The sequence below is a fragment of the Neoarius graeffei genome, chromosome 22 (assembly GCF_027579695.1).
Source record: "Neoarius graeffei isolate fNeoGra1 chromosome 22, fNeoGra1.pri, whole genome shotgun sequence".
NCBI lineage: Eukaryota > Metazoa > Chordata > Actinopteri > Siluriformes > Ariidae > Neoarius > Neoarius graeffei.
Genome location: NC_083590.1, coordinates 17,256,659 through 17,370,499, shown reverse-complemented (window position 1 = coordinate 17,370,499; position 113,841 = coordinate 17,256,659). Strand labels below are relative to the sequence as shown.

Genomic DNA, 113,841 nt, shown 5'->3' with positions numbered 1-113,841 from the left:
TAAGTTGTGGTCGATGGTCTTCAAAGGCTTAATGTGACATGGTCATTGTCACTGAAACCAAAGAAGGCTGGCAACAAAGTTCCGGTAATGTGCTATGATGCTCGTCTAAAAGCCACCACTAGGAGGATGGCTCCGAACTAACAGGATAGCTAGACATAGCTAGTGGCAATGTTAAAACATAAACAAAACATACGATAGGACAGAAAATATCCTTATTACCTCAATCTTGCTCTGAAGAATGGAGCGCAGGTGGCCAAGTGGTTAGAGCGCTCGACCGCTAAGCGAACGATCCCCGGGTCGAGCCTCGGCTCGACGGGGATCTGGGGCTCGCTCCCTGTCCACCCAGCAGTGAATGGGGACCTGGTGGAAACACTGGGGAAGCTAAGGGCGGCGAGGAAAGGAACTGGCCACCCTACCTCACTATGCCGATGGCCCAGGACGAGTGTGCTCTCTAACAGGCACTCCCCCAATGTACGAAAACGTATATGGGACTCTCTTTGCTTTTTTGCTCTGAAGAATGTTGGTGGGTTTTTTTTTATGTTTATGTCCGCTTGTTTATGTTTAAATCACTCTGGAGAAGGGAAAATGCCATAAATGTAAATGTAAATTGTCTGTTTACTGAACAGATCTGGATCACATTGATCAATGCCACAGGAATGTAGTCATGTTCTTTAATCACATCTTGAACATTACAGGATCCAATCATATAATCTTACATGGTGAACAGTTCCTGTTATAGAATTCAGCAAAGATTTTATTCAGAGCATCTCGTACAGTTTTAGGCCCTGGTCCCACAACACCGATAACTCCAACTCTGACTATCCCCCTGCCTGAATTTAGTTCTAGTCTGGAGCAGAAACACCACAACTATAATCCCCACTATAATATCGCTTGGTCCTGACACTCAGGGAAATAAATGCATGCCACTTAGTCATGGAAGTTTTTTCCAAGTAGTAGCACATTATTCCGGGTCGTACTGTACAGCTTGGACTCCAAAACAACCCATGTACACACTCCGGTGGTTGATAAAATACGGATAGGTCACGAATTACAGAAATATAATTAAAAAGGATACAAAATATGGAGTGGTTACGGATTTTAACACATACATCAAGGATGCTAATAATTTACAGATTGGTCACGGACGTTTCAGTACATTACAGATTGGTTACTGATTTCTTACGGATGATGCATCATGGCTATAAAATTAAGAAGTCTAAAACAATTAAATGTTTGGACTGCTGAAGTTCATAATTAAAATACCTTACCTGCATTTATATGTTTACTTTATTAATTTACTATTGATATTTCATGGAAAATCACATGTCCGTGAATAAAAGATCCGTGCTTTGTATTATATTTTTTGTTTTCCGTGAATCCCTATTCTGTGACTTGATGATCCAACAAGGATGTACAAAGATTCCCGGGGAAAAATAGCATGTGCTCAGACAACGTCACATGTAAACAATTACCTGATTGGTCAGATGTTTTATCAGATCAGGTCCAGGCCTGGAAAAATGGCTCGAGAAGCAAGCTCACTGATACGGATAAACCCAGGCCTGGGCTATAGGGATCGTTATCGGTCTGGTGTGAGCACCGACCACATAAACTGCAGCGGACCCATTTATTTATAGTTATAGTTATCGGTGTTGTGGGACCAGGCCTTAACAAGTAATCATGTTAAAAGAAGGCTGATTATGTACAGTGTAAAACCGGCTTTATATAGATTTAAGATAAAATGTCATAAACAGTCATTTTGTTTGACAATAGCACAAAGCTCACAGCAAGGCTACTTATTTAGCCTGTTTGGGAATTTTACAAAAAAAAAGCAGAAAATTAAGCATTAAGGATGTTTTTTGCAACAAATAATGTCACATACTTATAAACATTCAATAGATTCTAGTTTGTCTTTGATGTTTTTTACAATTATTTATACTTCAGTATGTTCATTTTCTTTGGATTATGTTTCACTCATGCAGAAAAGAAAAGTACTTGTACGTGTTTGCTCTCTTTTTCTTTCTTTGTTCTCTCTTTCTGAAACTTGGATCCTAATGCAATACTTTTTAGAAAATGGATCATTAGCAGTATTATAAATCAAGGACCTTTTTGTTTTGTTTTGTTTCTCCGACCGCAGGAATTGTCTGTTGAAATGTTGTTGTTTTTTATTTTGATGAAAATGATGGAAAGAGGATTTACACTTGAAATATTGGACTGAATTTCATCATTTCATCTTGACAGTAGGAAAATAATGTTTAAAAAAGTGTTACTATGCATGTACCTGTAACGGAATGAAATTCCAGATGTTTGATCTGATTTTATGTGGCATCTCGATTAAATTTCTAATCTCAGGACTGAGCATATGCATAAAGGTTTTTTTTTTTTTAATCTTTGTATGTGGGCGGCATGGTGGTGTAGTGGTTAGCACTGTCGCCTCACAGCAAGAAGGTCCGGGTTCGAGCCCCGTGGCCGGCAAGGGCCTTTCTGTGCGGAGTTTGCATGTTCTCCCCGTGTCCGCGTGGGTTTCCTCCGGGTGCTCCGGTTTCCCCCACAGTCCAAAGACATGCAGGTTAGGTTAACTGGTGACTCTAAATTGAGCGTAGGTGTGAATGTGAGTGTGAATGGTTGTCTGTATGTCAGCCCTGTGATGACCTGGCGACTTGTCCAGGCTGTACCCCGCCTTTCGCCCGTAGTCAGCTGGGATAGGCTCCAGCTTGCCTGCGACCCTGTAGAACAGGATAAAGCGGCTACAGATAATGAGATGAGATGAGACCTTTGTATGTTAAGTTGTGTTTTTACAGAAGCTGTGTCACGATCACTTACCCGTAGCCACACTGGCTCCCCCTGGTGGTTCTCTTTAAATACACACACGTTTGACCTTTTTCATACTGTGGAGATTAAAATTTCTTTTCATGTAATTCATAGTATTAAGATTTAGAATAATGGTATAATACTAACGTATCCATGATCTACCATATAGTCTGTAAAAATGTCCAAAAGAGATTTAACCCTCAAAATATCATTTTATCTTTGGGTTGTTGGGTTTTGGACATGGCAACAGTGGTGGAATACAGTGGTGCAGTGGTTCGCACTGTCACCTCACAGCAAGTAGATTCTGGGTTTTAAACTCACGACTGATTGGGGCCTTTCTATGTTGAGTTCGCTTGTCGTCCCTGTGCTAAACAAAGGGGGGAAAATCATGGGCAAAAATCTAAACTTAGTATTGCACCACAGTAGGATAAAATGTATAACCCAAATCAGAAAAGGTTGGGATGGCATTGAAAATGGAAATTAAAAAAAGAAGCAGTGATTTCTAAATTTACATTGACTTTTATTTCATGTTTTGTTGGCCAACTTCATTTCATTTGTTTATATACATCCATTCTTGTGTTTCAGACCTGTAACACATTCCAAAAAAAGTTGTGACAGGGAAATTTAGGGCTACTGACGAGGTAAAACAATTAAAATAATGATGTGATTTGAAATAGGTGATGTCAAGAGGTGATTGTAATCATGATTTGGGACAAAATCCGTATTCAGGAAAGTCTTTGAGGAGCAAAGATGGGCCGAGGAGCTCTAGTTTGTCAACAAATGCAGGAGGAAATTATTGAACTGTTTAAAAACAATGTTCCTCAAAGAAAAATAGGAAGGGATTTGGATATTTGACCCTCTATGGTGCATCATATTGATGATTCAATAAGTGATTATTTTATAAGTGAAAATAAACAATTCAAGAAATCTGGAGGAATTACCATGCATAAAGGGCAAGGGCTAAAACCTAATCTGAACACCTGTGATTTCCAATCCCTTAGCTGGCACTGCATCAAGAACCATCATTCATCTATAGCTGATAGAACCACATGGGCTCAAGATTATTTTGGCAAACCTTTGTCAAGCTACAATACAGAGTTACATCCACAAACACCAGTTAAAACTTTACTGTGCAAAAAGGAAGCCTTATGTTAACTGTGTGCAGAAGTGTTGTTGACTTCTCTGGGCTCAGAGGCATCTGGGATGGACCATCACACAGTGGAAATGTGTATTGTGGTCAGATGAATGGACACTGTGTGGTCCAGACCAAAGACATAAAGAACCATCCAGACTGTTACCAGGAACAAGTCCAAAAGCCAGGGTGTGTCATGGTATGGGGTTGTGTCAGTGCCCTTGGCAAAGGTAACTTACACTTCTGTGATGGAGCATTAATGCAGAAAAGTACACTGAGGTTTTGGAGCAACACATGCTGCCTTCAAGACGACATCTTTTCCATGGAAATTTCACCAAGACAATGCAAACCCACATTCTGTACACATTACAAAAGTGTGGATATGGAAGAAGAGGGTCTGTCCCCAATAGAGAATGTATAGAGAATATTGAAACAAAAAATATGACAATGATGACCCCGTGCTGTTACACACCTTATAACCTGTTTGCAGGAAGAATGGGACAAAATAATAGCTGAAACACTTCATCACTTGGTGTCTTCAGTCCCTAAACATCTTGTAAATATTGTGAGAAGGAATGGAAAAATTATAAAGTGGTAAATACCATCCCAAATTTTTTTGAAATGTGTTTATTTTGGAAAATAAAATAAAATTCATGAGGTAAAGCATCAAATAATGTGCTGGTGTATTGTTTTGAGTGCAATACAGGTCAAAGATTATTTACAAATAATAAATAATCTCTGGGCTGAGGGATCAGAGATCATAGGTGTTAAGCTTAGGCTTGTGCCCTAGGCCCTTTTCAGTTTTCGTTTCAATTTCAACATATCATCTCAACTTTTCCTGATTTGGGGTTGGATTTAATCCATCCATTATCTGTAGCCGCTGATCCTGTGTAAGCTGGAGCCTATCCCAGCTGACTATGGACGAGAGGCGGGGTACACCCTGGACAAGTCGCCAGATCATCGCAAGCCTGACACATAGAGACAAACAACCATTCACACTCACATTCACACCTACAGTCAATTTAGAGCCACCAATTAGCCTAACCTGCATGCCTTTGGACTGTGGGGGAAACCGGAGCACCTGGAGGAACCCCAAGCAGACATGGGAAGAACATGCAAACTCCACACAGAAAGGCCCCCATCAGTCACTGGGCTCGAACCCAGAACCTTCTTGCTGTGAGGCGACAGTGCTAACCACTACACCGCCAGTTGGATTTAATGTAGCATATAATTGTGATATACAATTCAGATTGATGAAATTCATGTTCAAATACATTTGTCATCTTTCAAGCTGCCCATATAGGATTGGATCCAAATCCACCGCAAACCTGACCAGGAGAAAGTGCTTCCTGAAGATGTTTGAATGATGAATTTTATAGACTGTGTCACATCTATTCTAGCTTTACACATACAGGAAGTTTTTGCAAGATCACTTGCATGTCTGCTGAAGAATTTATGGCCAAAGTTGCACTTCCTCCATCCTGTATGTAAAAATATCATTGGCATGCAGACGCACAAACACACATGACGCCAACAATTTGAGAGCCGGAAACACTTTAGATACCATTGGAATCTAATCCTATTCGAGAGAATATACACACAGCACTGCAACTCAGGTATACTGTAGAGAGAAGAATGGACAGGAATTTTGATTTATATGAGAATACAGGAGATAAGGTTTCAATAGAAGGTGAATACGCAAATTGGGAGAAACCGAGGAATCTCAGGAACATAAACGATCAGGAATATCAATGCTCAGGTGCAGTATACACACTCAAACACTCTAACCCTAACCCTAGCTTACAAGCGCATTGATATGAAGACACGTTTTATTCCACATGACTGCAGTTTTTATTTATGTCAATAACCAACCATGTAGAAACAGGAGAATTATATCACAGCACCACTGAATTCTTGATCCCAATTGGTCAGAAGGTGTGGATTTAATTTTCTATAGAAAAAAAAACATTGATAATCATCGTTGATGTGGTGAATTTGTTTGTAAGGAGATGTTTATTTATCATTTATTATAAGAGTCTCAAGTGCCAGTGCTTTGTAACCATCAGCTTTCCAGCACAGGAAAAAATTTCAATGGCAGAATGGCTGTTTATAGATACTATAAAGTAGGCGAGAACAGGAAATAATGTGTCATTATTTAAAGCTGCAGTAGGTAACCTTTATAAAATAGCTTTTTTTTTCATCATTGCTGAAACTGTCACTATGCCCTGACAGTAATCTCATCAAAAATCAGGCTCCTCTAGCTTCATCTAGTACTCCTAATGCCAGTTGCAAGAATCCACCATGCACTGTAAAAAAAAAAAGTGACCATCTCAACTTAAATTTTCTAGGCAACATGATGCAAGAGAATTTTGAGTTGAGATTGTCAACAACAAATAGTACCTTGGTTGAACTCAAATTTCAACTCAGAAATCCTTGTTGACTTAAGAAGAATTTTCGTGTTTAAATTTGAGTTCAACCAACTTACCTTTTGTTGTTGACCATCTCAACACAAAATTCTCTTGCATCATGTTGCCTAGAAAATTTAAGTTGAGATGGTCACTTTTTTTTTACAGTGATACAGCACGTGTATATATGCGTCATTGGTTCTACCAACAAGGATACCAACATGCAGTGTTGCAACAGGTTGCAGCTAGTTCTATCAACAAGGATATCTTTGATATTTGGATGTTAAAATTCTTGATAGCTCAACATGATATCACAATGAGAGAAAGTGTATTAGGCCGACCTGGTTTAGTTGGTTGTAAGTGAAAATGACATTTCTGAGTCAAATGATATGTAAAATCTATGTTCAATCAACACCCGCCCGTAAAATTTTTTACAGTGTGCCCAAATCAAAACAACCAATTAGAGTGTGGGGGTGTGCCTGACGAAGTGTCATGTCAATCACTGCTTGGCTCGTGCACATGCTGTGGACAGGACCCAACATCACCACCACATGCTTTCACTTTTGAACACCTGAAAGGGTTCAAAAAGATGACTAGGTAGCAATGTTTCTTCTTGACAGGTAATTACCCCTGCTTGATGTATGCTTGATTTGATTGTTGAAAAAAAATTAACCACAAAGCTAAAATGGTAACAGTTACAGAAACACTCTGTAGCACAGATCTCATGTTACTGTGATGTTACAATCAAGCTAACGTTAGCTTGTTGGTATTGTTTGTCAGGCTACTGGTTGGTGTTGTTTATTTGAAACAGTACTGGTTCACCCAATACGCACACTACACACGTTGCGTAGGGCCCCGCAAACTCATAGAGGCCCAGTGGGAAAAAAAACAAAACGTGACGATGTGACCATCCGTCGCGCTGCTCGCGCACATCAGATTCCCAGTGTATGTGCATCAACTTAGCAAGATGAAGCGGAGTTATCCCTCAGGGAGTGAAAAAAGGAAAAAGAAACTGTATGAAAATGAACAGCGGGAACAGCAGTCAGGTAACTCTCCTCTCCAGGTGGGAGAGTGGGAGGGACGGGGCTAGTCAGTGTTTGACCTACAGAAGTTGCTGAAAATATCTTTGTGAAGTGCCCAGGCAGTTGTATCGGTTTGGTGTTTGTCCTGAAATGTGTGTGCCTGTGCTTTCACAGATCAATGTTCTCATAAGGGCTTTACTGCTTATATAACACTGTTCACAACAGTTTCTGTTATCAAACAACTTCAGTTGCCATGGTTGCCATCCTGCACGTGCACGGTAGCCTCCTCTGCAGGGAGGGGCTTTGGAGGCGGGGCTGGAGTACAGCAGAGAGGGAGAGGGAGGGACCTGGAAGTTGCACTCGTTCAAATTTTCAACCTATTCTCATTCCTACTGACTGCAGCTTTAAAGGGGCTGGCTCACTCTTCCCAGAATCCAGTTCATTGATTTTGTTTTGAAAGCACGTGACCTCTACTCTGCTAGCTTTCTGTGCAGTAAAACCTCCGCAAACTCACTGTTAGTCATCCCTTCAAAATCCATCTCAAACTTTGTCTTCATCTACATATGTGGATGTTTTGAATAGAATATGCCTGATATTATCTTTCTTTTGCCGACACCGGTTCTGGTCCATTACAATGGAATAATCATACAAAAATGAAATGGATCAGTTGAAATAATTTAAAATATAACTCCGCTGACGAAATTCAATTTCACATTATAATGTATGATCTATAGCTTTGGATGTTGCCGGATTGTTGCAGATTGTTTCTCAGAGTCGTCGCCATCATCGTTGGCTGTCCATCACTAGCGATGATGACTGCTTCATTAGGATGCACAGAAATGCAGATGGGCAGCAAGGCCCGCACCAGAGTCGCCCACAGCAGCAGCACGAACAGCCCAGCTGAGCCGCCATGGAATGTCTAGCCTCACAAGCTCTCACGTACTATTCTCCTCTCCTTACAAAGTGCCTTACACAGTAAGGTGCCTTACACAAAGCCATTGTGCCCCCATTGTGTTGTCTCTCTGGACCTCCAGACCTGATGCCAAGTGGTGCACAAAAGTGCCACAGACCTGACAGGTATAGAAGTTGCCCTGCAGTGACAACTGACTTGCCGAGTGATGCCATCCATTAGCCATTTGAGTGGCTCTTCTGCATGCCATCTGGTGGTGTGCCACTGACCCTGTTGGGTTCATCTGCCACACTGCACCGAAAAGCGCCCTGCTGCCAGCACCTTATTGGTGATGGACTATTGAACCCATCGCTGGAACCCAGGCAGGTGCTACCACTCCGGGTCAGAGCAGACCTGGGAGCAATGGTGAGTAAGGGGTAACTCCACTTTCCCCAGTACTCAAGTCCTCCCAGACCTGAGACTCATCACCGGTTGCAGTTTAAAGTCTTACCCAGGACTAAAGTTTGCAGAAAAAAATTACAGAAGAGTGGAATATTCATGGATGTGAAAATGGCAACTCGAGATTTGGTGATGAGCCTTCCGGGAAGTCTCAGAGAGTTAGCAGAGTCACGTTTGAAAGCACCTGCTTTCAAAACCAAAACAACTAACTGGATTCTGTGATGGGTGAATTGGAGCCTTTAATATAAACCTCGTTCTTGCTAAATGTGTAATGTAATGTGTTCCACTGTAACGATGACAAACCGAGATAACATGCTGATGTTTGAATGAAGAAATTTTATGGATGATGTCTGTTTTCTGATGATAGTGCTGTTTTAGCTGTTCAAATACTGGAAGTCATTTCTTCTGTAATTTTTTTCTACAAACTTGGCAGATTTCTAAGTTCTGGATGCAATTATAAAAGGAAATTAATAAAAATTAATTAATAAAAATGCAAGCATTGCCAAATTGCTGTGGTATAAGAGCAATAAAACACTTCAGGACATACTGTTACTGGGAAAATAATCAGCTTTAGGATTGGAAGAGTAAGCTTGCTTCACATTAGGTCATATGACACCACCCCATCATTGATCATTTTCTATAAACATATGCCCCAGAGTGTTTTATTCCTCACACATGCAGTGTAGTCAGTGATAGTGTAATCTGATATCGAGATGCGGTAAACTGCTGAAAGTGGACTCACATGCACTTTGGTGTATAAAGGAACAGAGAGCAGTGAGTGAAGAAAATGTGACAAATTTTACTTACAAATTCATAAGAGCAGTTGACTTTTAATAGCCTTGTGTTCTAGTACTTCCAATTTGAAACACCTGTATTGTTCAGTGACCTGTCAAAGGTGAACCTCACCTCTGCTTCTCCTGATTGATAAGCAGTATAGATAATGGATGGCTCTGTCTGTTTGTCACCGTCCTCATAGTTGAGGGTTGGTGATCCAGGAAGCTATTAACTAGGTTCCCTGAATTCTCTCAGGTGATTCTAGCACACCAGAGGGACCCAAACCCTCATCTGGTGGCAGGTACACATATGGGCAATTTAGAGTGGCCAATCAACCTAATCCACATGTCTTTAGACTGTGGGAGGAAACCCACGCAGACACAGGGAGAACATGCAAACTCCACACAGAAAAGCTCCCGTTGCCCACTGGGCTCAAACCCAGAACCTTTTTGCTGTGAGGCAACAGTGCTAACCACTACATGACCATGTTGCCCAGATGGATGGATGGATGGATGGATGGATGGATGGATGGATGGATATTGCTCAGATATGGCAGTATGGTGGTGAAGAGGGTAGCATTGCCCCCTAACAGTTCCAGGTCCCTTGGTGTGATTGTTTGGTGCCCTGTGGTGGGCTGGAATACAGAGTGTATTCTGGCTTCTTACCCATTATTCCAACTGGATCCACTACAATCATGACCAGGATAAAGTGCTTACTGAAGATAAATGAATGAAAGATGACATGGTTCAGGGAACTGTGATTACAAGTACTGTACAGAAGTCTCAGGCACATGTAAAGAAATGCTGTAGAGCAAAAATGGTTTAAAAATAATTAAATTAAATTAAATATTTTGACATTAAAAAATACTATAAACAGTAATCAGTAAGCCATAATAAAGGAAACAAAGTCAATATTTGGTGTGAGACCAATTATTGACTTTACTTTAAAAAAAATAGTAGTCTCAGGTCCAATGAGTGCAGTTTTATAAGGAAATAAGCTGTAGGTTTTACTGAGCATCTTCCAGAACTAGCCACAGTTCTTCTGGACACTTTGACTGTCACACTTCGTTCTTCATTTTGCACCAAAACCCAGTAGCCTTCATTATGTTTTCTTCTTTTATCTGAAATGTGCTCTCTTAACATTTAATTTTATGCTGGAAAATGAACATTTGGAACTCTAAAATGTTTTTGTAATGTTTTGACTTGATAATGTAGAAGTCATAAAAGAGAAATCCATAACAAAATTTGTATGGAGAAAAAAGGGTGCCAAGACTTTTGCACAGTATTGTATCTATTTAAAAAAAGAAGTAAGAAGCTACAAACTTCTCTTGTCACACTCAAAAGAGAGACATTTTGAGGAAGCATAATGTAAAAGCTTGTGTGCTAATGTGGTGAATAACTTGGTAACATGTCTGTGCCCAATCCTACTATAGGAGATAAGACTACAGGAAGCAGATGTTCCAGATTGTCCACAGTGTGTGTAGCGCTGCTGTGTGTTCTCCTGCTGATCGTCGTTATAGTGCTGTTGGTGAAACTCAACAACATGACAAGAGAAAGAGACCAGTTGCAGATCAGTTATGGTAACATGACTTCAGAGAGAGATGAGCTACACACTGAGAGAGATGGACTCCAGAGGATGTTGAGTAAGTAATTTATAGTTCCCAACTGTCACGTCATCATCACCATTAACATTACCAATTACCCAGTAATCTCAAATCTGTGGAAATCTTATTGCTTTTCATTTTCTTCCTTCATAAATGTTCTCCACAGCCTGAGTGAGCTATGAGAGCTCTCAGTAACATACATTATCTGGTTCACTATCTCATTCTAATTTGTTGTCACAGTCAATGACAAGTGCCATGTGCTCATGTTTTTGTTTAGGTGTCTGTTTTTGGTGTCTCCACCTCCATGTGATTGGTTTGTTTCCCTGATTAGTTTCATCTGTTCCTCTTGATTAGTTTGTGTATTTATTGCCCTTTGGGTTGTCTTTGTGGAATCTTACTGAGCTTTGTGCTCATGTGTTTGTTCATAGTTTTGTCGTTGCATTTCCTGGTTTAGACCCTTACCCAGGTAGCACACATTGGCTGGATGTTTATGTTGGACCTCTGTATACAAGGTTGATCTTTTGTTCATAACCCTGCAAATGCTGACCCCAACACCAGATGGTGTCCAACACCAGCCCAGAATTGACAAAGGAACCTCTTTCATAACAAGCCTACCAATGTTGGACAAACACCTGTCAAATTTGGCCCACACTTAGTAGGGTTGATCTTTCTTTCATAACCTTACAAATGATCAACACTAATTGAAGGAGCCCTTTTCATTCCACCCATGCTAATTCTGTTAATGAAATATGTATAGTGCTGTTGTAATTGGTTTAGTATCCTCCTTGTTTGCCACTGCGACACTGTTGGCCAATGTTTGTCCATTGTTGGTAGGCTTGTTCTAAAAGGGGTTCCTTTGTCAATGCTGGGCTGGTGTTGGGGTCAGCATTTTCAAGGTTATGAACAAAAGATCAACCTTGTATACAAAGGTTCAACATAAACATTCAGCCAGTGTGTGCTATCTGTCCAACACCAGCCCAGCATTAACAAAGGAACCACTTTCATAACAAGCTTACCAATTTTGGACCAAACCTGCCAAGGTTAAAAATTACCCTTGCTGAAATTTGGCGTATTGTACTGTATTACTGGCTATTGTAGACTCTCTGTATACAACCACAATGGCCTGTCAAATTTGACCCACACTTGATAGGGTTGATATTTCTTTCATAACTTTGCAAATGTTGATTCAGTGCTAGTCAAAGGAGCCCTTTTCGTTACACCCATATTTTTTGTTAAAGAAATGTGTTTAGTGCTGTTGGAATTGGTTTAGTATCCTCCTTGTATGTCACTGCGACACTGTTGGCCCAACTTAGTTGAGGTCAATATTTTATTCATAAGCTTCTCAAGGCTTGCAAATGTTGACCCGTCACTGATTTAATAGATGCCAAATGTACAAAATTGTATTGGTCCAATATCAGTTTGCTACCCCAGTCACCTCAGTGTCTTATGGTTTAGACTTTCTGCTGTTTAACCCCCTTTGTATGTATTTTGGCCCTCACTATGGACTAATATATGTTACACTTACTGGATTGCCCAAAATAAACTATGCACTGAGAACACACACTTGTATTTTATTTTATGTTATTGTACAGTATGTTACATTTGTTGTATAGAAATGAACAGCAAGAAAGTATTTCCTACAAACAGGGAAATTTACTGAACTCCAAAAGGAGCGATGGAATATTTGATCAGCATTCTGTTTGAGGATCAACAGAAACATGTCGTTGTAATGCCAGGGACCACACAAACACCTGCTCTTGGCCACATGGACACTTGCGTGTAAATGTTGCTTTGTTATGATAATGCAACAATTGGGTGAACTAAAGTAGTCTGTCAAATGTAGAAGTGAATCTGTGGAAAGCAGAGATTCATTTCTCATTTCTAAGACTGAACAAGAACTTAATCAGAAACTAAGCATTAAGCCATGGACAAAATACTGAGAAATGATACTGTATGTAAATGTATTAATAGCATGTCAAAATCTTACTCAATTAAAAGTGGAACTACTCAAGTAAAAGTCACTTAAAAATACTATTTTAAAACATGTTCAAATATTTAAAAATAAAAAGTAAATGTTTTAACTGATGAAATTAAATTAATGTTGTGTTATTATGTGAAAAGTAACTTTGATTACTTGTCCAAAACTGTTAGAACAATTATTCCCTTTTGCCTGAAAACATGAATAATGCTATATAGTTTGCTAATGAATTAATCAGAAGTAAAGCATCCTGTAAATACCCAATATTTACTATTAGATAGAATTTGACTGCTGCCTAGCCAGTTATGCTAGTAAGTACTGGAATTGATGCTAGTATAAAAGATAACATTAGAAAAGGAAACAAGCTAAGTTAGCTAATTATAGCCAGTTAATGGTAGCAAATTAGTGAAACTTATGTCAATATGATTTTAAAAATTAGATTGAGTTCATGCCTTCTACAGATGCAAAGAAAATACTTTTATTGAGGTACAGCAAGGAACATTCATCCTCAAGTTTTAGTCTGCTGTGAAGTCCAGAGTGTACTGGAGTAGAGACTCAGTTGATTTCACTGGTTCATGAGAGGTCAAATGTACTTAATGAGCGTGGTCAAGCTGACATGGTCTTTTTAGACTCTGCTAAGGCATTTGATTCTGTCTCACACCAGTGATTGCTTGGCAAAGCTGATTATTATGGAATTTGTAGTAGTTTACAGCTTTGGCTCAAAGATTTCCTGACTGAAGCATGTAGTAGTCAACAGTACTTACTCCAGCTGGTCTCTGGTTAAGTCTAGCATTCCCCAAGGTACTGTATTGGGCCTGATCTTATTTCTTATCTACATAAATGACCTATGAGGGAACACCCCCCCTACAGGTGGTGACCTAGTCACTGACCCCACTGAACCACTGCCCAGTTTCAACCATCTTACCAGAAAGCAGTGGACACAAGCCAACAGGCTGCGGTCAGGGCATGGCAGAACAGCAGCCACCCTGCATTGTTGGGGCTACTGTGATTCCCCCACATGCCCAGCATGCGGTATTTCCCCACAAGACATAGACCATCTGGTGTTGCACTGCCCAGTCATGGCAGTACCTGGGAGGTACAGGACGATCCACCAAGGTGGCCAAACTTTCATTGATTAGATTGCAAATGTAAATTTGGAGGTGTGAGAAAAAAACCATACGCAACTACTATTATGACCTACCAGAAGTTATACCATCATGGATTAAACTGTTTGCTGATGACACAGTTATCTATAAGAAAATCAAAACTCCTGACAATCATCTTATCCTCCAGAAAGACCTTCAACTCCTGGAGGCTTGGGCTTCTCATTGGCAGATGACATTTGCGCTAAAAAAGTGTCACACTTTATATATAACATTGAAAAAGAATCCATCTGAGTTTCTCTACAACCTATGTAACACCAATATAGAAGGAGTTAGATTTCATAAGCGCCCTGGGGTATACATATCATGTACACTGAACTGGACTAAAGAATGTGAGGAAGTATAAAAGAAGGCAAATCATGTGTTTGCTGTCTTACAACATAATATCCACTCTGCTCTGCATAAAGTTAAAGAGCATGCATATCAAGCCCTTGTACAACCCATTACCAAGGATGCTTGTACAGCTTGAAGCCCTTATTCCACAAAGGGAATTACAACCATAGGATCAGTTCAAAGGCATGAGGCCAGATTCGTGTTCAACAACTATCAGAGATCTACAAGTGTGTCTTCTTTACTTAACGAGCTTCAGGAGTGAAGGACACTGATAGACTTTTCTCTCTTTTACAAGATCTAATATAACTTAGTCGATTTACCTTTTCCTAGTTACGTCTATTAATACCTCCTGTACCAGAAAGACACATTGCAAGACATACAAGCTTCTACTGTCTCCCACCTGACATTGTCAATGCTAGAACACTAACTTTGTTTAAGGGCCTAGGAAAGAATGCCAGCATACTTGCTGCCAAAGTTTAACTCAACCACCCATTGCCATGATTAGCATCAAAGTCAAAGTCCCAGATCTGGTCTTCCCAGGCAGTCTCATGTCCCAGTACTACCCAACTCCTTGAGGTGCATGGGTGCAGCGCCAATCTCTGTTTCGATAGCCCTCGGCCTCTAGCCTATTATATAGCTAGGGTTACAGTAAGGGGCGAGTCCTCTGGTAACCGTGGGGGTTTGACTTCCCCACTTGCATCAGTATTGCAGCGTGCCTTGCCAGATGGCAGTAGGTATGTTAGGACTTGGACTGTTTTGGCCTCTAGAGGCCGCTGTTATTTCCTTTTCGTGTCTTGTTTATTTTGGCCTCTAGAGGCCGCCACTGTTCCTGTGTTTTGTGTTTTTGTTAATTGCCTGTTAGTCCTAATTATCTTCACCTGTGTCCTTAATTAGTTTGTGTATTTATACCCCTGAGTTCAGTCCTCTTGTCACGGAGTCTTTGTGCTGTTATGTTTATCTTCAGTTTCCTTTGTACTGTGTTTTGTGGATCTTCTGAGCTTTTGCATTTTTGCCTTTTTCTTTTTGAATTATACTCTTTGTTTTTGTTTTTTTTTGTTTTGCCCTGGATTGTATATAGTGTACATAGTATAAATAAACCTTTTGTTACTTTTTCTACTTCCGCCTCACGCCTCTGCATTTGAGTCATTCCCCTGGTGGCCTAGTGGGGGTTTGCTGGATCATCACACCAACGAACCAGGTTCGAATCCCAGCAAAACCCTAACAGAAAGACTCCGTCATGACCGACTCAGCAGAGGCTGCTTCAACTGTCTACCCGGCCAACCTTCAGGGAATTATGGCAGCTTTGACACGCTTCGGAGCGACCATGGACGCTCATGGATGTACGCTCACCAGCCAACATGAGGCCCTTGCTCGCCACGAGGAACTGCTTCAGCAAATTGGGAAAACCCTGGCACAGCTGACATCTCTGCCTGCTGCTCCTGATCCAGTTCCTGCTCCTGATCCCACTCCTGCTCCAGTGCCTCCTGCCATGCTGCCTTCTTCACCTCGCGAACCCAGCCTTCCTGCACCACAGAGGTATGACGGCAAGCACAGTGAGTGCCGAGAGTTCCTTACCCAGTGTCAACTCACCTTTGAGCTTCAGCCTACCACCTACACTACGGATCGCCGCAAGATTGCCTTTGTGATCACCTTATTAGCTGGTAAGGCGCGAGCCTGGGCTACTGCTATCTGGCAAAGACAGGGACCTGAGTGCTTTGATTTCCAGCTGTTTTCTGAAGAGATGCTTCGGGTCTTCGATCAGGCAGACATCAGTACCGACGCAGCCCGAAAGCTCATGTCCATCCGGCAAGGAGGAAGCGTCGCAGATTACGCCATCTCGTTCCGAACACTCGCAGCAGTAAGTGGATGGAACGAGACTGCCCTGGTGTCAGCCTTCCACCATGGTCTGTCTGACCCCATCAAGGACGGTCTGGCCTCTATTGGATGCCCAAGTGACCTCGAAACCCTCATCTCACATGCTATTCGTCTGGACAACAGGATGAGAGAACGCCACCAAGCCTTGAGCCCCCCCAGCCTCCCTACCTCTACCTGGAGACCATCTACCTCCTTCAGTGACTGTCCAGAACCCATGCAAGTGGGTCGTACTCGCCTCTCCGCATCTGAGAGGGAGCGCAGAAGGAGGGACAAGTGCTGCATCTACTGTGGCAAGCCTGGTCACTTCCGAGCATCATGTCCCGAACTCTTGGGAAAAGGACCGCCCCGTCCAGCCGAGGGAGGGTTGTGACGGGGCCTACCCTCTCTCCCGGACTCCCTGGTCAAGGAATCTACATCCCGGTCTCCATCTCCTGGGGTGAGTCTGTCCACTCTTGTCAAGCTTTGATAGACTCAGGGGCGGCTGGGAACTTTATGGATATTCACTTCGCCCAAAGCATCAATATACCTACTGCACCTCTTGAAGTCCCTCTGTCTGTGTCTGCCCTCGATGGCCAAGCGTTAGGTGATGGAAGAGTCACCCAAGTTACTTCTCCAGTCTTCCTCCAGTCTCAAGGTCACAAGGAAGAAATATCCCTGCACCTGATTCCTTCACCTGAGTTCCCAGTTATTCTAGGCCTTCCTTGACTTATTCGCCACAACCCTCGCATAGACTGGGTAACAAGCCAGGTTGTGGAATGGGGCCCTGCATGCCATGCCTCTTGTCTGCTCTCTAGCTCTCCTGTGTCTCCTGCCGAGCCCCCTGATCTCACCGAGTTATCTCAAGTTCCCACAGAGTACTGGGATCTCAAGGAAGTATTCAGCAAGAGCAGGGCCGCTGTTCTTCCTCCGCACCGGGCCTACGACTGTGCCATCGACTTGCTCCCTGGGACTACCCCTCCTCGTGGCAGACTGTTTTCCCTCTCTCAGCCAGAACGCAAGGCTATGGAGGAATACCTCAAAGACGCCCTGGTCTCTGGGTCCATTCGACCCTCCACCTCCCCTGCTGGTGCCGGCTTCTTCTTTGTCGGCAAGAAGGATGGGGGGCTTCGACCATGTATTGACTACAGGGGCCTGAACAAGATCACTGTGCGCAACCGATATCCCCTTCCGCTGATGTCCACTGCTTTCGACCTGCTCCAAGGCGCCACCGTCTTCACCAAGTTGGACCTACGGAACGCATACCACCTCATCCGTATCCGACAGGGAGACGAGTGGAAGACTGCCTTTAACACCCCGTCTGGGCACTACGAATACCAGGTGATGCCCTTCGGACTCACCAACGCACCAGCTGTTTTTCAGGCCCTAATCAACGACGTCTTAAGGGACATGATTAACCTGTACGTCTTTGTCTACCTCGATGACATCCTTATCTTTTCCAAGACCATGCAGGAGCACCACCACCATGTCCGCCAGGTTCTCCAGAGGCTGCTACAGAACAATCTGTTCGCCAAGGCCCAGAAATGCGAATTTCATGTTCCCGAGGTCTCCTTTCTGGGATTTATTGTACGGACAGGCCAACTCCAAATGGACCCTGCCAAGACCCTGGCCGTCCGGGACTGGCCTACTCCCAAGTCCGTTAAGGAGGTTCAGCGGTTCTTAGGATTCGCTAACTTCTACCGCAAGTTCATCAGGAACTTCAGTTCTGTGGCAGCACCCATGTCAGACCTCACCAAAGGGACAGGTGGATCTTATGGCTGGTCTCCTCAGGCAGAAAAGGCGTTCAAAGACCTCAAGGCCCGCTTCTGCACGGCACCCATTCTGGTCCTCCCGGACACCTCCCAACCATTCATCGTGGAGGTGGACGCCTCGGACAGTGGTGTCGGCGCGGTACTCTCTCAACGTTCGGAAGGAAAGCTGCACCCCTGCGCTTACTTCTCCCACCGCCTGAGTCCTGCGGAGTCCCGGTACGATGTGGGGGATCGAGAACTGTTAGCGGTCAAACTGGCCCTTGAGGAGTGGAGGCACTGGCTGGAGGGAGCGCAACATCCATTCCTGGTTTGGACTGACCACAAGAACCTGGAGTACCTCCAGCAAGCCAAGAGACTGAACCCTCGACAGGCTAGGTGGGCCCTGTTTTTCAGTCGGTTTGACTTCACTCTCTCGTACCGTCCCGGCTCCAAGAACACCAAACCTGACGCACTGTCCAGGCTGTTCTCTGCCACTAACAGGGAGAATGAAGTCGGGCCTATTATCCCGGTGTCCCGGATTGTGGCCCCTGTCCGCTGGGGTATTGAGAAGGCTGTTCGACGAGCCCAACGCCAGGACCCCGGTCCTGGGACGGGGCCACCGGGCCTCTTGTACGTCCCACATCAAGCCCGGGCCAAGGTTCTCCAGTGGGGTCACTCTTCCCCTCTCACCGCCCACCCGGGAGCTCGGAGGACCCTGGACTTCCTGAAAAGACGCTTCTGGTGGCCTAACATGGAGCAGGAAGTAAGGTCATTTGTCCTGTCCTGTGAGGTTTGCACCAGAACCAAGAACCCACGACAGCGTCCCCAGGGTCTCCTGCATCCTCTGACCATTCCCCGGCGTCCCTGGTCCCACGTGGCAGTCGACTTCATCACGGGTCTCCCTGAGTCACAAGGTAACATGGTCATTTTGGTCATTGTTGACAGATTCTCCAAGGCCTGCCGCTTCATACCTCTGTGCAAACTCCCCTCTGCTCTTGAAACAGCGAAACTTATATTTAATCATGTCTTCCGAGTCTTTGGTCTTCCACAGGACATCGTCTCAGACCGAGGGCCCCAGTTCTCCTCCCGAGTGTGGCACGGGTTCTGCAAGGTCATCGGAGCCACTGCCAGCCTCTCCTCTGGGTTTCACCCACAGTCCAATGGTCAGACGGAGAGGCTCAACCAGGACCTGGAAACCACCCTGCGAGGCCTGGCTATGGATAACCCGACATCGTGGAGCACCTGGCTGCCATGGGCAGAGTACGCCCACAACACCCTGCAGTCATCGGCCACCAAGCTGTCGCCATTCCAGTGCCAATTCGGGTTCCAGCCACCTCTGTTCCCGGACCAGGAGGAGGACGCGGGGGTGCCCTCGGTCAACCAATATGTGAGACGGTGTCGCAAGACCTGGAGCAAGGTCAGGAAGACCCTCATACAGACCTCCAGAACCAACCAGACTCAGGCCAACCGCCACAGAAGACCTGCACACACTTTCCGCCCTGGGCAGCGGGTTTGGCTGTCCACTAAGGACCTTCCGCTGCGGGTGGAGAACCGCAAGCTTGCTCCTCGCTACATTGGCCCCTTCAAGGTGGTGCGCAGGGTGAACCCTGTCTCCTACCGGCTCCAGTTGCCCCGGACTCTGAGGATCAACCCCACTTTCCATGTTTCCCTGTTGCGGCCTGTACTGACGTCTATGTATGCCCCTGCCCCTAGGAACCCCCCACCCCCCCGCATCTTCCAGGGGCAGACTGTGTTCACTGTGCATCGCCTGCTTGACTCCCACCGGGTCCGCGGCGGGTTGCAATATCTGGTGGACTGGGAGGGCTATGGTCCTGAGGAGCGCTGCTGGGTTCCTGCTCAGGATGTCCTAGATAAAGAACTGTGTCGGGACTTCCATTCGGCCCATCCGGATCGCCCTGGGAACGTCAGGAGACGCTCCTAGAGGGGGGGGGTCCTGTTAGGACTTGGACTGTTTTGGCCTCTAGAGGCCGCTGTTATTTCCTTTTCGTGTCTTGTTTATTTTGGCCTCTAGAGGCCGCCACTGTTCCTGTGTTTTGTGTTTTTGTTAATTGCCTGTTAGTCCTAATTATCTTCACCTGTGTCCTTAATTAGTTTGTGTATTTATACCCCTGAGTTCAGTCCTCTTGTCACGGAGTCTTTGTGCTGTTATGTTTATCTCCAGTTTCCTTTGTACTGTGTTTTGTGGATCTTCTGAGCTTTTGCATTTTTGCCTTTTTCTTTTTGAATTATACTCTTTGTTTTTGTTTTTTTTTGTTTTGCCCTGGATTGTATATAGTGTACATAGTATAAATAAACCTTTTGTTACTTTTTCTACTTCCGCCTCACGCCTCTGCATTTGAGTCATTCCCCTGGTGGCCTAGTGGGGGTTTGCTGGATCATCACACCAACGAACCAGGTTCGAATCCCAGCAAAACCCTAACAAGGTACCATTTTTATGATTGTCTTTGGTATGACCAAAGCATTGGTAGCCCTCGGCGAGAGGCCAAGGGCTACCGAAACGGAGATTGGCGCTGCACCCATGTGCCTCAAGGAGTTGGGTAGTACTGGGACACGAGACTGCCTGGGAAGACCAGATCCAGGACTTTGACTTTAATCATGGCAGTGGGTGGTTGAGTTAAACTTTGGCAAGTATGTTGGCATTCTTTACTAAGCCCTTAAACAAAGTTAGTGTTCTAGCATTGACATGCCACGCCTACTTAGATCAAAAGGTGCAGGCTATCTGCTGGTACCTCGTATAGTGAAGGCTGCATCAGGGGGCAGAGCCTTTTCTTACAAAGCCCCACAGTTATGGAACAGCCTTCCAAGTAGTGTTCGGGAATCAGACACAGTCTCAGCGTTTAAGTCTAGGCTGAAAACATATCTGTTTAGTCAAGCCTTTTGTTAATGGTGTTTATGAGGTAAAGGTGTTGACCTGAAGGATTCTCAGACATAGTGTTTTGGTAAACTGGGATGTATGGATGCTGTCAGTCCCCCACTTGCTTGCTCTCTCAAGTTTGTTGACGGTGTAGTGGCTGCTGCTTTATGTCCCGGGGTGCCCTCATGCCTGTGTTACCTTCTGGCTCTCTCCTTTTAGTTATGTTGTCAGAGTTAGTTTTGCCAGAGTCCCTGCTTGCACTCAGTGCAAAATGTATACTGTTCCTACTTATCAGGTAACACTGGGCATACCTAAAAACTTGTGTCCCCCCATCTGTCCCTCTGAGTTACATGTCAATCCTGAGATCGAGATGCTGACCTCTTCTGCTCCTCGGACCTGCTTGATCCATCCTGATGCCCTACGTTTGGTTGCAGTCTCATCACATCGCTCCTGTGGAGGATGACCCCATATGGACAGTTGAAAGTCACAGTTGGAAGATACTCTGGACACTTACAGTAATGCTTTTATGGCTGAGGACAACAGTTGACTTGCTAACTTTAGGACTGCAGGTGTTATGAACAGTTTTGCACTCAAGTTTCCATCAATGAAGCGTTATAACATCAACGAAACTGATTTCATGTTAAAACTGTTAAAAATGTTATAATCACATTGTCTATTATCACCCAAATGAGGATGGGTTCCCTTTTGAGTCTGGTTCCTCTCAAGGTTTCTTCCTCATGTCATCCAAGGGAGTTTTTCCTTGCCACCATCACCACAGGCTTGCTCACTGGGGATAGATCTCATCTCATCTCATTATCTCTAGCTGCTTTATCCTGTTCTACAGGGTCGCAGACAAGCTGGAGCCTATCCCAGCTGACTATGGGTGAAAGGCAGGGTACACCCTGAACAAGTCGCCAGGTCATCACAGGGCTGACACATAGACACAGACAACCATTCATGCTCACACCTACGGTCAATTTAGAGTCACCAGTTAACCTAACCTGCATGTCTTTGGACTGTGGGGGAAACCGGAGCACCCAGAGGAAACCCATGCAGACACGGGGAGAACATGCAAACTCCACACAGAAAGGCCCTCGCCGGCTGTGGGGCTCAAACCCAGACTTTCTTGCTGTGAGGCGACAGTGCTAACCACTACACCACCGTGCCAGCTGGGGATAGATTAGGGATAAAATTAGCGCATGTTTAAAGTCATTCAAATTCTGTAAAGCTGCTTTGTGACAATATCTATTGTTAAAAGTGCTATAAAATAAACTTGACAGCAAGTAGAACTCGCCATCTCCCAGTTGAGAGGCGGACACACTAACCATAGGCCAGCTCACAGTCCATGATTAGCATGACTAAAGGCAATTAATGGGATTAAAGAATTAAAGTGTATCCATCTTCAGACACACACAGATAGCTATAGTGTTAACAGTGATCACTACAGATGACACATTGGCACGATTCTTGATGGTTTAGACTAAAAAATTAGACAAAAAGTTAATCTTATGTACAGTATATAGCACCAAGAGGAGCATCTTATTGTGCTGTGTCAATAGTTTGTACAACTGGATGAATCTAATTTAGCATAAAGGTTAGAAATCAGCTGTTTAGATGCTGAGATTTATAACACTGACACTCCTAAGTTCCAGAATAAGGATGGTAGAGCATAGAGCCAAATTTGTACATGACTTGTAATACAAGTCTGATGAAACACTGGAGCACTGTGAGTAGCCTGTGAAAACAGTGGACTTCAATCTGGTCAACAAGTAAACCACCAAATAGAAAAAAATATATTTGGATTGAATCCATTCAGTGGAAGCCTGATATTATCTGGTATTATCTGGTATTATCTGGCATCCTCTGTTTTGCCTGACATCTTTGAGAAGTCTTATTGTGAAATTGTACTGTTAAGTACGAGATTTTGTTTTCTTGTGTTTGTTTGTGGTTTTATGGTTCTGTTTCCTGGTCAATTTAAGGTAAAGGACCATTATAGCATAGACAACACAAAGCTAAACAACAAAATGCAGGAAGAAAAAATAGCCTCAATGCTGTAGCTCATACCAGCCACTGTTGTTGTGTGTGAGTTTGAACTCTGATCAGTCCTGTGGGAGGAGTAGTGAGTTTTGTGTAATTGCATATGACCCCTCTGTAGCCTCATCTGTGGCAAATGACGCCACCTGGTGAACAATTCTTGTTGGATTATGTCTTTAGAGTCTTCTGGGTGAGTTTCAGTGAAAATGTCCTAGTGGTTTATGAACAGTAGTGTTTGGTGTGATGAGTCACCCAAAATTTTGAAACACCCATAAAATCGTAAATATGACAGGTGGCACCACTGTCTTGACAACTTTTATGCATACTGACCTGGGGAATATTCCATATGAGTTTGATCAAAATCTGATCACTCCTGTAGGAGGAGTAGCGATTTTTGTGAAATTGCACATGACTCCTCTGTAGCCTTATCTATGGTAGGTGGCGCCACCTGGTGAACAACTCTTGTTGGATTATGTCTTTCGAGTTTTCTGAGCAAGTTTCAGTGAAAACATCCTAGCAGTTTACGAAGAGTAGGGTTTAATGTGACAAGTCATCCAAAAATTTCAGATGCCCATAAAATTGTAAATATGACAGGTGGCGCCACCATCTTGACAACTTTTATGTACACCTACCTGGGGAACATTGTTTGTGAGTTTGATCAAAATCTGATCACTCCTGTAGGAGGAGGAGCGATTTTTGTAAACTGTGGATGGAGGACAATGGGCGGATGACACATGATCACATAAGCTAATCTGGCCTGGCCTACAGCCAGATAAGCTAAAAACCGCAACTCAAAGAAATACCTAATTTTAAGTCAACAGCTGAAATACAAATTAACAAACAAAGTGAGAATGGAAATAAATGTCACATGCAACTTAGTTTTGTCTGGTGCTTTTTTCAGCCATAAATGCACTAACTCTGCAAATATGACGTTCTGCAGATTTTTCCCTTCAGCTGTGTCACAGCCTTTTCATCACAACAGAGCAGAAGAGCTGGCATAGCGCTAGACAGGACTGCAAGTCGAGAGGAGCCGACCTTGTGATCATCAACAGCCGAGAAGAACAGGTCATTGTTTGTTCATTTAAAGCTGAGATGCTCTTTTTTACATCTCAGCTTTATCAATAGACCAACATTTCTCATTCCTTACATATCGTGCTGTCGCAATTACAGGAGTTCATCAGTAAAAAGTTCAAGGGTATTGAGGCTTGGATTGGTCTGACTGACTCTGTTGAAGAGGGGACGTGGAAGTGGGTGGATGATACAGTATTGACCACTGGGTAAATGCTCACTGTGCAGTTCTTATTCTCAATCGGCAGCTCTATGTCTATGTGACATAAAGAGGACATTCTGATTCTGTATGTTTTCAGGTACTGGTGGGACAACGAACCAAATGACTACGATGGTATTGAGGACTGTGCAGTGACTGGCAGCAAATTTGCTAAAGCTGAAGTGACAACGTGGGCTGATTATCCTTGTCATAATCCTGTACTTGCGATTTGCAAGTTGAACACAAATAAGTAGAGCAGAAATCATTTTAAATAACTCAATAGATCTGTATTTTGTTAAGCTGTTTCTTAACCAGGGATACTCATGTCATGGTTTTTACGCCAGATTTTCTAGTTTTGGAAAACTGTTGCATGGTGTTTTGGGACTAGTATAAAGATAGTCTATTTGTTTTGTAGCAAATAATCTGAAATAAAGCTAATCAGTTTCTGCAAACACAAAGCTAGAAGTCCTTTTGATTTCATAAAATCGGTGAAATTTAGTTCCGTCTGAAATTTGGTCATTGTGATGTATGTTTATTTCTGTAATATCTCACAAAATATCAGGCCATTCTGTGGCTGGGAAGTTATTTAATTTGAGGGGATTCCCAAGCAAATAATGTGCATAAAATCGCTTGCTTCACACAGTCAGGCAGAAAGAGGAAGCCCCTGTGCGCATGCACAGGTTTACCTTCTTCTTCTTTTGGGTTTTACAGCAGCTGGCATCAACAGTGTTGCATTACTGCCATCTGCAGGTTTACCTTTGACTGTGCGCTGACAGTTGCATCATCTCATCTCATCATCTCTAGCCGCTTTATCCTTCTACAGGGTCGCAGGCAAGCTGGAGCCTATCCCAGCTGACTATGGGCGAAAGGCGGGGTACACCCTGGACAAGTCGCCAGGTCATCACAGGGCTGACACATAGACACAGACAACCATTCACACTCACATTCACACCTACGGTCAATTTAGAGTCACCAGTTAACCTAACCTGCATGTCTTTGGACTGTGGGGGAAACCGGAGCACCCGGAGGAAACCCACGCGGACACGGGGAGAACATGCAAACTCCGCACAGAAAGCCCCTCGCCGGCCCCGGGGCTCGAACCCAGGACCTTCTTGCTGTGAGGCGACAGCGCTAACCACTACACCACCGTGCCACCGTGCCGCCCCCAGTTGCATCATTCTGTTGCTAAACAAACAGCTGATCACACCGAGGTGCTCGCTAACCGCCGATATTTATTAGTTTGGTCCTGTGTTTCCTTTCCTTCATAACATAACATCTTTTCTTCTCACTTCTGTTACTGTAGTCGGTCTTTCACGTTTCTTTCGCACACTCATGTCCTCTGGTTTTCTCTCCGGTTTCAAATTTGTATCCCACAATGCCTTGTGTGAACGGGGAAAGCCCACCACGTGATGCATGACGTAGTATCTTGAATACTTGAATACTTCATGGTGAAGAAGGAAAAAATAGCAGAGAATTTAGGGACACGTGGAGATAAATTCATTAATTGTTCTATTTAAAAAAAAACTAATAAAATTGGAAGTCTCTGATTTGAATTCAGTAGCTTTTGGTCCACTAAACAAAATAATTGAGTGTCGGGGAAAATTCTTTTTATGACCTACACTTGAGAAATCTGAAAGGCATTCTACCCTTAAATAAATATATTGCAAAGATCAGGAAAGGAGGCGGCACGGTGGTGTAGTGGTTAGCGCTGTCGCCTCACAGCAAGAAGGTCCTGGGTTCGAGCCCCGGGGCCGGCGAGGGCCTTTCTGTGTGGAGTTTGCATGTTCTCCCCGTGTCCGCGTGGGTTTCCTCCGGGTGCTCCGGTTTCCCCCACAGTCCAAAGACATGCAGGTTAGGTTAACTGGTGACTCTAAATTGACCGTAGGTGTGAATGTGAGTGTGAATGGTTGTCTGTGTCTATGTGTCAGCCCTGTGATGACCTGGCGACTTGTCCAGGGTGTACCCCGCCTTTCGCCCGTAGTCAGCTGGGACAGGCTCCAGCTTGCCTGCGACCCTGTAGAAGGATAAAGCGGCTTGAGATAATGAGATGAGATCAGGAAAGGGAAAAGAGGGTTACGAAGTGAATAAAAGCCATAGCAGGTGATAAGAAAATAGCAAACTGCATTCTACTTCAACTTAGAAATGCGTGTGCACCACAGTGAACCACAGTGCAAAGAAGAAAAATCCAGTCTCTCTTTTCCAATGTCTGTTTTTTGGGCTAGTTTCAGGTCTATTTGTGCAAGATGTAGTGAAATTTCGCTGAGAACTGGCAACGCTGTGTTTTACTACACACTGCAACTTCATCACCACATTCGATGACTATGTAAAAAGAAGACAAATTATTCCAGTGTTATTCTGGCCAGTCAGATTTCCTATGAACCAATCAAGTACACATCCTGTACTGATCTTTCTATCATTGTGCTTTTTCCTTGGGTTTCTACCAAAATGATAATTGATATTACTGAGTTCAGAGCTTGGCTCAGCTTGGATCATCTGCTTTTAAATCTTTGGACACACTTCAGTATCCTCATCATAGACTGCTTATATAAATAGTCATTGCTGTTAATGTTCTGGTGAAAATCATACTGTAGAGCTTTAAAGGTTTATAGATGGTGAAAAAGTAAAGGATGCACCAATATATGGTGTGGTAGTAAAGTGTTTGGCCACCATGAACTGCCAGATCAGCATCAATGCTGGCACCTTGGTATCAGATCTACAAATCATTGGAATTGTACTGGAGCAATAAACATCATTCTTCTAAAAGATATTCCCTCATTTGGTGTTTTGAAGATGGTAGAAGAGAACATTTTTATCGTTCAGATTGGAGAGAAGTTTCAGATGGAGACTCAGATAATGATGCCAAGTGGTTTGGTCTTAAATATTGATGAAAGCAGATACAATCATTTTTTTAAAGTAGTATTGATTTTAAATTCAAATGCTTCCCCAAGCAAATACTTTTCAGGTGTTTTTCTAATAATCCAAGCTCCTGGGCAGTCTAACTCAAAAGTCAGTCAGTGAGAAAACAGGAATGTTCTACCATGTTTAAACCTTTCAGCCACATGATGGCACCAAGTGACCGTTACTGATCTGTTCGTTCTGCTTCTTGAAACCAAGGCTTCAAGTACAAGTTCAAGTGAAGCAGCCACACTTCTCCTCAGATGGATATTTATACTACTTTCAAATGAACTTTTGATCATGATTGAACATCCAATTGTTCTCTAGTTGGGGTCTCTGAAGCATAACCAGGGGGTCTGTAATTATTTTTACAGTGTTACAGTGGTAGAAATCACAATCCACCATTATCCAAGTTATTCTTGAGCTTTTACAGTTATTATTCTGTTTGTCTGTATATGTTGCTTGAATTTAATGAGTTTCATCCAAACCTCAGTGACTAAAAACTCAAAAACGTGGACTTTGTGAGTGAAGGAATTTAAAAAAAAACTCAAATAAATAGACAAAATATTGAAATAAATCTGTACTCAGAGTCCGTGAAATTTAGCAAAAGTTAACAGTTTCAGAACACCTGTCCTGTACTGACAGTCAAAAGTTTGTACACTCCTGCTTTGAGAGAGCCTTGATTTTCACTATTTCCTTTTATTTTACAATAATAATGCATACACCAATGAGCCATAACATTAAACCCACTGACAGATAAAGTGAATTACATTAATTATGTTGGTACATTGGCATCTGGCAAGGGGTGGGATATATCAGGCAGCAAGAAAACAGTCAGTTCTCAAAGTTGATGTGTTGGAAGCAGAAAAAATGGGCAAGCATAAGGATCTGAGTGACTTTGACAAGGGCCAAATTATGAGGGCTGGATGACTGGGTCTGAGCATCTCCAAAAAGGCACCTATTGTGGGGTGTTCCTGGTATGCAGTGGTTAGTACCTACCAAAAGTGGTCCAAGGATCCAAACGGCAACCAGTGAACCGGCAACAGGGTCATGGGTGTTGAAGACTTATTGATTCACATGGGACACGAAGGCTAGCCCATATAGTCCAATCCCACAGAAGAGCTACTGTAGTACAAACTGCTGAAAAAGTTTTCGCTGTTTTAGCCAGCATGAACTTTTTCAGTAGTTTGTCCTACAGTAGCTCTTCATACCGGGAACACTCCACAAGATATCCCATTTTGGAGATGCTCAGAGCCAGTCATCTAGCCATCACAATCTGGCCCTTGTCAAAGTCGCTCAGATCCTTACACTTGCCCATTTTTCCTGCTTCCAACACATCAACTTCAAGAACTGACTGTTCTCTTGCTGCCTAATACAGTATATCCCACCCCTTGACAGGTGCCACTGTAATGAAATAATCAATGTTATTCACTTCACCTCTTAGTGGTCATAATGTCATGGCTGATCAGTGTACAGTGGTGCTTGAAAATTTGTGAACCCTTTCCCATCTCATCTCATTATCTCTAGCCACTTTATCCTTCTACAGGGTCGCAGGCAAGCTGGAGCCTATCCCAGCTGACTATGGGCGAAAGGCGGGGTACACCCTGGACAAGTCACCAGGTCATCACAGGGCTGACACATAGACACAGACAACCATTCACACTCACATTCACACCTACGGTCAATTTAGAGTGTGAACCCTTTGAATTTTCTATATTTCTGCATAAATATGACCTAAAACATCATCAGATTTTCACACAGTTCCTAAAAGTAAATAAAGAGAACCCAGTTAAACAAATGAGACAAAAATATTATACTTGGTCATTTATTTATTGAGGAAAATGATCCAATATTACATATCTATGAGTGGCAAAAGTATGTGAACCTCTCAGATTAGCAGTTAATTTGAAGGTGAACTTAGAGTCAGGTGTTTTCAATCAATGGGATGACAACCAGGTGCGAGTGGGCACCCTGTTTTATTTAAAGAACAGGGATCTATCAAAGTCTGATCTTCACAACACGTTTGTGGAAGTGTATCATGGCACGAACAAAGGAGATTTCTGAGGACCTCAGAAAAAGCGTTGTTGATGCTCATCGGGCTGGAAAAGGTTACAAAACCATCTCTAAAGCATTTGAACTCCACCAATCCACAGTCAGATTCATACCCAAGGTCAATTTAGTTAAGCAAATCCACATGTTTTTGGGTGATGGGAGGAAACTGAAGAACCTGAAAGGAACGCATAGGGGGAAAACATGCACAGAATCTCCACACAGATACTAACACAAATTAGTGTCAGGATTGAACCAGGGTCTCTGGCACTGTTAATCATTGTGGTATTGATTAAACAAAAACACTACATTTCATGTACTTTTTTTGCACAGCTCTTTTTGCCCTCTAAGCAAGATCTTTATCCAGTTTGTGCTGAGGTTTGGATCACTGAAAAAGTTCAGTGATGTGAATCCAGGAATTATTGCACTATAAGGATGTAGATAAGGCTAGGAATTGCCAAACACTTCCTAGAGATTAAAAATTATTTCCTAAAGCATTATGTTGCAGTGTCCATGTTGCTTTTCTGATCTTCACGGAAGTGTCTGTTAATCTGTCTGCCGTGGCTCATGACTCATCAGATAAACACCAACAGGCATTTATTCTCGTTTCCTGGTGGGAATAGGAGGGTAAGCATGCCGGTGTAATATTACTCATACTTGCCAACCAGCTTCCTCTGCTACACGTCACCACAACATCATTTTCCTCATTCATTCTTCCTCTCTACCTGTTATAACAGGCCACCTGTTCCTACTTTTCTCCTTTTTTCTCAATTAGTCTCTTTACCATCTTTCTTTCTCTGCTTTAGAGTCTGTCAGGCTTGCTCACTGGATTCACCTGTGGATTTTCAGATCTGTATAGAGGAATAAAGCAAGCTATAAGTGTCTATTTTAACATCTTAAAAGCTGATTATCTCCCCAGCACTGTGTATATACTATATGTACCCATCGAAAGTGCTGTATGTGTGCACACATTATGGTGAATATTGCATGCATGAGTGGTATGCAGGGCATGTCTTGAGGAAGACAGATTGTCTGCGACATTTGCTGGCTTCTGTTCGTTCCTTCAAACCCTGCTGGGGAAGTGATACCCTTGATGTAAGACAGGAAGAAGACTGAATCCATAGCTTAATTTGGAGGAAAATAATGAGCAGAACTCCTGCCATGCCGTAGTCCTGTTGGTATTTCACAAGTAATACTTAAGAGAACAGAGCAAAGATGCAATAGCCTGGAAGAAATAAAGATTTAAAGCAAGGAAAGTAGGTATAAAGAAAGATGCCCTGATATATCCCAGTTTTTTTTTTCTTTTTACAGTTTGTATGGTACCCTGCTTGGATGAGGCCTCCACAGCTATTTTAAAGTGCTATCATGTAACTCTGCATTTAACAGCCCCATCCGTTACTTCCGCTGGTGCTTAGGCCCCCCAAAATAGCTAAAACCTTTCATGTTGGTGCCAAGATATAGATGGAGTAGACTCTCTAAAGGCTGGATGTTAGGATTAATTGCTTAGTTTATTCAAAGTAATCTAAGACTGCAAAACACTAATAGCACAAAATGTCAGGGTTTTTATCTGAGCTGCATTTAAATGAACTGTCTTCATATATTTATACTACAACATTGTTGATTAATTTTCTAAAACAGCAGCTCTGCTCTGACAATACTAGACAAATTACAGGTTTATGTTAATGCACTCATTCGAATACACTATCCTTTCTATAGTAACAGCTCATTCACAGGGACTTGGTGTATTCACAGGGAGTACGACGGACATGCTACATACAGTAATTTATCATTTACTTAATGTTGAATGCTCACTGTCTCCAGTTTCAGGTTTCTCAGTAGCATGACAAGCAGTGTTTTATTAACCTCAGGACAGAGAAAAGAGTGACTGATGTGAGTAAACAGCCATTTATAGCTGCTATAATGTAATATATAACATTATAAGAAGTACAGTGGTGCTTGAAAGTTTGTGAACCCTTTAGAATTTTCTATATTTCTGCATAAATATGATGTAAAACATCATCAGATTTTCACACAAGTCCTAAAAGTAGATAAAGAGAACCCAGTTAAACAAATGAGACAAAAATATTATACTTGGCCATTTATTTATTGAGGAAAATGATCCAATATTACATATCTGTGAGTGGCAAAAGTATGTGGATCTCTAGAATTAACAGTTAATTTGAAGGTGAAATTAGAGTCAGGTGTTTTCAATCAATGGGATGACAATCAGGTGTGAGTGGGCACCCTGTTTTATTTAAAGAACAAGGATCTATCAAAGTCTGATCTTCACAACACGTTTGTGGAAGTGTATCATGGCACGAACAAAGGAGATTTCTGAGGACCTCAGACAAAGTGTTGTTGATGCTCATCAGGCTGGAAAAGGTTACAAAACCATCTCTAAAGAGTTTGGATTCCACCAATCCACAGTCAGACAGATTGTGTACAAATGGAGGAAATTCAAGACCATTGTTACCCTCCCCAGGAGTGGCCGACCAACAAAGATCAAGCCAAGACCAAGGCGTGTAATAGTTGGCGAGGTCACAAAGGACCCCAGGGTAACTTCTAAGCAACTGAAGGCTTCTTTCACATTGGCTAATGTTAATGTTCATGAGTCCACCATCAGGAGAACACTGAGCAACAATGGTGTGCATGGCAGGGTTGCAAGGAGAAAGCCACTGCTCTCCAAAAAGAACATTGCTGCTCATCTGCAGTTTGCTAAAGATCATGTGGACAAGCCAGAAGGCTATTGGAAAAATGTTTTGTGGACGGATGAGACCAAAATAGAACTTTTGGTTTAAATGAGAAGTGTTATGTTTGGAGAAAAGAAAACGCTGCATTCCAGCATAAGAACCTTATCCCATCTGTGAAACATGGTGGTAGTAGTATCATGTTTTGGGCCTGTTTTGCTGCATCTGGGTCAGGACGGCTTGCCAGCATTGATGGAACAATGAATTTTGAATTATACCAGCGAATTCTAAAGGAAAATGTCAGGACATCTGTCCATGAACTGAATATCCAAGAGAAGGTGGGTCATGCAGCAAGACAATGACCGTAAGCACACAAGTCATTCTACCTAAGAATGGTTAAAGAAGAATAAAGTTAATGTTTTGGAATGGCCAAGTCAAAGTCCTGACCTTAATCCAATCGAAATGTTGTGGAAGGACCTGAAACGAGCAGTTCATGTGAGGAAACCCACCAACATCCCAGAGTTGAAGCTGTTCTGTATGGAGGAATGGGCTAAAATTCCTCCAAGCTGGTGTACAGGACTGATCAATAGTTACCGGAAACGTTATTGCTGCACAAAAGGGTCACACCAGATACTGAAAGCAAAGGTTCACATAATTTTGCCACTCACAGATATGTAATATTGGATCATTTTCCTCAATAAATAAATGACCAAGTATAATATTTTTGTCTCATTTGTTTAACTGGGTTCTCTTTGTCTACTTTTAGGATTTGTGTGAAAATCTGATGATGCTTTAGGTCATATTTATGCAGAAATATAGAAAATTCTAAAGGGTTCACAAACCTTCAAGCACCACTGTATGTATATAAAATTTCATGAAGATATCTTCAGTAGTTTTAAAGATATGGCCCGGAAACGAAAACGTGACCGGACGGATGGACAGATGGACGGAACCCATTTCTATATCCCGTTTATAGCATAATAAAGTAGAAAGGTCCTGAATGTGAGTAACAATTTGCACTACTGCTGCTAGCACAAATTAATAAAACACTTTGCGATGTGCTGTTTTAGAAGAATAATCAACACACAAGCTGGAATAGTACCTCCCCTCATTACAGCACCCTGTCATTGATTATTTTCTTATAACAATGCCATTTTCCTCACATAAATGCCACCACCATATTTGTTTTTTTTATTTGATGTCCATCCATTTCTTATATCTTGATTCATAAGCTTCAGGAGGTCCAGCATTATTTCCATTCAGATAAGATGGGACAACCTGCATCCTTGGGATGTTTAGAAGCTCAGTTGAGCTTTAACATCAAGGAACTACACCACCCCTCTCTGACCCAGTATAAAGGAAGTCAGTGGTTCTACATTCTGATCTGAGATCAGTTTTTGCATGACACTGCTGAGGTAATGTCTTTTGCTGAGGTGAAGTAGGTCTTAGAGCAGGCCTCAATGGTATTTTAGAGCAAGCTTCTCTTTCTCCCTTCACTAAAACTCCACTGGGTTCCTCATGCCTTCCTCACAACTCCAATTTCACAGTGAGCCATTATGACATCAAATTCTGAAATGCAATGTCCTTTCACGCCAACAGCCGTCATGTCCATCGCAACACTTGTGTCCTCTCATGTTGCATCTTCTAGGCAACTGTGAACTTCTTTGGAGGCTCCAAGAAGACGCAACATGATCAGGTTCCGTTAAGACCCTGAGACATCACTATGCAACCTGTTCTCCGTGTGGTCGTTCGCGTCATTGTTCATTCACAAATTTGCAGAACAAGACTTTATGTCTTCTGACCTTTTGCAGTTCCTCAACCCCCAACAAATGGCCTAATGGTTAGAGATGTAGTTTTGGGACCAAAAGGTTGCTGGTTCAATTCCCTAGACCAGTAAGAATGACTGAAGTGCCCTTGAGCAAAGCACCTAACCCCCAACTGTTCCCCAGGCTGCTCTGGATATGTTGTACATCACTCTGGATAGGAGTACCTGCTAAATGCCTGTAAGGTAATGTAATACTACTTGAGTTCATAATCAGTCTCAATCAGATGCACATTAGGACTTTCTGGAAAGATTTCTATTGTTCTGTTACTATGTAAGCTAGGGAAAGAGGTTTTGGAATGTCTTTTACAAAACAGTAAGCTGTTGTTTATAGTTGGCAACAATGGAAGCCTTTATTTGTCACTAATACATTATAGGGAAATTCTTTTCTTCACATATACTAGGTTGTTAAGAAGTTGGGGTCAGAGTGCAGGGTCAGTGCCCCTGGAGCAGAGAGGATCAAGGCTTTGCTCAAGAGCCCAACAGTGTTAACTTGAAGGTACCAAAACCCTGACTTTCTGATCAGTAACCTGGAGCCTTTAACCACTGACCCACCACTTCCTGGAGAGCATGAATGCAGTCCCCTATTATCTGAATATACGCAGTCAAACGTCCCACATTTGGGTTTCAACCACTGCACAGTTGGAGAGCACTGGTTGAGCCTCACCTTGGGTGAAACACCTTCTTGATCATGGTATCACCCCTGCCAGGTACAAAGTAACCACCTAATAATGTTACCATATTTTCTTTAGTGTTTGGGTATACTACATTCCAGAAAGATCAGAAAAAAAGATTGTTGGTCATGCTATTAGAATCTACTATGAAGCTGAAGATGTCACAGTCACCTTTGGCTGCAAACTCCATTTCTCAGAAGTCACTGCTGCATCCCCAGACCTTTAATTGCACTCCCCTCTTTCCAATCCCACTCACACTAAAACTAACCTGGGCCCTGTACTACGAACGGAGGTTAACCTACCCAGAAGTAACCCAGAGTTCCCCCGCTAAACCGGGGTTGACAAAAACTGGTTATCTTGTTTGGGGTTAAACAGTACTACGATGCCAGTTATGAAGTTGATTTGTTGAACCTGTGTTAACCTAATCAGGGTTAATGCGCGTTCACGTTAAAGGGGAGGTTATCAGCGCAAATCACCACTGTTCACAATGGCACGGTCACCATGCTTCACGGAGGAAGAATGCGCTGTCATAAGGCAAAGCTACGAGGAGTTCAAAACAACATTAAGAGCAAAATCTAACACAGCGGCTGCCAATAAGGAGTGGCAAGCATGTTGGCAACGAATTGCCGATCAGGTAAATGCGTAAGTACATTCTCCCTTCTACATGTTCCAGAACAGAAGTATAGGATGAGAGAAAGCTTCATGATCAATCACAAGTCACAGAAAATGGTCCTTCGACGTGGCCCCAGTCATATATAGCTTGTTTAATGTCCGAAAAATCCTGAATAAAATTTGGTATGGTAAATTCATGGAGTAGCCTACTTAAGCTGATATGTGCACATGAGTCACATGAATTAGGATGGCTGACTGTTCAGTCCCTTTGACTAAGTTGGTGTATGTCCTGTGAACATTTCAGAGGCAACAGCAGTGCCAAATGCACCTGGCAACAGGTGAAAATGAAATATAAAAACATCATTCATAAAGGTAAGTGTGTGTGTGTGTGTGTGTGTGTGTGTGTGTGTGTGTGTGTGTGTGAGGCATATATAATGAAAAGATGCTTGTCTTTCACAGCCAACAAGAAAAAGGTAAGTGTGTGTGTGTGTGTGTGTGTGTGTGTGTGTGTGTGTGTGTGTGTGTGTGAGGCATATATAATGAAAAGATGCTTGTCTTTCACAGCCAACAAGAAAAAGGTGGCCGCTAGGTGCACGGGAGGAGGGAGGGCACCAGAAGCCCTTACCGTGGCCGAGGAGTTGGCGCTCGCCAACAATAGCGGTAGGCCAACCATGGAGGGGGTAGAAGGAGGCCTACAATCCACCCCTGGTGCTGTGGAAATGTCCACCCTCTACGTGCGGGGTAATATGGCATTCAAGTTCCATGTAAGAAGTGTGTTTTCTCGTTCATCAGTGGCATGTCTTATGTGTTGTGTGTACAGTTGAAGGAAGCAATCTGGAGACCATCCAGCCACCACAGCCCATACCCGGCTCCAGTGATCCTCCGGCCGAGGTACCTGTAATAGCTAACATTGCATGCATTATGTCGTGTTCAGAAATTATGTAGGTGCAGCCTATGACTTATGTATGTTCTCTCAGGAGGAAGATGATGAGACCCTCATGGCCAAATCCGACACCCACATGCAGGTTGAAAGACTCTACCACTGCTACTATATGCTGTGTCAATATTCTAGGAGGGTGCCCCATTACTCTTCAGCAGTACTGCATTTGAAGTGTGACTTGTATCAATGATGCAATCAGTCTGTGTGCTTGTATTCCTTTGTAGGAGGAGTTGGAGCTGCCCCTGTCCCCTCCTGAGGCTTCCCTGCCAGGGACATCACAATGTCACAAAGTACAGTTTCTTCCTCTTCGGTCCATCATTGCTGACTGTTATGCATACTAGGCTAATATGTTCATTCTGGGGTGGGGGTTCTGTAGGCCGGAGTGGACAATGTGCGCAGCCTGTACAAGAAAATGTTACAGCTAGACTGCAAAAAAAAAGAGGCTGCAAATTCGGAAGCTCGAACTAGAAATTGAAAAGTTGGAGCATGAGAAGAAGGTATTAGTAGTGTGTGTGTGTGTGTGTGTGTGTCTGTGTGTGTGTGTGTGTGTGTGTGTGTGTATGTATGTGTGTGTGTGTGTGTGTGTGTGTGTGTGCATGCAAGCAAGCATTCATTTGCCTTTTATTTATTCAAGTTTTATCTGTTTGCCTAATAGTTCAAATTGTTTTGTATATAGTTTATAATGTTGTTATGTGATATTAATGATAATATTGTGGGAAAACTACTTTGCACGGACGTTCATTTAATTTATTCTATCATCATTTTGTTTGTTCTATTTTTGTGTATTTTATTTATTTATCTGTTTGTCTAGTTGTATCTATTTTTCTAATAATAATATATTTTTTGCATTAATAGTTTGTTTTTTCCTATTAAAATAATCTTGTGTTCTTGTTATAACTATCTATTTATCTGACTGTTTAGTTGTATCTATTTTTGTTACAATTTCAATATTTTTAATATAGAAAGTTTGTTTTTTTCTATTAAAATGTTCTTGTGTGATAACTAGTTCTTGTGTTATATTTATTGTAGTTGTATCTATTTTGTATCTCAGACTTAAATATTTTTGTAAAACAAGTGTTTTTCTATAAAATATTCTTGCGTTCTTGATAACTATTCTTGAGTGGGTTCTTTTTTTTTTTTTACAGAAAAGCCGTTCTGCATGGACATTCATTGAAGCCCTCATTGTTTTTTTAATGGTTATTTATAAGCGTTTAGGGGTTACAATAATGTAAGTCTAGGTTGCTTTATATAAAAGGTATGTCCAGAAATATTGATGTCACTGTCTAAGCAGAGGGATCTGGCTTCTTTAGACGCTGTCTTCTTAAAACTGAATAAATATTTAAAAAGAGCCAAATAAGCCAGTCTTTTGAATGGCTCTTTTCAAAGAACGGATCACAACGATGCGGATCCCATCAAAGAGCCATAAATCCCATCTCTAATCTGCGCTCCGATATCGCACGGGTCATCCAGGTACGCTGGCATTGTCTCTAGAGGAAATGTCGGTGGAGAGGTGGTGTTTAAAAAGGGTGTGGTTAATCGGAAACCTCGGGTTAACCAAGAACATAACCTGAGACGAGCAGGTTTGAGATGCAGTGTAAATTGCCATGGCAGCATACCTCGGTTTGAACATAGCCAACTTTCGTAGTATGGGTTAATTGGGAAGTTACGCTGCACGTGATCAAGTTACTCTCGAAGTTACCCTGGTAAGCCAGAAAACCCGATTCGTAGTACAGGGCCCTGGACCTTCACTGAGTCAGTGTCAAAGTCTCATCCTAGTCTCTCTAGTGTTGTTTTTGCTCTTAATTGTGTTTCTGGTTTTGATCTTGCTTCCTTTCCTTGTTTATTCTTTTCAGTTTGCATGGTTTTGCCCATTTGCAGATTGTTCGATTGTGTTTTGGATTGTTTGCCTGAGATCAGCCTGCACCTGGATCCATCTCTACCACTTACCACCATGGCAGGATGGTGGTGTAGTGGTTAACACTGTTGCCTAACAGCAAGAAGGTTCTGGGTTTGAACCCAGTGGCCAACAGGGACCTTTCTGTGTGGAGTTTGCATGTTCTCCCCATGTCTACTCCGGTTTCCCCCACAGTTCAAAGACATGCGATTAGGTTAACATGGGGTGGCCAAGGGCTGAAGTGCCCTTGAACAAGGCATCCAACTCCCAGCTGTGCTGTAGCATGACTGCCCACTGCTCTGGGTATATGTGTGTGTTCACTGTGTATGTGTGTTTTAACTGCTTCAGATGGGTTAAATGCAGAGGAATTTCACTGTGCTTAAGTGTATATGTGATAAATAAAGTTGTTTTTCTTCTTCTTACCCGACACTATAAATAAAAGTGTATTTCTTTTGAGTAGTTTGGTAGAAATATAGTGTTCTTCTGGAGCTCAGTAAGGCAGTGTTTAGGTTGGGCTACTGGAGTAAACCTCAAGTAAACCTCAATTTGATAATAAACAAAAAAAAAGAATTATATGCCATCTATTCATAAATGAATGTTGTCTTTGTCTTGTGAGCATCATGCTTACGCTCTTAGTATGAAAGTATAAAAGTATGGAAGTAAAAACCTGTCACTCATATTCTTTGCATCCTGTGAAAGTCCTGATGTAGGCAACACCTACATGCAAGTGGGGAAGTCAACCAGAAACCCTGTGAACCTTTCTGGAAATTTTTAATAAATAAATAAATGAACTGGAAGTGCACTCTGTAGAGTCCATACTTCCACCAAGCCACATATTATCAACATCCAAATCAAATCACTTGATCCTAGGATAATACTAAAGCTGTCTACCAAATTTCATCCAAATCCATTCAGTACTTTTTGAGTTATGTTGAGAACAAAGAAATGGAGGTGAAAACAAAACCTCCTCCAATAATATTGGCAGAGCTAATAAACAAATACAAATAAAATAACCTGCACCTACCATTCCAATTACCATGAGTTGGCCTCGTGGTTAGCATGTCTACCTCTCGATTGGGAGATTGCAAGTTCTACTTGTGGTTGGGTCATACCAAAGACCATCATACAAATGGTACCTACTGCTGCCTGGCAAGGCACACTGCAATACAGATGCAAGTGGGGAAGTCAAACTCTTGTGGTTACCAGAGGACTAGCCCCCCACTGTAACCCTAGCTGCATAGGCGAGAGGCCGAGGGCTACCGAAAAGGAGATCGGCACCGCACCCATACGCTTTAAAGAGTTGGTTAGTACTGGGACAGGAGACTGCCTGGGAAGATCAGCTTCTGGCATGAGAGGGACTTTGACCATTCCAGCATGTTTGTATTAGATCTGTTCATTCTGAATAATGTACCCATGTTTGTTTACACCCCAAATCCAGCCCAGTCAAGGGTGTACCCTTTCACACGGGCAACTCCTAAAGGTGTCCACAAATGACATAGTCCCAGAATAACCTTATAGGAGCCAATCAACTGAGAGGAAACTACAAATGAAATAGATAGCTCCTTAGGTAACGGAAATAAAGCAAAACTGTAAATGACAGTGGCACATTTAAAGAAAGGTTTTCTGCTTTATTATCATCAAAAATACAATTTATACACAAATTATACAGAATACAGTGATACAGAGACACAGCTGCAGTTCTGTCAGTGAAAGTAAATGAAAGTGCCTCATGGTTGTAGTAGGTGATTGGGATGTTTCAGTGATTATACAGAGAATTACTCCATCCTCAAATGTGAACCAGAGATTAAATGGCTTTAATACAGAAAATTTAACAAAAATGGAGTAGTTGAGAATTGGACTGGGGAACACTGGCAGAAAATATTACGTTTCAAAACACATATACAAATCTACAGGTATGTTATGTTTATACTGCAACATTGTCAAAATCTTGATTCTGATTGGTCAGAATGTGTTGAGTTTTTTCTCAGTTTTCTCAAACAGCATTGTTTTTCGAGTAACAAGTGGTTTTAAAAATTGGACGGTTTGCGTAACAGATTAAAAAGCATGCATGGAGAAGCTCTCTGGATAGAGATATTAATTTAATATTTACAGAAGGAATATCCAGTGTTTGTTTGTTTGTTTGTTTGTTTGTTTGTTTGTTTGTTTGTTTGTTTTAGCAGTAAGTTTTCGTCCACAGAAAATGGCATGGTGTTTTGTTATTATTTTTTTATCATTAGCATGAGGAAAAAGAGAAAGGGAACGACTGTTTCTTTATAGCTGCTATAATATAAGTAACTTGTTGTACAGACGTTCCACAATATTAAATGCAACTTTGGATTTTAAAAAAGTACAAGTTGTTCTTTACATAATCAAAAATAGTTACTTTTATGTGGTTATAATTACTGTGGTATAAGAGGAATAAGACATTTCAGGATATGCTGTTATAGGAAAATAATCACCTTCAGGATGGTGATAGAAATTTTATTATGTGAAATTATATTTAATTGAAATACAAGCTAACATAAAGACTTTACACACGTACTAAGAACATGTCAAGATGATGATTCAGTAATGTTTTATACTTGAATGACTGCTGTTAAGTATCTATTAGTATTTACATCAGTAGCATGAATGTTATGTGCCATTATATAGGTTACATTATTATTATTATTATTATTATTATTATTATTATTATTATACACCCACCGGCCACTTTATTAGAAACACCCATCTGCTGTTTGATGCAGTTCTCTAATCAGCTGATCCCTTGATGCATAAAATCATGCAGATACAAATCAAGAGCTTCAGTTAATGTTCACTTGAAACATCAGAATGGGAAAAATTGTGATCTCAAAGTGTGACTTTCTTTCACTGTGGCATGGGTGTTGGTTTGAGCCAGATGGACTGATGGTTTGAGTATTTCAGAAACTGTTGACCTCCTGGGGTTTCCACACACAACAGTCTCTAGAGTTTACACAGAATGGTGCGAAAAACAAAAAACATCAATTGAGTGGGCGACAGTTCTGTGGATGGAAAGTAAACAAACGCCTTGTTAATAAGAGAGGTCAGAGGAAAACAGACAGATTGGTTGTTGTTTTTTTCCAGGAAGGATATAGTAACTCATATAATCACTGTTTACAACTGTGGTGAGCAAAAAAGCATCTCAGCATGCAACAGCAGAAGACCACATTGGGTTCCACTCCTGCAGCCAAGAACAGGGGTCTTAGAATCAAGAACAAATTCCTGTCACAGTGGCCAGTGAGTGTATATTATTTATTAGCACTAATGAACAATTCTGACAGAATCTAAAGCTAAACAAAGGGTTTAAGATCTCCAAAAAGTAAAATATTAACCCAAGATCTTCACTCATCCTCCATGGGATATTTCAAACAACTTTAGATACCACATCCTCCACTCCCTTTAGGAGGAAAAAAAAATTTTTAAAAAGGAAAAAAGAAAAAAAAACTTTTAAGTGCACTCATTGTAAATACATTATCAACATGATTCAAAAGATTAAAGATATTTTTACATCAACTTTTGATCATAACTGATTATAAACAAGATATTTGTCCAATTTGACCTCAGGTCTCAAACAGATTTAAAAAAAAAATAAAATAAATAAAGTGTATATAATATAGACTTCCCATCAAAAGTAGTAACATTATTTTAATTTGTGTTTTGGTTTAAATTATATCATATTAAATAGTCAAAAAACAAAAACAATTGAAAATCTAATCAAGGAAAAAGTATGAGTGAATACTAATTAGATTAAATTAAATCTAATGTCAATGGAAAAGCCCCGAATCTTTATCCTCTTAATTCACCACTTCGAACACACTGCATATGTTTAACACATCGACTGTTGAAAACATGGACAGCGTGGTTCTGTTCACTCCCATTCTACAGAAATGAAGACAACATATCTCTGCCATGTCATCGGATTTGCAACCAGAGCCTGTGCAGTAGAGACTTTCTCCTTCTTGAGTTTGCACAGTAGAGTCGAGAGGTAAATTGTACAAACCATTCGTTTGGTAGCCCCACCCACTTCCAGTGCATTGCAGAATGTGTTCATACTGGAAAGCATGTATTCAGAGAGTTTAAATAGTTTCAGTTGCAAAAATGAATGAATACAAATTTGTCTAATAAGGGCATTTATCACTTGGCCATGATAGAGATTCACTGACAGGTTAACTGTGGTTTCAGGAAGAGCAGCCAGTTTAACAGCAGCCCTCAGTGCACAGTGAGTTAATGACTTATTATTTGGGACACCGAGCTATAAAACTCTACGTAATATTATTGGTAGTGTATGTGTTCACTGATGAACATATGGCATTTGTATTAAATAAATTTCATTATTCTAGCCACATTTACTGGATATAAGCAATCGCGTGCTCTGGCTGCTCTACGACTAGGCTATCAGCTCATATACCGTAAGTACAGAAAAACAAAATGGCGGAACACATCAAGTCTGATATATCACTTTGTTATCAAGTATTTAAAAGAAACAGAAGTAGCTAAAAGAATATAGTTCCCCCCCCCCCCCCCCCCCAATATCGCCTGTTCCACACTCCAGGCCAGTAGGTGGCAATAATGCACCTTTAAGTTGGCTTGCCAACCACCAAAAAAACCCTTGAAGAAGAAGAAGAAATTGATGGAGTGTGTTGCTGAACCAACTGAGGACGAAATAAAAACTCTACTCAGAAACAAAACCCCCCAAAAATACAAAAAAGCAACAAAATATGGAATAAAAGTATTTGATGGTCAGAACATATCTTTTTTTTCAAGAATTATTATCGCATTTTTCACAAATTGCTCCTGTCATTTCGCCAGTTTGTTTAAGTTCTAAGCAGAAATTATTTTGTCGGACATTTTGTATAAAGTTTTTATTTATTGAATTTGCAAAATATAAAAATAAAAATGCTCTGTTTCTCAAAATCCAGTGAATGTGGATAGAATAAAACAGTTATTCCACTCAATCTCATCATACATGGGTTATAGACAACTCGGTGCTACGCGCCTCATCAGCTATCAGCTTATGTACGACTCAATTTCGTGGAATAACTGTTAAATAGCCGGATGGCTGGATGTTGTTAATACTGAAATAATATGTTTCACTATCACAGTAGCTATACGCACTATCACGATTAAGCTCGCACAATTAAACCAGGCTTTTTCCTATTAAACCTGTGGATCAGTTTGTATTAGAGCATGTATCCAAAAAAGTTCAAATATGTAGGGATATGAAGGTAAATTCTGTGATGAAGTTAGCGACATGGCCAAGGCTGTTAATCACTTCAGTCCCAAGTGTATCCACGCCTTCTTACATTATAACAGAATAACATTTTAAAAACTAATTTCTGGGGGAAAATAAAAAAAAAAAATGTGCAGATATCAGCATTGGGAAAACTAACTGTTCAAATTAGACAATGTAAATGGAAAGACAAGGAAAAGTTTTTGACAGGAAAAGTGATATGGGGGGAAAAGGCTAGTTTGTCATTGAAACTCACAGAAATGGGCGGAGCTAAAAAAAATTGTACTGCAACCAGCCAGCAGGAGCACGAGACCTGTTGTGGCTTCACTTTTTTGAGATGGTGTGCTGTCCATTTTTTATACAGTCAAAGGTTTAACAGTTAGTACCGGTGTTGTTTATGAGTTTTTTATCTATAGGCTTAACTGCTTTAATCACCATGTGCTCATACATTTACTAAAACACTCTTTAAAGTCATGTTAGAATCTGAGAGCGAGCAGATCCACAAGGATTTTGATTTGCGTAGTTTAAGCACTATTCTGTATTGTTTTGTTTGGTCTGTGGCAATAACAGTGATTAAACTGTAATCAAGCATTAGCACAAAATCTATAAAGCAAATTTTACAATAATAAATAATTACAACAAAATGCTAGCTTCTTCGATTATAGCGAACTTTTTTGACAGATAAACCAACTTATTTCAAATTCATATGAGGTATTCATTTTGTACCATCAGTAACTTTTCATGCAAGCTGGCTCATGCAAATTCATACAAATTTACAAGTTGGTTTAACACTAAAAAGCATTTAAGACCTTAAATGTATCTGTGTTGTCTCACACAATTAAACTACAATATTAATAATGTAAATTTTATGTCATTTTAAACTTTAAAAAAAAAGTACAAGTACACTGATCTGGTTCAAATTGAAATTAAAATTTAGATTAATTCAAATTTAAATCCCCAAACACTCCAGAAATACAAAATACAATGATGAACTTTTTTTTTTAAACCTGAGGTTGCAAAAGTTTTTTACCCTACAGCCAGGAAAATACTGTCAAAATCAGCCAAATGTTGTTGTTTTTTTCTCCATACTGTAGATTTGGTATGTGAACTTGCCAAAGTTGCATTCAAACACTGTTTCGAATGCACCTTCATCCACTTCTCATTATTTCTCTTTTGCTCAAGCAGGTAAAGTGAGACACAAGGGATCAAATCATCATCATCATCACTGTAGACAGGAACATTACAATGTGATGCAACTTCCTTTTCAAAACGCTTTTTTTTCAGCGTTTGCTTTATTTGTGCTGTAAATTGAGGGAAGAAAAACATGGATACCTCCATGAAAGCTTTTGTTTGCTCTGTTAAAACTAGCCATAGTAGGTAGCCAGCACGAGAACTAGCACTAGCACTAGAACTGTAGTTCGCCAGTGAGTGATACTCAGCCAGTGATTCATGATGCATTTACTTTTTCAAAACACAGACTGTATGGTCAATGTTCCAGATTTAACTGACTAAAGGACCAGTATGTTGATTTGCTTGAAAACAGATACTATTATAATCCTATTTACAAGTAGAGAAGTGGTGCTTCATTTACTGCTGTTGATCTGCTGAATTCTGAGTCAAAAAAAAAATTGAAGTGGTTTTAGTTTGAGGTCAGAGATTTGGAGTTATGTATCGAACGCAGCATAAAATGGTGGATATTTTTTATAAATGTAAGCAGGAACAAGAAATATCTAATATTTCCCCCACAAAAATTACAAGGCTACCTCTGCCATGTATACTGTACATGATAACTGTGTAACTTTATTCTGCTTGATAGTTAGATAGAATATTAGTCAACTATATGAGTCTACTTCCAAAGGATATTTTTGACTTGCCAAACATTTGTGTTGTTGTAATTCTAAGGCAGTTCTAATGTAGATATCAATTGTTAGCATAAGTTTATACATATCTCCAGTGGAAAGCAGCATCAGCTGAGTGGATTATGTGTTTAATAAATCTATCTATCTATCTATCTATCTATCTATCTATCTATCTATCTATCTATCTATCTATCTATCTATCTAAGGTGAAGCATGTTCCCATTCCTGTGCCATCATGTGGAATGAGAAATATATTTCCAAGAGAGAACGTAGACGAGGCTGATGTTAAACAGTATTAAAATGCAAGGCTAGTGAAAGGCTGGTGAAAACAAATTGATAACTGTAAAATATGTCGTTTTTATAGATTTTGCATTTACATTATATTCAGTCATAATCATGGCTGCAACATTTGAGTAGATTTTACATCGGAGCAAATTCAGATTTTACATCATGATCCTTGTGAAAATAGTAGCCCATAAATTGATAAATATCGCAAATTTGCAGATTTGGGTTGTTGATAATATGTATATTAAAGTTGATAACACCAGTGATCTGATATAGTGTTTTATATATATATATATATAAACTTTCTTTTTTGTTTCATATCAAATTTTCGCAAGAAAAAAAACCTTCTCCACTGGCACCATGTAAGCGAACAATTTCTTCGATCTTGTATCAAAAGTATTCACAGATTAGCTAAAAGTCCAATGCTACATGTATACTTCTTTCTACTTTTCTTCAGGGACTAGGAAATTGTGCTTCAAGCCCAACTACATCTTAACGTTACAAGATGCTGACAAGAATTCTCATCACTGGCTTCTTCACCGATTTGAGTTCTTAACTTCTTTATAGTGAACTATAAAATGGCTCACATTCACATTCCCCTCATATCAGGGACTAACGTTGGACGTGAACAAGCAGATTTGTGAAAACAGAGTTACTTTGATGAATATGTAACCAGAAAAACCTGCAAGATCTCACTACACAATGGACTCCCGCATGTTGTCTACGTAGGTCGAGTCAGGGATGGTGAAAGGAGCAGAGTGTAAGACGACTTCATTCTGCAGAGCTACACATGGAGACTTCTCACTCTTTGGTCTGATGCTGGAGGCTCCCTTTTTGTGAGAACTCTTGAGTTTGTATTTGCGGTAGGCTCTCTGGATGACCTTCGCAGCCACATCCTCCTGCTTCCGTCGAAGGGTGCTTGTTATTGGCTCGTATGACACCTTCGAGGGATTGTTTGCCATGAATTTTTCTTCCATACTCGACTTGAGCATGTCCATTTCTCCAGACTCGCCAAGCACCTCAGCTGTGAGAGCCATCAGGATGTCGAGACAGTGGATCTTGTCCCCAGATACCATTGGCAGGTCCATGGTAATCAGCTTGACCGTGTTTGGCTTCGGGATCTTCAGCGGATCTTTCAGGGTTTCACAGAAATCGGATAGCATCTTGTATTCAATGAACTGTGAAGCATCTGGATCAAACTTCTCCCAGGTCTCATAGAACATGTCAAAGTCTTCCTCGCATAAAGGCTCACTGCTTTCTTCTGTTGCCACATTGAAGTTCTCCAGAATGATGGCAATGTACATGTTGACCACCACAAGGAAGGACATTACTATGTAGCTGCAAAAGAAGACTATTCCCACCCCAGCATTCCCACAATTACCCCTCACATCCGTGCCAGGATTTTCAATGTCCGGGTCGCAGTCGGGAGGTGTGGTGTCGAGGATAGGGGACAGAAGCCCATCCCAGCCAGCAGACGTTGTGATCATGAACAGACATATTATACTGTTTCCAAAGGTCTCGAAATTGAACATGTCATCGATACCGACAGCTTTTTTCACATAGGCGAAGTTGGACATGCCGAATATGGAAAAAATAAACATGACTAAAAAGAGGAGAAGGCCGATGTTGAAGAGGGCAGGGAGGGACATCATCAAGGCAAACAGCAGCGTTCGGATGCCTTTGGCGCCTTTGATCAGACGAAGAACGCGGCCGATTCTGGCAAGCCGGATGACACGGAAAAGCGTGGGTGACACAAAGTACTTCTCGATGAGGTCTGACAGGAATAAGCCTAAAAAAGGTTATTAATAAACAGATGAGTGCCATGAAAAAATGCTATGAGATGTCTTTACTGTTACCGAGTGTTGTTTTTACCCTTACTCTATAGGGTAAGGGTAAAGACAACAACTGGGCAATATTTTTTTATAATAATGATATTTTTTGCTTTGTGAATTCATGAAATATGCTTTTTTGTCTATTAACTATATTTCCAGGGATTAACTAAAATTAATGTATACAAAGTTTTTTTTTTAAACATCTTTAACGTTACTCGTAACATTTTCTGAGAATGGGCCAGCAATGCTAATTAGCATGACTTTCTGTCTAAAACTACATCCAGTACTTACCCAGAATTGAAAGAATGACCACAATGAAATCAAAAATATTCCATCCAACATGAAAGAAGTACTGCCGCAGGGCGATGAGCTTGAGCACGCACTCTGCAGTGAATATGACGATAAAGACGAAGTTGATATAGTACAAGATGTATTCAACCTCTGCGCTCTGGTCATCTGTCTCCACCATCATGGTGATCATGTTCAGGCAGATCAAGCCCATGATCAGGAAGTCAAAGAACTGCTTTGTGACAATGTCGAAGATGAAGCCTTGGAAACAGTTCTGTAGGACGTTGTGAGGAAAAAATACCAATAGTGATTTCATGTCAAATTATTTTTTATGACCAGATATTTTTTGCTGAAATGTTGCATTCATTGCTAGATATTTATTTATCCATCACACTGAGAAGTGAAGCTACCTGGGGGCGTGGGATTGGTTTCTGTGGTTTCTTAGAGCCAAGTTTCTTCATAGCATTATAATATTTCTTCTGCTCCTCTGTCATGAAGAGGTCTTGTCCTCCTAAGTAAGGAAACACAGGAAGATAATCATTCTTTATGCTTAAACTCCCAAAAGTGTACTATATAATATCTTTTTATGTATTTGACATGATCATGCCTTATTTAGGGTTATCAATGATTGAAGATTTATCTCATCTCATCTCGTTATCTCTAGCCGCTTTATCCTGTTCTACAGGGTCGCAGGCAAGCTGGAGCCTATCCCAGCTGACTACGGGTGAAAGGCGGGGTACACCCTGGACAAGTCGCCAGGTCATCACAGGGCTGACACATAGACACAGACAACCATTCACACTCACACCTACGGTCAATTTAGAGTCACCAGTTAACCTAACCTGCATGTCTTTGGACTGTGGGGGAAAGCGGAGCACCCGGAGGAAACCCATGCGGACATGGGGAGAACATGCAAACTCTGCACAGAAAGGCCCTCGCCAGCCACGGGGCTTGAACCCAGACCTTCTTGCTGTGAGGTGACAGCGCTAACCACTACACCACCGTGCCGCCCCTGAAGAATTATTATTATTATTATTATTATTATTATTATTATTATTATGCCAAGGACTGTACATTATAACTACATGGTATTAATTATATGTGCAAAATTTTAATATATTCAGATTAAAGTTACATATTGTTTGCAGTGATTGAGATTACTTCATTTCTAACATATTTATTCTTGCATATTGTTTAATTCTCAACTCTGATTGGTCAGAAGGAGTTGATTAGTACATATTTTTAAAATGTTATCATTCGTCATTCACAGGGACGCTTGGTTGATATTGAATGCAATGTTCATATTGATATTTAAACCCACACACTTAAACTTTTCAGTGTAATTTATTTATAGACTGATGCCAATTCAGTTGGCAATTAAGGTCTTACCTTGTGTTAATGGTACTTATCTTTGATTTCTGTTGGTTGAAGTTATCAATGATAACACCGATGAATAAATTAAGGGTAAAGAAAGACCCAAAAACAATGAAAATAACGAAGTACAGGTACATGTAGAGGTTTGCTTCATACTGTGGCTGTGACTCCACCTAGTTAAAGAGGCAAGAGTGAAAAGAACATGGAAAAGTAGTGATAAACGTAGTACATTAATTCTTTATATGGTTATATTTAGATGTAAAGTCAATTAATATCAGTTACAGAGTTGCAACACAATGTTAAAAATGTTAATATGTTGTTTGGTATCAGTCCTTGACCTTGTATCATGTACAGTGGTGCTTGAAAGTCTGTGAACCCTTTAGAATTTTCTGTATTTCTGCATAAATATGACCTAAAACATCATCAGATTTTCACACAAGTCCTAAAAGTAGATAAAGAGAACCCAGTTAAACAAATGAGGCAAAAAAATATTATACTTGGTCATTTATTTATTGAGGAAAATGTTCCAATATTACATATCTGTGAGTGGCAAAAGTATGTGAACATTTGCTTTCAGTATCTGGTGTGACCCCCTTGTGCAGCAATAACTGCAACTAAACGTTTGCGGTAACTGTTGATCAGTCCTGCACACCGGCTTGGAGGAATTTTAGCCCGTTTCTCTGTAGAGAACAGCTTCATCTCTGGGATGTTGGTGGGTTTCCTCACATGAACTGCTCGCTTCAGGTCCTTCCACAACATTTCCATTGGATTAAGGTCAGGACTTTGACTTGGCCATTCCAAAACATTCACTTTATTCTTCTTTAACCATTCTTTGGTAGAACGACTTGTGTGCTCAGGGTCGTCGTCTTGCTGCATGATCCACCTTCTCTTGAGATTCAGTTCATGGACAGATGTCCAGACATTTTCCTTTAGAATTCACTGGTATAATTCAGAATTCATTGTTCCATCAATGATGGCAAGCCGTTCTGGCCTAGATGCAGCAAAACAGGCCCAAACCATGATACTACCACCACCATGTTTCACAGATGGGATAAGGTTCTTATGCTGGAATGCATTGTTTTCCTTTCTCCAAACATAACGCTTCTCATTTAAACCAAAAAGTTTTATTTTGGTCTCATCCATCCACAAAACATTTTTCCAATAGCCTTCTGGCTTGTCCACGTGAGCTTTAGCAAACTGCAGATGAGCAGCAATGTTCTTTTTGGAGAGCAGTGGCTTTCTCTTTGCAACCCTGCCATGCACACCATTGTTGTTCAGTGTTCTCCTGATGGTGGAGTCATGAACATTAACATTAGCCAATGTGAGAGAGGCCTTCAGTTGCTTAGAAGTTACCCTGGGGTCCTTTGTGACCTCACCGACTATTACACGCCTTGCTCTTGGAGTGATCTTTGTTGGTCAACCACTTCTGGTGAGGGTAACAATGGTCTTGAATTCCTCCGTTTGTACACAATCTGTCTGGCTGTGGATTGGTGGAGTCCAAACTCTTTAGAGATGGTTTTGTAACCTTTTCCAGCCTGATGAGCATCAACAACGCTTTTTCTGAGGTCCTCAGAAATCTCCTTTGTTCGTGCCATGATACACTTCCACAAACATGTGTTGTGAAGATCAGACTTTGATAGATCCCTGTTCTTTAAATAAAACAGGGTGCCCACTCACACCTGATTGTCATCCCATTGATTGAAAACACCTGACTCTAATTTCACCTTCAAATTACCTGCTAATCCTAGAGGTTCACATACTTTTGCCACTCACAGATATGTTATATTGGATCATTTTCCACAATAAATAAATGACCAAGTGTAATATTTTTGTCTCATTTGTTTAACTGGGTTCTATTTATCTACTTTTAGGACTTGTGTGAAAATCTGATGATGTTTTACATCATATTTATGCAGGAATATAGAAAATTCTTAAGGGTTCACAAACTTTCAAGCACCACTGTACTAATGGATTATTATTCAGCAGGCTATGGCAAGTACTTGAGGAAACAAGTCCAGCGTTTCTCTGTACCTCTGAAGAGTGAACTTTACCTCACGAGAATCCACAGCAGCATACATGATGTCCATCCAACCTTTAAATGTTGCCTGTGAACCAACAAAAAATTAAGATATAGAACCAAAACAAAACAAGCAATTAGTATCTTATCCTATTCTCTAACCATCCATCCATCATCCATCCATCCTTCCATCATCCAGCCATCCATCCGTCTGTCCATCCATCCATCCATCCATCCATCCATCCGTCCGTTTGTCCATCCATCTGTCCATCATCCATCTGTTTGTCCATCTGTCTGTCCATCATCCATCTGTCCATCCATCCATTATCCGTCTGTCCATCCATCCATCTGTCCATTATCCATCTGTCCATCCATCCATCTGCCATCTGTCCATCCATCATCCATCCATCTGTCCATCATCCATCCATCCATCCATCCATCCATCCAGTCATAATGAATACTAACCACTTGCAGCAAGGCGAGGTAGCCCATACCCACACTATCATAGTTGATCTTTGAGTTCATCCATCGCACTTCTGTATAATTAAGATATATCAGCTCCAAGCATTGACTTTTGTTGTTCACCATATTGGATGTGAAATACTCTTCAGAGGTCATGTTAAAGCAATAGAAGAATTTTCCAGCAAACAGGTTCACGCCCATTATACTGAAGATCAGCCAGAAGATCAGACACACCAGCATCACATTAAATATGGAGGGGATGGCTCCAACCAGGGCATTAACCACCACCTGAGGATGATCACAAGCATCCAAAGTCACTTTTAAACCTAAATACAAGTAGCTCATAAAAGTCAATAAAGGCCATAGCTATGAAGTGCATTTATGCAAACACTGCTTTGGGATCCGGTACTTCATGGACATGTGGTATTCACTACACTGGTCCTACACTTGTGAATCTTCTGCTGTTGTGGATGGCTCCACATGAACATGGACACCTTAAAAACCTGCACTTCCCCAAACAGTTCACATCCTTCCTTCAGGGTATAATCTCACCCAGATACTGGTACCTGCTGTAATCATAAACACTGTCCGGAAGCTCAGCCCAGGACTGTTATCAACAGTCTGCTCATTAGGAACATCCTTTCAACACACTTAGAACTGTGTGTCTTTACTCTTCTCCACCTGTACACTGTAATGAATTCTAATCCCATCTCAGAAGAGGATGGGTTCTCATTTGAGTCCTCATGTCATCTTGGGGACCTTTTTCTCACCACTGTTAGCTCCAGATTGTTCATTAGGCATCTAAATCTACAACTAGGTTCCTGTGTAGCTGCTTTGTGTCAATGCTGTGTCTACTGTTAGCTAAATCATGATACAAATAAAACAGAATATAAATGAAATTGAACATTGATCAGTCTGACAAAGGGGAAATCATGTACTTGCCCTCATTCCCTCAAACCTGGACAGGGCACGAAGCGGCCTCAGAGCCCTCAAAGTCCTCAGGGATTTGATGGGTCCAAGCTCTGAGTAACCCAGAATGTTAGCTGTCAAGCTGATCAGGGACACCTGTGTGATATTTTAGCAATTTCAAAACATAAAGGAATTGTTAGCAAAAATGCTGACATTGAAGATACAAGTCAAATCATATTGCTTTTACTTGAGGTATTTCTTGTCAATAAAATATTAAACTTAATAATAAACAATAATAAATATATTATATTTAAGCCCAGAAGACTGTAAGCCAATTGAAAGGCAACAGGAACAAATTTTAAATAAGTCAAAATTCAACTAAATTAAAGCAGGTTCCTGAAGAACAGATCAGGTACCGAATACTTTACCCAACAGCAGTAATGTCTGAGACAGTGAAGACTGTTGAGCATCCCCGGTCCAGTTTATCAAAACAATTTAGTTTTAAATGCTTTTGCCATGGCCTCATGGTTAGAGAAGCAGCTTTAGGGTCAAAAGGTTACCAGTTTGATTCCCTGGACCAGCAGGAATGGCTGAAGTGCCCTTCAGCAAGGCACCTAATCCCCAACTGCTCCCCAGGCTGCTCTGGGTATGTTGTACCTCACTCTGGATAAGAGCATCTGCTCAATGCCTAGAATGTAATGTAACTTTTACTTGAGTAATTGTCCAAGCTGACTGTATGTGTCTGGAAGTAGCCCCTGATGATTTTGATTTGGACCTTTTTGTTTTGGATTATCGTCATCTACACAAATAAAACTTGAACTGTGAGAACTGCCAGAGCTTTGGCTGGCTGCTCATTGGAGCAAGGATTAGGTGGTCCCAGTGCGCATTTGTCAGTGTTTGCAGTAAAGCCTCACTCACAACCCGCCATAAGTGTTTTGGACACGCATGGGTCGCAGGGTTTGGTAGCTCGCAGCCGTGCCGCAGGGTCATGGTGAACCCGGGGGAAAGTTTGGAGGAGGAGTACAGGCAAAGTACTTGTCAAGTACAGGTTGCACACCTGACTTCCTCGAGGCGTGGGAAAAATTGCGCCGTTAGCCCGTGGAAAGCATATGTCTGACGCATGTGATCAGTGCATGTTCAGTGAGTGTGGAGTGTGTGAGATTTGCATTTTACCAGTTTCCTGTGCTACAAGTTCGGGCTGCACTTGTGAAGCATGTGTGACGCATGTGATTAGCACAATACAATCACTCATAACTTGCGTGTGATGCAAGCCAGGAGTGGGTATAAAACCAGCGTGTCTGCAGCATTCTGCATCTGTCTTTCGACTGAAGAACATTGGATATTTTGTGGGAAAAATTTAAAAATTTTCAGTTTAAAGTTTAGAAAATGGAACCCAAGAAGAAGCGAGCAAAAGTGAAGTAACCCAGCCTGAAACAGCAGAGTGGGAGGAGAAGGAAGAATTTGATGATGATGGTAGCAGCACCAACAAGCCCTGCATGGACAGGGAGAAGTTTGCCTTCAAGCCGGTAGAAGGCACAGCACCCCGCCAGAGGGATTTTCACAGGTAAATACTAATTAAACCTCTTGCACTCTAATACACATGCTTTAAACATTCATTTCAGTATCTATATGCTTATGTATAATTAATATTATATCTGCTGATTTTCATGTATGTTTCAGCTAACGACGCCCAGAAGTGAGGACATTGCAATCCCATTATCGCTGTCAGGCCATTGTGCCATGCTCAGTGATGAGGACAAGGACATCCCAACACCCCGTCCCACCACTCAGCAGGAGTAGGAGCAGGACAGCAGCTCGGAGTCAAAGTGTGTTTCAGTGCTCAAACTGTTGGGCTATTTAGTTGGGATTTTTTACAATGTAATAAAATGCGTTATTCCCTTATACTCATGTTTTGTTATTTGACGTTTGCATGGTAAATTAAACATATACTCAAATAAAAACAGCAAATGAGGCGGTCTTCTTCCTTTCTACAATGCTACACGCTACATGATCAATTCCTTGGTTCCTCCCCAATATATATACCCAGAGCCTTGCCCCTCGTGTTGCGTGCAGGTCGCGTGCGCTGCGTGCAGGTCACGTGCACTGCGTGCGTGCCACACATGGGGTAGAAAGTGAGATGTACTTGTGTCTTGCGGGCCGCACAAATAGCAAGTATGGAATACTTGTGTAGTATTTCTGAGGCACGTCACTCATACAATGACCATGCGTCACTCATGCGTCTTACTGTCATCGCAAAAAAAACCTACTAGCCATGCTGCTGACTTGGTTCAGGCGTACAAAAGGAGTACGGGTCCCATACGTAGTGTATGCGTTCTTGATTTGTCGCAAGACCTGTAGAATTTGCATGTGCAGGACCAAAAGTCTCCATGGGCAGTCTGTGACCTTCTACGGCGCTGAACACACGCAAGTGTCACGCAAGTCTCAAGCATGGTTTTGCCAAAGTTTTTTACCGTAGATCGCCCATAGCAGCACGTACGGCGGGCTGTGAGTGAGGCTAAAGCTGCTTTCCTGTGGCCTTCCCAAGTTTTGTGGCAAACATCACGGCACACATTACTGATATAGATACAAGTTCATGTTTAATGCAGACACCACAGGGGAAGTTACATCCAGGTCCTAGCTAACTATCAGTTTAAAACCCCTGTGGGTTTGATAGGCAGGTTAGCTTTGTATCCTTTTTGTTTTGTAGCATCTCAGTAGGCATTTGGTATTCTGGGGAAGATTTGGCTATGTAACAGGTGGGGGCTCATCTGGAATTTGAACCCAGGACCTCTCACACTGACATGGACCTGGCTACGTCACACTGACTATGTTAGCAATATTAGTTGAGCGATTCATTTTAAAGGTTTTGCCTTCATAAATGGCTTGGTTTTGTCGTCACCATAGCAACCAGAGCATCAAATTTCTTTTTCTGAATCTCCATTTGCATTTTTCCACAATCTATCAATTGTCCAGCTGTGGGTAAAACCTAGTGCAGATATTCAACAAGGGATTTCTGATTTTTTTTCTTGTAAATTTGTGACTTTTTAATCTTGGAATTTCTAAGTGTTTTCTTACAGATTTAGGACTTTCTAATCTCAGAAAATATTTATGTTTTGTCTCATAAATTTCTGACTTTAATCTCAGAAATTTTTTTGAAAGTCTTTTTTCTTGGAATGTTACCCCTTCCCTCAGCTTTGTATTATTATTTTTTAACTACAATGGCCGTAATACACCACCTTAGTTTCAGGTCCATTCATTCCATCATTTATGGTATAAGTTCCATGGTTTGTTTATAAATATTGCATATTAGATTTTATTTGGCATGATGAACATATACACATACATCAACAATGAGGAAGTCCAGCCAGCACCAAGCGTTGGTGAAATAGGTCTTGAAACCATACGCAAACCATTTCAGGAGCATCTCGATGACAAAAATGTAGGTGAAGACCTGATCTGCGTATTCAAGGATGATTTTAATAATTTGTCGCTGCTCAATGTAAACATCCTCAAACGCCTGATCAGAGAAGAAGAAAACATGAGTTCAGACCTCAAAGCTGTACCACTTCTCAAAAAAGAAATTGTCTTTCAGCATATCAACACTTTTCCCTTCAGCTCACCAAAGCGCCGCTGCTGAGGAGAATCATGAAGATGATGAAAGTCTCAAAATAGTTGTGCTCTACAATGGCATAACAAGTCTTACGGAAGTTCCACCATCTCTTTCCTCTGTCCTTGGTGATGTCCACATCCAGGCATGGGCAGCATCTAATGCATTCTTTAATGCAGGGAACAGGAGAGAATGCATATGAATGAATGCAAAAATTGATTTAAGTAAACAGTGCTTGAGCTCTGTGCTGAAAAATCCAGCATATACGCCAGACTATAGTCTGACCAGCTGATAGAAAGAAAACCTATATAACAGAATTCCTGCTGCTCATTTTACATCATAAACAAGTTATTTTTACCACTATTTTGTACAATTGTCCCATTGTGCCAGGATACCAGGCCATCGCAGGACACCATGCATACACCATCACATCTAGGGGCAATTTGGCACCAACAAGCCACCTGAATATTTTTGGGAGGTGTTACTCAGAGAAACCCAATACGCAAACCTCTGCACCAGGCTTGTAGTACTCGAGTCCAGGATTCAGACTTGAGTCCGACTTGTGCCCTAATTTTAAGGACTCATGATTTGACTTGGACTTGAGCACTCATGACTCGGACTTGGACTCAGGCTCGTGCATTAACTGCATTCGGACTCGTAAATCAGAGACGAGGACTCAGATTTTTTCTATATTTTTTGTAACATGCCATAATAATTTGGCATAAGATATTTATATCTATATTAATTTTATACTAATTTTGTGCAAGAGAATGCACATTCACCTGTTCATACATGTTCAGGAACAAACTAACATTAATGGCACTAAAATACCTGGAGAGAACACCCCTGGGATTGTACACTTTGCTTATACAGTGGGAAAAAATGCACTGCTATGTGTTCCATATGTAGAAGAACTATCGAGGAGACGACGGGGACAACCTCGAACTTCAATCGTCATTTGGCAAGACTTCATCCGGAGAAGGAAAGGACATGCTATGTTCATTGCTCTGTTGATAGTGGGCGGGGCTTGCTGAGTGATGAACTAGTTAGTGTTAACCCTCTCTCATGTTATTTGCCCTGTTGATAGTAGGCGGGGCTTGCTGAGTGATGAACAAGCTTTTTATCTGTAGCCTATTAACTAAAATGGGGCAGTCGAGCAGTAATGTTAGTCCAACACAGTAGCAGAGATGGTTTCACATAAAGGCAGCAACAGCCACCGTCAAATGGTGCAGTTGGAGTCTTGTTCTCGGACTTGACTCGAAATTTTCTTTAATGACTTTGACTTGAACACTGAGGACTCGAGACTGGACTCAAGGTTTAGTGACTCGACTACAACACTGCTCTGCACAGACAGTAACTTGAGCTCATGATCAAACCAGGGATCCTGGAACAATGAGGCAGCACCACTGTAGTCAAAAAAATTTCAAGCATTTACTGACCAGTTTAATCAATAACTAAGCACACTGGATTATAATTTACCTACTGGTGATGATGGCCTACCAGTTCGAGCAGCTCAGTCTACAGTATGTTTTAGAAGCTGGTGTTCAGCCCAAGGTGGATTTTTATTTATTTATTTTTTACACAGTGTTCTCCATGTTACTGATCAGCCTGTAAGTACTTTGTAATCGTATAGTATCTGGGGTAACCAGCTTCCTATTTGGAGACACTGAAAGAAAACAGTTTATTTAGTGAATCTCACTCTCTGTGCAGCAGTCCACTGGGGTGATGGAATCTGGTTCATCCTCTGAATCTGCCTCTTCTTCCTTTGGGGGTTTGTCCACGGTGCTGCAGCTGGACGAGTCATCTGCATATTTCAGCTGTCCAAAACATGTGTTAAATTAAAGATATACCCGTCAGAACATCTTTTGTGTGCTGTGTCAGAGGTGCAAAATAGAGTCTGGATGCAGACTTTTTTTTTTAAAAAAAAGGTCATTTGTGGAAAAACCTGCTGAAAAACTCTCTTAAAGGTAGACTACCTTTCAGATTTTTCAAGTGTAGGTCATAAAAAGAATTTTCCCCGACACGCAATTATTTTTGTTTAGTGGACCGAAAGCTGCTGAATTCAAATCACAGACTTCCAATTTTATTCGTTTTTTAATAGAACAGTTAATGAATTTAGAACCACATGGCCCTAAATTCTCTGTTATTTTTTCCTGCTTCACCATGACCCAATTCAAGATACTGCGTCATGCATCACGTGGTGGGCTTTCCCCGTTCACGCAAGTCATTGTGGGATACAGATTTGAAACAGGAGAGAAAAATGGAGGACGTGAGTGTGTGAATGAAACGTGAAAGACCGACTACAGTAATGGAAAGCAAGAAGAAAAGATGTTATGTTATATACGAAGGAAACGCAGGACCAAACTAATAAATATCGGCGGTCAGCCAGCACCTCGGTGTGATCAGCTGTTCGTTTAATGACAGAATAATGGAACTGTCAGTGCACGCTCAAAGGTGAACCTGTAGATGGCAGTAATGCAACACTGTGGATGCCAGCTGTTGTAAAACCCAAAAGAAAAAGAAGATAAACCTGTGCATGCACACACGGACTTCCTCTGTCTGCTTGACTGCGTGAAGCAAGCGATTTCATGCATATTATTTGCTTTAATCCCCTCAAATTATATAACTTCCCAACCACAGAATGGCCTGAGATTTTGAGATATTACAGAAATAAACAGATATCACAATGACCACATTTAAGAGGGAACTAAATTTCACGGATTTTGTGAAATAGAAAGGCCATCTAGCTTTAAGTTGTTCTGAGCTGAATTATTAACATATGACACACCATATGCTAAACAACCAAACCAGAACTTTATATTGTCTTTATTTTTGAGCTGTCACTCTGCTTTTTATGTACTATTTCTCTCTTGATTTCTTAGCTCGAGAGCTCAGGACATCTTGTATGAGAATATATCTGGCTTTACAGGCACAGTGCAAAAGGAGTTATATTTAGCAGCATGAAGAAGACACTGTGAATGATAAGTGTGCGGTATAAATCCATCCCTTGGATTTGGACAGTATTCCTCTTTCACTGACGTGGCCACATTTAACTGAAGCTTAAGGAGTAAACAGATCCGCCTGATAAAGCACAGGATCATGCTCATATTTATCCATTAGCATATTTCCGGCTATCTTTTAATTTTTTTTTTGATAATTCCATGTGAAGTACTTCTACATTTAAAAATTTGAAGTTGATTTTGTTGTAGAAATTTAGGCAACCTGGCATAACGCTTGCGGTGATTCGGTTTTGGTTTTCATTTGCTTAAATTCTGGTGAAGTAGAGCTGATTGCATTGCACCACTGCGTCCACTTCAGCTACGTATCTCCTTCCCTGTGGAGAAACATGGCTGTCGTGGTTATGCCAAGCACATAGCGAGGGTATGTTATGTGAGTCATGTAATTCAATCCAGTTTGCAGACATACCAACAAACAGTTGCCTAATGAGTCAGGGCTTATGCGCCTCATTGAAACAAATGTTTAACAAAATATCTGACCTCAAGTGCCACTGCTCAGCTTTACTATTCAGAAATTACTAAAATTAAAATAATTAAAAGTTAACATAATTTTATATGTACTGTGCATATATACAGTAGCATTCAAAAGTTTGGACACACCTTCAATTCCATGTTTTTTTCTTTATTGTTGTTAATTAAAAGTCACTTCATGTCTTAAAGTAATGATGGATGTTATTTCACTTTATTTAGTTGAGTGGTTCTTGATATAATACTGTATGGATTACTACAGTTGTGGATGGAATAGGGCTATTTTGTTATTTGTATTTTTATTATTTAATATTTACTGTTTGATGATTTCAAATGCATTAGGAAGGTAAGAAACTCGTCCACTAATTAACTTTTGACAAGGCACCTGTTAAATGAAAAGCGTTCCAGGTGACTACCTCATAAAGCTGGTTAAGATAACACCAATAGTGTGCAAAGAATCATCAAGGGAAATGCTGGATACTTTGAAGATTCTAAAATATCAAACACTTTTTATTTACCACATAATTCCATATGTTTTCATAGTTTTGATGTCTTCAGTATTGTTCTACAATATAGAAAATACAAAATACTTAAAAACCTGTACATGAATGAGTAGAGTAGGGGTGTACAAACTTTTGATTGGTACTGTTTAGAAAACCTTTTGTATTATTGTACTAAATCCTATCACAATAAATATCACATTATAAAAATGTTTTCTTTTTTAACCAAACCCAAATATTCATTGATTGGGAACTTATATATATATATATATATATATATATATATATATATATATATATATATATATATATATATATATATATATATATATTTATATATATATATTTGAAGCAATATCTATGTTAGCAAAAGGACTGTTTTTTTTCTGTTGCGTTAAACTGTAAACTGGGAAAAACTCACTTTCTTTTTTTCATCGGCTTCTTTTTCTTCTTCTTCATTCTCATTAGCACTGTTATCATCATAAGCACTTTCAGCATCAGACTCTCCCTTTGCGATAGGAACAACAGCCATTCTAAGAGCACCATCAAGCTGTTTCAGCTCCTCCTTGGTCTCGTCCCCTGACTCACCAGTACCCATGTGGTTCAGAACTAAATCATTTCCTTTCTTCTCTTCTTCCTTTGGTTTCAGCCCCAATAGACGCCTTACATGTGTGATAATGAAGGCCTTGACATAGTCGATGCCCCTGGTGATTCTTCCGATGGCAATCTGCAGGTTGTTCATGTCACCCTCTTCGTCTGACGATGACAGATTGTCTCCACTGAAGGAGCTGAGGAGCAATGCCAGGAAGAGATTCAAGACCTATAAGAACCAAAAGCTATGTTATTATTTTGTTGTTGTTTTTGTTCTTGTTGTTTTATCTGTTCCCTACAGCCAACAGTGTTGGTAGAATATGGTTCAGTGACACATTTTTTTATGAAGAAAAGAATGTGCAATAACTTGGCAAAAGAAAAATACTGTATATCTTGCACTAAGTGATCTGTTATAATTTGGATTATTATATATTATAAGTGGTGACCATGATTGTGCTGGGTTTTGAGATTCCCTTATCTCAACCTACAGTTCCAGAAATTGAGACAATTCAGAAATAACCCTGCAATTTTTCCTGTTCTTGCTGTTCAAAATAGTATTTATTACCTGAAATGCATATCTCCATATCCCCCCCTTCCCCCATCCTAAGTTCTCAGAGAAAGACTCTTTTTTGCTACCTCACCAGATGAGCTACTTCCTCTTTGCTCTATGAATAGCTGAAATGGAAATCCGCCGAGTTACATTTATAGTAAATGGCTGGTTGACACTCAAAGTAAATAAACCTTATATATAATTAACTTCTAGTGAGAGGATCACATGATCTACTCTACAGGATGTAAGGTCTATGACAGATCGGTCTTCTCAAGCATGTCAGGCAACATCCACTCCAGTGCACTTAAGGATATCAGACTTGTAGGAGAGTTCCAAGCACGAGTGGCACGTCAAGTTAATTATCTCGGAGAGACTTGTCCAATGTTTTGGACCTTTCAATGTAATGGATGCTACAGTACAGTTAGTATTGAGGCCTCAGTACGGTAGATGTTGACTGTTGTGTGTAAAGGTTTCTTTTGGATGTCACTTTGTAGGAACCCTTTTAAAGGGGGAAGCCATGGCCTAAAGGTTAGAGAAGCAGTTTTGGGACAAAAAGGTTGCTGGTTTGATTCCCTGGACCAGCAGGAATGGCTGAAGTGCCCTTGAGCAAGGTACCTAACCCCCAACTGCTGCTCTGGGTATGTTGTATGTCGCTCTGCATAAAAAGCGTCTGCAAAATGCCTGTAATGTAATGTTATGTAATTTAAACGATCCCTGAAACACAGTGTGTTTAGAGTAAAATGATCCTGATGTAGTTAGTGAGTGAGTCTGGTGCTGATATTTTAAAACACTTTTTAAAATGATTTGTAAGCTTAATGACTTCGATAGTGTTTGATTTATTTTTCACACCACTCTAACAGAATTAGAAAATAGTGGACTCCCTGGGCGGCACAGTGGTGTAGTGGTTAGCACTGTCGCCTCACAGCAAGAAGGTTCTGGGTTCGAGCCCAGTGGCCAATGGGGGCCTTTCTGTGTGGAGTTTGCATGTTCTCATCTTGTCTGCATGGGTTTCCTCCGGGTGCTCCAGTTTCCCCCACAGTCCAAAGACATGCAGGTTAGGCTAATTGGTGGCTTGAAATTGACCATAGGTGTGAATGGTTGCTTGTCTCTATGTTTCAGCCCTGCAATGATCTGGTGACTTGTCCAGGGTGTACCCCACCTCTCGCCTATAGTCAGCTGGGATAGGCTCCAGCTTGCCTGCAACCCTGCATAGGATAAGTGGTTATGGATGGATGGATTGACTCACTGTCTATTCACCATGGACATCTCTGGACTTCCGAACCCCACATGGATCTACAAAACATTCAGGTAGACCCTGTTGTAGCTACATGACTGAAGCAATACTCACCACCAGGTTTCCAATCACCATGACCATCATAAAGACGATAAGGCACATGGACTGGCCTGCCACCTCCATGCAGTCCCACATGGTTTCAATCCACTCGCCACACAGGATCCGAAACACAATTAGGAAGGAGTGAAAGAAGTCTGTCATGTGCCAACGTGGCAGTTCACAGTCCACACTGATTTTACAAACACAGTCCTTGTAGTTCTTCCCAAAGAGCTGCATGCCGACCACAGCGAAGATGAAGACAATGATACCCAAGACAAGGGTCAGGTTCCCCAGTGCACCCACAGAGTTACCAATGATCTTAATCAGCATGTTCAGGGTAGGCCATGACTTTGCCAACTTGAAGACACGCATCTGCCAAAACAGGATTATATAACAGATAACTTTAAAAGAACCATCAAGAAGTACCAGTTTGTGGTCAGATGACACACCATTTAATGAGCTGAAAAGCAGTGGTAATAAACCTTTGGAGATGAGAGAAATTGCAATGTTTGGATAATAAATAAAAAGTTAAGCAGCCAGTGGTTATAATAAATACTGCCTACTATGGCACATTTGCTATTATCTCATTGTAAAATTCATGACACACTCAAGAATTTTCTCAATGTTCACTATATCTCTTATGATCTATGCTAACACTACCACTCTGTTCGCCATTCCCCCATGCCAAAGTCTTCATCTAGGCAAGAGTTTATTGGATACATTGACTGGGAATTGGGCCAAATATCATGCAATAGAAGCATCCTGAAATATATCGCTTATAAAGAATTAAAAAAAAACTGCAGCAACACGCCTGTACATTCTGATAAAACAATATCAGATTTTAAAAAAGTAATTTACGAGCATCAATGATTAAAGACATTTATATTCTGCATGTGTGTACAAATACCACAGTGTATGTAACTGAATATAACGCAAAACACAATGTTACAACCACATGATGGGTTAGCAGCAAACGTCCATGCAATGGTTAGCTGAAGCCATGAGCCAGCTGTCGGTAGCTATAAAAACATAGAATGACAACATAATCTATAAAGAACCCGAAGGCAATTTTTGTTGTTAGCTAGCTACATCACAATGCATACACAAAAACATTTTGCTAACATATGTTTTAAAACACACTGGAAGCCATAGATAAAAATTATGGTCTTTTTGAATTCAGACACTTTCTAAAATGCATTAGCCAATAAGAGCTTTATTATGATTAGTGACTGGCTGGTTTAGAGCTAGGTTTGTAGGATGATTATGCTGCTGCCTTTTTATAGCATCTACAGTGGTGCTTGAAAGTTTGTGAACCCTTAAGAATTTTCTATATTTCTGCATAAATATGATGTAAAACATCATCAGATTTTCACACAAGTCCTAAAAGTAGATAAAGAGAACCCAGTTAAACAAATGAGACAAAAAATATTACACTTGGTCATTTATTTATTGCGGAAAATGATCCAATATTACATATCTGTGAGTGGCAAAAGTATGTGAACCTCTAGGATTAGCAGTTAATTTGAAGGTGAAATTAGAGTCAGGTGTTTTCAATCAATGGGATGACAATCAGGTGTGAGTGGGCACCCTGTTTTATTTAAAGAACAGGGATCTATCAAAGTCTGATCTTCACAACACATGTTTGTGGAAGTGTATCATGGCACGAACAAAGGAGATTTCTGAGGACCTCAGAAAAAGTGTTGTTGATGCTCATCAGGCTGGAAAAGGTTACAAAACCATCTCTAAAGAGTTTGGACTCCACCAATCCACAGCCAGACAGATTGTGTACAAACGGAGGAATTCAAGACCATTGTTACCCTCCCCAGAAGTGGTTGACCAACAAAGATCACTCCAAGAGCAAGTCGTGTAATAGTCGGTGAGGTCACAAAGGACCCCAGGGTAACTTCTAAGCAACTGAAGGCCTCTCTCACATTGGCTAATGTTAATGTTCATGACTCCACCATCAGGAGAACACTGAACAACAATGGTGTGCATGGCAGGGTTGCAAGGAGAAGGCTACTGCTCTCCAAAAAGAACATTGCTGCTCATCTGCAGTTTGCTAAAGCTCACGTGGACAAGCCAGAAGGCTATTGGAAAAATGTTTTGTGGATGGATGAGACCAAAATAAAACTTTTTGGTTTAAATGAGAAGCGTTATGTTTGGAGAAAGGAAAACAATGCATTCCAGCATAAGAACCTTATCCCATCTGTGAAACATGGTGGTGGTAGTATCATGGTTTGGGCCTGTTTTGCTGCATCTAGGCCAGAACGGCTTGCCATCATTGATGGAACAATGAATTCTGAATTATACCAGTGAATTCTAAAGGAAAATGTCTGGACATCTGTCCATGAACTGAATCTCAAGAGAAGGTGGATCATGCAGCAAGACGACGACCCTGAGCACACAAGTCGTTTTACCAAAGAATGGTTAAAGAAGAATAAAGTGAATGTTTTGGAATGGCCAAGTCAAAGTCCTGACCTTAATCCAATGGACATGTTGTGGAAGGACCTGAAGCGAGCAGTTCATGTGAGGAAACCCACCAACATCCCAGAGTTGAAGCTGTTCTGTACGGAGAAACGGGCTAAAATTCCTCCAAGCCGGTGTGCAGGACTGATCAACAATTACCGCAAACGTTTAGTTGCAGTTATTGCTGCACAAGGGGGTCACACCAAATACTGAAAGCAAAGGTTCACATACTTTTGCCACTCACAGATATGTAATATTGGATCATTTTCCTCAATAAATAAATGACCAAGTATAATATTTTTGCCTCATTTGTTTAACTGGGTTCTCTTTATCTACTTTTAGGACTTGTGTGAAAATCTGATGATGTTTTAGGTCATATTTATGCAGAAATACAGAAAATTCTAAAGGGTTCACAAACTTTCAAGCACCACTGTACCTAAAGTTTAATGGATGATTATGGTAATTATGCTTGAATTTAAACCCTAAGAAATACACTATGGGGTTACATCTGCCATGCTCTTGCTTCCCTGTGTTAGACGACTGTACAACTCTGGATATAGTAAGTTTATAGTAAAAGAGCTACTGAGTCAAAAGCAGGAGTTTGAAGAGAAGCAATGAGATGCCTTGTCTTACACCATTCAAGTAGATCAAGCTGATAAAGCTGGTCCATCTAATAACGTGTCACTATTTCTGATGGTACTGCAAAGCTTTTGCTGCCAGTGCTTGCTTTACTTTGAGTATATGTTGATTATAAAACCTGTGAAAAAATGCCAATTATGATTTCGTATTGAATTGCTGTGCGATTTTCACAGTGAGAGAGATAACTTCTTGTTACCCAGTTTCAGCTATCATCAAGAGTGAAGCCTGCTAAAAAGCTAACTGTCCACAAGCCATCTGGCCTACTAGCTACTAGTGTTGTTGTGGGAGTGTTAGGCTACACTCTCAGAAAACAAAGTACATCACTGTACCTTTAGGGGGTACAATGGCTTATCACTGGGGCAGTACCTTCTAAGGTATTTATTTGTACCTTTTATATAGTGATTGGGAACATATATGTACCTTTTTGACCTTAAAAAAGGTCCACATAGTTACCTTGAAGTCCAGTATTGAGCCCTAGGGGGTACATTAGTGTAGATTGTACCTTGGGGGACAGAAATGGACTCCTACTGTACCCCTATTTGTGATAGTGTATAGACCCTAGGTGAAAGTTCAGGGAAACTGCAGGAAAGGCAAGATAGCCTCTCGGGCCACTGGCACTTTCACCTCACCATCCTTAAAAATCCCACTCTGCTGCTGGTCTAAAGTATCATGACCTCCACTGCCACAACTCTGTCTGTGTCTGTCTGATTAAAGCAAGTAATTCTATAGTAGCAAAGGTACTTAACTTGAGTGATATATGCTGCTTTGCTGTCTTTTCTCAGACTCTTGTCAGTCCTGTCCCTACATCATTCACCTTGTAACAGTGTTGGTCTCTCTCAGAGATTCTGCCACTGCATCACCAGTCCTCTCCCAATGTTGGTCTCTCTAATGGCTTGTGTCCCTGACTCGTTCACCCTGCTCCAGTCTCTCATCAATTCTGGCCCTCTACCATCCATTGGTGCCATCCCATTGTCACACTGTCCTCATTCCACTCTCTGCGTTACCGATCCTGCATTCCTGTCAAACTCTGTCCTCAAACCTGCCTCAGCATCACCCACCCAACATGTCCTGATGTTGATCTGTTACATCAATCCTGCCCCTGTGTCACCCATCATTCCCCAATTTCAATCTTTCTCCTCTGCCCTGCCCCTGCATCATACATCATGCCACAGTGTTGATTTCTTTAATCAGTCAGGGTCACTGCATCACATGTTATTCTCCAACGTTGATCTTTCATTAATCCCGGCCCTGCATTACTCATCATGTCACAGTGTCAATCTCTCTGGTCAATGCTGTTACAGTATTTTCCATTCAGTGTTGGTCTCTCTTGTAAATCCTGTCCCTTGTCAATGTGCTTCTGTGGCACTGTTTCACAATTTGTCTCAGACCTGTTTCCCAAGATCTTTCCCCTCCACCTTCCATTCTGCCCAGTTTTCATTTTTCTCATAGATCCTGCTTCTCTATCACTCATTCTCCTCCAGTACCAGTCTCTGTAATAGATCCTGCCTCTGCATCACCCATTCTGCCCCAGTACCAGTCTCTGTCATAGATCCTGCTTCTGCATCACCCATTCTGCCCCAGTACCAGTTTCTCTCATAGATCCTGCCTCTGCATCACCCATTCTGCCCCAGTACCAGTCTCTCTCATAGATCCTGCTTCTGCATCACCCATTCTGCCCCAGTCCCAGTTTCTCTCATAGATCCTGCCTCTGCATCACCCATTCTGCCCCAGTACCAGTCTCTCTCATAGATCCTGCTTCTGCATCACCCATTCTGCCCCAGTACCAGTCTCTCTCATAGGTTCACAAGCACATAAGCACCAAGTACACATTCCAGCACACTGACAGGCTGAATATGGCAAGCTGTTGTAAACTCAGCTACTCAAGAAAATAAAGTAGTGTGGGCTTGTTGCTTCACACACAAACATAATAAAAGGGCAAAGAGCAAAAACTCTCCAATTCATCTCCAAAAATGCCAACACCACACAATATGACTCTTCCCAGGTTCGTGTTTTTTTAAGCATTCATATGTTTGCTTGTTCTGTGATGGACTGAAATTGCCAATAAAAAAGTGATATAAGAAAAGATTGTTCTTTTGTATCCTATGAACTCTGAGAAAAATCAGTTAGTGTAATGTCAGCTAGTTACCAAAACAAAGGTGTGAAGCCCTCCAATAGGTTTGCTGTGTTCCAATCTTTCATGTCCAACTAAATTGTCCACTGATTGTAGGCCAAATTCTTCATTCTTGCTTCCATGGTTTTATTTGACATGAAATAGAGGGATGAGTGTTCAATTTCAGGTGTTTGGACATGAGGAGCAATAGGTCTTCCATCATCTTAACTTTAATATTCAGTGTGTTGGCAGAGTTGGCACACACTCAGGCTATTACAAGAAGACAATCTATGAACTACCTCATTAGCAAAAACAGATAACCTGAACTCTGTGCAATTCTCTTACGCATCTGTTTACATACAGTTTCTGGTAAGTGGATAGACAATTACTTACAAGTCGGAAGGACCGGAGCACAGAGAGGCCTTCTACATTAGCCAAGCCAAGTTCCACAAGACTCATGGTCACGATGATGCTGTCAAATATATTCCAGCCAACTTGGAAGTAGTAGTATGGGTCCATCGCTATGAGTTTGAGGACCATCTCAGCCGTGAAGATACCAGTGAACACCTAGAAGGAAGTGTTCATAACTTAGTGTGTGTGTGTGTGTGTGTGTGTGTGTGTAGGGGGGCAATTTTGAAAATGCAAGTGGAATAAACCGGTGATATATCATTTAGGTTTATATCTAGTGCCTTACCAAATTCCCTGTGGACAAGACAGATTCAAACTCAGGAGTCATTGGATAATGTTCCATGGCCATGAACATAGTGTTTAGTACAATGCAGATAATAATGCCCATGTCCACAAAAGGATCCATCACAATAAAGTACACCCATTTTTTGAATCTGAGCCATGGTGTACAGCAGTTCCACTTTAGGAAAATGTCTGCAAACTTGTACCAGCAAGGTGGACATGGTCTTTCCAACTCTTCTAATTCTGAAAATATAATACGTAAGAAGGCATAAACAGGAAATTAACATCTTATTCATTGCAAGCCACTGAAGCATCCAACTAGACCTACTTTTAACTCACAAATATGTTGTTCATTATTCTGTCAAATCTGTTGAATCACTTTTCATTTCCCATGAATAAACTAAAGACTTCACCTTCTAGTGTATGGCTTGCAGCGCTCACTGCACTGGCTTTCCTGTTGTGCTGGCCAGGTACTTCTATTAAGTCCATACTTCCTTTGGATCCATTTAATTTGGACACCTCAGTAGACTTTAGACACAGCAGAAAAGAAATTAAATAATTAGAGTCAGCTTGGACTGTAATGTTTGGCAGCATTGAAAACATTAAATATTGATCAACTACAGCAATCATTCACTTTTTTAAGCTACTGACATTGTAATCGATCAGTTGCACCTTCGTGAATACAAGAATGGAATGAAACATGATCAGGTGTTCTGTAATAGGAAAAAAAAATCAATCGAATGATTTGGTGATTTTCCTATAATAGAATGCCACAAAGTATTTTATTCCTCATAGAACATTTTGCCAAGGAGAACATTTTCCCCTCAATTAAAGAGCACGCTGTTTATTCATTTATATTCAATGGATATCCACATTTTTATCCATTTATAGATAGATAGATAAAGGTTAAGGTTGTGGAACCTGCAAAACAAATTTGTTCCTGTTGTCACTTGCATAATAGCAGCCATAAAAATTCTTTCCCTCACCAGACTCTCTTTTTATCACTCTTGAAGTCAGTGTTAATTTTGACAAGAATTTTAAGTTTAGTTTTAGTCTTAGTCGCTTATGCTAAGGCCACACATAGCCGGTTGATCCGTGTGAACCGTGACTGGGGCTACCGTAGCCATTCCAGCAGATTTTGGAGGTGATCCATTGCATAAATTTCGGTGGAGCAAATATGCAAATGAAGCCACGGTAACAATGACGATAGAGACGGAAGCTGCCGGTAAAACCAATGGTGGCAGCGATGTAGGGCCTTATGGTAATAAGGGTAGTGTGTACGGTTTTCACAACTGCAGTACGGCATAGCTACGGCAAGACAAAAGAAGCCACACCCCCTAGGCAAACTTTTCACTTTCTGCACAATGTTGTTCCGTGAATATTTTGAGCTCAATAGTTGCGACAGAATGCTATAATAGTTGTGACAGAATGCCCGATAGCTCACATAAGGTTTATGTATGCTTCAAGGACGTTCATGGATGCCTTCATGGTTGTGACAGATGAATTCATCTGGCGCTTGACCTACAGCAATTTTTGACAAGACTTTCAGGGGGTGGAAGCCACGCCCTCCCAGTTGTCAAGGTAACTCCCTGGCTCTCACGTATTCTGACAGAAGGGCCCAGAATGCATGCCAATTGACCCCCATAAGGCTCAAAATAGCCTACTAGTATCTACCATGAAGTGATTCCAGCTACTTTAGCATTACTGAAAATTGTAGTTGGTTTTAGTCACATTTTAGTCTTTTTTTGTTATAATGTTTTAGTCAAGATTTACTCAGTAGAACTGTTTTCATTTTTGTCTCATTTTAGTCAGTGTTTTAGTCATAATTTTCTCAGTTTCAGGATACTATCATGGATTTGCTGAAGGATATTTACGTGGCTATAAAAATAGCCATGATAATTAAACATACCTTGAACTGTGTGTTTAGTTAGAATGTGTTCTTGACTTGCAGTACTACAGGAGCCATTTTAAGAGACCGATGGTGTTTAGGATAAGTTAGCTTTTTCTTTTAGTTTAGGAGTTTGTTCATTACCTCTCCATGTTTCGGGGCAATGCCATGCTCTTCATGATTCTCATCAAACTCAGTGCCGCCATCAGCTTTCTTTTTGCTCGAGAGCGACGTCGTACTTCCTTTCATCACCATGGCTTTTTTTAACTGGTTGGACAAATGAAATATTTAGATGGGACTGTAATATTTTAAAAAAAAGTTTTACCTGTAAAATATTAAAGCACTGCATGTCATATCTGCAAAAGCTTACCTTAACCAAGCCCTATGCTCAGACATGATTTAGCTTGTGATGAATTTATGGTAAACTTGTTGATTATATTATATTTCCTATTTTTATGGCAACATTTTATCTTATTCCAAATTTGCACAATTACATATGCAAGCTACAGTCTGGTTTTCATTATTATGGAAATAAAGTTCTTGAATCCTGAATTCCTAACTAAAAACCTCTTTGCACTTGTGAACTCCATTGAGAATGCAAGCTTCATGCTAATTAGGGAAAGTGGGAATGAAATGAGTGACATAATGAGAGCTCATACTTGCCTCAGATTGCTTTTTGAGCTGCTCCAAGATCCTGGCATACTCCTCCTCCTTCTCTTTAGCTTCAGCTATAGTGGCTTCATTCTGCTCCGCATATGCCATTGCCACCACAGCCAAAATCAGGTTGATCAGGTAAAAGGAGCCTAAGAAGATAATGACCACGAAGAAGATCATGTATGTCTTCCCTGCTGCCCGGAGAGTCTGAAATACACAAGATGACATTAGTATGTGATAAGTGAAGCTCAAGATCTTGAAAAAAATATTACATCAAAATTTTTTTAAAAATCTACAACAATCACATTTTCTCAGACCACCATAGTGATATTTTCAGATCTATTTTTTTAATGACCTCTTTTGTTGTTGGTTTTTTTTTGTTTTGTTTTGTTTTTTACTTGTCAAATGTTGGATGTGTGTTTTTATTTTCACTTGTGCTTTCATACATGATTCATTTATGTTAATTTTTCACATACGGGGCACATGGGTTTATTGATTTTTTTATCAAGATGTATTTATACTCATATTATTTCTGATTTTAGGGCATAATATGGTAAAATGTATGTTCACATCTTTTTCACACATCATGTGTGAGTGCATACTATTACTCATATAATCCAATGTCAAATGTATGAGGGTACTAAAAAAAGTTCTTGGCCTCACCTGGAAACAAGGGGCATGACTCTCATTTTGGGCCATAGCTGTATACTAATTAACAGTTATTCAATGAAATCAAGTCATACATGAGCTGATAGCCAACGAGTCGCATAGCACCGAGTTGTCTATAAGCCATGTACAACGAGTTTGAGTGGAATAATTGTTTTATTCTATCCACATTCACTGGATTTTGAGAAATTGAGCATTTTATGTTAATTTTTTGCAAATTTGATACATAAAAACTTTATACAAAATGTCCGACAAAATCATTTCCGCTCAAGCGGACTTCTTAAAAACCTATCGATGGCAGCACGAATTGTCTTTAGTGTTTTTTTTTTTTGTAGAAAGTGCCTTCTTGCTGTCATAGAATAGCTTTAGACATTTATTTAATTCTTCCTTGGACATTTCAGTTCTGTAATTTTCAAAGTTCTTTGAGCTTTTGAACCAATCTAAAAAAAAATTAACAAATTTTAATGCTTAAAGATGAAAAATGTGAACAAACCAGCGAAATGACAGGAGCAATTTGTTTATAATAATAATAATAATAATAATAATAATTCTTGAAAAATAAAAAAGATATGTTCTTACCATCAAATACTTTTATTCCATATTTTGTTGCGCTTTTTTTGTATTTTGGGGGGTTTTGTTTTCGAGTAGAGTTTTTATTTCGTTCTCGATTGGTTCAGCAATATGTGCCGCCATTTTGTTTGTCTCTACTCACGGTATATGAGCTGATAGCCTAGTAGTAGAGTAGCCAATCAGAGCATGCGATTGATTCATATCCAGTGAATGTGGATAGAATAAAAAGCTTTATATCACCGCCCACAAAAACTCAAATTTTAGAAGCAATCAATGAAAAAAGGAGAGGAAAGAAAGCTTGGAGCTGGCATGCTGTTGCTCCAGGACAATGCGCCTGTCCATACAGCACAGCTGGCGGAAGCCAAATGTGGCTTTGAACTGTTGCCCCACGCACCTTACTCACCCAACCTGGCACTGTCTGACTTCTACCTGTTTCTCAAACCTGCTTGGTCACCATTTTCAGTGATAATGAAGTCATCCATGCTGTTGAGGAGAATCTGGAGGCTCAAGATGTGACCTTCTTCCTTGAATGGACAGCGAAGCTTGAACATCAGTAGACCAAGTGCATTGAAATTAAAGGAGACTACAATGTAGAAAAATAATGCAAGAACAATCTTTCTCCTGAGATGTCTTCAAGGTGAAACCGAGAACTTTTTGAAGAACCCTTGTATGTGATTTTTTAAACTATCCCCATGTGTGTACTGCAGTGAGTGTTCACTTGTGTGCCCAGAGTTTTAAATGTGAAAATGGTTCAGTACTTACTCAATAACCGCACAGCTCCATTAGTGAAGCATGACAAAGCAATGATAAAGAAATGTGAATGGAATAATGTGTGCATATTAGCATCCAAGTCTCAAAAAGAAAATGAATGTACAAACCAACTGGAACAAGTTTTCCCAGAAGTCTTGTGTCATGAGGCGGAAGAGGGAGAGGAAGGCCCAGCCGAAGTTGTCGTAGCTGGTGTATCCGTAATTCGGGTTCTCCCCTGCTTTCAGACATATGTATCCCTCAGGACACACCCTATCAATATTACATTCAACAGATCAGTTATTGACTACTTTCACATACCAATAATGCTTTGCGCCTTGGGGGGTAACCAGGTGCTATATTTGTTTACTAAGTCAGATAACCTCAGCCATTTCTTCGAATTCACACAGGAGCAAAACAACTTTTCCTGATTTAAAGTTTTATAAAATACCTAAAGAGGCTAAGCGTTGAAAAGCGTGGTGGGACAGAATTCACCGTCAAAATTTTACACCAACAGACAACACGCGACTGTGTTCTACACACTTCAGTGGTGGAGTAAAGTCTGATGATCCAAGTCACAAAGCTGACAACCCCTCTGTCTTTGTGTTTAGTCATAAAAAGTGCAAAAACCAAAAAAGTCAAAGAACTGAAAAGGACGACTTTATTGAAGGATCAACTCCCAAAACAAAGCACAAATGATGCAGTGTCAGTAAGCTTACATGTCCTTCTCCTTTTAGTGTTTCTGTAGGGAGATTGAATGTAGTATTTGACCCTGTAGTCCGAACAGCTTCCTCTAACAGCCCAAAGATTGTCGTAATCTGGTAGCATATGAGCTCAAATCAGAGTGAAGGAAATCAAAATCAACTTAAACAAGAAATTTAACAGTTCTGCTGTGTTGACAGTATTTACTCCACTGAATGAATTCCGTGCTTGTGTTCCCATGCACGAAGCATTTTGTATTTTCTTATGGCTTTCTCGTCGTTACCAGCACCCAGCAAAAACGATTTCGCTGTGGATTCTTCTATGATCAGTGTCGATCTTCCTCAGCTCTTCTGCGAATCTTTTACCTTCTGCAGGTCAGTAATTGTTGGAACACCCATGCTGACAGACAAAGAAGGCTGCTGACTCACTGTCACCCGAAGTGGAGACATTCAAAGCATTCGATATGATATTTACAAGCAGTTTTTTACCGATTGATTTCTTGAAGTCCACAGAAAAGGCTTTGCAGATTTCTTTCAGCTTTGGTTTTATTAGTTTTGGCACTTCTTTGAAAATTTTCAGGAGACTTAAATTCAAAAGATCCCTGTCAGTGTGCAATGTCATGTTGTTTTAGTTTGTTTATATTTTGGTTACCCTCCAAAGTGCAAAGCATTATGGGTAATGTGAAAGTTGTCAATACACAAAGGCCACCACAGATGGAGATTTAAACATAAATAAATGAATAAATAAGTACTGTATACACTACACACTCATGATTTTTTCACACATTATCAGTACTCTTATTAAGTTTCTTGTTATTTATTATTGTTTCAGTACTTCATTCCACAAAGACGTACAGGTGAGTGTTTTCATGAAATACTAGTTCTGTGTAATCACACTCTAAGGAAAATTAAAAAGTCCATTTTGGTGACTTTTTTTCCCACAATGCACTTCCCTGTAAATAATCCAGTATGTGTGGCAGTTTGGGAAAACCCATCACGTGTTGCTGTGGCTGAGGTTAAATCAGGTTACGATGAAAATACATTTTTTTCTACAAGAAATTTCTTTGAAGTAATGTGAAAATTTTTTAAATTTACATTTTAATCACATTCCTGCAAAGGTCACATCAGGTACAGAGGCATTTTAACTGTTAAATTAGAAATAGTCAGTCTGGCTAAAGATATCTCAAACATATATATACAGCGCTCTCCACAATTATTGGCACCCCTGGTTAAGATGTGTTAAAAGCCTTAAAATAAATTCAATTTTTATTGCAGAAGCATAATCTCATGCTGAAAATTGTAGAAAAATGTAACCCTTAACTCAAGTGAATAAAAAAAAATCCCTGACTAAGAAATAATTATTTTTCATAAAATCACCTATTCCACAATTACTGGCACCCATAACAATTCCTAGAAAATAAATGTAATTGAAGCATTTCTGTCATTTCTACTGTAGTTTATAAAGTTGATCAGAGTATCTAGGAACCTTTAATTAGTAATTCATCACATTCTGTTTCCCTGGGGTATAAATATGATGTGACACAGAGGCCTATTTCTCTTATCCACTCTTTAACATGGGAAAGACAAGAGAACACACCATTCAAGTAAGGCAGATGTGTGTCGACCTTCATATGTCAGGCAATGGCTACAAGAAAATAGCCGCTCGCCTACACCTGCCCATATCTACAGTCAGAGGAATCATCAAGAAGTTTAAAACAACTGGAATAGTGGCAAACAAGCCTGGACGAGGATGCAAGTTTATCTTGCCACCACGCACAGTGAGGAGGATGGAAAGAGAAGTAAAAAGTTCTCCAAAGCTCACTGTCAGAGAATTGCATCAAAAAGTAGCATCTTGGGGTCACAAAGTCTCCATAACAACCATCAGGCGCTATCTACATGCCAACAAGCTGTTTGGGAGGCATGCACAGAAAAAGCCTTTTCTCACTTACAAGCATAAATGTAAACATCTGGAGTTCACTAAGTGGTACTGGGACTTCAACTGGGACCGTGTGCTTTGGTCAGATGAGACCAAGATAGAGCTTTTTGGCAACAAACACTCTAATACATCACAAAAGATGAGTATGTGGAAAAGCACCTCATGCCCACTGTGAAGTATGGGGGAGGATCGGTGATGCTGTGGGCCTGTTTCTCTTCCAAAGGCCCTGGGAACCTTGTTAGGGTGCATGGCATCATGAACTCTTTGAAATACCAGGACATTTTAAATCAAAATCTGGTGGCCTCTGCCCAAAAGCTGAAGATGGGTCGTCACTGGGTCTTTCAGCAAGATAATGACTCTAAACATGTGGCCAAATCTACACAAAAATGGTTCACCAGACACAAAATCAAGCTCCTCCCATGGCCATTTCAGTCCCCAGACTTCAACCCAATTGAAAACCTGTGGGGTGAGCTGAAGAGGAGAGTGCATAGGAGAGGACCCAGGACTCTGGATGATTCAGAAAGATTGTGCAAAGAGGAATGATTGAATATCCCTCTCTCTGTATTCTCCCATCTTGTGAAATGTTATAGGAAAATATTAAGTGCTGTCTTGTTGGCAAAAGGGAGTTGTACAAAGTATTAACATCAGGGATGCCAATAATTGTGGCACACATGATTTCATGTAAAAGAATTATTTCTTAATGTGGGATTTTTTTTCCCACTGAATAAATGCACTTGAATTAAAGGTTGGATTTTTCTCTTTTTTGCATTGTTGTCCTATATTATTTTACAAAAAATAATTTATTAGAAGCCTAAGAACATATCTTAACGAGGGGTGCCTATATATATACAGAGTTAGTCAAAATTATGTTAACACTAATGGATTATTTTTCTCCTGAATGTATAGTGTACCGTGACCGCTGCTGGCATAATTAGGCCCTACTTTTTTGACACCCCAACAGTTGCGTCAAACATCTACTTACAGATGGTGCAGTACACCATTGATGAACTTCCACTACAGATCCGATTGGTTTCTACCATTTAAGTGTTAACATACGTAATTTTGACTAACCGTGTGTGCGTATACACAGTGGATATAAAAAGTGTACACACCCCGTTAAAATTATAGGCTTTTCTGATGTTAAAAAAATGAGACCATGATAAATAATTTCAAAACTTTTCCCACCTTTAATGTGACCTATAACCTGTACAATTCAATTGAAAAACAAACAAATCTTTTAGGAGGGAAAAAATTAAAAATAAAAAACATACAATAAGCTGGTTGCATAACTGTGCACACCCTTAAACTAATACTTTGTTGAAGCACCTTTTGATTTAATTACAGCATTCAGTCTTTTTGGGTCGGAGTCTATCAGCCTGCCACATCTAGACTTGGCAATATCGTCCTTGCAAAAGCACTCCAAATCTGTCAGATTGCAAGGGCGTCTCTTGTGCACAGCCCTCTTCAGGTCACCCCACAGATTTTCAATTAGATGTAGGTCTGGGCTCTGGCTGAGCCATTCTTTTGTTGATTTCCATGTATGCTTGGGGTCACTGTCGTGCTGAAAGATGAAATTCCTCGTCATCTTCAGCTTTCTAGCAGACACTTGAAGGTTTTGGGCCAAAATTGACTGGTATTTAGAACTGTTCATAATTCCCTCCACCTTGACTAAAGCCCATGTTCCAGCTGAAGAAAAACAACCCCAAAACATGATGCTGCCACCACCATGCTTCACCATGGGTATGGTGTTCTTTTGGTGATGTGCACTGTTGTTTTTTCACCAAACATACCTTTTGGAATTGTGGCCAAAAAGTTCAACATTGGTTTCATCAGACCATAACACATTGTCCCACATGGTTTTGGGAGAGTTGATGTATTTTTTTTGCAAAATTTAGCCAGGCCTGGATGTTTTTCTTTGACCCTACCTCATAGTCCAGACATATGGAGAATACGGGAGATTGCTGACACATGTAGTACACAACCAGTACTTGTAGTTCCTTCAACCAGTTCCTGCAGCTCCTTCAGTGTTGTTGTAGGCCTCTTGGCAGCCTCCCTGACCAGTTTTCGTCTTGTCTTTTCATCAATTTTGGAGGGACGTCCAGTTCTCGGTAATCTCACTGTTGTCCCATATTTTCTCCACTTCTTGATGACTGTCTTCACTGTGCTCCATGGTATATCTAATGCCGGGGAATTTTTTTTTTTGTCCCCTTCTCCTGACTGATACATTTCAGCAATGAGATCCCTTTGATGCTTTGTAAGCTCTCTGTGAACCCTGGCTTTTGCTGGAGGATGCAACTGGGTAAATGTCTGAACTTTATTTGGGGTTAATCAGAGTGATTTTAATTGATGGCAGGTGTGAACCCAAAAAGACTGAATGCTGTAATTAAATCAAAAGGTGCTTCAATAAAGTATTAGTTTAAGGGTGTGCACACTTATGCAACCAGCTTATCGTACATTTTAATTTTTTTATTTTTTATGTTTTTCCCCGCCTTTCGCCCGTAGTCAGCTGGGATAGGCTCCAGCTTGCCTGCGACCCTGTAGAACAGGATAAAGCAACTAGAGATAATGAGATGAGATGAGATGTTTTTCCCCCTAACAGATTTGTTTGTTTTTCAGTTGAATTGTACAGGTTATAGGCCACATTAAAGGTGGGAAAAGTTTTTAAATAATTTATCGTGGTCTCATTTTTTTTACATCAGAAAAACCTATCTTTTTAACGGGGTGTGTACACTTTTTATATCCACTGTGTGTGTGTGTGTGTGTGTGTGCATGTGTGTGCTGTTTATATATACATATCCCATTTCCAAAGTATGGATCATTTAATCACCAGTGACTGTGAAAAATACATCTCTGACCAACCTACCCAGCATCTGAACTGTTTCCACAGAGCAGTGGGTCCATGCTACCAGGCAGGAAGTAGTAATTCCCTGCAAAACAAAGAACTCACAATTAGCTTACAGAATAGCAGAATGTCAAATGGATTCCAATGTCATTTTATCCAAAACATGGTCTTGAGAGCAGACTCTTGAGGTTCAACTCTACTCCACTTACCAGGATCGTTGATGTATTCTTTAAAGTCGAATGTGCTGTTCGTATCCGTGGTGTCATTGAAGACTGAAATAAAGTTCTTGATGCACTTTTGGCGCAGATTTCCCATGAACAGCTGCAGGGCAATGAGGGCAAAAACGCTGAGACAGAACACGGTCAGGATCATGACGTCTCCCAGCTTCTTCACAGACTGTATCAGTGCACCAACAATGGTTTTCAGACCTGCAGGGCACACACAGGTTCTGACTGTCATGCAAGCACTACGATCAATGACATTTTATTCATTTGTTTGAAAAATGGCATGAGAGAGCAGCAACATGAATCTTTTGAAAATCATGCAGTATTTTATATTTTACCTCTCTCACTCATTCAATATACTGTCTATACTGTAGATAGATATACTAGTGCATCTCAAACAATTAGAATATCATGAAAATGTTCAATATTTTCCATCAGTTATTTAAGAAAGTGAAAATTTAACATATTCTAGACATATTACACATTAACTAAAATGTTTCAAGCATTTTTCAATTTTAATTTTGATAATTGTGGCCTTCGTTCGGCAGTCGTCGGACAAAGTCCATGATAAGCGCATGAGTCGCAACCATTCAAGTACTTTTTGCCTATTTCCTACGATGGCTTACTAGCCCGATCCTAAAGAGACAGATGTGATGGCATGTAGGGCATACATGGGCTGTTGTCGATTGAGCTCTTTCAGTGGCCTTTCTCCTGGCTCTTTTTGCGTCTGCATCATCATTGAGCTTTCTTTCCCCTGCTACGAGTGCCTCTCTGCTGTCTTCCAAATGCTACGTTCTGCTGCAAGACATTCCCAGTCATCCACTGAGAGACCGATTGCGAGCATGTCTCTCTTGCAGATGTCTTGGAAACGTAGTTTTGGTCTACCGACAGGTCTTGAGCTGGATGCCAGCTCTCCATACAGGAGATCCTTGGGGAATGTGACCATCCTCCATTTGCCATACATGGCCCAGCCATCTCATCCTACGTTGTCTAAGGAGGGTGTACATTGAGAGGATGCCCACTCTTTCAAGTACTTTGCTGTTGGTGACCTTGTCTGTCCACAAGATAGATAGGATGACAAGCGCATGAGTTGCAAATTATTTTAATTTTGCTAATTATGGCCTACAGTGCAAAAAAACTCAAAATGGTAGAATAGTTCATTTTGAGTTTGAGCAAAACAGTATAAATACCATGTATCTCTCTGTCTAGTTCAGTACATACATGGGTAAAACTGCTGACTTAACAGTTATCCAGAAGACGATCATTAACACCTTCCACGAGGAGGGTAAGCCACAGAAGGTCATTGCTGAAAAGGCTGGCTGGAAAAGGTGCACAAGCAACAGGGATGACCACAGCCTTGAGAGGACTTTCAAGAAAAGTCAATTCAAGAACTTGGGAGAGCCTCACAAAGAGTGGACTGAGGCTGGTGTCAGGGCATCAAGAGCCACCAGGCACAGACATTTTTAGGAAAGGGGCTACACCTGTCTCATTCCTAATATCAAGCCACTCCTGAACCAGAGACAACATCAGAAGCATCTTACCTGGGCTAAGGACATAAAGAACTGGACTGTTGCTCAGTGGTCCAAAGTCCTCTTTTCAGATGAAAGTAAATTTTGCATTTCATTTGGAAATCAAGGTCCTAGAGTCTGGAGGAAGAATGGAAAGGCACAGAATCCAAGGTGTTTGAAGTCCAATATGAAGTTTCTGCAGTCTGTGATGATTTGGAGTGCCATGTCATCAGCTGGTGTTGGTCCACTGTATTTTATCAAGTTCAAAGTCAACACAGCCATCTACCAAGAGATTTTAGAGCACTTTTATCTCCTGACAAGCTTTATGGAGATGCTGATTTACTTTTCCAGCAGGACTTACCACCTGCCCACAGTGCCAAAACTACTACCAAATGGTTTGCTGACCATGATATTACTATGCTTGATTGGTCAGCCAACTCACCTGGCCTGAACCCCAGAGAGAATCTATGTGGTATTGTCAGGCATAAGATGAGAAACTCCCAACCCAAAAATGCAGACAAGCTGAAGGCCGCTATCAAAGCAACCTGGGCTTCAGTAACACCTCAGCAGTATCTCAGGCTGATCACCTCTATGTCATGCCCCATTGATGCAATAATTTGTGGTAAAGGAGCCCCAACCAAGTATTGAGTGTCTAAATAAATATAGTTTTCAGAAGTTGGATATTTCTGCATTGTAAATAATTTTTTGATTGATTTTAGGAAATGTTCTCATAATTTGAGATACTGGATTTCTGATGTTGATGAGCTATATGTTAGGACTGGGACTGTTTTGGCCTCTAGAGGCTGCCACTGTGTTTTGTGTTTGTCTTGATTGCCTGTTTCCTGCCCCACCCTGTTCCTTAATTAGTTTGTGTATAAATACCCCTCTGTTTGTTCCCTTGTCACGGAGTCTTTATGCTATGCTGCTCTTGGCTAAGTTACCTCTGTCCTGTGTACCTTGTTTATCTCCTAGTGTTTTTTGGTATTTTGTTTTTTGGACTTTGCACTTTACATTTTTGAATCTTCTGGGCATTTGCATTTTTTGTCTTTTCTCTTTTTGGACATTGAACCTTGGGATATTTTTATTTTGTTTATCTACTGAGCTTTTGGATTTTCCTTTTTGTTTTTTCCCTCGGATTGTAAATATTGTAAATAAACTGTTTTTGATACTCTACTTTCGCCTCACGCCTCTGCACTTGAGTCATCCCCCTGGTGGCCTAGTGGGGGTTTGCTGGATTATCACACCAGTGACCTGGGTTTGTATCCCAGCAAAACCCTAACAGAAAGACTTCGTCATGACCGACTCAGCAGAGGCTTCTTCAACTGTCTACCTGGCTAACCTTCAGGGAATTATGGCCGCTTTAACACGCTTCGGAGCTACCATGGACACTCATGGACGAACTCTTGCAAGCCAACGTGAGACCCTTGCTTGCCACGAGGTACTGCTTCAGCAGATTGGGAAAACCCTGGCACAGCTGACTTCTCTGTCCCCATCTCCTCCGCCTGCTCCTGCTCCAGTGCCTCTTGCCACGCTGCCTCCTTCACCTTGCGAACCCAGCCTTCCTGCACCACAGAGGTATGACGGCAAGCACAGTGAGTGCCAGGAGTTCCTTACTCAGTGCCAACTCACCTTTGAGCTCCAGCCTACCACCTACACTACGGATCGCCGCAAGATTGCTTTTGAGATAACCTTGTTAGCTGGTAAGGCGCAAGCCTGGGCCACAGCTATCTGGCAGAGACAGGGACCCGAGTGCTCTGATTTCCAGCTGTTTACAGAGGAGATGCTTCATGTCTTCGATCAAGCAGACATCAGTAAAGACTCAGCCAGAAAGCTCGTGTCCATCCGGCAAGGAGGAAGCATCGCAGACTACGCCATCTCGTTCCGGACACTCGCAGCAGTAAGTGGATGGAATGAGACTGCCCTGGTGTCAGTCTTCCACCATGGTTTGTCTGACCCCATCAAAGACGGCCTGGCCTCTATCAGATGCCCAAGTGACCTCGAAACTTTGATCTCACATTCTACTCGTCTTGACAACAGGATTAGAGAACGCCGCCAAGTCCTGAGCCTCACTGCCTCAACATGGAGCCCGTCTACCTCCTCCAGTGACTGTCCAGAGCCCATGCAAGTTGGCCGTACTCGTCTCTCCACAGCTGAGAGGGAGCACAGAAGGAGGGACAAGTGCTGCATCTACTGTGGCAAACCTGGCCATTTCCGAACATCATGTCCCGAGCTCTCGGGAAAACGACCGCCCCGTCCAGCCGAGGGAGGGTTGTGACGGGGCCTACCCTCTTTCCCGAACTTCCCGGCCAAGGAGTCTACATCCCTGTCTCCATCTCCTGGGGTGAGTCCGTCCACTCTTGTCAGGCCTTGTTAGACTCCGGAGCGGCTGGAAACTTTATGGATGTTCACTTCGCCCAAAGTATCAATGTCCCGACTGCACCTCTTGAAGTCCCACTGTCTGTGTCTGCCCTGGATGGCCAAGCCTTAGGTGACGGAAGAGTCACCCAAGTAACTTCTCCAGTCTTCCTCCAGTCTCAAGGTCACAAAGAAGAAATATCCCTGCACCTGATTCCTTCACCAGAGTTCCCAGTTATTCTAGGTCTTCCTTGGCTTACCCACCACAACCCTCATATAGACTGGGTCACTAGCCAGGTTGTGGAGTGGGGTCCTGCTTGCTATGCCTCTTGTCTGCTTTCTAGCTCTCCTGTGTCTCCTGCCGAGCCTCCTGATCTCACCGAGTTATCTCAAGTTCCCACAGAGTACTGGGATCTCAAGGAAGTTTTCAGCAAGAGCAGGGCCGCCGTTCTTCCTCCGCACCGAGCCTATGACTGTGCCATCGACTTACTCCCTGGGACTACCCCTCCTCGTGGCAGACTGTTTTCCTTCTCTCAGCCAGAACGCAAGGCCATGGAGGAGTACATCAAGGACGCCTTGGCCTCTGGGTTCATTCGACCATCCACCTCACCCGCTGGTGCCGGCTTCTTCTTTGTTGGCAAGAAGGATGGGGGGCTCCGGCCATGTATTGATTACAGGGGTCTTAACAAGATCACTGTACACAACCGCTATCCCCTTCCGCTGATGTCCACAGCGTTCGATCTGCTCCAAGGCGCCACTGTCTTCACCAAATTGGACTTACGGAACGCATACCACCTCATCTGTATCCGACAGGGAGACGAGTGGAAGTCTGCCTTTAACACCCTGTCTGGGCACTACGAGTACCAGGTGATGCCCTTCGGACGCACCAACACACCAGCTGTTTTTCAGGCCCTAATCAACGACGTCTTGAGGGACATGATTAACCAGTACGTTTTTGTCTACCTCGACGATATCCTTATCTTCTCCAAGACCATGCAGGAGCACCACCACCATGTCCACCAGGTTCTCCAGAGGCTGCTACAGAACAATCTGTTTGCTAAGGCCCAGAAATGCGAATTTCATGTTCCCGAGGTCTCCTTTCTGGGTTTTATTGTATGGACGGGCCAACTCCAGATGGATCCAGCCAAGACCCTGGCCGTCCGGGACTGGCCCACCCCCAAGTCCGTCAAAGAGGTTCAGCGGTTCTTAGGATTCGCTAACTTCTACCGCAAGTTTATCAGGAACTTCAGTTCTGTAGCAGCGCCCATATCGGACCTCACCAAAGGGACAGGTGGATCGTATGTCTGGTCTCCTCAGGCGGAAAAGGCTTTTAAAGACCTCAAGCACCGCTTCTGCATGGCACCCATTCTGGTCCTCCCGGACCCTTTGCAACCCTTCATCGTCGAAGTGGACGCCTCAGACAGCGGCGTCGGCGCGGTCCTCTCTCAATGCTCGGAAGGAAGGTTGCATCCCTGCGCATACTCCTCCCACCGCCTGAGTTCTGCGGAGTCCCGGTATGACGTGGGGGATCGAGAACTGCTAGCAGTTAAACTGGCCCTTGAGGAGTGGAGGCACTGGCTGGAGGGAGTGCAACATCCATTTTTGGTCTGGACGGACCACAAGAACCTGGAGTACCTCCAGCAAGCAAAGAGACTCAATCCACGACAGGCTAGGTGGGCCTTGTTTTTCAGTCGGTTTGACTTTACCCTATCATACCGCCCCAGCTCCAAAAACACCAAACCTGACGCGCTTTCCAGGCTGTTCGCTTCCACCAACAGGGAGAGCGAAGTTGGGCCTATTATCCCTGTGTCCCGGATTGTGGCCCCTGTCCGGTGGGGTATTGAGGAGGCCATCCAACGAGCCCAACGCCAGGACCCCGGTCCTGGGACGGGGCCACCGGGCCTCTTTTATGTCCCACATCAAGCCCGGGCCAAGGTTCTCCAGTGGGGTCACTCGTCCCCTCTCACCGCCCACCCGGGAGCTCGAAGGACCCTGGACTTCCTGAGAAGACGCTTCTGGTGGCCAAGCATGGAGAAGGAAGTGAGGTCATTCGTCCTTTTCTGCGAGGTGTGCACCAGAAGCAAGAACCCACGACAGCATCCCCAGGGCCTCCTGCATCCACTGACCATTCCCCGGCATCCCTGGTCCCACGTGGCAGTCGACTTCATCACGGGTCTCCCTGAGTCTCAAGGTAACACTGTCATTTTGGTCATAGTGGACAGATTCTCCAAGGCCTGCCGCTTTATACCTCTGTGCAAGCTCCCTTCTGCCCTTGAAACTGCTAAACTTATGTTCAATCACGTCTTCCGAGTCTTTGGTCTCCCACAGGATATCGTCTCTGACCGGGGGCCCCAGTTCTCCTCCCGAGTGTGGCACGGGTTTTGCAAGCTCATCGGAGCCACTGCCAGCCTCTCGTCTGGGTTCCACCCTCAGTCCAATGGCCAGACAGAGAGGCTCAACCAAGACCTGGAAACCACCCTGCGAGGCCTGGCTATGGATAACCCGACTTCGTGGAGCACCTGGCTGCCATGGGCAGAGTACGCCCACAACATCCTCCAGTCATCGGCTACCAAGCTGTCGCCATTCCAGTGCCAATTCGGGTTCCAGCCACCTCTGTTCCCGGACCAGGAGGAGGACGTGGGGGTGCCCTCGGTCAACCAATATGTGAGACGGTGTCACAAGACCTGGAGCAAGGTCAGGAGGACCCTCATCCAGACCTCCAGAACCAACCAGACTCAGGCCAACCGCCATAGAAGACCTGCCCAGGCTTTCCGCCCTGGGCAGCGGGTTTGGCCGTCCACCAAGGACCTTCCGCTGTGGGTGGAGAACTGCAAGCTTGCTCCTCACTACATTGGCCCCTTCAAGGTGGTGCACAGGGTGAACCCTGTCGCTTACCGACTCCAGTTGCCCCAGACTCTGAAGATCAACCCCACATTTCATGTTTCCCTGTTGCGGCCCGTACTGACGTCCACGTATGCCCCTGCCCCTAGGAATCCCCCACCCCCCCGCATCTTCCAGGGTCAGACTGTGTTCACTGTTCATCGCCTGCTTGACTCCCGCCGAGTCCGCGGCGGGCTTCAATATCTGTTAGACTGGGAGGGCTATGGCCCTGAGGAACGCTGTTGGGTCCCCGCCCGGGACATTTTAGATAAAGGACTCTGTCGGGACTTCCATTCGGCCCATCCAGATCGCCCTGGGAACGTCAGGAGACGCTCCTGGGGGGGGGGTCCTGTTAGGACTGGGACTGTTTTGGCCTCTAGAGGCCGCTGTTATGTTTATCTTGTCATGTTTGTTTTGGCCTCTAGAGGCTGCCACTGTGTTTTGTGTTTGTCTTGATTGCCTGTTTCCTGCCCCGCCCTGTTCCTTAATTAGTTTGTGTATAAATACCCCTCTGTTTGTTCCCTTGTCACGGAGTCTTTATGCTATGCTGCTCTTGGCTAAGTTACCTCTGTCCTGTGTACCTTGTTTATCTCCTAGTGTTTTTTGGTATTTTGTTTTTTGGACTTTGCACTTTACATTTTTGAATCTTCTGGGCGTTTGCATTTTTTGTCTTTTCTCTTTTTGGACATTGAACCTTGGGATATTTTTATTTTGTTTATCTACTGAGCTTTTGGATTTTCCTTTTTGTTTTTTCCCTCGGATTGTAAATATTGTAAATAAACTGTTTTTGATACTCTACTTTCGCCTCACGCCTCTGAACTTGAGTCATCCCCCTGGTGGCCTAGTGGGGGTTTGCTGGATTATCACACCAGTGACCCGGGTTCGTATCTCAGCAAAACCCTAACACTATAAGCCACAATCATGAAAATAAAAAAAGGTTTGAAATATTTCACTTTGCATGTAATGAATATAGAATACATAAAGGTTTACCTTTTTGAAATAAATTACCAAAAAAATAACTTTTTCATGATATTCTAATTGTTTAGGATGCAATAGTAGATATAGATCCTTTTTATCCATTTTTAGTTACATTTTACTACAGTTAAGACACTGTAATAAAATGCAGCTCCATTTCTTGTTGAATCTCCTCACTTACATTATTGTTCTCGCTTATTGTATAGTCGCTATAAACAATTGTTTCATTACTTTTTCCTTTCTTGAAATTTACAAGACAAAAAAACCCACATCTTGTCATCTTTCAGAGAGCAAAGTAGAAACTCCTCTGTCCTGAAGACTTCTCATGTCTGAAAACTTAATTACAGCTTCACCTCTGACTATTACAAAATGATGACACTGGAGACTCTATCCAAAAATGTTAAAAAAAACATCTCTGGACAGAAACCCTCACTATATCAGCAATTATGCACATTTTTAATCCATTTACTGTAAAAAATTTATAACATGTTTGAATCAGTGTATTAATTTGCATTAATATAGACTGGTGATTTGCAGCTGCTCTACTGTCAGAGCTGCTGTTATAGAAAAGCTCATAGCCAATCAGAATGGAGAACTGAGAACAGTGCTGTGGGAATAATTTCCTGTAAATGCATTTGAATGGTCTGTTGTGATTGCGCTCAGTGTGTGACGTCGACTGTGTTCCAGGACTCACCAGGAATCACGGTGATGGTTTTCAGGGCTCGAAGCACACGGAAGGTCCTCAGAGCTGAGACATTTCCCAAGTCCACAAACTCAGTGATGTACCTGCAGACACACATCATCCAGAACCACTGAGGAAACCCAAACCCATTGATCACAGCATTGAACCGCTTATTACCGTTCACTATGTAAACTTGCTCTACATTTTCATGAGGTGATGCACGTTAGCACACTGTGGAGAACATCAGGGACTGACTCCTGGTTTTGATGAGTGAAATTACTGTCACAAAAATATTGAATATTTACGCACTCTGTCCATTTTATTAGGAATGCCTTAGAGGATAAATGCACAAATCAGCAGGTGTTCCTAATAAAGTGGACAGTGAATGTATAATATCGGCTTATATAATTGAGAGAGGGGGAGAGAGAGAGAGAGAGAGAAAGCCTCAACTTGATACAGAGATATGTTTTCAAGAAAAAGAATGAAAAAGGACAGAGGAAGATAAACAAAGGTAAGTGAGACAAATGAAAACAATTTGAGGCCAAAAAACAATTGTTCAGAGAATAGAACGAAAGAAAGAAAGAAAGAAAGAAAGAAAGAAAGAAAGAAAGAAAGAAAGAAAGAAAGAAAGAAACTGACTAACACAAAACAATGTTTGGTAGAGAGTCTGATTGATAGATAGATATACTGTAGATAGATAGATAGATAGATAGATAGATAGATAGATAGATAGATAGATAGATAGATAGATAGATATTAAAATAAAAATAAATAAAAAATAGAAGGTGAATATTAGTGGGTGAAGGAGAGAAGGGGGTCTTAAAGTATGAGTGAATGAGGGAGGGAGAGAGAGAGAGAGAGAGAGAGAGAGATGCTGCTTGGTCATCGTGTTGGTTAGAATTTAAAATGAAAGACATTTTGTCCATGTACTTGAAGGGCAATGATTAAACTATAAATTTGAATGTTTAAATATATTTCTAAACATTTTATTCAAACTAAAATGGATTTGTTCCATGAAACTATTTCAGCACCATCACATCTCGTACTCACGCCATGCTGATCACCATGAAATCCAGCCAGTTCCACGGATCTCGAAGGAATGTGAAGTGTCCCATACAGAACCCTCTGGACAAGACTTTAATCAGAGCCTCGAAGGTGTAGATCCCTGTAAACACGTACCTGACACACACATCACACAGATATACTGACCATGTGAGAACACAGTGGTGTGTAATGAGAGCTGGAGCTAACAGCGCTGTACGTTATGATGTCGTTATTTTATCTGTGTATGATATGATTTTATATGAAGATTGATGTTAATGTTGAGACTCACTCCATAATTTTGCTCCACTCTGGCGGGTTGCTCATCGTCATGAACACACAGTTGGACAGGATTGTTACCATGATGAACATGCTGAACAATTTACTGAACAGTCAAGGAGCCAAGGAGCAGTGTGTGTGTGGGGGATATATATATATATATATATATATATATATATATATATATATATATATATATATATCAGTGGCGACTGGTGGTCATAAAAATAGGGGAGGACAGTGAGTGAATAGATAGGTGGATGGTTGAGAGAGAGAGAGAGAGAGAGGTTGGAAGTTGTGTGGGTGTTTACAACTGTTAGGGGATTTGTATATTTTTAAAGATAAGCTCTGTTAAAAATGGGGTTTTTGTTACTGCAAGAAATAAAAGTAAAATGTTTTTGAGGACACATCAGCATGGGAAATACCATGTAGTGTAATGCTTGTTGAATGAGCTATGTGAGGTGTGAATGGGTCAAATTTAAAACAGTAATTCATTTAAAAAAGTAGTCAAGTCTCCTGGATGTCAGGGTGGCAAATTTGTCAATGACTTGCTCATACCACTGGGGATCTTGTTGAAGAGATTTAAGCATCCTCCTTTCAATTGACATGACTGCTAAACTTTTCAACCTCTCTTGTCCCATTGTGTTTCTGGTGAAGCTTTTTATGCGCTTCAGACATGAGAAGCTCCTCTCAACTCCTGCTGAGGTGGCACCGATGGTGGCAATCAGACACATGAGTCTATACACCTGAGACATTGCCTCATCAAGCCCGTTTGACTTCATGAAGCTGATAGCCTCACACAGTTTTCGGGAAGAGTGGATCTCTGCATCACTGTAGAAATGCTGCAGTTCCACCTTCAGTTTGGCCTCATCAAAGAAATTCCCATATGTCTCTGACAAGTTGGACAATGCACGAGAAGGGAATTCTGCTTTAAATGATTCAAATTTGTCAAAGTCTAACAGCTCCATGAAATGCAAACGGCCAAGCTGCTGGAAGCGCTGTGTGAGTTGGGCCTTGATGCTGTCATGCACTGAGTCATAGAGAGTTTTATAGACCTGGCGATGGTCTTGCTCACCCTGCCTTCTCTTTCTCCTGTGACCAAATTCGGGGTCTTCTGTGAGACTGGCAGCTTTGCTGTATGTTTTCTCAAAAGCCCTGTCTGACTTCAGCTCATTAAGCAACTGCATAAAGTTTTCTATGCGCTGTTTGCAGAAGGCAACATCCATGACTTTCTGTTGCAGTATGTTAAATAAAATGTCGGTCTGTGCAAACAGCTCCTCAAAAGTAAAAAGCAAGAACATGAACTCAAAGTCTTCCAATTTTGCCTTCAGGCCATCCGCCAATCGAGTTGTTTCATCATCCATAGAAGGATGTTCTAGAACGCGGGTAAACGTGTTAAGCAATTTTTCATGGTTGCCTGCGACGGTATTCACGACCCTGGATGAGAAATTCCAACGTGTTGGAGCGGTCTTTGGCATTCTCGCGCAATCAGATTCCTCAAGTAGTGCCACCCTCTTACTTGATTTGGAAAAGAATGACGTGAACCCACCCAGGTTTGCAAAAAAGACTCATGCTTTAGATATATATATCATCTCATTATCTCTAGCCGCTTTATCCTTCTACAGGGTCGCAGGCAAGCTGGAGCCTATCCCAGCTGACTACGGGCGAGTCATTACTAATTTGAAATTTGTATTACCGTTCATGGCCATCACCCCTCCCCCACACCCCATAACACACACTGGTCTGGTTCTGATCTTGACTCCGTCTTGCCCTGCCTTGGCCTTGGTTAAATAGGGCTTACTTTTTGAAATAAAATCTGTCAGTGTACTGAATGCTCAATTTAGCGAACGTTAAATAAGTATGGATGCCGAAAATGGTCAAAAACATCTTAGAAAACAGTTATATAGGGCTTACGTTTTGAAGTATGTAATTTCAGGGTACTGACACCAACATAGATCTGGCAAAGGCATGAACATGTGATAAGCTTCATTGATCACTCATGAGCTTCTCTCATACATCCATGTTTATCAATTATTTAACCACATTTAGAAATGGTTCTATTTGTAATGTTATTCGTCTAAGTGAATGGGAATTCCTTAACCATTTAAAACTTTGTTTGCATCCAAAGGATATGAGTGTATAAGTATTCGGATGGCAATCCTGCGGATGGGGTTAAAGGGAGTGAGAAGGTAACAGGCTGGTTCTATGTTGAACCTGTTGATCGTATTCCCTTTGCTGATCACAATGAAAGTCTGCAAAACACAGAAAGCATGAATCAAATAAACTGAAAAATGAAAGGTTTGACACAATCAGGAACACATAATGTAACACAATAAGGCACTCTCTTTAACAGCAAATGTAATCACAATCACTAAACCATAACTGTCCTGAACACAAACACTTTCTCTATTCTTACTGGGATCATGCTGTTATAGTAAAATAATCAACAATTGTTTGGGGTGGGCACGGTGGTGTTGTGGTTAGCACTGTCGCCTCACAGCAAGAAGGCCTTGGATTCGAGCCCAGTGGCTGACGAGGGTATGAACGTGAGTGTGAATGATTGTTTGTCTCTATGTGTCAGCCCTGTGATGATCTGGTGACTTGTCCAGGGTGTAACCCGCCTCTCACCCATAGTCAGCTGGGATAGACTCCAGCTTGCCTGCAACCCTGTAGAACAGGATAAGCAGCTACAGATAATGGATGGATGTTTGGGGTGGTGTGAAGCTCATCTCATCTCATCTCATTATCTCTAGCTGCTTTATCCTTCTACAGGGTCGCAGGCAAGCCTATCCCAGCTGACTACGGGCGAAAGGCGGGGTACACCCAGGACAAGTCGCCAGGTCATCACAGGCTGACACATAGACACAGACAACCATTCACACTCACATTCACACCTACGGTCAATTTAGAGTCACCAGTTAACCTAACCTGCATGTCTTTGGACTGTGGGGGAAACCGGAGCACCCAGAAGAAACCCACGCAGACACGGGGAGAACATGCAAACTCCACACAGAAAGGCCCTCATCGGCCATGGGGTTCGAACCCAGGACCTTCTTGCTGTGAGGCAGCAGTGCTAACCACTACACCACCATGCCGCCCGTAGTGTGAAGCTGTGGTGTGAATTTCACCACCCTGAAGTTGATTAATTTCCTTAAACTAAAAGCACTTCCTGAAGTGTTTTATTGTCCTTATACTACAGCAATTCACCAATGCTAACATTTTTGTTTATACTTTTTGTTCTGTTCATGGTTACATCTTGTGTCATGAAACATCTGCAAAAGAAGTTATTTTCTGTTATCGCAGCTACAAACAGTTGTTTCCTCACTACCATCTATATTTTCTCTCAGTTAATAAGACATGCAGCTTGTCGTGTTACTGAGAAACGTAACGCAAAGAGTAAATTCCACAAGTTACAGTTTTATTTCCGACACTGGAGACTCCTTCAAAAACATCTCTTTACAGAAAACCTCAAAGATCAAGCAATAATTATTTTATGTGTAATGTCTGCTGTACATATTTCTTTGAGTTAAATATCCCTATGGAAAAGATAACATATAAAAGCAAGCACATTAATATAAACCTGTGATTTATTTCATCACTTCAAGGATACATTTATGTGGCATGTGAATGATTAGAGTTTATTCAAGTGAAATAAAATCTGTCAGTGTACTGAATGCTCAACGTAGCTAACATTAAATAAGTATGGATGCCGAAAATGGTCAAAATCGTCCAAAAAAACCAACAACCAGTTAAATAGAGCTTACTTTTTGAAGTACAGTGAAACCTCGAAATTAAGACCACCATTGGGACCAGGTCGAAGTGGTCTTAATATTGAGGTGGTCTTTATATTGAGTTAGCAAGATATACTGACAGTTGCTGAGCTGTTGCATAGCAACGTGCATGCATGATGTTCTTAATACTGTTGTATTACATGTAATAAATTTATGAACTAGTTTATTGCATTTCAGTGATAAATGATTAAATCAACAAGCTAAATTTAAACAAAAGTATAGCATGTGTGTGGTTTGTGTGTCTAGTGAGTACAAATGTACATGTAATACAACATGTAAAAAAAAATTAACTTTAAGTTTTCATTTAAACTTTTAATAAACTTGTAATAGAATTAATCATAATTAAAACCATACCATTTTTAAATGTAAACCATACAGCAAACTTACACAAGTCATTGAAACAAGAACTTGAAATCTTGTTCTGAATACTCTTTCATAATTAGGCCACACCAATTTAATTAGTTGGTTCTCGGAATCGCCGCTTGAAAAAAAATGAAAAATGAAAAAAAAAACCTCGAAATCCATCTCCCGCCAACAGAAAAGGTCACGTGACATGAGGTCACGTGACATCGAAAACCAATCAAATCGGCCCTTTCACTTTAGATAAAGACTTGTGGAAGAAACATGCCTGTGGAAGGGAATCTTACAAAGCCTGTGTTTGTGATTGTTAGGATATTCAGCAAACAGAAGCGTAAAATCTTTGACAGGTACAGTATGTTGAAATTCTGTTTACTGGTTTGCCTGTATTGTTTGGTCTATTTCCACTGCTAATTTTACCATCAGAGCATTTTTTACATTTTATTTTTATTTCGCCCGCTCGCTTCATATTTTTCCTGAAAAAATCCGAGAACCAACTAATTAAATTGGTGTGGCCTTATGAAACTTTTAACAACTTGAACTTTTTCTATTTAAATCGATCTACTAAAGCTCACTTCACACCTCGCTGCATAGATTACCTGCGTTTTGCCAATTCCAAACTTTTCTGCTAGCTGACGCTGACTTTTATCGGCACTTTTGTTAATCAGATAAATTTTTTCTTTCAAAGACAACTCATTACGTTTTCTACTCATTGTCGTACAAGTCGATCTTAATTTTGCAGCATGACGTAAAAAACTTTGCAGCATGACGTAAACCGGATGTCGTGAAAGCTCTTGTGCCCCGTGTTTTGACATGACGGGGGGCACCTGTATTTTCGAGGTTTAATTACATTGATTTTCGACGGGTGGGACCGAAATTAATGGTCGTAATACGCAATATTGAGGTGGTTGCATTATTGAAGGCCGCAACCAATGAAATATATAAGCAAGCAATCGGGACCGTGAAAAACTGTTCGTAATTTTGAGGTGGTCATAATTTTGAAGTGGTCATAACATGAGGTTTCACTGTATATAATTTCAGGCTACTGACACCAACATAGATCTGGCAAAGGCATGAACATGTGATAAGCTTCACCGATCACTCACAAGCTCCTCTCATATTAAAGCAAGCACATTAATATAAACCTGTGATTTAATGTATGTTATAAAAAATGTAATCAAAAGCTTCTGACCAATCAGAATGCAGAACTCATCAGCGCTGTGATATAAGTTTGCTGAATCTTATATCTAAGTATTTAATATTTCCTAACCCTCATGGCATTTCATTTGTAGTTCCATGATTCTGGTTTTTCCTGACTGCTTTCCTGGTATGTCATCATTTTGTTATGAACGCAGTGTGTTTGTTTATGCCCATGAGTAACAGGTCAGCCTGGGTTACACTTCAACCATGATTTCCGGAAAAGTCAAAAGAACGCCAAAAAGCCTGTGAATGTGAGTCACCAATAAATATCTGACTGTTTCTGCTTCCACTATGATGCAAGAACATCATGAGGCCTTTCATGAATGATGGTTTTGTTTTTCAGACTTGCAGAACATCTGGACTTGCGGAATTGACTCCACTGCAATTAGTGGCTGTGAGTTAAATTTAACATGACACGGTGTGGCCAGACTGCTCTGATACATAATTCTGTCATAACCTACACAAATAGTATAATGCAAAGATCTTTTTTATCACAGCACACACCCTTAGTGTTACACCTAGCACTCCTAAGGGTTCTTCAGTTAGTCCCTCTGGGGATACAGAATGTGGGAAAAGGTTCTGTGTACAACACGACAGCACAGGGCAGGACAGGGGGCCATTCAGAAACAGAGTCCAAGTAAGTTAGTAAGTACAGAAACAAAAATATGCAAATAGATAGATAGCCAGCCAGCCAGCCAGATGGACAGACAGATGGACAGGTAGACAGACAGACAGACAGACAGACAGACAGACAGACAGACAGACAGACAGATAGATAGATAGATAGATAGATAGATAGATAGATAGATAGATAGATAGACAAGTGAGCAAGCAACAAAAATGCATGAATAAATAAATAGATAAATAAATAAATTGATTGATTGATTGATTGATTGATTGATTGATTGATTGATTGATTGATTGATTGATTGATTGATTGATTGATTGATTGATTGATAGACAGACAGATAGAGAGGCAGACAGACCAACAAACAGGTAGATAGATAGATGGATAAGCAAACAAACAAGCAACAAAAATGCATAGATAGATAGATAGATAGATAGATAGATAGATAGATAGATAGATAGATAGATAGATAGATAGATAGATAGATAGATAGATAGATATGCAAGGAAGCAAGCAAGCAAAAATACGTCAGTAAATAAGTATGTACATATGTAAATAAATAAATAAATACATAAATGGGTTAATAAATAATTAAGCAAAGATAAAAACAAACAAACAAATAAATAGAAAGGTGTGCAAGCAAACAAAAATGTGAGTTAGTCAATAAGTATATAAATAGATAAATGGATTCATAAATAATCAAGCAAGCAAAAATAAATGAATGAATAAATAAATATACAAGTGAGCAATCAAACAAAAATACACAAATAAATAAGTAAATGTGTATGTAAATAAATAAAATAGATAAATAGACTAATGAATAATCAAAACAAATTAAGTAATTAATTAATAAGCATGGCAGCAAATAAACAAAAACAAGTACGTAAATAAACAAACTAACTAACTGTAAAAAAAATAAAAATAAAAAATTAAGAATTCCATGGACCCCTTCAGTACTGATTTATTTTATGAATATATTGCAATGATTCAAATTCTGGGCTCATTATTTAATTTTTAAATGTGTAAATTATTACTTTTGGCTATTCTGGGTGCCATAACATTTTCTTTTCACACAACACGTTTGTATTAAATTGTCATCAGATAAAATTAGTTGTCATTTACAGACCATTTTGTTGATGAGTTATTGTGGTTTGGGTTAAACCCGTTCAATTCAAGTTACCAGTCAGATATGCTAATAACGATAAAATCTCAATATGTACATCAACAGCAGAAGCAGCAGCATTAAAATATAATTTAATAAATCAAATTTGCAGGCAGCTTGGCTACAGTTCACAAACCCCACTGGGGGAACCATGGAACCCTTTCAGAGCTGGGTTATACCATCTCATCTCATCTCATTATCTCTAGCCGCTTTATCCTATTCTACAGGGTCGCAGGCAAGCTGGAGCCTATCCCAGCTGACTACGGGCGAAAGGCGGGGTACACCCTGGACAAGTCGCCAGGTCATCACAGGGCCGACACATAGACACAGACAACCATTCACACTCACATTCACACCTACGGTCAATTTAGAGTCACCAGTTAACCTAACCTGCATGTCTTTGGACTGTGCGGGAAACCGGAGCACCCGGAGGAAACCCACGCGGACACGGGGAGAACATGCAAACTCCACACAGAAAGGCCCTTGCTGACCACGGGGCTCGAACCCAGACCTTCTTGCTGTGAGGCGACAGCTCTAACCACTACACCACCGTGCCACCCTGGGTTATACCACTGAAATTATTTTCTCACTGGGGTCTACTGGAGGAAAAACAGCTAAAGCCATTTCTTCTACTATTTCTTATTAAACATTCTACAGCTCACAGCTTTCAGTGCTCATGCTTAGTGAAAACACAGTGTACACAGAGGATCCACGACTGACTTTCTTGGATTTGTAGTAGGGATCGAGCTCTTCCAGAGGGATGTTAAGGAGCTCAGGTGGAGGGTCTCCATAGATAAATGGTAAGGATTTTCCAGCTTCCAGGTCTTTGGAGGGTTTGGGCAGTTCCTCCTCAGGGATCTCAATATTCTCAGCTTTCCTCTGTGCCTCTTCAGCATCTTCCTGGGCCTTGAGTCGCTCACACTCAGCCAGCGACTCCGGCGTGAAGCGGTGAAACGCATCTGTGCCTGCGTGGGAGAGCAAATGCGCCATCTTCACATTCTGCTGGACGAGAGACGAAACCAACTCGGGGTCTCTCAGCAACGCCCTGCCAAGAGAGGAGAGAGAGGAAGCAGAGGTGAGCGAGTGAAGGAGAAGAGAAGAAGAGAAGAGATTAACAACAACAGTCTCCTCGTATTTTCGCATCGCTAACATTTTCATCTAAAACACATAAATGAAGACTAAAACTATTTTTTATCACAGTAAAAGCTCAACTCTCCTCCAACAATTTGTCTTTTATCACAAGCTGCATAATTGTCTGTGTTGCAACACACTCTTAATGTGTTATATCAATCTGCATCAGATAAATATTTACTTACAACTAAAATAAAGGTAATCATGGGGTTTAGAAAAGAATTACATTATAATTTGTATTACTGATCATCTTATGATATCTTTAATCAGATTAACAGTCTATAATATATCACAGCTCTGTTGAATTCTGGATTCTGATTGGTCAGAAGGAAAGTGTTGATTAATTTTCTATAACAGCAGCTCTAACAGCAGTGCAGCTGGAAATCACAGGTTTATATTAATGCTGTTCTTCAAATACTTTATTGTTTCTATAGTAACAATGTACACAAGGAATTTGTATTATGGACACTCAAAATAACATGTTTAAAGCATGTGTAATTCTTGATACAGCGATGTATAGTTTAAGGAGATGTTTATATAGCTATTATAGATATAGCTATTATAAAGCTGTAATTTTACATTTTCTAATATCTTCAGGATGTCCAAAAAAATCTAATTCTGAGTTTGTGCTTTGCAGGTTCTCAGTAACAATCAGCTGTGGGGTTATTTTTGTTTTATTTACTATTAATTTCAAGAGAGAGAGAAAAATAGAGGCGTATGAGGGAACAAATGTTTACCTGACTCCCTGATGTTCCACAAGATTAAATGATAAACTAGAAGGGCTCTTGGTAGAGTGCCTACCTCCACCAAACCACATATCCAGATTTGCATCAATATCTGAGCAATTGTTCTTTGGCCCATGGGGAAGCTTTCCTCCAAAGTTCATCCAAATCCGTTGACTACTTTTTGAGTTACATTGGGAACAGACAAACAAACTAGAAGGGCACTCGGTAGAGTGCATACCTCCACCAAGCCACATATTGTCAACACTAAAACCAAATCATCTGAACCTAGGATAATACTAAAGCTGTCCACCAAATTTCATCCAAATCCGTTCACTACTTTTTAAGTTACATTGGGAATAGACAACAAAAAAACCTGGATCCACATACATATCTTGATTTGCATCAACATCTAATCAATTGTTCTTTAGCCCATGGGGAATCGTTCCTCCAAATTTCATCCAAATCCATTCACTAATTTTTGAGTTACATTGGGAACAGCAAACAAACAAACAGATGCAAAAACATAACCTCCTCCGACAAAGAGGCAAAAAGTAAAACATGTCACTCTTTAATAAATAAAAGAATGTTCTGTTTGGCAAACTGTTGTGTTATAAGAGGAATAAAACACCTCAGTTATTGAAAACAATCAACTTTTGGATGGTAAGAGTAAGTCCACTTCACTTAACACAAGCATTTATTCGGATTTCATTACAAATGAAAGCCCTGAGCACTAACAGACAGATAAATCATAGATAGACAGATAGACGATAAATAACTGTCACAAACTGAATCCAAAGAAGGAAATCACAGCTCAAAAGTGCATCAATGCTGCTGATCTCAAGAAAACAATCATAAATTGCCAAGAAGCTAAAAGCCCTATTCCTGCCCCAGCACGCAGGATTTTTTTTTTCTACTTACACTTGTTGCGGCCATAGTTTCAGATTTTGTGCTTTCTTTGGCTGCGCAGCTCGATTCCTGAGCCACACATCCAGCAGGGAGATCTTTCGCTTTTTCCCCATAATCGCTACCCGACTGCAGTGAAACACTCTGTGCTGATGAGGAAGGTCGGGGTGCACTACAAGCCTGTCATCCAACACACACTCCACACTCTTATCCTGCCAATACTACTGGACTTCCAGCCCCTTTACAAAGTCTGAAAACTGTCCTGAGAACAATGACCTTATTGCTGGGTTTTTGGGGTTTTTTTGGTTGGTTGGTTGGTTGGTTGTTGTTGTTTTTTTTTCACTGGGAAGTGCATGAGTAGAGACCTATATTCCCTGTGATGCTGTAAGCTCAGAAATTATCTGAAGGACTTTGATCTCAATACTTCATCATGGAAATTGCACAGGTTGTATTCTTGTAACTTGTAACGTAGCACCAATAACCTGTTTGTCATTATATTTGCACTACTTCACCACTACTACCTCTGCCATCTCTCATTGATGCAATTATTATGTGCAATAATATAGGCCTTAAACTATTTTTATGCATACTTATATATATATATATATATATATATAATATCTCATCTCATTATCTCTAGCCTCTTTATCCTGTTCTACAGGGTCGCAGGCAAGCTGGAGCCTATCCCAGCTGACTACGGGCGAAAGGCGGGGTACACCCTGGACAAGTCGCCAGGTCATCACAGGGCTGACACATATAGACACAGACAACCATTCACACTCATATTCACACCTACGCTCAATTTAGAGTCACCAGTTAACCTAACCTGCATGTCTTTGGACTGTGGGGGAAACTGGAGCACCCAGAGGAAACCCACGCGGACACGGGGAGAACATGCAAACTCCACAGAGAAAGGCCCTCGCTGGCCACGGGGCTCGAACCCGGACCTTCTTGCTGTGAGGCGACAGCGCTAACCACTACACCACCATGCCGCCCATATATATATATATATATATATATATAATTTATGTATATATGTGTGTATATATACAGAGTCTACCTGTAATATGCAATTTTTCCAAGCCTCTCAATAAGGCAATTTTTCTATACTTTTTCACAGTAGATAATGCAAATAGCCCTCTGTATTTAATCCTTCATTTGTCTAATTTTTATTTCAGTTTTATTTGTTATCTGTTTGACATTTTCTTGCTACTGTAACACGTGAATTTCCCCGATGTGGGATGAATAAAGTGAATCTAATCTAATCTAATCTAATCTAATCTAATCTTAATCTTTGCTAACTTTTGTTTATCTCTCAAAATGGACTTTTCCAGATGATATATTTAACTGTATGATGATGATGATGGTAATGATGATGATGATGGATACACTCAAATTTTATGTTATTTGGCCAGTTTGTTTTTATTTCATTTGTTTAGAGAGTAACACAGTGTCACTGCCTCACAGCACCAGTGTATCCAGTTCCATCCTGTTCTCTACAGATTTCCTCGAGGTTCTCCAGTTTCCACCTACCTCAGGTTTGAACACTTATCCTGCTCCTATTGTACTATCTCCTTATTGACACATATTTCCCCCTCTCAGCATGCAAAGGCCGTCCCAGTGTGATGTGGTTTTGTTTATTTAGATATGCACTCTTATTTTGACATGTCATAGTAATTCCTGGTCCTGTCTCCTCCTCCTGAAACTGTGTAAACCTGTTACTGGTCACCTGAACACAGTACTGTCTTGGACTTGCACTAATATTCTTGTCTTATTCAGTTTGAATTTGTTATTATTATTTGGTTTTGAATGTAAATGCCTCTGCATGTCCTCAACCTCAACCTCTGGCTGAGTCCCCATTCTTATAGTCATCCAGACATAAAATCCTGTGTGTTTATAGGTGCAAATACTTTGCTGCATATGTCATTAAGGATATAGCTGTTTGGTACACTGCACTTGGTATACACTGATCAGCCATAACACTGACAGGGGAAGTGAATAACATCGATTATCTCATTACAGTGGCACCTGTCAGGGGGTGGGATATATTAGGCAGCAAGAGAATAGTCAGCTCTTGAAGTTGATGTGTTGGAAGCAGGACAAATGGGCAAATGTAAGGATCTAAGCAACTTTGACAAGGGCCAAATTGTGATTGCTATATGACTGGGTCTGAGCATCTCCAAAATGGCACATCTTATTGGGTGTTCTCAGTATGCAGTGGTTAGTCCCAAACAAAAGTGGTCCATGGATCCAAAGGACAACCGGTGAACTGGCAACAGGGTCATGGGTGTCAAAGGCTCACTGATTCACATGGGGCACAAAGGCTATCCCATATGTTCCAATCCCACAGAAGAGCAACTGTAGCACAAACTACTGAAAAAGTTAATGCTGGCTAAAACAGAAAGGTGTCACCATTCACTTTTTCAGCAGTTTGTGCTGCAGTTGCTCTTCTGTGGGATTGGACCATATGGGATAGCCTTTATGCCCCATGTAAATCAATGAGCCTTCGACACCCATGACCCTGTCACCGGTTCACCGGTAGTCCTTCGGATCCTTGGACAACTTTTGGTACTGTATGTACTAACCACTGCATACTGAGAACGCCCGACAAGATGTACCATTTTGGAGATGCTCAGACCCAGTCATCTAGCCATCACAATTTGGCCCTTGTCAAAGTTGCTTAGATCCTTACATTTGCCCATTTCTCCTGTTTCCAACACATCAGCTTCAAGAACTGGCTGTTCTCTGGCTGCCTAATATATCCCACCCCTTGGCAGGTGCCATTGTAACGAGATAATCAACGTCATTCACTTCACCTTCACCTCTCAGTGGTCATAATATTATAGCCGATCAGCATATGATGTATATGGTGGTAGTATATAACCTATAAATCAGGATATGATTCTTCTGGAATATTTGGTTGAGACAGGGCTATAAAGTGAACAATAAAGATGCAAAAACAAAACCTTTCATCTGATCCATGTTGTGTACAGTAAGGATAGCTTTTTAATGCCAGATAGATAGACAGATAGATAAAAATAATAAATAACTTCTTTTATTGTTACATTCTGGTAGGATTGATTTTTTTTATACAAGTCCCTTTTTGTGTTTGTTCCTGGTAAGTTACTGGAACTGTATCAATGGGTGCCTTTCTTTCTATTGAGTGGGACTTTAAGGCGGCTTTTCAGGACAATCAATGGTCTGAAACTCTCTCACTGAAGCCATGACTCACTTTGAATGCACGCTGAAGGAGCAGCTAATCCAAAAACTAGAGGGGTGCAAAATTCCCAGAAGTACCAACATGAGTACCAACATGTCCGAGTTGCAGTCAATGATTATTTATAGTAAGCAGTAAGTTACAGTAAAACTATTATAAGTTAGTATAATAATAATAATAATAATAATAATAATAATAATAATAAATGATTATAAGTTATATTACATTATACTTAAGTTATAGTAAATTGTCCAAACACTGAGTTAATCTGATGTATGAAAGGATTAAAAAGTTGTTGTTGTTGTTGTTGTTGTTGTTGTTGTTGTTGTTGTTGTTGTGGATATATTCAGATATCTGGTTACTGATTGGTTATTAATAAAAAAGTAACCTTAGTTTAAACTGATTAAGCTTTTTTTCACAACTTTATTGGCCTTCAAATAACAAAACAACACATTCACAAGACATGCAAATGAAACAAAGCCACGGGAAAAAAAAAAAGGAAGGTCCAAAAGGGTAAGCACGAACGCGACCTAAAGCCCCATACAAGGCACCTCCCTACTAAAACGTTAATAATCTCGAAGGACTTAGGTGAAAGAAAAGCACAAGTAAAATCTATTGTTGCCAGTGGCAACTACAATTACAACAGAGACTCCATGAGCAAGGCCTGCCAGTATCAAAGCATTAATTAACTGATCCTTGTAATAAAAATCTTGAAAGACTTTAAACTAAGGAAATTACTAGGTGTAGCTAATTTGCATATGAGGTTCCAGAGTTTAGCACCGCGACTGAAGAAAGAGGACTGAAAAGTAGCAGTTTGACAAAAAGGTGTTTCTAAGTACTTAATTTCACTAGACTGGGATCGTCATGTGCGACCATGACTTACATATTTTAAGAAACTAGTATCAATGTCAACATGTCCGTATAAAACCTTATAAAGAAAAATGAAGGCCTTGACTTTGCAGTCATATGTAAGAGGTAAAGCTGGTTTTAATATCATAATGATCACTGTGTGTGTGCAGTGGCGGTTCTAGACCAAAATTACTAGGGGCGCCAAGGTGGGGCCAGTGTTTTTTCAGGGGGGCACATATAAGGACAAAACATGGCAATATTAAAGCATTCAAAATGTTTTGTTTAGTTTATTTAAAACCAAAACAAAATACATTGAGCATAAATACAATGAGATAAACATTCTGTCTCAATAGCCTAAACATAAAATAAATTGTGCTCAATGAATCTTAAAACCATGTTTCTCTTTTTTGTAAAATAAGATTTCTATTTTTGCATACAATGAACATTTTATCTGTACAATGACACTTTAAATTCACAGCATGAATGAATTTTCTTTTTCACAGCATGAGACTTGAATGTACAATCACTATCTAAATCACACTGTCATCATCTCACTCTTTCTTTATGTACAGTAGGGGGGAAAAATAGAAAGAAAAAATAAATTCACATACAGTGGTCTCAGAATCACCCTATAGAGGTTTTCGACCTGACGTCATAGGGTCACGTGATACTGTTTACGCCGGCATTTTGGAGGTCAAACAAAGCCACGCTTATCAACAAACAACGCTTATAATATCCATCTTCTTCATCGCTTACTTTTATCGTAGAATGCCTGATACGTGTTGTGCAGTTAGCTGCCACAACAGAAGAGGGGATAAACCTGGATTAACATTCCATAGGTTCCCGGCCGATCAACAGCGTCACGAAAAGTGGATCGCGGCGATCAGGCGAGAGAATTGGCAGCCCACCGAACACACGCGTTTGTGTGGCGAACATTTTGTCTCAGGTAACTTTTCCAAAAGTTTAAAGATATCGTATGCGAGATAAATGACAAATTATACATGTAGCCTAGCACCTAGCCTACACGTAAGCCCTGTTAGGCGGTGTTCAGGCTACCTGGCACCTGGCCCCACTAGTCAGGCTACGATGGTTTTATCTTTATACATCCATGGTTTTATATACGTGAGACAGGGACCGCTCGGCCTCATCAATGGGGCTACCTGGCACCGGGCTTCTTACTTGTGTTTCGGCGGCTTACGTGTAGTCTGGGTTTAACATACACGGTGCCCTCAGGCGAGGCAGAGCAATGTTTTTGGGTGGGATGTACTTTTTAGATGTGAATATGCAATGGACAAAACTAGAATTCGATACTAGACATATTAATTATTATGCATTTTTCTATATGATTAATGTAACTCTCTCTCTCTCTCTCTCTCAACCTGGAGACTATTTTTCTAACTGCAATGAATTTACTTTTATTTGGTATCACGTTGAAGTAGACTGTTATTGAATTTTTTTTTTTTGCCACAAAATGTTGTTGGGGTGGCACGGTGGTGTAGTGGTTAGCGCTGTCGCCTCACAGCAAGAAGGTCCGGGTTCGAGCCCCGTGGCTGGCGAGGGCCTTTCTGTGCGGAGTTTGCATGTTCTCCCCGTGTCCGTGTGGGTTTCCTCCAGGTGCTCCGGTTTCCCCCACAGTCCAAAGACATGCAGATTAGGTTAACTGGTGACTCTAAAATTGACCATAGGTGTGAATGTGAGTGTGAATGGTTGTCTGTGTCTATGTGTCAGCCCTGTGATGACCTGGTGACTTGTCCAGGGTGTACCCCGCCTTTCGCCCGTAGTCAGCTGGGATAGGCTCCAGCTCGCCTGCGACCCTGTAGAAGGATAAAGCGGCTAGAGATAATGAGATGAGATGGGAAAATGTTGTTGAAAATCTTTGCATATGTTGCCATGGCAACCATTCACGATGTCAAGGTACTGAAGGTCTGGCAAATCACCGACACTACACCGTTGCAGTGGCATAAACAGGTGATTAGGTAACGAGTATGGGTCACGTATACCAGCCTCCATCAATTTTTCACGATATCTGCTCTTACTTTTACCATCGAGATGCTGTACGGTACACAACAGTGTAATGTCGCTCGATAACCCACATGTTGGGCTAGCAGGAGTCGCCATTGTTGTGACCACCAAAATGGCGCCATCTACTTGTAGACATGGCAATGGTCACGTGGGTCGAAAACCTCTATAGCATTCACAGCAGGCTGAAACACTACAACAACAAGATTCTGCGATTGTGACTCCTTGAGAAACGGTCTACAAATGCATCAAGGTTCAAAGCCTTGGACCTTCTGGATTCAATGCTGAGCACACCAAGATTGCTTAGACGCTCCTCACTAATGGTGGATTGGAGGTAGGTCTTCACCAGTTTCAAAGTGGAGAAACTCCGCTCACAAGAGGCAGAGCTCACTGGGAGTGCCACAGCTATTTTGCATAGTCTAAAGAGCTAAAAAAAAATACTTCTTTATATGGCTCAGTGAAACCTGTCAACGCTACTGTATCTGATGGCTTTTCAATCAAAAAACTTCAGACGTGACAGCTGTTATCTCTCACATCCGAAGTTTACAATTTGCACTGCTGCTGGTCTTTCTGCTGCAGGTAACAGTGTGCATGTAGCGCTTTAAGGAGTCCGTGTAGAACACTCCGTCATGTCAGTTCCGATCTTCGAGCCAGCGCACATCAAAATTAATAAATCTTATTATCTGTTCAGCACAGGGGCCACAACAGGGGCCAGGAGCAATTTTACAGGGGCACTGGCCCCCGTTTAAAACCGCCTGTGTGTGTGTGTGTGTGTGTGTGTGTGTGTGTGTGTGTGTGTGTGTGTGTGTGTGTGTTTATAACTGTCTTCCAAATACTTACTCGTGCTATTTTCATCAGTTCTTCCCTCTGGGATCCCTGTGCTTCCCAATTTCACAGCAGCTTGCTGATATTAAATGTGTCTCTAATTGCAGTTTAGCTGCTCTTCTGATGCATTGTATCTCAGAGTTTGTTTAATTTGACACACTAAATCCTTGTTTCTCGGCCAGAAATCTCTCGGCTCCAGTTCCAACAGCCTGATTACATATTATACACTGCTTTACACAGTATACTGTAGATCTCATTTCACTGAACCTGCATCATTTTTTCCAATTTACTTAAAAAGCTTTTTTTTTTTTAATAAATCTCATCCTAATATCAGTTCTGATGAAACAATCCTAACCATAGCCGAGCACCAAAAACATTTCCCCTGCTAAGGGATCATCCTGATTGAAGAATGAATGAGAAACATCAGTCTTTTTTTATATACTTTATTAATTCCCAAAAGGAAATTTGGCTCTGCTTTATCTCATCTGGACAGTGGGCAGTTGTGCTACAGCATCCAGGGAGCAGTTGGTGGGGGTTAGATGCCTTGCACTTCAACAATGGATGTAAAGGATTCACTCATTTTCCCTGCTGGTCCAGGGACTCAAACCAGTGACCTTTTGGTCCCAAAGCTGTTTCTCTAACCTTTAGGCCATAGCTACCCTAGTTTTGCTGTAGTCTCTGCTCAAAACCTGTTCAACTCTATTTTTCACTAATATTTCATAACGTTTCATTTGTAGTATAAAATTTTGACCCAGATGTGTTTTCAAAAGCCGCTCAGTGAGTTCATGTGTACATTTAACAGTTATTCCACAAAATTGAGTCGTACATGAGCTGATAGCCGATGAGGTGCATAGCACGGAGTTGTCTATAAGCCATGTATGATGAGATTGAGTAGAATAACTGTTTTATTCTATCCACATTCATTGGATTTTGAGAAACGGAGCATTTTTATTTATATTTTTTGCAAATTCGATAAATAAAAACTTTATACAAAACGTCCAACAAAATCATTTCCAATTAGAATGTAAACAAACTGGCGAAATGACAGGAGCATTTTGTGAAAAATGCGATGATAATAATTCTTGAAAAATAAAAATTATATGCACAGTATGTTTTTTGGGGGGTTTTGTTTTCAAGCAGAGTTTTTATTTTGTCCTTGGTTGGTTCAGCAACATGCTCTGACATTTTGTTTTTCTCTACTCACTGTATATGAGCTGATAGCCTAGTAGTAGAGTAGCTAATCAGGGCATGCGATTGCTCATATCCAGTGAATGTGGATAGAATAAAACATGTATACTCCTGAAATATAATGGCGATATAATGGTGGTGAGATGCTTCAAGGAAAAAAAATAATATAAAATAACCTATAGCTATGGATGGTGTGTGCTGTCTTCATGAGGAAAGTACTGTATAACAGAAGTATAACTTGTCAGAGAACGTTCTAATGCTGTTAGAAAGTGTAAATGCAAATCTTCAGGAAATAATCATGAAAAGTTTTTAAGACGTACAACTTTAGATTAAGACTAAACCATCATATCAGGATAAATGACCTAGTTTTTGAAATAATGCTTTCATTTTTCTTCAGATGGTACAACCTGGTTTTACGCAAATGTAATGCCTGTGCTTCAGCTGTCTCACATATGAACAAACTCACTTTTCCTGAAGTGACCCAGGATCACAGGAGTTAAAGAAACAGAACGTCGAGGTTAAAGGATTTCAAGCATCCATCAAGGCATTACCGGGAGCAGGAGCAGCTGCTGCAGGCTATCACACTGCAGCACGGTGTTCAGTTACACCTCTACAGATGACTCGGCTCATTCCAGCTTCTCTGTCACTCTCTCACAGGCCCTGCCCACCACACTATATCCCTGCTCAGTATCAGGATGCTGTGGGATGATCACCAAAGGGCATCTTTCATTAACGTGAGTGGAATTTAAGATTAAATCATCATTTTGGAAAAATATGATATATGGTTTAATAATGACACGGAGATCTGGCCATAAAAACGTCTTTCATTTCCACAGAGAGATTACAAGGGTTCGGTACTTGATGTGGGTCATGTGACAAAATGGAAATGCTAGAAACAAAAATATATATTTGTTTAAAAAAAAAGACTGAAAACGAATACGGTAAGAGCTGACCAAATAAGCACCTGAATCAAATTCTGTAGATGCACTCACAGGCCACTTTATTAGGAACACTCATCCATACACCTGCTGTTTGTACAAATCAAGAGCTTCAGTAAATGTTTACAATGTTCAAACATCCGAATGGGAAAAATTGTGACTTTATTTCACTGTGGTATGGGTGTTGGTTTGAGCCAGACAGACTGCTGGTTTGAGTATTTCAGAAACTGCTGATCTCCTGGGGTTTTCATATACACACACACAGTCTCTAGAGTTTACACAGATAGAATGGTGCAAAAAACACTGAGTGAGTGAGTGACGGTTCTGTGGGTGGAAAGTAAACAAACGCCTTGTTGATAAGCGAGGTCAGAGGAAAACGGCCAGATTGATTCAAGGTGCTTTTGCCAGGAAGGATATAGTAACTCATATAATCACTCTTTACAACCATGGTGAACAGAAAAGCATCTCAGCATGCAACAGAAAACAGAACATATTGGGTTCCACTCTTGCAGCCAAAGACCCCTTCGCATGTTTGTAAACAAACCGACCATTGCTAGGATGCGCGCGCAGCCTGGACTCAGAAACAATGGCGCTGCCCATAGACCGGCATTATGAGCTGTCAGATTATGCAAAACAATTGTCGTTACAAGATCAAGAATGCTACATAAATAAGTTAACTCTAACAAGTGGACATCGCCTACCGGATCCGCATTTAATTAAAGAGTGGACGGACGATGTTAGTAAGTTCCCTGTTATACAATGGCCAGATATATACTCGTACCTTATTGACAAGACTTCAGTGTACACCCACGAAAAACTTCGTGCCTACAAGTCTTTAGACGCATATGATTATGTTATGTGCGGGCATGTACAGAACGTGTTTTACACTGAAATTGATGATGCTAACAATATTCATTACATTGTGTAACTATGACCCAGCTAATCAGACAAACGTTACCAAAGTATTTTGCTACATCAATAAACGAAGACTAGAAAGAATAAAAAAGTAAGATTTAATAAATAGCCTGATCTTACCTGTGATGAAGTGGGCGCTGCAAACCCACGCATTTTTGATAGTGCTTTCATCCCAGTCTACACGTTTGATGGCTTGTAGTCATAGACGTCGGCGATTTTTTTGGAATGGGTGAGATCCTGCTGGAATTCTGTACATTTTAACCCCATCACTGCTACGATTCTGACACCCGACAACACAACAACTAGGCATTTCTTCCAAATATTTCTTCTCTTCTCTACCATCGCCAAAAGTCAGTCTGACCGTCGCTGAGTCTTTTTTGAGTCCAGGCTGCGCACGCAATTTCCTCTTAAGTATGAATGATGTTTACTGCGAAGGCTTGCTTTATTTCTTAATTAACGTGTTATTCAATTACATTTTCGGTTTTAGTAACCTTACTGTATATCATGACTCATATTGGCAACTAATTGCAGTTAAATATTATACTTATCAGCCTATTCGGTTTTTAGCCATGTTGAATTTAGCTTATTTGGTCCACGGCAGGCGTCGCTTATCCGTGCGATCTTCACGAGACTTGTGCGAGACTTCGAAACGTGAAGCATCAGCCAGACCACAACTAGGTGTAAAACACGTACTTGGCATCTTGTGTCACATTTATTCCACCAAATGAAGTGTTTTCCAAACAAAATATTGCACAACAACGAGTTTAAATGACGATTACTGCCTACTTTTTTCAAACTTTCCTGATCGCTATCAAAACAAAACAAACTTCCGGCTTGATTACATCAGCATTCGAAAGAGGGCGCGCGCATCTTTTGACAACGTTGGCAGATGTTGGTCTTTGAGTTCCGCTGTACATTTTACTTCCGTCCTACGATGTCTCGCACAGGTCTCAATGAATCTCATTTATGGCCATTGCTTTGACATATGGACTGATATATTACAGAGCATATTTCAAATACTCATAACTTGCTATAGCAGTGACAAAATAGCGATCAAAAATGCATTCCGATATTTAATAGAATGAGATAAATTTGATGAATGAATGAATGAATGAATAAATGAGAATTCTGATGATAAAAAATTTGCCTTCAGTTCCCCTTTAAAGTGGCCAGTGAGTGTGTGTGTCCATGTGTAAATATCAAAACATAGCATAATATATGTAAATATAAGCCACATATGGGGCATGTCAACATAAAAGGATGTCTGTGAAGATTCTCAGTCATCCAGGTCATGGTAAACTGTGGGTGGTAAAAGAGAGCGACTGGACTTGCTTGAAAATTCTTGAAGACGTTTCACCTCTCATCCAAAAGGCTTATTCAGTTCTGTCTGACTGGTAGGGAGCCTCAGGTATTTATCCTCTCATGGATGAAAAGCTCATCTAAGGTGTTGTTGAGTCATCCTGTTGGTGTGGGTCACTGGGGGCTGGTTGTGAACGGCCTAGAGAGTCATTAGGGTGATCAATGGATTGCCCGTTAGAGTGATCAATGGAATGCTGATTCTCTCTGTTCTCCTGTGCGACACTGAAAACAGCTGGGTTTTGGTGTGCATTCAGTTGTCTGGGAAGTGTGCCAAGGACTGCATTGTAGGTGGCTGATAAATGATGTCTAAGGCCCTGTCCACACGGCAACGGATTCAGGTGACTCCGATACAATTGCTTATCGTTTAGGCCTGGCTTCCACATGGCACCGGCGTTTTGGGTGCCCAAAACGCAATCTTTTTGAGAACGGGTTCCAGAGTGGAAAGATCTGGCAACATTGCTGTTGCGAAGTCGTCTGGATGAGTAGAACGGATTTGTTTACGATGACGTCACAACCACATGACTGTGAGTGCTTCACGACGGGTAGAAGTGTAACGAACTCGATGCGAGTTGTCAACAAATCCTATAACTTGGTTCATGAAACGCGCTTACAAAATATTTTCACTGTGAATATTTATTGTGTAATGGTGCAGAGAGAGAGAGAGAGAGAGAGAATAACCCTTAGGGCAGAGTCAATCCCGCCAGCAAAAATAGGGAAAAAAAGGAGCGATCTCACCTCTTCAGATGTTGGGTTAAATCCTACAATACATTCCTCAAAAAGGGCGTAGAAGAGCAAATTAATCCATCAACGTGTAGCATTCAATTTATTCCGGACCATTAAAGACGCCGCCTTCCGCGTAGAATCATACGTCATCCTCACCGCCATATTGGATGGGTCAAAGCAGAGAATAAAGATGCCTCATTCATGTGCTGCGTTTAACTGTACCAACAGGTTTGCCGTCCAAACGAGATCACATGGGATTACCTTTCACAGGTGAGAAACAACAAATTAATCCATCAACGTGCAGCATTCAATTTATTCCGGACCATTAAAGACGCCGCCTTCCGCGGAGAATCATACGTCATCCTCGCCGCCATATTGGATAGGTCAAAGCGGAGAATAAAGATTAGCTGCGTTTAACTGTACCAACAGGTTTGCCGTCCAAACAAGATCACATGGGATTACCTTTCACAGGTGAGACTGGAAAAATACTTTTCATTGTATTTGGTCATTATAATGTAATTTTACGAACAGATTTTCCTGACTTTGTGGCTAATATGAAGTCTCGCGCATAATAGTTTATGCGCATGCGTCCTTACTTCTTCTATTGTTCTGGTGTCTCCGAAGGGACCGTCTTACAGCGCCCCTAGAGGTGTGGCATGTGTATTGCATCATTTTCAGCAAGCGTTGCGTTGCCATATGGACCTGATATTTTACTGATCGTTGCCCATTTGGACGCGATATATTTTTAAATAACATCTCGTTGCCATTGTCGTGTGGATGTAGGCTACCCTTAACCAACATCTGAAGAGGTGAGATCGCTCCTTTTTTTCCCTATTTTTGCTGGCAGGATTGACTCTGCCCTAAGGGTTATTCTCTCTCTCTCTCTCTCTCTCTCTCTCTCTCTGCACCATTACACAATAAATATTCACAGTGAAAATATTTTGTAAGCGCATTTCATGAACCAAGTTATAGGATTTGTTGACAACTCGCATCGAGTTCGTTACACTTCTACCCGGCGTGAAGCACTCACAGTCATGTGGTTGTGACATCATCGTAAACAAATCCGTTCTACTCATCCAGACGACTTCGCAACGGCAACGTTGCCAGATCTTTCCACTCTGGAACCCGTTCTCAAAAGATTGCATTTTGAGGCACCCAAAACGCCGGTGCCGTGTGGACGCCAGGCCGAAACGATAAACAATTGTATCAGAGTCACCTGAATCCGTTGCCGTGTGGACAGGGCCTTAGACCCCCACCTCTGTTCAGCGATGGCCGAAGTGATGGCCATCACTGAACAGAGGTTGGGGTCTAAGACATCATTTATCAGCCACCTACAATGCAGTCCTTGGCACACTTCCCAGACAACTGAATGCACACCAAAACCCAGCTGTTTTCAGTGACTACGTTTACATGCACGTCCAAATCGAGCTGCTGTTGGTAATCGAGCAAAGGGTCCCAGCAGGGGTGCCTGAGAAATCCAATCCTACATGCACAAGTGAAATCGGGCTATTGTGCAAGGTGCATTGTGCACCCGAGCCACACGTGGTGCTACACGCCCCATCGTGTTGGTACACTTCCGGTTGTCGTCATGAAGAAGAGCTATAGTGTTGCCAGATACTGCTGACGTTTTCCAGCCCAAAACATGTTCAAATCCGCTAAAATGCACTTAACATCCCCAATCTGGCAACACTAGTTCCGTGTTCAAGCTGTTAGGCTTGCTCTAACAGACTATGGCTACAAACTGTCCGGCGCAGACCACTGTTTTGTAAGACAACTTATTTTGCACAATAATATTTTTCTAAAGTCCATTTTTTGCTTACAAAAAAATATATTTTTTGCTTACAATTTAACTTATGTCTTAATAAACACACAAAAACTAAGTTCAATTGTTTTGTTTTTATTGACATTCTTCAGATGTTGGACATATATATATATATATATATATATATATATATATATATATATATATATATATATATATACACACACACACAAATACAATGACTTGTTTATGTACACAATTCACAGCTATGAAACAGCTGTACAGATGTATTTGATGATACAGTAAGTGAGCTAAATTTTAACAGTGCAAACAATGCCACAAAAAGAAAAGATTCATGCCGTTGTCATGATTCATTGTCATGCCGACCGAGGCTGTTGTGTTTCCCGCTTGTGGTCTCGTCACTCGTCACTTCCGGAAGTAGCTCGACAACTAGCTCGATAGGGTATACATGCACAAAGTAGCTCGGCAGAAATCGCATAAACTAGGTCGTGTAGCTCGATTCCGAGAAATCAAGTTCGGTTCAATTTCAGCCGAATTAAGGTGTATACATGGCATTTTGAACTTCGATTTCAGTCGAGCAACGGCAGAAATTCGATTCTCTCTATGTGCATGTGAACGTAGTGACTGTCTCACAGGAGAACAGAGAGAATCAGCATTCCATTGATCACCCTAATGACTCTCGAGGCCGTTCACAACCAGCCCCCAGTGACCCACACCAACAGGATGACTCAACAACACCTTAGCCCATGTTTACATTAGACCGTATCAGCGGATCATCAGATTAACGTTTTTAAAACGATTAGTGTGCACACAGCAACACCAATACACGATTTGCGTGCACACAGCAACGCCAATACACGGATACGCTCGGCTCCGCAGGCATCCTGCGCTCCAAATCACTCCGCCCTGAACAGCGAGTGCCCTCTGGAGGGTGCGCACTCCGGCCCTGTGCAGCTCACAGAGCGCGCGAGTGAAGTGCACAAGCCACGATTCGGGACTGAGCCACTGTGTGTGTGATCCCAGCGCATATCACTTACCACTTGCAAGTGGAAGGATGGCAAGCCTAAAGACAATCATAACTACACAATGGGCAGTATTTGCATCAGTATTTGCAGTATTTTCATACTTTTATACTCTTTAATGAAAGGTGATACAAGGCGGAAGTCCGCGCCGTTTTTCAGCAGTCGCGTCACATGACCAACGCCAGTGAATCAGGAAGGTGGATGTCACAGTGACGTTGTCCAATGAGACGCCAGCTAGAGCTCAGCACAGCGTATCCGCGTATTCTGAATGTTTACACAGCACCGGAGCTGACACGATCTGGATTGAATACGTGGACACTGGCGGATTCCCGTTTCCTGGCGTTTCCAGGCGGTTTAATGTAAACGGACAGTGCATCCGTGAAGAAAACGAGACAGATACGGTCTAATGTAAACGTAGCCTTAGATGAGCTTTTCATCCATGAGAGGATAAATACCTGAGGCTCCCTACCAGTCAGACAGAACTGAAGAAGCCTTTTGGATGAGAGGTGAAACGTCTTCAAGAATCTTCAAGCAAGTCCAGTTGCTCTCTTTTACCACCCACAGTTCAACATAAAAGGAGTCCAGTGTAGGAAAAGTTTATTTTTGTGGTACTGTATAGCGATTTGAAATGAGAATGCATGAAAAAATGACTCACTTATACTTTTTTCTAATTTTGCCATAAATACATGGCTTAATCTATAAAGTACAAAATAAATAAAAACTATTATACTGTAAACAACATATACTGTACAGTAAATATGACTTTGTCAGCCAAATAAATGTGTGCTGTGCATTAAATTCAATTTACACATCACAAAATTTACAGCTGAATTTTTTTCTCCAAACTTGATTTCCTGTTCAGGCGATGATGCTTCAAATATTTCTGCTCAATTTAGAATGTCCAAGAAAACAAGTTTACCTTTTCTTTTTTTTTTGACAAACTTATTCTGAGGTAGCGTGCCCCGTTTCTCTACAAACTATATATATCAAAAT

The 113,841-nt window shown here is 41.2% G+C and overlaps 2 protein-coding genes across 2 annotated transcripts; one reads left to right on the top strand and one right to left on the bottom strand.

The window, feature by feature from the left end:
* Positions 1 to 5,458: 5,458 nt before the first annotated feature.
* Positions 5,459 to 24,846, top strand: LOC132870696 (hepatic lectin-like). The gene is made up of 5 exons (XM_060904495.1): positions 5,459 to 5,699; positions 10,922 to 11,131; positions 24,018 to 24,142; positions 24,248 to 24,354; positions 24,445 to 24,846. The coding sequence occupies exons 1-5, from the start codon at positions 5,576 to 5,578 to the stop codon at positions 24,596 to 24,598; spliced, it is 720 nt and encodes a 239-aa protein (XP_060760478.1). The 5' UTR covers positions 5,459 to 5,575; the 3' UTR covers positions 24,599 to 24,846.
* A 14,678-nt stretch (positions 24,847 to 39,524) lies between these two features.
* On the bottom strand, positions 39,525 to 98,244 carry scn4ab (sodium channel, voltage-gated, type IV, alpha, b). Its single transcript, XM_060904499.1, has 26 exons — positions 98,026 to 98,244; positions 95,972 to 96,296; positions 90,247 to 90,365; positions 88,127 to 88,216; positions 87,844 to 87,972; positions 86,806 to 86,897; positions 78,379 to 78,597; positions 78,191 to 78,254; positions 72,822 to 72,963; positions 70,717 to 70,914; positions 70,198 to 70,320; positions 68,579 to 68,693; positions 68,170 to 68,408; positions 67,869 to 68,042; positions 62,276 to 62,632; positions 60,208 to 60,606; positions 57,501 to 57,618; positions 55,815 to 55,969; positions 55,538 to 55,711; positions 52,228 to 52,350; positions 51,289 to 51,573; positions 50,858 to 50,911; positions 48,842 to 48,979; positions 47,843 to 47,947; positions 47,436 to 47,706; positions 39,525 to 47,101 (listed from the first exon to the last, which is right to left on the bottom strand). Exons 1-26 carry the CDS (start codon positions 98,124 to 98,126, stop codon positions 46,008 to 46,010), a joined length of 5,403 nt encoding a protein of 1,800 aa, XP_060760482.1. The 5' UTR covers positions 98,127 to 98,244; the 3' UTR covers positions 39,525 to 46,007.
* Positions 98,245 to 113,841: the final 15,597 nt, after the last annotated feature.

Bases quoted from the DNA above. Each gene is read 5' to 3' on its own strand.
- LOC132870696 (XM_060904495.1), top strand. From the start codon at position 5,576: ATGGACAGGAATTTTGATTTATATGAGAATACAGGAGATAAGGTTTCA. The intron at 11,132-24,017 runs GTAAGTAATTTA...GACGTTCTGCAG, and splicing joins TGGACTCCAGAGGATGTTGA to ATTTTTCCCTTCAGCTGTGT. The intron at 24,355-24,444 runs GTAAATGCTCAC...GTATGTTTTCAG, and splicing joins GATACAGTATTGACCACTGG to GTACTGGTGGGACAACGAAC.
- scn4ab (XM_060904499.1), bottom strand. From the start codon at position 98,126: ATGGGGAAAAAGCGAAAGATCTCCCTGCTGGATGTGTGGCTCAGGAAT. The intron at 68,694-70,197 runs GTAATGAACAAA...CTGTGTCTAAAG, and splicing joins TTGCCCCGAAACATGGAGAG to TCTACTGAGGTGTCCAAATT. The intron at 52,351-55,537 runs GTATGTGTATAT...AATATCACACAG, and splicing joins TGGACTTCCTCATTGTTGAT to GTGTCCCTGATCAGCTTGAC.